Source organism: Melanerpes formicivorus, unplaced genomic scaffold, assembly GCF_026170545.1.
Source record: "Melanerpes formicivorus ecotype bairdi unplaced genomic scaffold, bMelFor1.0.p_v2 SCAF_11, whole genome shotgun sequence".
Classification (NCBI taxonomy): Eukaryota; Metazoa; Chordata; class Aves; order Piciformes; family Picidae; genus Melanerpes; species Melanerpes formicivorus.
The window spans coordinates 15,941,450-16,045,301 of record NW_027142363.1 but is presented as its reverse complement, the minus strand read 5'-3'; the positions used below and the strand labels follow the sequence as shown (position 1 = coordinate 16,045,301).

The 103,852-nt window shown below is 46.3% G+C and overlaps 2 protein-coding genes and 2 non-coding genes across 8 annotated transcripts; 3 read left to right on the top strand and 1 right to left on the bottom strand.

The window, feature by feature from the left end:
- The first annotated feature begins 4,530 nt into the window (after window positions 1-4,530).
- RCSD1 (RCSD domain containing 1) lies at window positions 4,531-46,106 on the top strand. Of its 5 annotated transcripts, none has more exons than XM_068144659.1 (7): window positions 4,531-4,704; window positions 35,898-36,005; window positions 38,505-38,594; window positions 39,891-39,962; window positions 41,272-41,475; window positions 42,686-43,322; window positions 44,154-46,106. In XM_068144659.1, exons 1-6 carry the CDS (start codon window positions 4,699-4,701, stop codon window positions 43,307-43,309), a joined length of 1,104 nt encoding a protein of 367 aa, XP_068000760.1. In that variant the 5' UTR covers window positions 4,531-4,698; the 3' UTR covers window positions 43,310-43,322; window positions 44,154-46,106. The 5 variants fall into 5 exon arrangements, with proteins under 5 accessions (XP_068000760.1, XP_068000762.1, XP_068000758.1 ...); XM_068144657.1 differs by lacking the exon at window positions 4,531-4,704 and adding an exon at window positions 6,348-6,459; XM_068144658.1 differs by lacking the exon at window positions 4,531-4,704 and adding an exon at window positions 6,348-6,459 and having other exon boundaries at window positions 42,686-43,331.
- A 2,377-nt stretch (window positions 46,107-48,483) lies between these two features.
- Window positions 48,484-48,555, top strand: TRNAP-CGG (transfer RNA proline (anticodon CGG)). Its single transcript has one exon. It is a non-coding gene; the product is annotated as a tRNA-Pro (tRNA).
- Window positions 48,556-49,003: 448 nt separating this feature from the next.
- On the bottom strand, window positions 49,004-49,075 carry TRNAP-AGG (transfer RNA proline (anticodon AGG)). The gene has a single exon. It is a non-coding gene; the product is annotated as a tRNA-Pro (tRNA).
- Window positions 49,076-52,734: 3,659 nt separating this feature from the next.
- MPZL1 (myelin protein zero like 1) lies at window positions 52,735-103,552 on the top strand. Its single transcript, XM_068144656.1, is given in 9 exon segments — window positions 52,735-53,254; window positions 53,256-53,363; window positions 53,365-53,488; window positions 61,331-61,358; window positions 73,264-73,418; window positions 78,485-78,698; window positions 86,495-86,627; window positions 89,917-90,022; window positions 95,763-103,552. Coding segments are annotated over 9 exon segments (1,245 nt in total). The 5' UTR covers window positions 52,735-52,979; the 3' UTR covers window positions 95,865-103,552.
- The last annotated feature ends 300 nt before the right edge of the window (window positions 103,553-103,852 follow it).

The following is a 103,852-nucleotide window of genomic DNA, read 5'->3' as shown; positions in this document are numbered from 1 at the left end:
AATCCAAACCATGGTTGCATGGAGCACAGATACCTGAAATTGTGTCAGCACCCATGTTCTGCCTGTAACTTTTTAATTGGTCTATAGTAAGCCTTGTTGTGTGTTAAAACTAGCAACTGGCAGAGGAAATGTTTCATCTAGAAGCAAAATGTCAATATCTGACACTAACAATATCTGTCCCATCATTGTATTAATATAACGGGATGGAACGATGTCTCTTACTACCCCTGCTCAGTGTTCTTTGAAGTCAGTTACATCAGCAGTGAAAGAAGAGCTCTCCAAAGAAATTCAAGTGCTTCAAGAGGTGACACCAGCTACTTATACACCACCCACCACCCCAGGGACATGGTAGGAATGAAGGTGTGATCTCACTGATCACAGATCTCATTGAAGGTGAGATCTGCCTCGGTGTGATGTCATTCCTACAAGCAGAGCCACTCGGGCAAAGCAGGCGACATGTCCCCTGTACACTACAGCTTTTTCCTAATGTTACTCCACTTAGGAAAAGGCTTTTGCCCAGAGCCTGGAAGTTAAGAAGCCTGGTTAATCTGAACTGTGGTATTAGCACTCACATGCAGGCTAACACTCAGGAGCCTGTGGGATGATTCAATTTTTCAGTTACTCTCTATCACCTACTTTTTTTTTTGTGGTCATGGTGCAACACACAGTCTCACAGTCTCTCTCCAATACAGCTTAGCAAGAGTAACTTATAACTACGTCCTTCTAGTTAATTCAAACATCTTTGGTAATGGGGCTTTCCCACTCACATCAGTTCCCAGGGGTGCACAGTGCCTGGCACGCTCCTCTGTGCGTCCACATGGGTGCTGGCACACGCGCGTGAGTGCGCGTGTGTGTTCTCAGAGACGCTTCACTGCAGCTGCAGGATTACAGCAAAAAATGTCGATGGTACAAAGGGATCCAGCTGACTTCATTTCCTGCTGATAACTCCCTGAAGTGGAGGGTGAGGCTCAGCGTCCACAGTGTTGGTTTAATGCTGAGGAGTGAAGGCAGGGTCGGCGGGAGCAGAGACTTAAGAACACAGCAGAATGGGCGTTTAAAAAAACCCACGTTTCCCACAGAAAACACTGTTCACATTTGCTTCCTGTCAGTTTGCCATTGTCAGAGGAGCTGATGTGCAAACCTAATCCAAAACAGGATGCTGGCTTTTTGAGCTGATTAATCTTTGAAATGCAAATGCCTTTCCCCCCCACCCCCCTGTGGTTACCTTCCCCTCTTTCTTTCTTCAGTTGAGAATTGAGTTGCTTGAGTGAGAACAGGACGAGGTGAGACCCCATTTTGGGGGAGTCAAAAGCTCAACAGGTGCTGATTAACAGTATGAATTCTGGAAAATTATGTGGATGTTAGCAGTCAAAGTCAGAACAATCTCAGATACTGGGGCCGATAGGCGAGTTTCAACAAATGCCTTAACAAAGTGCAGAGATTCAACCTGCCTTGCAGGGGCCCACAGCTACTCCACTCTTTATTCATCCACCACCACCCAGACAAACACGTCTTCCCAGATTCATCACCTACACAGACATATCCAAATAAGATAAATGTGTGGACACAAATATCAAAGTTTCAGATGCCCTCAAAAGCTTTCTTTCCTGAGCGAGTGGTCTCTGAACAAAGAATTGGCACATTCCTGCATCTCCTTTTTTTCTGTCTAGCACCCTGTAGAGGCCCCATTGTCCGTACTTCATAGCCAAAATGCAAGAGGCCAGCAAATATTACACACTGTCATCCTGAGCATTGCAGAACTAGTTATGCTACCTCTTTTGCAAGCGTGCTAGGTTGAAGGACTTCCGTGTACCGTTCCCTCACATGCTACCTGTAGCAGGAGTTCTGGTCATCTGGCCTGCAGCAAACTTGCTGCTTTGAAAAGAATCAGCTGGAAAGCTGTAAAATCCAGAAGTCTACAACTGTAACATTTGCTCACTCAAATGCAATTCCCCCTAGAGTCCGTTTAAATGGTGCTTGTGATGACTGCATTTATTTCCTCCTGAACAGAACAGATGTAAAAACTATTTTTTTTGCATATATGAACAAGTTAGTCTCATAAACGCTGCTATATCTCAGAAGGTCTGTAAACAAGGATACAGACATGCAGAGAGTCATACTCTAAAGTATCTCACATTCATACTTGGACATACTCATCATGTCAAAGAGACAGTTCCTCAGTATAAGCTGCCTTAATAATGTTTGTTGTAAGGTTCTTGCAGTTGGAGCTTGTGGTTGGTTTGTTTCAGATTTTCTACTGTTTTTCAGTCCAGAAACAAGAAAGATTGGAGCAAATCCACACCTTATGTCTTCCTGTCTGGAGAAAAACATAGCTCCTATTTCTTCTTGCTCCTTCAGGAAGAAAGATTTAGTATTAATAAACTGAGTTCCGTGTACCATGCTCAGAGCAACAGCATCTGGGAATCCTGCTGGCAGAAAAGATTTGCCTTGTGGCAAGATACTGGAGAGCAGATAAAAACAGAATGAGAAATGCGGTGAGGCAGCCTCAACTACCTTTGCTTTATTAGTAGTGGTAAAGTAATACAGTCTCTGCCTAGCAGTTTCCTTTTCTGTAGGCCTAGAGCAAACCATTTCCTCCTCAGAGTACAACCCATAAAAGCAGAAAGAAACTACTGAAATAGTCCCTGAGTGACATAAAGTAACCATTGGAGCTATGGGATTTTGACAGTCTGTTACATGGCAGACATCTTGACAATGACACTTGTAACCCGTGCCCACGGTGAAATCCCTGGGCATGACATCCTCCTGGTGTCCAGACACCAGGCAAAGCACAGGCAGCCAAAGCACTCTGCCCTCTTCCTCATTCTGCTTCTCAGCTAAGTGCCTGTCCCCACTCCTACCATAGCATTGTTTTGACTTCAATAAATCAACAGAATTTCTAATCAAGAGGGAATTTGATTTTTATATTACTTTAAAAATGTAAACCTATTTTCTTCTGTTTATAATGGAAGCTTCTTCTGGTCACTTACAGCAGAGGCGTTTCAACTAATCCAATGTTTCAGCATCAGATTAGTCCTCTTTACCCAGTCTCCACCCTGCAGCGATGCTACCCATCATTCTTTTGGCTAAGGACCAAGTAACCATTGTATATTGAATCTGGGAGATAACAAAGTAATGATTTAAATCTTCTGATTTCACAGGAGTCCTACATCATGCCAGACAGCAACAATGAACTGGACTGTAAGAACAACTTACGTTGAGGTGATTTATTGATAACAATAACCTGGGATATCGTGATGGTCACTTTTATATCCATTCTGGAGTGTTTTCTGCCATAGCCAGCAGGGACTTGTGAAGCACTGCAGAGGAAAAGTATGCATCCCTTTCAGATGCTTTAACCCTCTTCTGCCCCCGTGGTGGAAGTGGGGTCATTTTGCATCCCCAAATGACGGCATGACATTGTGTCACTTTGCAGCTGCATGCAAGGCAAGGAACCCAGCGGAAGACAAAGGGAATGTTTCCAAATTCCTCTGCACCACCCTGCTCTCAAGAGGTGGGGGCTGAAATTCTTGAGAAAGAGCATATGCAAACAGTTGCTAAAAGAGAGGTCTAGTTTACAATACTTCACTCTGAATGAAAAGGGAAATTGTAGCAAAACACCTCTAAGGATTATTTTTTTCCCCATCAGATTTTTTCTACCCCCACAGAAGCTTCTCACTTCCAGTGTACAAGTCTGTCCTTCCCTGCAAAGGGAAAGAACTTCCTGCACCTTCTGACCTGGTAGTGTGAAACACAAATTTAGGGTGGAAAAAGCTGGATCTGCTTTACAGCTATGCAGTGACATTTTGCATGGGGACCCTATGCTTGTTTGCCTGTTTTTGCAGTACCCTTTGAAGTGGAGCCCTGACATCTCCTTGGGGAATCATCTGGGAGCATCAGAGTGCTGCTGATACTATTGTCATCCCTTCAAGTCCCAGCTCTGCACCAGGACACCAATGCCTTAAATTGTGTTCAAATGCAATAATCACCCTGACTCTGCTCCTTGTCTGTCCTTCCAAAAATATTAAAACAGTCCACTGCTGACTGAAATTACCCAAGAATGTGCAGGAAGAGAGAAGGGAAGCTGCAGTTGGGGGGGGGGGGGGGGGGGGGAGGGGGGGGGAGGGAAGTTTCTCCTCACAAATAAACACCAAGGAAGAGACATTGCAGACTAGGAAATGTGGAAAGGGGAGAGATCCAGGCAGAGACACTAGGGGAGCAACTGCAAGCAATGGAGAGAAATAGAGGCAAAACGGGGCAGGGAGGGGAGTAATGACAAGGTGATAGAAAACATAAAGGAGAGAGAGAAAGAAAGGAAAGGAAAGGAAAGGAAAGGAGGAAAAGCACACGCGGTGTCCCAAGTTTGGGCACAGCAGCAGACTTTGCTGCTTGTTGTCTCATGAGCCCAGCACTCTGGGAAGGACAGTATCTGCTTAGATTTGTGTCTAAATTTAAACCCTGATTGCCTTGCCTCCCCCTCCTCTCCCCTCCCTCCCTTCCTCTCACCCACCCGCCCTTCTTCCTTGTTCGTAGTGCAGGGCCACTCGCTGGGCTCTGTCAGTTTTCAAGCTGAGAAGGAGCTTGGATATTACATACCTTTCACAGCAGCACGATTTTGCTCTGGCTTGGCTGAAGCTTTCCCACAGATAAGGTGTGGACAAGCAAGATTGCCCTGAGGACACCTCTCTCTTGCAGGATATGGAGGTAAAGAAAACTTTTATTTCCACTAGCTTGTGAATGGCTCCTCGAGCTGCATTAGCTCCACCTTGCAAAGCAATTTCTCACTAAAGGCAAGTCAAAGTCTCTCTTTGCCGAGGTTCAGATAAATGTCTTTTTCTTTACAGCCTGGCCCCTGCCATGCACCTCTGAGCACTTTGCAGGTTTTAGTTAAGATTTGAAAAGTTGAGGGACAGTATGGGGAGAAATTCCACGTGTGAAAGGGGACTGAGGAAGAATGCTCTTTACTTTTCAGTCTCTGAGGTGGGAAAGTTACATTTTAAAGGTATCATTTTGAAAGGAGGTTTTAAATATTCAGTGAAAACAGAGACATCATGGGATGTGAACAAATTGTGCAGGATTAGTGAGCTCCCTGATGTTGATTCCTACCCAATCCATGCAGCCGCAGCTGTGATTTGAACCCTCAGTGCTGCGTGTTCTCATTCCACGTGGATTGGGTGGGCTCACTTTCATTATCAGTAGAGCATTTTGCTTCAGGAAAGAGGACCCAAGATCTGTTGCTTTGACAAAATAAACAAGAGTTTCCTGTGCTTTTTTCTCCATGCTATTTGTCCCATGCTTCAGGGGAGACAGACTTCTTGTCTCTGGGTGGGCAAGTCTTCTCCTGTGTGTCAAGGCAGTTCACCTCCCTTGCCTCTTATGGCATTCATATAAAATGGGAGTGATGGGGCTTGCATTGCTCATGTCAGAATGGATTTGCTAGTGGCAAAGAAAAAAACAACTTATTTTTAGGAGGGGCTATTACAACACTGGCAAAACCTCAAATGATGAAAGAGGACTTTCAGTATTACTCTCAGCTACACATAGATCTTACTAAACATTTAATATTATCTTCCCAGAGAATAATTTTTCTGCATCATTGCAGACTCAACTGCAGGGGACACACAAAAAGGGCAGGGAGCAGCATTCTTGAGGCACCACTACAATTTTTTCTTTGAAGATTTCCAGCACATAGCTCAGATAATGCCCAGGTGCTAACTCTGCAGTCCTTGCTATCTGTGTTTGCCTGCCCCACAGGCAAGGGTTAAGCATAAGTCATGTTCATTACAAGAAACATCCCCAACAAACCATCTAAATAGATTTTGTTGTGGAGAAGGACCAAGCAGTGATCAAACCAACTCATGTGGCATGAAAAATACATAGCTTTATAAGGGGTTTTAGGTTTGACAGAGTTTTGTTAAACCTAAAACTTGTTTTGTTCTTTTTTGCTAGGTAGTATCCTGTGATGTCTCAGAGGAGAATGGGAGTTGAGGTCTTAATTTGTTGTTACTGCTGTTCACAGTAACCCTCACATGGAGCAAAGAGTAATTTAGGGCTGAAGTAAATATTTTTGGCATGTTGAGGACACTCTCCCCTACTCCCTCTCATCTCCCAACACAGAGGACTGCACCTCTGAATTATTTTCTGTTCTCTGCCATAGTGAGTTTCAGAGTAGAAAGGGACAGACCTGTAATTTCCTTCTGGGAGACAGGTACGATACGCAGCAGGCCTGCTGGTTAGGAAGCTTCTCTGAAGTATTTAAATTAACAATGTCCTCCTCTTGATTCTGTCCCTTTGCCTCTATGTGCCACTCCTTACCCACACTGCCTTGTTTTCTGGTCATCTGCAGATTCCTGTGTCCTTTCTTAAAATATCTCAGTTCCCAAGATGATTTTTAAGCAGTGTACTCGGTCTTCCCTTCCTGCCCCCCAAACTTCCAAGAAGGTGGTTAATGTCCCAAAGGTAAGAAAAGCCAACAGAGCCAAGAGCAAGAACTTGAGTTCCCACCTGTCAATCTTCTGTTCTCATTCTACCTTACAGCTTTTCACAGACAGCATGAGCAGGACAAAAACAGATTTAATGGTCCTCGGCAACAGGAATGAGAAGTTCTGTCATTTCCCCGTTTGTTTCATTAGTGGCTGTCAGAGCTGCTCTGTGCTTTCCTGCTGGCATAATTGGCAAGATCTTTGCTCTAGTGGGACACATGAGGGAAAAAAAGGGCAAAGGGCTGACCTAGCCAGCTGATTTCCATCATGTCTCTGGCAAGAAGACCCTATTTAAAAAAAACCAAAACCCCAACACAAAAAGCAAGATAGTTGGGATCTCTTTCTTAGAGCGTTTAGTGTGGTTCTACTGCCACTTAGGGACTAGGACCTACAGCCTTAGCCATTCTGCTGTCAGGAATGTGACTGCATTGAAATCTGCAACTGTAACCACTGAAGATCTCAAAGAGGGAGAAAGATGAAGCAAACTCCCATTCTTGCAATTCATTTAATTTTGTGAGGTTTGGTGGGTTGGTTTTGGTTTGTTTTGGTTTTGGGGTTGTTTTTTTGGTGAAGACCCAGCTTCTGGATGCAAGGCAGGTTTGACATTTGCGAATCAGTTTTACTTCCGGGGTTATGACTGATGAGAGGAACTTCAGGCTAACAGTCTGTGCTAGGAGCTTCATGATTTGAAGAGTTCAAACCAAAAGTGCTTAAAGCTGGAAGTGATGAAAACTAATTCACTTGTGAAAAAAAAAAAAAAGCAGCCACTAAGCGTTCTTTGCAGTCACGGTACAGAAAGGATTGAAAATGATTGTGTTGGTTTGGTAGTTTACGTCTTCAGATTTGGTCCAACCTGGCTAATTCCCATAGCTGTGTCAAAACTCGCTGTAGATGTTGTGAATCAAGACATTCACTGAAAGTGCTTGTGGCTTTCTGCAGCCTGTATGCAACAGCAGCCATGACATTCCTTTTGCCAACCTCTCTGTAGGAGCTTGGGAGCATAGAGACATTTGAACTTTACTCACACAGCTAAAGGAAGCAATTCAAGACTGAATCTCACTTTGGAGGCTTGCTATAGTGCTATGGGACTCCTAAGTTGCAAAGGTGCAGCAACCAGGTTTATTTTGGGAAGAATTAGAATGAAATGGAATAGAATTAACCAGGTTGGAAAAGACCTTCGAGATCATCATGTCCAATCCATCACCCAATACCATCCAATCAACTAAACCATGGCACCAAGTGCCTCGTCCAGTCTCCTCCTAAGCACCTCCAGTGATGGTGACTCCACCACCTCCCTGGGCAGCACATTCCAATGGCCAATCTCTCTTTCTGTGAAGAACTTCTTCCTAACATCCAGCCTAAACCTCCCCTGATGCAGCTTGAGACTGTGTCCTCTTGTTCTGTTGGTGATCCCTCTCTTCTTTGTGCCTACCAGCATATTTTCTTTCTGTGACATCTCCATTTTGCCTATTGCTACACCATCTCAGGAGAGGGGAAGCTTTTTCAGGGCCAAGAGCAGTTCTCTGCTCACTTTGCCCCTTCACTTCTGGCAACCTATGGGACACAGCTGCTAGCTCCAAGCACTGCGCTTCCCTACACGACAGTGTCCTCATCTGGGCAGTGATGGGGGCACTGCTCTTTTCAATAAATCCCCCTCCTGTATCAGGTGAGGATTGCACAAATTTGCTCTGGGTCCTGCTCTACTACTCTAGCAAGCAGAAGAGCAGCATGGAGAAAATTTCTCAGAAGCCTCTATACCCTGTCTCAGTGGGAAGATGCAGGAACCTCCCAGAGTATCCATTCCCACAACAGAGGTGACATCAGAAGCCATTTCTTCCTTTGTGTTGTGATCAGCCATACATAACAACTGAGCACATTTCCAGGTCCAGTATCCCAATTGCTGCATCCTTCTAGGAGCCATGGGGAATAATGTCCTTGCTTAGACTACAAGACAGCTTTCTTTCAGCATAGGCACTTACCTTTTCCCTAGGAAAACTGCACTAAGGATATGTGATGAGTTACCCCAAAGGACTTAAATGGAAGGAATGGAGGAAAGTTAATATGCAGAGAAGGGGGATGAAATCTGTAACCATTATGGTCCTCAGTATGCCACATAAGCATTCACACACAGGTGAAATGAGCTGATTAAGGTCTCTGTTCAAACTTGCACCTGTGGAGTCAAGATTAAATACAGGTGTAATGCCATGGTTAGCTCTGCTGGGGAACAATTTCCCTTCCTCAGGAAGCTCTGTTGTGTGGCTTTAATTCCAAAAGTTGAAACATTCCTTTTCACTCTTCCTTTTTCTGTTTGCTTAATAGAATCTCAAATTTTAACCTCAAATACATTTGTTTTCAGTGTTTCCTCCCAAACTCATGACACATCCACACAGAGTACCTGTGTAGATAAAGGGAAGCATATCTAAGTATGCTAGGAGAGGTACTGTATGACCCCATTTCACTCCTCCAATCTGGACAGATTTAGAATCTGCCTGACAGTAAACAGCATGGCTGCAGCAGAGGATCCTGGAAAGGATCATCTTTGCCAGACTTCTACATCCCAGTGACTAGATGAGCCCTCCTTCTTGAAGGACAGAAAAGAACAAACCCACACCTCATGGGGCTGTGCTGTGACCCTTTCTTGTGCTTAGCAGAGACCCCAGAGTAAATGGTTTGCAGAATGAACGTTTTTCCTGTGTCACTGGAGAAGGATGAGTCTTAGGAATCCCTCCTCTCTCTCCCTCCCAATTTTAACTTCTGTCCTTATGAGTATCCCAGGTCATGGTGATAGCCTTCTGGAAAAGCTGCCTTTCCTGTACTCCAGCAGCATATTATGCATACCTTCTCATACATTCCGAGGATGTGCTTATCTGAAGAGCAGGGGGAAACATCAGCATTGCTTTACTGATGGCCGCTGCTGGTTTTCGTCATGGAAATGACCAAGCCCATACAAACTGGGGTGGTTTTCCTTTCTGTTTCCACGTGTTTGGAACACCAACTCTACAGCCTGAATCTGGGATCTGAGATGGCAGCTTTAACCAGCAGAAAGAGAACCAGTTTGCATGACCTGTCTATTTTACTGAGGAAGCCTTTACTATTAGAGAGACTCATATAGGCACAGATTTAAGTTTCATTTCACCCAAGCCCCAACAGATCCAGCTATGAATCTTATGCCAGAAATGCTTTTACATTAACATCAAGTCTAAGGCATATATTTATGATATCTTATCATCAGTCTTGGATGAGGTTTATCTGCTCCATTAGTGCCAAGGGCAGTTTTCACCTGTTAGAAATGAAAAAAGACGTCAGACCAAATTCCTGTCAGATAGAAGCACGCTGCTTGCTGAAGGTATTTCTGGAAATCTTCCTGTGGCACTTTTGGGCTATGCCTTTAAAACTGAGCTGCAGATTTTGAGCAGAAAAGTGGAAAAACATAAATAAATTACTATTGGGTGTTAAAAGGAGAACAAAAGATTATTCTAAACAACTCATTGGATGAAAGTGTGGGGTAAAAAGAAGCTGTATCAACATTCCAGTCCCATTCCTTTTCTTTTCTCCTGTGGTCTCAGCTGTTTTCTGCTTTGCTTGGGAGATAATAACTGCTTCTGGCTGGCCTTGGAGATAAGAACACTAAGACTGCTTCTCTCTCAACCTTTTGTTTTTCTCTTTGGTACAAAGGGAAAGGGGGGAAGGTTTAGAGGGGGGCAGTGGAGCAGCTTCCCTGGTCTCTGGGAGAACCAGAGGGGTGCCAGGGGGGTTTCTGTGTTATTTGCTAGTTGTAAATATCTGTATGATATTGTAACTCCTGTCTATTTTGTACATATTGATTGTATTCCATTGTAGGGTGTAGATTTTGCTTGTAAATACAGCTTCCACTTGCTTCCAACTGAGTTAGTCGTACCTCAGTTAGTGTGAAGGGAAACTTCAGCCCACTACACTTCTCCAAGCAGAGACCCTGACCTCACTTGCCAGACTGACAGCTAGTATAGATGCATGCCCTGTTGTTTTTCTCTTCAACACCAATTTTTTGAAGAGCTCAAACCCTACACAACAGGCAGCAAGGTGGTAAGCTTTTGCATACAAGCGTCCTTACACAAATAAACCTGTTTGCCCTTCGTAACGAGACACACACAGTGTCTGGGTCAGTATAGATTACTAGTGGCTAATCTGCAAAGAGTATCAATTTCCATTGCCAGCTCCAGCAAAGTTAACTGTTCATCTCAAGCTTCTCAAGTGCATGCTCTCAGCATGACTGGACCACAGCTCAGCCTGTGCGCTTGTACAGGTTGGTAGCTGTGGCATGCAGCGCTGTTTTTCTGAGTGTCTTTAAGTACTTCACAAAATACCACACCTTTCTTTCATGCTCTCTCACTGAACCAAGCCACCTGCTGCTTCTTAAGGCAAGAAATTATTGCTCACCTAGATCACTTCTAAGCACAGAGAATGAACACGTGCAGCTTGAAAAGTTTCAGAATCTAAAGGATGCAGATTAATGACTTGTTCAGAGGCAGACACGAAATGCAAAGGAGAGAGAGAACCAACTCAGAAGAATGGACTTAAGTCAGTGTGCCTTTGCAGTGAAGCAAAGCCTAAACCTTTTTGACACAGAGGAAACAGAATTTGTGCTTCAGAAAAGCAGCACACCTATGAGTGATGGGATAGAGCCAAAAGGAAGATCTCTATCTCCAAACCCTCTAGGAGGGTTTGGACCAGTGGAAAGAAAACCAAATGTAGTGGAAACTTCTCCCAACAAATTCAAAAATAGACTGGACAGAGCATCAGAAAGGCAGGAGTGGTCTCCTGTTGCATTCAAGCAATACTCTTGACAGGGCCACAAGAAGGGCAGGCTCATACTGTTTCTGCAGTTCTTCCACATGTGGGGATGCTAGCAGAAGCTAGTGGCTATTCAGGATCAGGCCCCAAAAGTGTTTGTTATTTCCTGATACGATACATTGTTCAAGTCCTGCCAAACTCTGCCTATGGGGAGCTTAGGTCAAAATAGTTTGCAGGGGTCTGGGCAACGGTTCTTTTACTGCCTGTGCAAAACACAAACCCAATTTTCTTTGTATTTTTCCTTCCTGTTTTGAGAATGGGTGTCTTTATCCTTTAAAACCTCATACTGCAGCAGCAATCAGGGGTTACTCAAGTCAATCATTTTGAAATACTTTTCTGATGAGTGCCACGTTCCCATGATGTAAGTTCAGATGAAACAGGTCCTGTTTTCATATATGCACTCATGAGCTGTGTGCCAGGTTTCCTAGGAATTTTACCCATTATGCCCTGCAGCAAATGTGTGCTTAACTTGTGAGACATGCACGTTATCATTGTTGGCCACGACAACCCCATGCAGTGCTACAGGCTGGGGGCAGAGTGGCTGGAGAGCAGCCAAAAAGAAAGGGACCTGGGGGGTACTGGTTGACAGTAGGCTGAACAGGAGCCTGCAGTGTGCCCAGGTGGCCAAAAAGGCCAATGGCATCCTGGCCTGTATCAGGCATGGTGTGGCCAGCAGGAGCAGGGAGGTCATTCTGCCCCTGTACACTGCCCTGGTTAGGCCACACCTTGAGTCCTGTGTCCAGTTCTGGGCCCCTCAGTTTAGGAAAGATGTTGAGTTGCTGGAAGGTGTCCAGAGAAGGGCAACAAAGCTGGGGAGGGGTCTGGAGCACAGCCCTGTGAGGAGAGGCTGAGGGAGCTGGGGTTGCTTAGCCTGGAGAAGAGGAGGCTCAGGGGAGACCTTACTGCTCTCTACAACTCTCTGAAGGGAGGTTGTAGCCAAGTGGGAGTTGGTCTCTTCTCCCAGCCAACCACGAACAGAACAAGAAGACACAGTCCCAAGCTCACCAGGGGAGGTTTAGGCTGGATGTTAGGAAGAAGTTCTTCCCAGCAAGAGATTGAACATTGGAATGTGTTACCCAGGGAGGTAGTGGAGTCACCATCACTAGAGGTGTTTAAGAAGAGACTGGATGAGGCACTTGGTGCCATGGTTTAGTTGATTAGATGGTGTTGGGTGATAGGTTGGACTTGATCTCAAAAGTCTTTTCCAGCCTGGTTAATTCTATTCTAGTCTAGTCTAGTCTAGTCTATTTCCCACTTAGTCTTTACAAAGCATGCAGAGTTGTCAGCACTGTCCCCTCAAGAAAACAAGGGCTGTCCATGCAAACAAATGCAGGCAGGTACACCAGTCCCCTTGACAGCAGGTGTCTGTAAAGAGGGCAGAGTGGAAGAAATGGGATGGCTGGCTGAATACACTGGAGCATGAGGTGATGTGAGACAAGAAGTTAACCAAGTCAGACAAGTCACTCATACTTGAAGGAAACAGTTTTAGCACCTTCCCTTTCACCTCCCAGCTCAATTCAAAGTTCTGTTTTCCACTCATATCAGAACTTCTAATCTCATTTAATATCAGGTCCTGGTCTGCACAGCTCTGTACCCTCTCCTCCTTCACCTGCCTTGTCTCTGCCCTCCCACCCCAGCCTCCTGCCCTTGGCACAGGCATGTGTACTACTCCAGTTCTGACCTCAAGCACCTGGTATGGGTGACCCACTCATTCTCTACATGCTAGGCCCTGCAGGGCTTTGCTCAGGAATATGATACTCCAGCTCCAGCCTCCTAAGGTTCATCCTCCACTGCAGCTTCACACTCTATCCAGAAAAATTAAGCCTGTGTTGTCTACAGCAGCTCCTCAAACCTTTGTAGCTGGCAGTAGTCCAGTCTGTAGAGTCTTAAAGGCAAAAGATGGAAGCCTTTTCTTTTTGTAGCTCATGGTAAAGACAAGCTATCAAGTAATGAAACTCTCATACATTATTTCTTCTGCCTCTGCTCTGCAACTCAAAAATTGCTGGATCATTCACTTGTAAGTTGAATATAGTTTTTCTTCTCAATACCTTTCATTCTGAGGTTCATGAATTCAGTGACATGCTGGCCAGAGGCTCCTAGCGCTGAGCAGGCATGCAGGCACTGAGCCAAAGCTTCCTGGACACCTGGTTCCGCTGGCCCAGCTTTAACCTGAAGAAACTGTGCCTGAGGTTGAAGGAGCTTAGTTCACCTTCTTGTCACAGAAAGAACATGTAGGAGTTTCAATTAGCCAACAGGAAAAAAGAGCCTACTGAAGTAGGTAGGGTACTTCAGAGCTCTTGGACATAATTGAGTTTCTCCTTTACAGAGTTGCTGAAAGAATGATATAAGCAGGTTAACTCAGGAGCAGAGATAATTCTCTATCTCAGATCACAGAAAAAAACTCCAACATGTCAAAGGCTAAGCTGCAGTTCAAGAATTCATAGAATGGTTTAGGTTCAAAGAGACCTTAAAGATGATCTACTTCCAGCCCATCTGTCATGGGCAGGGAAACTTTACATTACTTTACACTAGACCAGGTTGTGCAACACCTGGTCCAACCTGGCCCTGAACACTTCCAGGGAGGGGGCATCCACAGCATCTCTGGCCAATCTGTTCCAGTGTCTTACCACCCCCTCTGTAAAAAATTTCTTCCTAGTATCTAGTCTAAATCTAGTCTCTCCCAGCTAAAAGCCATTACCCCTCCTGTCATTACAAGGCCTTGTAAAAAGCCCCTCCCCAGCTTTCTTGTAGGCTCCTTTCAGGTACTGGAAGGCTGCTATAAGGTCTCTGCAGAGAGAACAACCCCAACTCTGAACAACCCCAACTCTTGCAGCCTGTTCCCACAGGGGAGGTGCTGCAGCCCTCTGATCATCTTCATGGCCTGCTCCAGCAATTTGATGTCCTTGTGTTGCAGGCCCCAGAATTGGACACAGTACTCCAGGTGGAGTCTCAAGAGAGTAGAGTGGGAGAAGCATCCTTCATCCTGGTGGTCACACTTCTTTTGATGCAGCCCAGGTCATGGTTTGCCTTCTGGACTGCAAGCACACATTGCCAGCTCATGTTGAGTCTTTCTTCAGCTGACACCCCCAAGTCCTGCTCCTCAAGACTGCTCTTGGGCCATTCTCCACCCAGCCTGTAGCTGTGTTTGCAGTTGCCCCAATCCAGGAGTAGGACCTTGTATTTGGCCTTATTGAACTTCATGAGGTTTGCATGGGCCCATGTCTGAAGCCTGGCCAAGTCCCTCTGGATGGCCTCCCTTTCCTCCAGTGTGTCAGCCAGACCACACAGCTTGGTGTCACCTGCAAACTTGCTGAGAGCGTGCTCAGTTCCACTGTCCACATTGCTGACAAAGATGTTAAACGTTGGTCCCAGTACTGAGCCCTGAGGGACACCAGTACTCTCAGGTCTCCATTTGCACGTTGAGCTGTTGACTGCAACTGAATGTGGCCATACAGCCAATTCTTTATCCCTGAAGTCCATGTTTTTCCAATATACTGACCAGAATATGATGTAGGACAGTCTCCAATGCTTCACACAAGTCTAGGTTGATGACATCAATTGCTCTTCCCTTATCCACTGGTGCTGTAAAGGCCATAAAAGGCCACCAAATTCATCAGGCATGATTTTGCCTTGGTGAAGCCACGTTGGTTGCCACCAATCACCTCTTCTTAATTTTCCATATGCCTTGGAAAGCCTGCAGGATGATCTGCTCCATGATCTTGCCAGGCCAGAGGTAAAACTGATGGCCTGTAGTTTCTGGGTTCTTCCTTTTTTTCCATTTTGAAGAGTTACTTGTGAGCATATTCCTTAGGGTGTACAGTAGACTCTTACCTACAGAAAGCACTAAATTTCTAATGCATCATGAGCAGATGTTGATCTATTAGAGGGTAGAAGGGCTCTGCAGAGGGACCTTGGCCAACTGGACAGATGGGCAGAGTCCAACAAGATGATATTTAACAAATCCAAGTGCCAGGTGCTGCACTTTGGCCACAACAACCCCATGCAGTGCTACAGGCTGGAGTCAGAGTGGCTGGAGAGCAGCCAGGCAGAAAGGGACCTGGGGGTACTAGTTGACAGTAGGCTAAACAGGAGCCAGCAGTGTGCCCAAGTGGACAAGAAGGCCAATGGCATCCTGGCTTGCATCAAGAATAGTGTGGCCAGCAGGAGCAGGGAAGTCATTGTGCCCTGTACTCAGCACTGGTTAGGCCACACCTTGAGTCCTGTGTCCAATTCTGGGCCCCTCAGTTTAAGAAGGACATTGAGTCACTTGAATGTGTCCAGAGAAGGGCAATGAGGCTGGGGAGAGGCTTTGAGCACAGCCCTGTGAGGAGAGGTTGAGGGAGCTGGGGTTGCTTAGCCTGGAGAAGGGGAAGCTCAGGGGAGACCTTCTTGCTCTCTACAACTCCCTGAAGGGAGGTTGTAGCCAAGTGGGGGTTGGTCTCTTCTCCCAGGCAACCAGCACCAGAACAAGAGGACACAGTCTCAATCTGTGCCATGGGAAGTTTAGGCTGGAGGTGAGGAGAAAGTTCTTCCCAGAAAGAGTAATTGGCCACTGGAATGTGCTGCCCAGGGAGGTGATGGAGTCACCATCCCTGGAGGTGTTCAAGAGGGGATTGGACATGGCACATGGTGCCATGGTTTAGTCATGAGGTGTTGGGTGACAGGTTGGACTTGGTGATCTTTGAGGTCTCTTCCAACCCTGGTGATTCTGTGATTCTTTGTGATTCTGTGAATATTCAATCATTATCAAACATTAGAGCAACTCTCAGTTGCCTGGATCTATTTGCTCAGCATAGGGCCTGGTTTTCAGGGGTCTTACAAACTGGAGACTCCAGACAGAGCTGAAGGGAGGGCAGCTGCTGAGAAAGCAGTTTCACAGACCTGAATCCTCATGCCACTGGGGCTGCTGAGCCCTCCAGGGGCTAGTTAAAAAGACATCTCTGTGGATATAGATTAGCTTTCACAACTCAATCTGGCTGCTGGCTCAGTGCTTGCTATCACTTTCCTCCACTCCATATCTGTGTATCTTTTTAGACCAAATTCCTGGCTCAGATAAATACAAATCTCCTTCTCTGACCTGCCTGTATCCAGTGTAGACCTAATTTTATAGCAATGTGTTACAAAGATAGCACAGTCCTGACTGATGTGTCCTGGAAGCTGCAGCAGTTGGGAGCTCTGTGTAGGCTCGTTTACCATCCTGATTTTCTGTTCCAAGCATGATAAATTAAGAAGAGCTGAATCCCTGTTCTGTTACTAGACTGGGTCTAGTATTGTGTTTAAATGGGGAGGTATCACAGTCTACTTACAGCATTTATCAAAGGTCTTTCAGATTGTCCCTGCTTCTAGCATTTTCTTTGTCCCTTCTTTGACAGTTCAATGAGTTCCATTTCCAATTTGACCTTCTGAGGTCAAAGGCTGTGTGTACTTCCAGGCCTTGTTCTAGGGAGCTTTTGCTGCTCTAGAAGGATGAGGCATGAGCTAACAGAGGAACACTGACAAAACCTCCCAGGCTGCCTGCAGGGAGAGGGGACATAGTCCAGCCTCCCATGAGCAGAGCCTTCTCAACTGAGGCACAGGGGAGAGAGATGGCCAGGATCATGGAGCAGATCATCCTGTAGGCTTTCCAACTCCCATGATGCATTAGAAATTTAGTGCTTTCTGTAGGTAAGAGTCTACTGTATACCCTAAGGAAAATGCTCACAAGTAACTCTTCAAAATGGAAAAAAAAAAGGAAGAGCACAGAAAATACAGGCCATCAGTCTTACCTCTGGCCTGGCAAGATCATAGTGCAGATCATCCTGAAGGCTTTCCAAGGCATATGGAAAATTAAGAAGAGGTGATTGGTGGCAACCAACGTGGCTTCACCAAGGCAAAATCATGCCTGATGAATTTGGTGGCCTTTTATGGCCTTTACAGCACCAGTAGGTTCTTAGGCTCAGATTAGATAACTAACACATACAGTATATGCACTTGCTTAAGTTTCTTCCTTTTAAACTACTCTGTCAGTCCAAGACTGGTCCATTCCTTGTTCTATCAGAAGCATCTTGCCTCATCCTCTTAAAGTTCATTTTATTTCAGATCTCTGCTAACAGCAGGGCTTTTTTTCCTCACCTCATATGAGGCAAGCAAGGGAGAAGCTAAACTGAATAGCAGTTGAAAAGTAATTCATCAGGCTGAGATCTTTCCTACTACAGGGGCTGTTCCACCTGCTCAGCAGGTTTCCTTCACAGCACATGCCCAAATGTATCCCTGTCTGTAGGTGAGAGCAGAGTGCAGCCCAGCGTTGTGTCTACAGCTGCAGGGGTATGCAAGTCACATAAACCAACTCTGTGATCCAGGTGGTTTCAAATAGTGCTATGTTGCAAGGCACATCTTAACCAACAGAGAGCTGCTCATCTTAGAGGTCTATATCAGATGATAACTGTGGTTCATCCATTTTATTCCTCACCAAAGCAGTACACAGGCATACCCAGCCTTCCTGGCCACCTCTCTCCCTCCTGTGCCTCAGTTGAGAATCATAGAATTATAAAATCAATAAGGTTGGAAAAGACCTCAGAGATCATCAAGTTCAACCTGTCACCCAACACCTCATGACTACTAAACCATGGCACCAAGTGCCACATCCAATCCTCGCTTGAACACCGACTCTGCTCACGGGAGGTTGGATGCACTTGTCCCTTAGACTGCACTATGTCCCCTCTCCCTGCAAGCAGCCTGGGAGGTTTATCAGCATTCCTCTGTTAGCTCATGCCTCATCCTTCTAGAGCAGCAAAAGCTCCCCAGAACAAGGCCTGGAAGTACACACAAAGAGGCACCAATTAATTTGGGGAAACATGACAGGCTGTGTACAGTTCCCAGACCATTAAGAAAAACAGATGTTTGAGATAGAAACATCAGGAAGCTGAGAAGGATCCTGGGGAAAATCTTGGCTGGAAACTGAGGTCTGTACAAGCAGCTGATGCAAACTGTGCACTAGAAAAGCATCCATGTCTTATGGTGGCATCACTGCTTTTCCTCAGAACTACTATCTCAACCCTCTACTCATGGAGGCATTTCTAGTAATCTGAGTATCTCAAGGACAGATCACAGGTACTGGTTATACAAGCTACTAAAGACACTTAGGGAACAATAAGCTTTAGTCCAGCCAGACCACTGTCTTGGTTACAGCTGTTGTCAGCTGTGGATTCAGACATCAGCATTGCTCTAACAGAACTGGAGATCAATCCTTGGCTCCAAAGGAGCTATTCCACATGTGGAGTGTCTGCAGATTCCTGAAACAATACAACCTCTTTCTTTCCCCCATGAGTATTTTACATATCTGCAGTAGCTCATGGCTATATCAACCAAACCTTCAGCATCTGTTGCTAGAGTCTCCTATCAGATGGAGAGGAGTTAATGACAGAAATAGAAATCCTGCCTGACACAAAGTGAAAATTCTTCCTGAACTAAACTAAAAGCTTAGTGATGTTACTTACAGAGGGGGTCTTCAGTTATTTAGAAAAGTGGTGCAGTGGTTCTCCAGATACTGACATGCTGCCCACTAGCCTCCTTCACTGTGACCTTCTTTGAGAGAGGAGCTGAAGGCTGTTTGACAGGGCATTTCAAAGTAACAGACCTTTGTTTTCAGCATCCCAATACAAATTTTCCTTGCCTCGAGTAATACGAATGTTCAGTGTATCTACTGCAGGATTTTGGTTCACTGGTAGCACTTCTGTTTTCGAGGCACAAAGTACTTCCCCCAAAACAGAGTTCTTTTAAGACCAAATGGTCATTATAATGAGCCAAAAGAAAAAGAAGTAGTTTTTGGAGACTGTTAGTATTTTAAAACCAGAAATATTAACTCAAAGGAAATAATAGGACACGGAGTTTCCAAGAGTTCAGAAAGGGAGGTGACACATAGTTTTGGTCTTCTAGTGTAGTCAAACTTAGTAACTGCAGAGATCTTTGTTCAGCTTGTTGAGTCTTTGTATCTCGGTGCTTAAGGTTACTGATAGCTCAGCTCCAGTTTCCAGTGCACAGAGTACCACCAGACAGTAGTTAGATGGCTCAGGGAGACCTTGTTGGTCTCTACAACTACCTGAAAGGAGGTTGTAGCCAGGTGGGGGTTGGTCTCTTCTCCCGGGCAACCAGCACCAGAACAAGAGGACACAGTCTCAGGCTGCACCAGGGGAGGTTTAGGCTGGAGGTGAGGAGAAAGTTCTTCCCAGAAAGAGTAATTGGCCACTGGAATGTGCTGCCCAGGGAGGTGGTGGATTCCCCATCCCTGGAGGCATTCAAAAAAGATTGGATGTGGCACTTGAAGCCATGGTTTAGTTAGTCATGAGGTGTTGGGTGACAGGTTGGACTTGATGATCTCTGAGGTCTTTACAAACCTTATTGATTCTATGATTCTATGGTTTGAATACATTACCACCTAGTAGCCTGATAGTAAACCATCAGCTTTTGAACCTTGCTGAATTATGTTCATTTTCCTGAAGCTGTAGAATCTGAAATATCTTAGCCTCCTCTTAAAAAGAAGTGTCTTGCTATCATCATGGCAGTGTGAGTCTTGAATGGAGACTCCAGTGTACCCTTAAGATTCAAAAAGGAGAACCCCATGTGGTATGCCTGGTCTTAAAGGCCAGCACAGATGAGTTTTTGAAGTGACACTGTTTGAGATGACAGGAAAACCTCCCTTGCAAGGAGCTGCTTCAGAGAAAGATTGTCGTTCGTATTTCTTGTGTTGGCACAGCCTCTGTGCCTGTCATTGTCTCTCCATTTGTGTAGCTGGGTATGACCATTTTCTATCAACTATCCACAAACCCTTTCCTGCTGCCTGAAATTATTTCCCTATTGGCTTCTTGACCTGTCTGCAAGCAGCTGTGTCAGACTTGCAATGAGGCAATTATATACACATGTATGTTTTACAGGAAAGGCCTAGCCTGTTTCTTGAATTGATTGGAGGCTTATCTGTTTTCCCTGCTCTCTCAGTCAAGCTAGTTGCCTTGTCCCTTGACAACTGGTCTTCTGGTCCCCGCTTAGACTTCCTAAACTTTCCTCTTCAGTCCCTATGAGCAAATGTTGTCATGTATCTTTAAAACCTAGTCATTGTGATTATCACAACCTCTTCTTACTGTACCTAGCAAGGCTTCTCTCCACTGTAGCCTCAGGGCTCACTGGTACCTAACAGCCTTTTATTTCACCCTTCTACCTCTCATCCCAGTCCCCTGTCTTTTTACTACAAGAAGAGTTGCCTTGCCCTTCTAATACCTTTTGGGCTTTCCCCTTAAGTATTCATCCATCTGGCAGGAAACCTCATTTCAGTTGTTCTCTGGTTACTACTTTCAACATCTTTGAGCTTCTCCTTCCTCTTACACTGTTGACTTAGCGGTGTAAGGGAACCATCATGTGAGTGCTTTGTTGAGCCTATAAAAGGTTACTGTGCACAGACGATCATTAGGGTACAGCCCTGCAGGTGCAGGCAGGAAGGGTGAGCTGAACAAACAGGGGATGCATGTGACTGAAATGTGAAATCTGTTGTCTCACCACCAAAGTGTCTTTAGTGCACCCTTTAAATCATGTTGACTATTTCCAAATTTTTAAAAATCCCTAGAAACCAGACTGAAATACCATTAAAAAGTAGAGTGGAAGGGAATCAGTCCTTTGTGGGTGCTGGGCATCCTCACAGCTTGCTTAGGAAATGTTTAGTGGCCACATGTCACAAAATCACAGAATCCCCAAAGTTGGAAGAGACCTCAAAGATCATCAAGTCCAACCTGTCACCACAGACCTCATGACTAAACCATGGCACCAAGTGCCACTTCCAATCCCCCCTTGAACGGCTCCAGGGATGGTGACTCCACCACTTCCCTGGGCAGCACATTCCAATGGTGAATGAGTCTCTCAGTGAAGAACTTTCTTCTCACCTCCAGCCTAAACTTCCCCTGGCACAGCTTGAGACTGTGTCCTCTTGTTCTGGTGCTGGTTGTCTAGAAGAAGAGACCAACCCCCACCTGGCTACAACCTCCCTTCATAGAGTTGTAGAGAGCAAGAAGGTCTCCCCTGAGCCTCCTCTTCTCCAGGCTAAGCAACCCCAGCTCCCTCAGCCTCTCCTCACAGGGCTGTGCTCCAGACCTCTCCCCAGCCTCGCTGCCCTTCTCTGGACATGTTCAAGAGTCTCAATGTCCTTCTTAAATTGAGGGGCACAGAACTGGACACAGGACTCAAGGTCTGGCCTAACCAGTGCCGAGTATAGGGGCAGAATGACTTCCCTGCTCCTGCTGGCCACACTATTCCTGATACAGCATCTGAGGGGTGGGTGTCAAGTGGAGGGGGCCAAGCTCTTTTTGGTGGTGTGCAATAGTAAGCCAAGGAACAACAGGTACAAGCTTGAATGTAGAAGATTTCACTTCAACACGAGGAGGAACATCTTTGCAGTGAGGGTGATGGAGCCCTGGAGCAGGCTGCCCAGAGAAGTTGTGGAGTCTCCTTCTCTGGAGACTTTCAAACCCCACCTGGATGCATTCCTGTGCAGACTGCCGTGGGTGATCCTGCTTTGGCAGGGGGCTGGACTGGATCATCTCTGTAGGTCTCTTCCAACCTCTAACGTACTGTGATACTGTGATGCAGAGGCCAAGCTCCCTGTACTCTACTTTAAGTTCAGGAGATAATTCCATTTACTGAAACTTTGTCTTCTAATTGTTTGTCTTTTTTTTCATGACACTTTTTGTATAAAATGGATTCAGGGGATTTTATCTTTATCAACTAATCACTTCAGTGAAAGTTAGATACTAATTTATGGCTAGACACATCCAGTAGATCTGTGCTAAAGAAGGCCTGAAAGTTTTTAGTGTACACTATCTTTAGTGTACTGCTACTGAGAAGGTATCCAATGTGATCTAGGTGGTGTTTTGAAGAAGGTCTATTTGGGCAGATTTTGCACAGTGTAGTCTAGTACTAGAATTATCTAGTTCTAGTACAAATAATTTACCTGAATGTTTCAGTTTATTAAAAGAATTTATTCTAATGGTCTGCCACCTCTGCCTCTAAGCAGTAAGTCATGGCTGAACAGCCAGATGCCTTAACCTACACAAGGCAGAGCAGAGCCAAGAGATGCTCCTATCTCCATGGGGCACAGGTGGAGGTGACATATGTACTGCCCCTGCAAAGGCACCCCTGCCTGGCAGAGACCAGGTGCTGCAGTTTGCTGCTTCTTGGTAATGATAGCACCTGATCAAACCATTCCTGGCAGCCTCTGACTGAGACAGTTGCTCAGGAAGTGCACAGCCTGGGCTCCATTCTGCTCTCGCAGGGGTGTGGGCTTCAAACTCTTTGGTCCATGTATCAAGAATCATAGAATTGCTTTGGTTGGAAAAGACTTAAGATCATCGAGTCCAACCATTATCTAACCCTGCCAAGTCTGCTGTTAAACCATGTCCCTTTAGCACCATATCTATGCATCTTTTAAATACCTCCAGGGAGAGTGATTCAACCACCTCCTTGGCAAGCCTGTTACACAATTTGATAACCTTTTAAGTGATGAAGATTCTTCTAGCATTCAATCTAAACCTCCCCTGGTACAACATGAGGCCATTTCCTCTTGTCTCCTTGCTTCTTGTTAGGAAGAAGACACTGACATCTACCTTCTAGGCAGCTGTAGAAAGCCAGAAGGTCTCCTCCTCATTTCCCTCATTTCCCTCATCCCCTTCTTATAAACCCTGTTCTCCAGACCCTTCATCAGCTTTGTTGCCATTCTCTGGACCCTCTCCAGGAGCTCAGTGTTTTTCTTGTAGTGAGGGGCCCAAAACCAAACACAGCAGTTGAGCTGTGGTCTCACCACTGCTGAGTACAGTAGGACAATCACCTCTCTCGTCCTGCTGGCCACACTATTCTTGATACAGGCCAGGATGTTGTTGGTCTTGGCCATCTGGGCACATGCTGGCTGTCAATCAACCCCAGCCCCAGGTCCCTTTCTGCTGGCAGCTTTCCAGCCATTCTCCTCCAAGCCTGAACTGTTGCATGTCACAACTGTAGTTGTGACCCAAGTGCAGGACCTAGCACTTGGCCTTATTGAACCTCACAGAATTGGCCTTGGCACCACCAATCCAATGATTTTTAAGAGATGGGGTTTAACTCAGTGCTTAGGACTAGGCCAGTGCAAGCTCTTGCCAGCCTGCCTGTCAAAGTCATGCCAGGAATTCAAGGTTCCATGGGCAGGGGAGCTCACACGCCTGCTTGGTGATCTGAATGCTCTCCTGATAGATAAAGTCCTGGCTTCCCTCAGGACAATTCTGTGGCATGTGCAGCAGCACCCATACATTGCCCTTTCACCAGAGGCTCCTAACTATGGAGGTTTGAGGTACTGCTGCTCTAATGAATCAGCCTGTGTAGTGTTGGGAACACGTAGGCACTAGGCGGTTGCCAAGTATTGTCATCACTAAAAGGGAGACTCAAGATCTTGCTTCTAGCTTTCCCAGTGATATTTGCTGGTTTTGCTAATCTCATCAGAGTGTGTTTAGCAAGCACAGACCAGGCACTCCTGAGATCTACATACCACAGCATGAATAAAAGAACAACTTGCCATAAATCCAGCCTCAGAAATTTCCAACACCAGCCAAAGAGTAGTGTGAGATGGCTGCCATATGCTTCCTATGTAAGGCCCTTTCCAGGCCAGACTGTTAGGATATGTTACTAAGAAATTCCATGGAGGCAAACAGGAGGCTGCTTTCTCCACTTTGGGCCCAGAAGACTGAGGACAGCAGCAGCAGTCCCACTTTATCAAGTTAAATGGAGAATGCAGTCACTCTGCTGAGAAGGGATGCCTTTTGAAAGGTGTAGAGAAAGCTGGCATTGGTACCAACTGTTCATCACAACAAATAATCCTACATAACACTTGCACCTGCTTTCCTGGCCAAAATGCATCAACAGCAAAGGGAAGGACTTCTCAGAGGGCAAGATAAAATTAGGATTCTCTCATGTTCATTGTAGTCACTCTCTGAAACAGAAAGTAGATGATGTATTCATCACTTCTAATTTTCTGATTTCTATAGATATTTCCTATAATTGTCTTGTGAAGGACACAGCTCCTTGCCTGCATGTCTGGCACTGGCTGTGCTCTGCTGCCAGTCTCCTCCCACAGGCACTGACTGATTTTTACTGACAAATGCAGCCACACCATCACTGGGGCAATGGAGATGCAGCTTCAATTGCCATGTTCTTGAACCACCTAACTCCAGCTGCCACCTAGTGCTCCCTGTTGCCCTGCACAAATAGTGTGGTTTTTTATTCATAAATTCATAGAATGGTTTGGGCTGGAAAGGACCTTAAAGATCATCTAGTTCCAACCCCCCTTCCACCTTCCACTGGACCACGCTGCTCAAAGCCTCATCAAACCTGGCCTTCAACACATCTAAGGAGGGACCATCCACAACCGCTCTGGGCAACCCATTCCAGTGTCTTACCACTCTCACTGAGTCATAGAATCATAGAATCAATAAGGTTGGAAAAGACCTCAGAGATCATCAAGTCCAACCTATCACCCAACACCTCATGACTAACTAAACCATGGCTTCAAGTGCCATGTCCAATCCCTTTATGAACACCTCCAGGGACCCCCACTCTCTGGGCTTGGCCCTCCAGCCAGTTCCAACCCAGCTCAGAGTGCTGCTGTCCAAGTCAGGGGCTGCCAGCTTGGCCAGGAGTTTGCTGTGGGGGATGGTGTCAAAGGCCTTGATGAAGTCCAGAAGAGTCTTAAGCCTATCTTCAGGTCTTGTTGTTTCTGCAGAATGTTCAGAAATTTGGAGCTCAAACTCCAACATTCAGAGTGTTTTCCCACAAGCTGCAGTTTGCTTTCCTTGGAGCTACAAGATTGAAGACTGAATTTGTTGCATGTAAGATCAACCAGACATGGCAGCTGCTCTGCAGTGACTGACTTAACATAGGAAAAGCTTTTTCTTGGAAGTGCAATGATTCTGCACAGCTGTGCATGCTTCCATGCATTGCAAGTCAACCTAGAAACCTGTTTGCATGACTTGAAAATGCCAGTCCTGCCAAACAACAGGCAAGGATTTTGCAGTGTGCTGGGATCATTATTATGCACAATATACAATTACAGGTATGATTCTTTCACAGCTGGACTGTGGGTCCTGATGTCAGCCTCACAATTCTCTTCAAATCTTTCAAATGGAAATCTTACTTTGCTCAGCTTTCTGTTGTGTTTCACTCCTGCATGCTGGCAGTGGGGGACCTGTGGCAGTTTGAGGCCAGTTATTTCTCTTTGCCCAGCCACCTGATGGCATCTTGGCGTAATAGGATATGCATACTGCCGTTCCTAAAGCTCATAAAATTCTCATCTGCAATGTGGAGTTGTTTAGCTTGTGGTAAATGTGGATCAAAGAAAACACAAAAGAAAGAGAGAAGAAGAAAAATACTTATTTTCTAGCATTTAGGATACACTGAAAGATCTGCAAGATATTCTGCTCTTGTCCTCTCCTGGAAAGTAAATGTGGTAAAGGTCTGACACACAAAGTTTGGAGAGCTAGCTGAGTCCCACAAGAGGAAGGTTCAGAAGTGGCTCGCATGGTAGCCCAGTTCTGGGCCCCTCAATTTAAGAAGGACATTGAGACACTTGAACGTGTCCAGAGAAGGACAGTGAGGCTGGAGAGGGGTCTGGAGCACAGCCCTGTGAGGAGAGGCTGAGGGAGCTGGGGTTGCTTAGCCTGGAGAAGAGGAGGCTCAGGGGAGACCTCATTGCTGTCTACAACTACCTGAAGGGAGGTTGTAGCCAGGTGGGGGTTGGTCTCTTCTCCCAGGCAACCAGCATCAGAACAAGAGGACACAGTCTCAAGCTGCACCAGGGGATGTTCAGGCTGGAGGTGAGGAGAAAGTTCTTCACTGAGAGATTCATTCACCATTGGAATGTGCTGCCCAGGGCGGCGGTGGAGTCACCGTCCCTGGAGGTGTTCAAGAAAGGATTGGACATGGTACTTGAAGCCATGGTTTAGTTAGTCATGAGGTGTTGGGTGATAGGTTGGACTTGATGATCTCTGAGGTCTTTTCCAACCTTATTGATTCTATGCTTCTATGATTCTATGATTTTCTCTAGAGGAACACAGTGCATTCTGTTCTACACCAAATGGTAGAAAATGCAGGTAGGAGCCTTGCATCCCAGGGCACTGCAGGCTATACTGACACAGTAAGTGGCTATAAGGTATCCCAAAGCCATGGCTGCAGCCACTTCTAGCTGGTGCTTCTGCCAATAATTAAATTTACCCCAATCAGGCAAGGAGCAGCTTCATTGCCAGATGAGACACCAAATGAATAAATAAACCACACAAATCCCTCCTGAAGCAGAGAGCCTTAAGGTCTCCAGAGAGAATGAATTGTGAAGAAGAGTAAAGAGAGAGATGAGAGGAAGGATGCTTCATTGGGATGGAGAGGGGCCAGTGTAGCAAGAAGAAACTTGTTTATTCAGGGCTTGAGATATGTTCCTTCTTGAGCCAGGGGCCCAGCGTGTTGCTGAGCTCCAAGTCAGAATAAGTATCATACAATTACCTCCTAGGCATGTGAAAAATGGGCCAGGGGGAGCATGAGCCCACCCACTTCCTGGGCAATCTATACTCAGCTTGCATTGATGCTGTCATGTACCATGAGGAGAATGAGCAGGCTCAGATTGTGCATTACAGCCTCACCTGAATTTTGCTGCCCACTTTCTCAAAGTGATTCAGGTATTTTCCCATCTTCTTGCCTTTCAGTTTGCTCCTTTGGGAAAGTTTACATTTTAAATCTACCCTGCTAACTTACCTCTCCCTTCTCAGCCCAAACAATGTCCCTCTTTCAATATGATCCTGATGCCACTGATGTGCTCACATGGACACAGATAAATTAATCAGTTCAGGTTATCTTGGCAGGCAGGTGCAACCTGAGATTCATTTAAATGGCAGATTCAGAGAAATGGCTTTGAATGTAACTGCAAGCTACATATTAGGCAGCAACTTGGGTCCAATCCTAACTGAAAACTATTGTTGAGGTTTTTTTAGTTCATTTAAAGAGGAATTCCTTAAAAGCTGCCCATCTAATATTGTGTGCACTTGTAAAGTGTGAGAGCACTTATAAAGTGTGAGGCCTGCAAGAAGAGGCTGAAATGAAAATTCATTTACCTCTTTTCTGCCACTGAACATGACCAAAAAAAAAGTGGCAGATTTGCCCAGGTGAACCTAAACTTGCCCATTCTGTGCTGTTCTCTGCTTTAAGGCTAAGACCCACCCCCAGACACCCATTCCAGTTTTATTTAGATTATCTTCATTGATCAATAAATGAACTTAGGGGTAGGAAAGGATAGTTTGGTGGATTGGCCTGCTTGGACACTTGCCTGTAGAACAGGTACTAAAGATACTTCTAACTGAAGGAAAGATTTAATTACTTCATGAATACACATTACTATTATGTTTTGCATCAATGACTATTGTTGTGGCCTTTAAAAAGACAGGACTGGTCTGACACACAGGTGTGTTTGGCTCATAATGAGATGCATTTATGATGCATTTTCCAGAGCATAAGTTCATGTCCTCTCCAGACAGACAGGAACTGCCTATGATAGATCATGCTGCATATGGATATTCAATTGTCCTCAGCTGTTGAATGGAAGATGGGGCAGGGAGAAGGGATTAGCTCTCGCCGATGGAAATGATCACCCCAAATTAGTGGGGCAGTACAGGAGTAGCTAGTACTGTCATCACTTCCTTACTTGATGTGCAAGTGAGTAGGGCATCTAGACTCTATGGTCCTGCTCTGGCAGGGGGGTTGGACTCGATGATCTTCAGAGGTCCCATCCAACCCCTAACATCCTGTGATCCTGTGATCCTGTGATCTTCATTTCATCAAACTCTATCTCTCCATGGGAGTCTTTTGAGGACAGAGGCTGCAGCACCTCACTGCAGGGGTAGGAGACCCCTCCTCCCACACCTGGATGTCCTGAAAAGAAGTTTTTCCCTGCTACAGCTTAACTTCCATTCCCAAAAATAATGCTTCATGTGTCAGGAACAGGTACTCAAGAAGTTTGAGAATGGCTCTTCTCAGCCTAGCTGGTTGCAAATGAGTTCAGTTACACTGAAAATCAGGAACCTCTAAGGCTGTACTGCTCCTTGTGCAAGCTGAAAGACTACACCCCGGTGTCAGTGGTATAAGCTTTCCCATGCAGACAAGGTCTACGACCAGCTGGCTCCTCAAATCTTGCTTCTACCTTGCTATAAAATGAGAAGGGTAGGTATCATGTCTGAGAAGGTTTTGCAGAGAGATGATTATAAATTGCCTTCAGAGGGCCGAGCCAGGCAGGGAAGAATAGATCTGCAAGAGGCTCTGTTCCTTCCTGAAATCCAGTGCCTTGGTGAAGGTTGATGCTTTATCTTCAAAGGAAACTGTAGCATGGCTTCCCAGAGTTTCTTGATGGCCTTCAGCAGAGTGTGGTGCTGGTTTATTTTGACTTTAGTTTTCTCTCCACAGATTAGTCCCATGTCCCTTCCTTAGCTGCGTGAGTCCTGCAGGTGTAGATCCGAGCCCCTACCATGCAGTGAGGATAACCTGCTCCCTAGCCTCCTGTGTGGCTGTTGCTGTTTGAAGTGTGGCTTCTGGAGATCTCTGATGCAGTATTTGTGGGGATTTTGTAGATCCTTTACAGAAACAACTTAGCTGGTGGTAGCCACCTCCCTGTGATGGCTCGCAGGGTTCGCAGCCTGCACTCAGCTGCATCTCAGGTGGGAGGCAACAGGTTGCAGGATGGGATATCAGTGCCACAGACCAGAACAGCCTTTACCAGCAGGCATGCAAAAATATTATTTTTCTGGCGTATTAGGATATAAGGATCACATATAAGGATCACATGAGGATGCAATTTTCTCAGCCCCACGCCCCTCCCCTTGCTGTGGCAGTGGAAAGGTTTGTCAGGCTGGGCTGTGAACTGAATTGCTGAAATGATCTGGGTTAAAAATAACCTTGTAAAGAGTTAAGGGATGTATTTTTAGCCCAGATCATTTCAGTGATCTAGTTTACTGCACAGCCCCACAAACTTACATTGCTGCAAGGGAGGGAGAGAGGGGAAGGAAAGGTCAAGGGAAAATGAGCAGTTGAAAACATAAGCTGTCTTTCTGCCCAAACCAGGACCTTATGAAACTGCTCCCCAAAAGCACTGACCCTCTCTTGTTTTCATCTGGGATACTGACAACTTCTTGTGGCACAGTGCTGAAAACTGGTTGCTGAGGATCACTATTTCTGGATCCTGTTTGTGTAATCAAGACACTTACCCCTTGGATGCCTTATTGCACCTGCCTCTGACACATTATTTGTCATTATTTGTTCCATATGTGCTTTTGCTGAGGTAGATTATGTGTGCAGCAACAAAACCCCTCCTTGGAGTCACAGGGGAGCTTTGCAGAGCTTCGGTGGGCACAAGGTGTGGGAAGCTGGCTGGAACAAGGGACTGGTGTGAGAACAGGCTGCTCTTTAGAAGCAAGGGAGGGATGTAGCAGTAAGGGACTGGTCTCAGAACTATGTCTAGATGCAGCTACTTGATAGTAGAGATGGAAAATGCACAGGAACAAATTCAAAACCAACCCCAAACAAACAAACAAGAGAATAGTGTAACTCACTAGTTTCATAGCACTGAATACTCTAGCCTTGATGCCATGAAGGGCTTGCATCTCATGAAAAAGTTACTCTGTCTGTCTGTCTAAAATACCATTACCTGCAAAATCAGACAGGTCAGAGGATTCATAAAGGAGGGAAGGAGAACAGGACAGTGTCAATTTCTGCTGTTACTCACCCAGAATTCAAGTACTGCTTCAGACAAAACTCAACCTTTCTCTATACAACAGCCAAACCAGATGCACAAATCCAAACCTGAGCTTCTCCTTCGGTATCTGCTTCTGACTCCCACTGATACCCTTTCAGACTGTCACTTCCAGTACTGCATTATGGACAGTGACAAAACTGGTGGGATATCAGTTGTGATAGCTTTCAGTTGCAGGGGAGTGGGTCGTGACCAAACCTGCCAGTTGAAGGCTGCTGGAGCCAGCACCTCTGGCTTTCCAGTTCTCCCCAGGAATGTTTGCAGTTTTGATTTCATAAGAAACTTGTCTGCAGTGCCACTCCTGTAGCTTAAATTGATGATCTTTAAGAAAAACTCTTTGTGAGTACTCAAATGGGATACGCAGGGAAACTTTTCAGTCTACCTCTTTTCCATGGGCCTTTAGTATGGACCTTCTCTCACCTGGTGCCCACAGTGGGTCTCTCAGACTCTAGCTGGAGAACTGGCAAATGTCATTGAGCCAGGTAATGACATTGGTGTCTTTTAGGCTTTATTACTCACACATCAGGCAGCCTTATTAGCCCTCACATTTTCTGGCACATTAAATTGTCAGTGAAGTTGGGATTGGTCTTCTCCAGTGCTGCCAAAGGGACCAGGTTTGGTTTTAAAAGCAGATAAAGACAGATGGTGTTGAGCACCGTTTTCAGATTTACTCAATTTTATAAAGTTATTTGAAAGAAGAAAGTGAAACCCCTTACAGAGAACTTGCAAAGTTGCACTTCCTCTTTTGCAGACAGTGCCATGCTTACACTGATGGTATAATTCAGTTCCTGTTTTGCTGATCTTTCTGACATATTTCACTGTATGTGATGCTTAAACACTTATTTTTAAGGAACAGTAAAAGGTGTCAGCGTAGAACTCACTAAATTACTGATGGGCTAAGTCTTTTACCTTTGCTTGCTGGTTTTGGTCCATGCAGTCTGGCCATGTTTTTCTTCTGAAAGGCTGGAGGTGAGGAGAAAGTTCTTCACTGAGAGAGTTGTTAGCCATTGGAATGTGCTGCCCAGGGAGGTGGTGGAGTCCCCATCCCTGGAGGTGTTCAAGAGGGGACTGGACGTGGCACTTGGTGCCATGGTTTAGTCATGAGCTGTTGGGTGACAGGTTGGACTTGATGATCTTTGAGGTCTTTTCCAACCTTATTGATTCTATGTTTCTATGAAAGGCTTCCCACCTTCCTCCCAGTGGGAGGGTGATTGCCAGTCCCTCATGTGGCAGTCAGGGGGACAATGTTCTCCTGGCAGTACAAAAATGTGAACTTTTGCATGCCAGTGCCCCAGCATAGTGCTTTTCCTTGACTGGAAGACATGGAGCCTGGCACACCAGCTTTAAAAAACCAAACCAAAACACAACACACACACAAACCCGCAAACAAACAAAAGCCCAAAGGAAAAAAGATGGATGCAAAATAGCAGTGTAAAAAGGAAGGACTTTTCCTGTTGCAAAGTGCAGAAGGTAATCTGAGAGGCTGCAGCTGGCAGGACTGCTCAGAAGGACACAGCCCATGGGCTACTTGTGCTAATCTTAGAATGGCATGTGCACTGCTTCCTGCGCCCCGGCCGGCGAGCTCCGCGCCGGCAAGAGCTGCCTCGCAATCAATGCCTGCTGCCAGCAAAACAAGAAACACACAGAATCTTTCCAGCCTCACAGCTTTGATCCAATCCAAAGAAAGGGAGCTGTGTTTTCAGACTGTAAATGAATGAATAAATAAATAAATAAAGGAGGGGGAGGAAAAAGGAAAGAAAAAAAATCAACCACCCCAAAACAAGAGGTCAAAGAAGTCAAGAGGAAGCACGATGAAAGAGGCTGGTAGAGACAAAGGAGGTAACCCTTCCACCACAGACAATAAGTTGAGTGCTTAGTTCAGGTGTCTGTTCTGCCAGACCCAGGTATCCTGAGAGCTGGTATGCAGAGCCATGCCTTCCAGTCTGTCCTACCTTCCCCAGGTTCATTCTTTGCTCCTTCCTCTTTCTACCCTGCCCTCCTTTCACAGCAGGGAAGCAGCCTGCAGTTGGGAACTTCTCTTAGCTGTTATTCCCCACTCAGCCCAGCCACCATTCTGTGTGCAGTAGGTAGCCCTGCTGATGTGTTTAGCTCGCTGTTCCTTCCTTTCCCCTTATCTGCCACATCCCCTGTGTATAATAACTCTAATGAGGGCCGAGAAGGTGCTAGAAGTTCAGAGAGAAGACAGCATGATGTGGCTTTTGTGGCTAGATGCAGGAAAGTTGATCTGAAGTGTATGGCAAGTTTAATGAGGGAGATAGTCAGGATCCTGGAAACAGGGAATGGCATCTCCTGGAGATTGTGGGCCAGGGAGAAAGATGCTAGTGCTTATTGGGAGTGCCTCCTCCCAGCTCCCTCATAAAGGGAAAAGCCATTTTGCATAATGCAAGCAGTCCTTAGCCATGCTGCTCTCTACCAGATAGTTCAGACTAGAGAGTGTTTCATGCTGTGGATAGGATTCTTAATGTAACCTCTTCAATTTGTGTTTATTCTAGAAAGTAGGAGCCTAAAGAAATTCCTTCTTTAATATGATTTCAAGTTTCCACAGCTATATCTCCAGCCCCTGTTGTGTGGTGACTCAAATGAAATGATCCATACAGGGGCCAGATGGTTGTTTCAAGGGCCTTTCACCTCCAGCAATAATGAAGAATTGGTTGTGTTGATGAGACAGCAGGTCCCTCCCAGGCAGACTGGTCTAAAAGGAGAAGGAAGGACTCTGCTGGAGTTTTTGGCTAGAGGAATGTATTCCTCTAGCAATGGACTTTGAGGAAACTTTCTGAGTAACAGAAGAGTGCTGAGGCAGAGGGCTGACAAGTGTGGTGCTGTGTTGTTTTTCGTTCCCGATACAGGCTGCCATTGGGTGACAAAGGCAGGCACGAACCTTGTTGCCATATAGCAACGAGAGTCCAGAAATGCAGAGGGCAGAGAATGCCAGAAGTTCTCCCCAGAGGTCCTTTATTGGTCCATTGTAGAATCCCCAGCATTACAGAGGCTCAGAGTCTCACTTAGAGAAGTAGTTCAGGATCCCTTAACAGATCATACAATCACAGAATCACTAAGGTTAGAAAAGACCTCGAAGATCATCAAGTCCAACCTGTCACCCAACACCTCATGACTAACTAAACCATGGCTTCAAGTGCCACATCCAATCCCCTCTTGAACACCTCAGGTGGCTCAGTTGGTAGCGCATCAGACCCTTAATGGGAAGGTCGTGAATTCAAGCCTGCAGTGGGCAGTAGTGTCCTCCCTACTCTAGTCATGAGGTCTGTAGTGATGACAGGTTGGACCCGATGATCTTTGAGGTCTCTTCCAACCTTAGGAATACTGAATACTGAATACCTCCAGGGACAAGGACTCCACCACCTCCCTGGGCAGCACATTCCAATGGCCAATTACTCTTGCTGGAAAGAACTTTCTCCTCACCTCCAGCCTAAACTTCCCCTGGCACAGCTTGAGACTGTGTCCTCTTGTTCTGGTGCTGGTTGCCTGGGAGAAGAGACCAACCCCCACTTGGCTACAACCTCCCTTCAGGGAGTTGTAGAGAGCAAGAAGGTCTCCCCTGAGCCTCCTCTTCTCCAGGCTAAGCAACCCCAGCTCCCTCAGCCTCTCCTCACAGGGCTGTGCTCCAGACCTCTCCTCAGCCTCATTGCCCTTCTCTGGACACGTTCAAGTGTCTCAATGTCCTTCTTAAATTGAGGGGCACAGAACTGGACACAGGACTCAAGGTGTAGCCTAATCAGTGCTGAGTACGGGGCACAATGACTTCCCTGCTCCTGCTGGCCACACTATTTCTGATGCAGGCCAGGATGCCATTAGCCCTCTTGGCCACCTGGGCACACTGCTGGCTCATGTTCAGCCTACTGTCAACCAGTCCCTTTCTGCCTGGCTGCTCTCCAGCCACTCTGACCCCAGCCTGTAGCACTGCATGGGGTTGTTGTGGCCAAAGTGCAGCACCTGGCACTTGGATTTGTTGAATGACATCCTGTTGGACTCTGCCCATCTGTCCAGCCTGGCAAGGTTCCTCTGCAGAGCTCTCCCACCCTCTAACAGATCAACACCTGCTCCCATCTTGGTGTCATCTGCAAATTTACTGATGATGGACTCAATCCCCTCATCCAGATCATCAATAAGGATATTGAACAGGATGGGGCCCAGCACTGATCCCTGGGGGACACCACTAGTGCCTGGCTGCCAGCTGGATGTGGCACCATTCACCACCACTCTCTGGGCTCAGCCTCCAGCCAGTTCCTAACCCAGCTCAGAGTGCTGCTGTCCAAGCCAGGGGCTGACAGCTTGGCCAGGAGTTTGCTGTGGGGGACGGTGTCAAAGGCCTTGCTGAAGTCCAGGCAGACTACATCCACAGCCTGCCCCACATCCACCAGGCAGTCACCTGGGCACAGAAGGAGATCAGGTTGGTGAGGCAGGACCTGCCCTTCCTAAATCCATGCTGGCAGGGCCTGATCCCTAGGCCATCCTGCAGGTGTGCAGTGATTGCCCCCAAGATGATCTGCTCCATTGTCTTTCCTGGCACTGAGGTCAGGCTGCCAGGCCTGGAGTTTGCAGGTTCCTCCATCCAGCCCTTCTTGTGGATGAGCATCACGTTGGTAGCTTCCAGTCATCTGGGACCTCTCTGGTGAGTCAGGACTGGTGGAAAATGATGGAGAGCAGCTTGGCCAGCTCATCTGCCAGCTCTCTCAGCACCCTAGGATGGATCCCATCCAGCCCCATAGACTTGTGAGGATCCAAGTGGCTCAGCAAGTCCCTAACTACTTCCTCATGGATTTCAGGGGATTATACTGCTCCCTGACCTCATCTACTGGTGCAGGAGTCCAGTTATCCTGGAGTCCTCCTGCCTTACTTCCAACTGGACTCTGCACTGCTGATCACAACTCTGAACTCTGTTGTTGAGCCAGTTACCAATCCACCTCATACTCCAGTCATCTAATGCACTTTACTGGAGTTTACCTATGTGGATCATATAGAAGACAGTATCAAAAGAACAAAGCTTTGCTTTCATCTGCTTTGACTTCCAGCCTTTCTACTTGTACTGCTTGATACACATATATCAAAGAAAAGAAGGCAAATGTGGGATGACACTAGGCCTGTGTGCTGTGGGAAATGCTGCACCATCCAGTCTCCAACAAACCTCCTGCTTCTCAGCTTGTTGTCAACCCAGGGAAGGGGAAGCTTCTCTCAGCCCTGGTATTTCCTCCCTGCTCCCCACCCACATAAGTATTTCACTGCCAAAAAGGCAGAACAGCACAGGGACATCCCCAAGCAGATGCTGGCTTGCCACCAGGACAGGGAATGGCTTTTCCTGGCAGAATCACTGGAAAAGGAAGGGCACCGCTGACCAGGGCAGTACAAACGAATGGGAGGGCTGAGAAGGTGTATAGGAACATCCTTTACTGTCACACTCCAGCTGCTCACTGTGAGAAAAAGCGGGGAACAAACACTTGGCTTGAAATACTTAACCTTGTGTCCAGTGAGAAGCACTGTGTAGGCTCTTCAGCTAGAGCTGAAAGGCTCTGAATGAATTACTGTTATTTCTGGGATGTTTGAAAATGCTGCTGGGTTCTGCTTTCCCAAACCTCTTGCTCTCAGACTGGATTATTGATGCCAGATGTGCAAAACTCTGCTTTAAGTCCCTGCTTACTCTTGAACTTTATAACACATACACAGGCTTCTCTCTAGCATGTTTGCTTTTCCCAGCATTTGCTCATAACTTCTTGTTCCTGATCTGTCAGAACAGGCCAGCAGAGACCAACTCAGAGGTAGACAAGTCGGCATCACCCTCGGTGGCTCAGCTAGCAGGGAAATTCAAAGAGCAAGCAGCCAGTAACACTGGGAAAGAGGTAAGGAGCTCTGCAGCCACAAGCAGGTAATTGGGGGGAAAATGAGGCACTCACCTCTGCCTGTAGAAGTGAGAGCATCAGTGATATGAGCATGAAACCACCTTGATTTTGAATCTTCACAAAAGATTTGTCTCCTAGTGCAAACTACGACCAGTATCTTCCATGCATTTCTGACTTTTGGATGAGTATTTTGGTACATCTATACCTTAGGACATCTAGATACTGTAACCGAGAGACTGTAAAGCTGCACAAGTGTGCATATATGCCTAACAGTAGCTGACAGCAGTGCATGCACTGTGTGGGCTGGCTTTTGTGCACAGAGGGTAATAACGAGTAGTGAAAAGGCTAACATTGAGCCATGGAGAAGGAAAGCAAACAACAGGTTTTGCAGTGTAGAAACCAGTGGCTGGTCACCAGCACTTTATTCACAAGGTTTGCTATGGGCAATTCCTTCTGTATGGGTCTGAAAGAGAAAGCTGTCTCTACTTGCCTTGTTACTTCTTCCCAATGACGTTTCAGACTCTGTGTCTTTCTGTCGTGCTGAAACTTTATTTTATTGAAAGCCCACTAGGCCAAGCATTACCTGACGAGCTGTCTTTCACCAGATGAGCAAAACACTTGACTCTCTCTCTTAGGAAGCAAGGACAGTCAGACTGTTTCTGGATGGAATTTGGCATTTTAGGAAAGCCTCCTGTATCATCATGCACTTTTTAGAAGCATAAATGTTTGCTGTTTACTTTAGTTAGTGGGTGCCCCTTTAAAATTGAACTACTGCCTTCTGCTGCTCCTCTAATTTCAGCATGTTCCAGGCTGGGCCTGAGGGGATCCTCCCTGTCACCTCTCCTGTCTTTGGGTGGATGCAATGGTGACCTCTGTCCTGCAGGGCTGGCAAGCCACCTTCTTTCAGAGGCTAGCACTCGTATAGCCAAGCCAGGATGAGAATCGCCAATCTCTTCCTAAAGACTTCCCCCTCCCCCACCCCATATTCACCAGTGCACCATTCCCATCTGTCCCATTACAGTCATTTCCTCTTTTTTTAAGGTATGGGATTTAATTGCACTAAGTCCCTAACCCTTCAGAAGGCAAGCTCCCAGACCTCTCGTGTTATCTGCAGACCTCAGCTACTCCCAAGCCAAGGCAGTGTGGAGGGGCCTCACAGTGAGGGGAAACTGATTTTCTCCATAGACAGAGAAGGACAAAGTTTCCTGTCTTTTCTCTCCAAGACATCTGTCACTTCCCCACAGCTTTCTCAAACTGGCTTCAGATTAATGGCTGAGTGGATGGTCTTTAACCCTTGACTGACACATGCCAGCAAAGGGAAACTTACCAACCAAGGCACGTCTGATGCACAGTACAGAATTTCATGTTTGCAAACTGGTGAGATTTCGATAAGACATGATGTTATTGCTTCCTAGTGTGACATAAGGATAAGGGCTGGGATGCCCTTGGCTGCTTAGAGATGCAGCATTGCCATGACTGGGTGCAGGACCACCAGAAGCTAAGTGCCATCGAGTCTACAGGTCTTCCAAGACAGAAAACTCCACAGAGGTCAAAGATGTCATAATCCAACTTTTCACATGCCTGCCTGTTAGAAGGTAAAAAAATTATCCAAATATTATGTTGTGGATATTATCCAAGATCCACAATATTATCCAAGTGTTTTGTCTGTTAACACATAAAAAGTGTGTTAACAGCTTGGCAGGAGGCTACAAAACAGGCATGAAAATAGAGACAGCTTGAATTCAAGACCAGCGTAATAGTTATGAAGAAGCAACTCCATAGGTGCTGTGCCACATGTTTCTTGCTTCTGGTGACCACTCTCACATTTCTGAGACCCCAAGGACATTCAGAAGGAACCATTGTCCCTGACATTAAGTTGTCTTGTTCCTTCTCCCCCACAGAATCTGTTTCTTAGTCAAATTACAGGCTGCAGCTGATGGCTTGTCTCTGTGAGCTGACGTTCCTTGTTAGAGGGAAACAAATGAGACTTTAGGGCATGTTGAAAAAGTCAGAATTCACCTTTTTGCCCCTAAAATATACCACATGCAAAGTAGGAAAATCATCAACCAGGTAGGCTGCTGGGACTCAATAAAAGGAAATCCTGGTAATAAAACAGGAAAGAGAACAATAACAAGCTATTCCAATGTGAGGGGGTTTCTAGTAACCCCTTCTAAGAAGGCTTATGCGCCCTCCACAGCTTACAAGAGTGTTCTTTGCACAAAGCCTGGAGTGTTGAGGGTCATACTGTGGAGAGAGATATAGTCTACTTTGCTAACACTAAGACTGGACTTAAGATGCTACAAGTACACCTAGCATGCTGCGCACATGCCCGTATGCTAATATCTTGTGTTGCTTTTGGGTGACTCCTTTAGGCAAGCTGAGCCCTGCCATCCAAGCAGGTCACTTACAGAGCATGCCCTTTGGTGCTTAAATTTAACTTCCTTTTCAAAAAACCCTACTAATTTCTCTGCTGCTGAGCTGGTTGTTTTCTTCTCTTAGGTGCCACCACATAAGCCAACTCGGAGGAAACCACCATGCTCCCTTCCATTGTATCCCCACAAAACTGAGACAAGTGATAATGATGAGCAAGTGAGTATCAGTTTAACAGGGGGACAAGGCCTTTCCTCTCTGAAACCTGTTCTCTCCAGAGACACAAGGTTGGAGGTAGCAGAGAGCTCAGGCTGTGCAGCAAAAAGCATAAACCACGCAGCACCAGGCCTTCCCCTGCTCACACAGGTACCAACTCAGTCAGCTCCACACTGGCTCCCACTCCTGTAGCATGGATACTCATCCCATTTCTGTTGCTTTTGTTTTTAACCTTAGAGCACTGATGGGATTCAACCAATTACCACCTTTCAAGCATTTTAAAACAGGAACTGCTGACACTTTTTACATTTGAACTGCACTTAGCACAGAGAGCATCCATGCTGTTTGTTGCCTTCAGATGAACTCTAAGAGGTTTGACTACAATAGCATAATAGTTCTACTTTTGAGATTTTTCCTTCTTCAGAAAAAGGCAATGATTAATCCAGAGTGAAGAGGGGGGTTGTCAGCAATACTTACAGAATATTGTCTTGAGGTGCCTTCCATACAGCATCCTTGAATGAGCAGGTCACAGTAAGGTGGCTGCTACTCACTTATGCTTTTCTCAGGCACTTCCCACTCAGTTCTCCCATTCTGTACTTCAGAGCATGAGATCTACTCACCAAATTTCACATAGTCATTTGCCCTTAACAAGGGAGTGTTTCCTTGTCTTTTCTCTCCTGACAGCTACAGGCTCTTGCTGCCTCCACGCCAAGGTTGCCCAAGCTTTAAAATGCTTCCTTTTCCTTTGGAACAGATGAAAGCAATATGCCCCTTCTCAAAATAATGTTCTCCCTTTCTCGGACTGTTTTCAGCCTTTCATAGCTCTCTACCTTTCCAGCCACTTAGGCCTTTCCTGCCAATACTAAATGGATGTGCTTTAACTCTGTTAAGTCAAGTGGTGGCAGAAAGTTTTTCCCATCACAAAAGGCTGACAATGTTTACCAACATTAAGGCTTGTATCCTTTAATTCTAATCTGTCTGGTCCTGAAATAAGACCAGAGTTAATACCTCTTACTTTAAATACTTTAGTGAAGGCTGTGTAGCAGCAGAGCTATTACACATCACTTAATTTGGATATTTCAGCCAGAAAGCAAACAATCACCTTTTTTGCCAGAGGAAGGATACTGTATGGGACAAGGTAACAAAAGGGTAGCAGGGTCAGGAAAAAAGAAAGCAAACTTTTGTGTGAAGACACTAAATGAGGCTTCATTTGCTCCCCTAGTAGCAATTTCTGCTTATCCCTTCCAAGTTTCCTCTTTTTCACCTACTATACTGTGACTTTTTCATTTTGTTTTCCAGAAGCGGTCTCCAAATGCTTGCTCTTTTCCCAAGGTCAAGGTGAAAAGCTCCCCCATGATTGAAAAGCTGCAGGTAGGTCCTAGAAAAGCTCACATGGTTGCCACAGCAAATTAAAACTGATTGGCATTTGTCACAGCTAGTTCCCTTGTGGAGCAGCCATGGGGGAAGGTGATCGAGAAGCCAAGGGTGGCAGTTAGATAAGCAGGGCAGAGGTCTCACTAATGAAGGCCCAGTCCGACAGTACACAAACAAAGAAGGCAGAGCAGGTTCAGCATCAGAAAGAGTTTGGCAGTCCTCAGGCATGTTCATAGGCATGTTAGTGTGTGGGTCAGGGGGGCATTTGGATTTGCAGGGTACGTGGCTGGGCAAAGGCATGGCATGGCCTCAGCTAGGGAACAGGAACCTCAGTTTAAATGCAGCTGGTAAGAGAAAGTGAGGGAAATCCTGTCTGAGACTTCTTCCAGCTCTTTGTTCACAGCTTCTCAGCCTTTTGGCTAAGATCAAATGCAGTAAATCAGAGTCACCTGCATCCTACTAGGGAGCTGGCCTTGAGCACAGGCAGCTACAATCCTGGCAGCAGGGAATGCACTCTGGGCTCTAGCACTCCCCTGCATGTGCCTAGAAGCACTAAGCTCCCCTTGCCTTGATTGCCCCAGTTACACACGAACACAGCAGTGCTTCTTGCCCTTTTCCATATTTCTCCATGGTGCCTGATTTCTCGCCACTGGGGGCAGCTCAGCACACAACAGCCTGCAGACTTAGTGCCCTGCCGCTGCCAGCTGCCTCTCCTGGCAGCACGTGTGACTCCAGAGCACAGTGCTTCCTGGCTGCCCTGACACAGTGTAAACCTATTCATAGCACTGTACCTCTTAATGCACCCAAGGACATTTGCCTGTGAGACCTTCTTAGTGACAGGCCCACAAGAAGTGTTTTGCCACAGTTAACCACAAGCTCCCTTCTTTCCATGACCTTCTCACTCCTCATGACTGAGCTTGAGAATGTGACGTCTGCTTGGGCACACACAGGGATGGTTTACATCTTGAAATCTTTGCTGGCTGCTTGTTCAGACTTTCTCCTGGCTCAGCCATGTAGACTGTTCTGGCTTGGCTGGGTCACTGGAAAATCCCCAAAGGCCTCAGGATGACAAAAGGACACATCCTGAGATCCAGCTGCTGGGGAAAGACAACTGTCCAGTCATAATTCCTCTGCCGGACTTGTTTGTTGACAGTGTCACCAGGAGAGACCCATAACCAGAAGGGATGTGGGTTGTGACCGCCGAGCCGTGGCAGCTCCCGTGGCAAGGGCAAGGGCGCCTCCCTGTGGTTATCGCATGCAGTACAGGCTGGCGTTGCACGCCCGTGACGGGGGCTTCTCTTTGCAGGCCAACCTGGCTTTTGCTCCAGCTGCTCTGCTGCCGGGAGCATCTCCTAAGAGCCCTGGTCTGAAAGCCCTGGTTTCTCCATTCAGTACTCCTCCCTCAACGCCCAGCAGCCCAGGGATTCAATCTCAGCCCAGTGAAGTGACTGAAACACCAGTCAGCTTTGATCAACCCCCGGAAGGCACTCAGCTGCAATTCTATAACAAGGTAGGGTATGTGCTAGGATTTCTCCATCACAGAAAGGTAAGGCTTGCTTACCACTTGAGGAGGAAGAGGAGGACACAGTTCTCAGTTCTGTGATGATACTGTGCATTATTTGTGGCCAAGGGAGGAGACACCAGGTTCAAAACAGCTGTTTAGTGTAACTCTGTGGAGTCTCCTCTTTGCCCATCTTCACATGGAGCTTCACAGTCCAACAGCTCTGGCAGCCTTCCTGGCCAAATGGGTAAAGGGAAGGGGTGAAGTGGCAGGGTCCAGTAACTTCAGCTCAGTGGTAACAGAGTGGATGGTACTTGGGCAGGGAGCACTGAGAGGAGATGGTGCCACATACCAGCTGAGTGGCTGAGCTGCAGTTTAGGGAACCATGCAGAGCACAATGGTTTGTCAGATGTCCCCACAGAGTGCTCAGCACTTAAATGGGGAGTTGTAGTCTGTATTCACCATACAATCATAGAATCAGTCAGGGTTGGAAGAGACCACAAGTATCATCTACCATCATGAACTAGAGTGCTGACTCCTTCCTTCCTCAACCTCAAAACTGCCAAGTATACAAGAGGCTTGGAAAGGAGGCCTACAAGAAAGCTGAGAAGTGACTTTTTACAAGGGCTTCTAGTGGCAAGGATGAGAGGGAAGAGCTTTAAGCTTGAGGAGGGTAGACTTAGGCTAGATATTAGGAAGTAATTCTTTGCAGTGAGGGTGGTGAGATACCAGGTTGCCCAGGGAGGTTGTGAATGCCCATATGCTGGAGGTGGTCAAGGCAGGTTGGATGAGGCCTTGTACAGCCTGGTCTAGTGGAAGGTGTCCCTGCCCATGGCAGCAGGGTTAGAACTACATGGTCTTTAAGGTCCCTTCCAACCCAAACCATTCTATGAATCTATGAAATCCAAAGTGAGCAGCATATGCATAACAAATGCATTGCCCTTGGGTGTGGGGTCTAACTTGGACAAAGAGCCATAGTTTACATTACAACCATGATCTCCAGCACCAGCTTTACAGAAGGAAAGGAGGTTTATACTGAGGAGCTGCTTGTCCTCTAGCCTTTCAGGGGTAGGAGCCCTCATCTCTCTGCCTCTCAGTAGAAAAGTGAGGCAAACAAGTTAGTAATTGAGTTTCCCATGGTATTTTCCTCTGTTGTACTTTCCTGCTTTCCAGTACCTCTCTTTTGACTGCTTCAATGTCTGCTTTTCCTGCTTCCAAGGTCCGGTCGCGGGGATCAATAAAGCGCAGGCCTCCCTCAAGGAGGTTCCGAAGGTCTCTGTCTGAGTATGGAGATGGGGAAAATCTAGCAGTCAACATTTCTCCAGAAAATGGTGCAAAGGAAGATGGGGATGAGGTGTTTGGGACCAAGGCCAAGAAAGAGGAGGCAGAAATAGGGAGCAAAGAGCAAAAGAAAGAGAGAGAGTCTGATGAGAATCCCTCATCAAGGAGAGGATCCAGCCCATCAGAAGATGAAGAAAAAGGGGAAAAACAGGCAGAGGAAATAACTCCTTGCCAGAGCAACACAGGAGATATGAAGGAGGAGGAAGTGTGTTGTGGTGTCCCAGAGGAGGACAACTCTCCCCAGCCTTCCTCTGGAAACAAGGAGGAGGTGTGTGAGGGTCCCCAGGGAGAAGAGCTGCAAGGCAGCACCTGTGAACAGGACAAGGGAGACACAGAGAAGGAAGAAGCTGAAGCAGGGGAGACCAGTGAAAGCACAGACACTCAGAGAATGCCAAGCACTGAAGAAACACCGCTGGCACCTGAACCACTGCAGGATACAGTGGGCTTAGAGACTGCCAGTGAGCCTTCAACGTCAGCCACGCAGGAACAGGGCACAGCATAACCATGATGCACAGGTAAGATAGGTCAGTATGATGATGGCTCCCTAAATCACCAAAGGGGTTTGCTTGTTAATGAAAATGGTCTCTTTGCTGCTTCCTACATCCCAAGTATCAAATCTCAGACCTGAAGAGGCTTCAAGGCAAGGCAATTAAAACAGCCAGCCCTCCTGTGTGGTGTTATAGAGACAATGGAGATGCAGCAAACCAGTTTCTTGATTCAGTAAAATGGAGAGGCTTTGCTCACCAGGCACCTGGCTCAATTGCTGTTTTGAAAGCAATTTGAACTTACTAGCACTTTTCCCCAGTGGTAACCACACATACACTATCTCAATAAGCCTCCTTTACCTATGCATATTTACATGTCTGTGTGTGCACACTTTGTATGTGTACCTGCATGCACATATAGTCTGCCTTTATACATATGTGCCTATCTTGTTAGCTTTGCCAGCAAAAATACTGTTTGCATGCATACCACCTTTGTAATCAGCCAGGGAAGCACAGAAACACAGGCCTTTGCTACTTGGAATAAAAGGGAATTTCCATGGGCTAGTGCAGGACTTGTACTGTGTAGCTTATTGCATATTCTCTAACCATGGATCATGTAGCCACAGATGCCTGTGGTAATACCTCATTCCACCTGAACCACTTGTCCCCTCTTCAAATGCTTCCTTGGTTTGGCAAGAAGCAACTGAAGGAAGCAGACTGCAGCCCAGGCTGCAGCTCTCCTTTGCCTCCTCGATGGGGAAACTACCAAAACCACTCACAGGTTACAGACCCCCCAGCACTATAATTACTTGAGAGCTGTGATTACTTTTCATAATAGCCTTACTTGTCCCCTCTGAAAAGGACATACCCAATCAGGACAGAGGAGAATAAACAAGTGAATAGGAGCCATCTAACCCAATCAAGGTGGAAGCTACTGGAAAACCTTCAGTGGCAGGAGAGGAGCAGAACACGGATGTCCCTCGAGGTGGAGACTCATCCCAGAGCTGAGTGGCCACTTGCTGGCTCTTTGCTTCGCACCACCCTATTTTGGGACAGTGAGAACAAGAGACTTTGCTTGCAATTGTTCAGTTCAAAACTGATGTGTTGGCTGACATTCCTTGGTGATATTTGCAGACTGCGAGATCTGGTATGTGCTGTCCTGGAGCTGACAGCCACCACCACTCCAGGACATTCTGCTCCTTCATCCTGCTTCAAAATGCTTTTTTCTTCTCCCCTGCATTGGTCTTAGATGAAGTTCATCGGTGACGTGCATATGTGTATGGTGCCTTTTTGTAGCTTCTTTTGCAATACTTTGGGGGTTCAGATTTCAGTAAATAATGTTTTAACAATTTGAAAAAGCATGTTTTCCCCATACATGCCACATGGCAGACAAGGTGAACCCTAACCATGGGGAAAACTCTTTGGACGTTGTTCATAACATATGAAATACCTTTGAAATGGGAGTTGAGATGAATGATGTGTGAAACAGCCAGGCACAGTAGGCAGTTTTTCTGTGTGCTTCAACTTTGGGGCATTTTTAGCGATAGTGACAAGTAACAACCAACAGCTTTGATGCACAGAAAAGATGTGCTGTGTGGGGTGACTTGTCTTATCTGGCTTCAGGCTCCAGTCCAGCCACTCAGTTTTTCTCACTTCCAGACCCTATCTAATCTTTTGACTTTCTGTTGAATCTCTCTATGTGTGGCCACTGGGTCCCACTTATGAGAAAAGCATCCTGGCTTACTGGAAATAGTTGGTCAGAGAAGAGGTCTTAGGTGGCTCTTTCCAGTTGTATGGCCTGATGGAATATAAATTGGTGGTCAGACGGCCAGTCCCTCTTAGGTATTGCTCTAGACATTGTACAATGCCTTCTTAGGCATTGCACTAGATTTTAATTCACTCCTGGGGTACTAGTTAAGACATGGATCTAGCATTTGTTAAATAAATAATTTTACAAAAGCTTTTCTATGTGGAGAGCATTTGTTGCCCAAAAGAAGTAATTTAATTGGGGAAAAGATAGATAGATAGACCCTGAGCTGAGCAACTTCCTGACAGTAGTGCTAGAATCTCTACCTGCAACAGTGAATAAAAAGCTGCCCTGGCTGAAGGCCACAGGGACAGCTAGCCAGACAGGCCAGAAGCTGAGTCAAGGAGGTGTCAGTTGGTGTGCATGATCGGTGGCCATCTAGTACCCACCAACACAGACCCAGCAACAGAGACCGAGAGCAGAATCAGACAGCTCTTCTTCATTCATCACAAAGCTCCTTCTAGCAATCATTAAGCAGAGCAGAGTCAGAGGCTTGGGTTGTCCCTGGCTTTCTGGATACACGTAAGCCATGAGTGGGCTCAGCAATACAGCAGTTTTACAAACCAAATGGTTTTAAGAGGTATCCCCTTTCTATTCACCAGCAATAAAACCTCAAGGAAAGAAGTGGTTCTGGGCCTTGCCTTTCTCTTTCCCAGGTGAGAGCACTGAGATATAATTTGCTGAGAGGCAGCAGTGCTGCCCCTCCATGTATCAGAGGCTTGTTGGCAAATGTGACCCCCAAATCCTTTGGAGACCTGTTGTGGAGGATTGTTGCATTTGAATCCATTTTAACCTGGTTGTTGGAGCTTGTATTCCAGGGCAGGCTGCAATCATTCACTGTACCATTTCTTCTCTCAGCAAAGTGTCCCATCTGAATGTGAGTGATTGTGCCTTACTGTATATACAGATACATGTGTGCCTGCTTAGAGAATGTGTGTCCCGAGCAAGGGAATGGAAATCTGAAGGAGAGGCAGAAGAAATAAATGGTGGAATTAAACCAAACCAAAGTCTGTGTGTTTCCTCTTGGGGAGATGAAGGAACCTGAGGACAAATGGAGAGAGCTGGTAGCAGCAGGCAAAATAGGGGTAGGATTTCCACTGCCATTGTAAGAGTTTAATGTTACATTTGAACTTATTTTGTGGTATTCTTTACGTTTAGGAAACAGCAATAACCAATGTAATTAATCCACAAAGGAAGGTGTTCTTTGGGATAAACAGTGACATGAGACTGACACACTCCCTGTCCCAGCCCTGCAGGCATCAGGTATCTAAGAAGAGAAGGCAGCATAGCTGTATAACCTAGCGCCGTTTCTCCAACAGCTCCCTTGGTTCAGGGAGAGCATAAAAACCCCAGGGTGATGCACAGAGACCCCTCCTGTGAGATTTTCCAGCTTCTGGCAATCAACAGTTTTAGAGACTTTTTGTGCTGGAAGTTGCATCACCATCTTCATCCTTGATAGCTTTACAAGTTGCAGGAAAAAAATTACACTGCAGCACAAGGTATCTACACATCCTCCTCAGGGCAACGCTCACTGAGGTAGCACACAAACCTTGTCCCATCTTCAACCCAAGTGAGAGCAGTTTTACAAAAGACTCTTTGCCCGCATTAGCATCACGACCCTGCAAAGCAGAGGATACATGTGGGCCCAAATCCCTGCCCCATCCATACTATCAGCAAATGCTGGTTTGGGCAGTGTGTATCCATGAAGTGTACAAAGTAAAAAAGTTTAGACTGACGTGTAGACCATGTCCTGCTTTGGTATATGAGGGTGGCAGTTTGTGAGGGGTGGTGTGCCTGTTCAGACCTATACGTGTCTGTCAAATTGCTGGCTCTGGAATGTATCATCATTGAATCACAGAACTGGCTTGGTTGGAAAAGGCCTTTAAGATCATTTAAAGTCCAACCACCAACCCAACAGTGCCATGGCAAATAAATCATGTCCTGGAGTGCCATGTATACACACCTGTTGACCTCCTCCAAGGATGGTGACTCCACCACCTCTCTGGGCAGTCTGTTCCACCGTTTGACCGCTCTTTTGCATGTTTGGTGTAAGAACACTGATGGCTGAACACAAAAATTACCTTAACAAGACAAACCTTATATAATTTATGCAATTCCTCTGATGTGGATGCTGCCTGAAAGACTGGGGGGAGAAGTAAAAGCACAAAGTTTACAGGGCAGTGATGGATAGAAAACAGAACAAGAATAAAGATAAAATGGGGGAAGGAATGCAGCACACGAGCAAGGTGTGTGGCTGAGACCTTCCCTTCATGGTTATTTTATGATTGGACCGTGTTTAAACTGTAGCAAGCCACAATAAAGCATCGGATGGGCAAGGACTGGGAGCAGGGACTGATGGGCAGGACTTTTGAAGGGTGTGGGATGCAAGGAAGGCTCACACAGCAGCGTGCAAACACGAGGGAGAAGTTTGAGGGCGACAGGGCGCATGAACAGGATATAGCACATCAGGGATGAAGTGGGAGCTGAAGCAGCAGCGTGTTGCGCGTTCAGAAATCAGAGGAAATCAAGGGCTCCTCTGGGCCCCAACACGTAAGAAACGCAACCAACCCAACGCTGAGGCACTCTTCCAAGATGCCCAAGACGCCTTTCTTCTGTACACCTCAAAGGCCACTCCTAGGGCCTCCTGCTGTCTCCCACGGGGCCCGGCCACCTCACAGACCGTCGCCTCACCTGCTCGGGGGGTGCTGTCATGAGAGGATTCATTCGCACTTGCATACGAAGCTCCTGGTATATCCCGCACCCACGACCCGGCTGGCACAAAGCTGCCGGAGCTTAAGGTCCCCGCGGCTCTGCCGACCCATCCGCACCAGGAAGGGGGCGCAGCGCCCAACCGGGGGGGGGGGGGGGGGGGAATAAACCAAACCCAGGAGGGAGGGGAGAGTGGGTGGTGTCCCACTTCCCCCTTCTGATCAGCTGAGAATGCGCTCGCCCAGCTTCGAGCGCCGCTGTTCGTGCCTGCCCGCCGCGCGCGTCTGGCGCGGGCACGAAGCCGAGGGAGAAGGACGACACAGACGTTCCTCCGCCCCTCGGAAGAGCGCGGAGTGGTACCTGCGCAGGGGAGCGCCGCTGCGGCCGCGCCTGTTCCCCACGAGGACTCGGCATCCTCTCTATCAAGTGCAGCCGTAGGGTACGGGAAGGGCATCCCACCGGTTACCCTGGCAGGGAGGAAGTTGCAGTAGCCTCCGCAGTTAGGGAGAGGAATGGAGTCTTCCGAAGAGGTGGGCAGAACCATTTGGAGTCAGGGGGAGGAAAAGGGCAGCCCCACAAAGATACTGATGGTGAGTGAGTGGGTGGTGCTGGCAGTAGGCGGGAAGTAAGTGAGTGAGTGAGTGAAGTGCTGAGCTGGGAAAACGAAAAGAGAGCGGCTCGTTGGTCTAGGGGTATGATTCTCGCTTCGGGTGCGAGAGGTCCCGGGTTCAAATCCCGGACGAGCCCGCCAGTAGAGGAGGCGTGGTGAGGTCTCCTATTTTGCCGAATCTGTTACTGCCGCGATATTTTTTTGTATCTGGGCAGCTGAGGCTCCTGTGCAGCGGGACGGAGTGCACGAATGAAGGAGCCGGACCTAGTGCCCGTGGGGAGCCGCAGGCTTCGCGGTGTTGCGGCTCTTGTTTGTTTCTTGCGGGTTAATTTCCGTCCCCTGTGCGAGGCGAAGACGGAGTATAACGCAAGAGGGGTAATCCCTTGTAATTGTTTAACGCTGATTCCTTGCATTAAAAAGGAACGCGTCTCGGTATAAATCCTGTGCCCCCCGGTTAGGCGTGGTAGCCGATCCTGCCTGGCGAAGGAGCGCAGCGGAGGACGCCGAGTCGTGTCCCTGTAGCTAGGTAGGGAGCAGCGCTGGGAAGCAATGAAGAGAAACGAGTAGACCTGAGGGAAAAAAATCGGGCTCGTCCGGGATTTGAACCCGGGACCTCTCGCACCCTAAGCGAGAATCATACCCCTAGACCAACGAGCCGCCGTGACAACTTTTTTTCTTCCCTTGCAGAGGAACGTTCCAGTGTTAGGGCGTTGCTTGGTGCTACTTGTGCCTCCCCTTCGCCCGCCACGACCGTTGGGACTGCCCGCAACGAGAGGTGGCACAGGCCTGCGTCTGCGTCCTCCGCTGGAGCAGAAACAGGCTGCCGGTCAGCCACGTGGATCACTTTGTAGGGTGCTCTTTTCAATTACAGCCATGCCTACGAGATCATGGTAGAAACACATGAGAATCGCCAGAAAATCGCATTACATAAACGTGATATACAGGATTTGTGACATCCAAATGTGCGCAGACCGGTGGCAGCTTGCCATCTGACTCGTTGCAGCGGAGGATGACGTTTCACCCCTGCCTCAGCCTGGGAAGTCGCGATCCCTGTGGTCTACCCCGGCCGGTGCCCTTGCACCGAGTGTGGCCCGCCGGCAGCCACCAGAATGCTTGCCCTGACCGTGCGCCAGCCGCGCCGCTGTGGGCAGCAGCCCGCCGAGGAGCCGTCAATGCTTACGGGGACCACCATCTGCCTTGTTGGGACAGCTCAGGCTCGGGTGTGCAGCCTCTCCCATCTGTTTTGTGCAGTGCGCCATATTCGTAATGAGGCACAGACGCTGTTCCTGCGCGTTGTTCTCCAGGTTTTCTCCAGTCGCTGGCAAACCCATCTACCCCTGTGTGCAAAATCGGCTTAATCTATCTAGCCATTAACCGCAGCAGCCAAACCACAAATCCCAACTCAAAGACGAGAAGTTCATGGTTCATTGTGGTAATTTAAAACTGCACTCAGCCAAGCTGTGGTGACATAACTTTCCTATTTTACAAGTGATGATTTTATGCAGACCTATTTAAGTATCAAGAGCCTTCTTACCACAAACACTGATGCTGGTCAAGCTAGAGAAGTCAGTGGTACCTTGTCTCTGTATAGTAACAGCTACGAAACTGATTTTGCCTGTATTCCAAGAAACTAGGGGGAGGAGAGAGGGGATGGGTGGCAGAGTAGGAGGGAGAGAGAGGAAAAATAATTGCTTTAATTTTGTGGGTTTTGGGGTTTTCTATATGTCAAGCTTACTGAGAATACTTGTGGCTCTTTTTTTTTTTTGCTTGCATCAATTCAGTACTGGAATATCTAATCATTAGCATAATTTTTCATTATGAGGTTTCCTCAGAGCACTTATCTTTGCATGATGGGTAATTCAAGGCATTCCTCTTAATCAAGGTAAGGACAAATAATTATCAAACTCTTTAAATACCATGTGCAATTCCTGTGCTGCTGCAAACTCGTGAATTTTGAAAGGACCCCTGTGTTTCTGTTTAACCAGAGGAAATACAAATATTGCACTACTTGCCAGTCACAATTTCTCTCAACTTGAAGAGGAAAAAGTAATATTGTGACAGACACTAAATATTTTCTTTTATAAATAGAGCCTGGTTTTGTTTGTTTTCAGTTCTTCTCATACTGTTTCAGAATAAGCATGTTGGGCGGGTTATTTTTTTTTCAGGAATGCATATCTCTGCACACTAAACAGTGCCTGCTATACAGTTCCTTTAGGAGGTACAAAGATGCAAGCTAAATATAAAACAATCAAAACCATTAAAAATGTAAAATCAGTCACAATATATTTGCTTCTCCTCCTACAGATGTTACCTTTACTTTGTTGTAATCCTGCTTGCTCTCTCTGGCAAGATACTAGAGAGCTCTACAAAACAGCAGGCTAACAGTTCAGAATTTCTAACATAAAAGACAGCCATGACAAAATCTATTTAACCTCTTCCCTGATGACACACTCTTTAGATCTTCCTTTTGTGATAATCAGAAACAAACAAACAAGATACAAAACAATTTGTCCTTATCTTGTGAAACTGAACGTTGGTTTTACTGCACCTGAGAATGTTCAGAAATCAGTTAGGCAACTTGATAGCAGCCTGCCTCACTGCCTAGGCAGTCATGCTTTCTCACTGCTGATTGTCTCACCTTGCAGAGAGAGATTCAGTGTGATGAGAACTAACTTCCCACCTCTCCATATTCAGATAGAAACATGCACACAAAAAAAAAAAAAACCACCAAAAAGAAAGAGTTTATTGACAGCTAAGTGAGCTGAATTACTAAGGAATTTGGTAAATACCAGTATTATCACTAGACAGAGTTGTACAGCTGGACAGAAAAAGGATGGCATCAATTACAGCTTTATTTGGGTCAGCTTTTATGCCCAATAAAGGTGACAATGGGATGCTCATGAGGGGTGGCACAGCCAGGCACTTGGCACAGCACTTAGTTCTTGGTAACAATATTTTGTAGCATACAAAAGCAATATATGTTCCTCAGAACAAATGAAGTTGTACTAGCACCCTGCATCCTCTCTGGAAAGAGCAGAAGACAATAATTTAATCATTACTAAGAGGATAAGAAAACTTGGTTAACAGTGAGCAGACCAGATACTCTCCCAGATGTTCTCTGTATTGAAGAGCAGTACAACTATACAGCACACAGGACACTCACAGGGCTGTACCTGTGACACAACATTATGTCATCTCCATCAGGGAAGGGAGACATTGTAGAAAGCCTCTGGCATGGGGCACATGTGGCTGACTCAGGCTTATTAGTACATGAAAAGCAAGCATGTGAGCTGTGCGAGGGACAGTAAATGTGAGAATAAGGATTTATTCTTTTAAAAAGCTTTAGGTTGGCTATCCTGAAAAAACAATCTAGAAAGGCGAAGCATGGCCTGTTCAGGGAACTAAACGTTTTTAAACTGTGGAGTACTGAAGATAAATAGTAATCTCTGGATGCTGATGTGCTTCCATGTTAACAACATTTACAGTCACTAAGGAGAGCGGTAAGGGTGGGTGGAGTTTCCACAGAAAGGAGGAGCTCTGAGGAATCATTGAGGCAAAAGGTCTTCAGATGAAAGGCTTATCAGTGTGTATCGGTTTCTGCAATGTTGGGAAAGTGCGGATATTGATCAGTTGGCTAAAGACTCAGCTGCAAGGGAAGTCAAAGAGACTAATTGAATCAAACAAGATAATTACCTGTGATACAAAAGTTGCCTGTGTTGATCTTTATCCCAAATTGTTGCCCTGCATTTCTAGAAAACATGCAAGTTAGATGAGGAACATGCTTGGAGCTTCCCTCGAGGATGTCAATAATGACTGCATACACTGTTACATTTTAAACCTCATGAGAACTATAATCTGGTGGTTTACATCTGGGAAAAAAACCAACAACAAACAAAACCAACAAACAAAACCCAAACCCCTGTGTTTTGCAGCGGCTTGCTGTGTCATGGCCCTCCTCAAAATGGCACACAGTAGCTGGGACGTTCCTGTGGCCTCTTTCATCTGCAAATGTGCATAGATGGCCAGAGAGTGACACAGAAACAGGTAGCACCTGAATCTGAGAAAGGACCAGAACCCATGGAGCACTGGGCAGCATTGAGCGGAGTAAACTGCATGCCTTTGGAGTCTCATGAATACCATGAGCAATAGCCTTCTAATATGGCTAAGCTTGAACTCAGCTGTGATCCTCGAGACTGCACAGCAACAGACCCACAGCTCTTGTGTAGATCTTGACTAGCAACACCATGTATGACTGTCGGCTATTTTCAGTATTTTAAAATGTAAAATAGGAAGACTGTTAGCGTGGTTCCAAAACTATTCAGCCATCCACAGAGGTGGTTAACTAGGACCTGAAACGACAGCGTCTAGCGCTGGGCTACTTGGTGCTTTCTCGCATCGTCCCTGCGGAGCCAAGGCAGCACGGAGGCAGGCCGGCGAGCGCCATACCGACAACGTGAAAGCAGGCGGCCAGCAGCGCGGGTAGGCTGCGGCCGCACGCACCACGGCACTGGCTCGTCCTGATGCCTGAAAAGGCAGTAGCGTTTTTCTGCGATGACACCCGATGTTTCTAAGCCTTTCCCGCGACAGCATGGCTGGAGATGCCTCCTCTGTCACGCCTCTGACCCCACACACTTCACCCAACCCGTGTCAGCTCCAGCCGACCCCCATCCCCTGCACCCGCCACGCCTGTGACGGCACTCCCACAGCACCGCCCGCCGTCGAGGCGGGAGGAATCTCGGTACATGCCCTCCTCGGAGGTGGGCAGATCAGTAAATTCCCTGTCTGGATAGGGTTCCCAGATTTGATGGATCGCTCTCCTGACCAAACCTCGGGGAGAAGCTGGGCAGGGTCAAGAAGGAAATAGGAGGTGTGTGCGAGTGACAGCGTTGGGGTCCTATCCCGGCGAGGAAATTGGGCTGCGGGGTATAAGGGGCGGGCCCGCAGCCGGGGCGGACAATGGGGGCGCGGGGAGGTGGTGGCTGGAAGATGGCAGCTGCTGGCGGCACGGTGGGGCGCCTGGTAACCGCCGTCCCTTCGCGGTTCTGCTGCTCGGCGTGGCTGCTGGCCGCCGCTGCACTGACCGCCGGTGAGTGAATGCGTGAGTGGGAGCCGGTCGGCGCCGCCGCCGCTTGTCTCTGCGGGGCTGCACTCGTAGCCCGGGCCGATGGTGATGCGGCGAGGGGAGCTGCCCTGCTCCACCTGAGGCGCGGCAGGCGGTGGCGGACCGCACTCGTCGGCCTGGGTCGGGCCCGGCGAGGGCAGGAGAGAGGGGCCGGCCCGGTCCGGCCCTTGAGATGGAGACGAGGACCCTTGAGGTGGAGGTAGGTGGAGGCGAGGCGACGCTTCCCCGGCCTGTACCTCGCCCCTGGCGGAAGGTGCCGCACGGGGTGAGGCTTTCTGGGGAGGCTCTGGGTCCAGCGGGATCGTCCCTTTAAATGCCGCTCCAGATCGTCGTCGCCAGGTTACCGGAATGGGGGGCCGTTTCTCGGGCAGCGTGCAGTTTTACTGTTTTTGTTCACCCGGATCAGCATCGATGCTCCCCGCCTCAGTTGGTGGGGCTAAGACCGGCTTTTGGGTGCGTTTCCCGCGTGGCTGCGGAACGCTGCTCGCTCCTCTCTCGGCGCGCCGGCGGCAGGCCTGGCCCACGAGGGACACCTGGGTTCCTCCGGTCCCTGGCGGGAGAAGGAAGGTGTGGCGTACCCGCGGTGCCGGCGTTGCGAGGGCCCGGTGCTGTGTGCCGCGGGCGCCATGCGTGACGGCCCCGTGCAGCGCTTGCCAGTTTTGTCTTGATCGGGTTATTAAGGCAGAGTTCGTGAGTCGTCTTTGTTGAGGAAAGGCACGGCGCGGCGTGGAGGTGACCGGCAAATGGGGACGCTGGAATTGCGGTAGATGACTTGGAAAACCTTTGATTTTGTCAGTCGTGAGGTATTTGGGTGGAGGAGTAATTACACCAGCTAAAATGAAACGCTCACCACTTGTACAGATGGAGAATAAGTATAAGGCAACGGAGCGGTAAAACTGTCAAGGGCAATGATTAACTTCACTGTGGCTTACATTCTTGCGGGACAACGAGGTCTGTGTTTCATGTAGCATCCTGATATGAAGAGGTCATGCACATTTCCTGGGCTAGCACAGCATGAGTAGATTTCAGGTGTGGGCAATGACGGTACGCTTTCTAAAGATATTTTTGTTTGGCAATACTTGCTTAGCAGGGGAAAAACTTTGCAAAGTTTTCTATGGGAATCATTAAAGAAGCTGAATGAGTTCTCAGTTCAAATGTCTGGAAAACTGTGTAGCACTATAAGGCCATCTGGAGAGAGGTTTAAGAGAGAGCTGTGCTGAGTGGTAAGAAACTTAAAACTGATTTCTAAATAGTGTTGTTTGGATTTATTTGAGATTACTACGTTTTGCAATAAGCAAAAGTAGAAACTGTGAGGGTTTGCTATAGATCTTCATAGACAACTTTAATATTTAAAATTAAATGGGTAGATAGATACATAGCTTGCAGTAAAACTAAGTTCTTTGAAAATAAATATGGAGACGAGAGAAGGAGGAAGCATATTTTGCCTGACCACAACAAAAGGTATAACTATAGTAATGCTATGGGTAGCTGAGAGTTGTAGATCATTCTACAAAGTCTGAGGTATGTAACCAAATATAGTATCTTAAACCCAAGCAAACTACAGGACACTCTTTTAGAAGAGACCCTCCCTAGGGTGGAGACTATCTAAGAAGTGAGATTGCAATTTAAATGAATAAGATAGCGATTTTAACCCTCATTTATCTGTCTTGAGCTGGTTTTATGCCCATCCCTACAAACGTTGCCCTCTTTTTTTAATTACTTTTATTTTTTTCCCCAACTCTACGTCAGAAGTTTTTTCTGTGTTGGCTTCTGTCTGTGCTTATATTGCATGTCCTTAATCCCCCTGTCTGCTTTGAAAAGACACTTCTAAATTTTTTTTTTTTGTCAGTGTGTGGAGTTGACACAACGTTTACAGGTTTGCACAAGAATAAATGACCAAAGTGCAGGCTCTTCACCCCATTTGCATATGTAAAATAGCTTGGTGATTGTTAGGGAAAAGATGGCCTTCTAGGGTTTGAGGTTGTAAAGAGTCCTATCATAGAATCAATAAGGTTAGAAAAGACCTCAGGTATCATGAAGTCCAACCTATCACCCAACACCTCATGACTAACTAAACCATGGCTTCAAGTGCCACATCCAGTCCCCTCTTGAACACCTCCAGGGACAACTTCGCCACCTCCCTGGGCAGCACATTCCAGTGGCCAATTATGCTTTCTGGGAAGAACTTTCTCCTCATCTCCAGCCTAAATTTCCCCTGGCACAGCTTGAGACTGTGTCCTCTTGTTCTGGTGCTGGTTGCCTGGGAGAAGAGACCAACCCCCACCTGGCTACAACCTCCCTTCAGGTAGTTGTAGAGAGCAATAAGGTCACCCCTGAGCCTCCTCTTCTCCAGGCTAAGCAGCCCCAGCTCCCTCAGCCTCCCCTCACAGGGCTGTGCTCCAGGCCTCTCCCCAGTCTTGTTGCCCTTCTCTGGACACATTCAAGTGTCTCAATGTTCTTCTGAAACTGAGGGGTCCAGAACTGAACACAGTACTCAAGGTATGGCCTAACCTGTGCTGAATACAGGGGCAGAATAACCTCCCTGCTTCTGCTGGCCATGTGTAATAAATACTCTGCCTTTTGGGCTTGTATGTATTATTCCAGTTCCTGCTGGTATTCATGGACCCTTTTTCCATTCCCTTTTCTCCTGTCGGATTTTCATTTAGTGAGAGCTTCAGAAATCAAAAACTGCCTTGCAGAATAGGAAGGGCACAAGTGGCATTTGCAGAGAGCCACTACTGCTTAACTGATCATCTGGTGTGATGTGTGGCTGGGTAACATGCTGCATAGCTTAGCTACCGTGGCTTGTGGCTTCTGTCTCTTCACATGCCCAATGACAGACCTGTTTCTTGTGGCCAGTAATCTGCAGTGAGAGAGAATTATTATTCAGGGGACTGTGTTGTATGGGCCTGTTTTTTGCCAAGCCAAGCAGGCCACTGTTTCTTCACAGATAAATACACCTAACGGGTCTAAGCTTATTTTCTTGTGTCCACCCACATGTGAAATATTGAAATATTTTCATCTGAATACTGTCTAAAGAAATGTTGTTTTGCTAGAGAGGTGCTCTACAGATCATCATGAAGTCATCTGTCTACAGCTTATTACTGGCACCTATAATGGGAGTTCTCTAAGCATGATGTGATTTGATCATGTAAGGCATACTTGGCTCTTTCTACCACTTACATGCAGATAACTGATAACAATCTTGCATGCAGAAGAAAAAGCCAAACTATTGAATGCTAACTCAGGGTGTTCTGGGAATGCATCAGAAGGCTGGAAGATCTGGATATGGAAGCATTTATATCCTTATGGTTTGTGTTCTTTTTGTGTGTGTGGCTTGTTTATTACTTTGCTGATCAGGGTTAGTGTGACTCCACGTGTAGCGACTGGCACAGTGGAGAAGATACTAACATTTTGTTTAAGAGGAAGGTGTAGCTGAAGGTGACAAGAACTTCTGAACTGGCTTTGCTACTGGAAAAGAGGCTTGGAGAACTTTAACGTCAGTGATTTATTGTTACCTCTAAGTAACAGCAGATACTTAGAAAAGCAAGTACTTCCTCAGTTCCCTAGTAAGTATACATGTTGAGGCAGGATTAACACCAGTATTGTGTGCTGTCTGAGCTGGTTGAAAGATGACCCTTCAGTCAGGTGATTCCACCTAGTTCTACTGACTTCTTTTCCTCCATCTCTCTTATCTTTAAAGTGGCAGGACAATTCTGTTACTTGTCCTCAATAAGCCAAGCCAGCTATAAACAGCTTCAATTTAAAAAATACTGGCTAAGTGTATTGGTACTCATTTTGGCTGAGAGAGAGTGAATTTTCCTCTTAACAGTTTGTATAGTGCTGTTTTGGATTTGTGATTAAATCCTTCATAGCACACCAATGTTTTATATGGGTTACTTGTTTTACAGTGTCTTGGGCAGAGTCGAGCTCTGTTCTGCTTCTCGCCTTGCCGTTGAGTAGCCTGGGGCTGTACAAATTGTTGGGAGGGGACACGGCTGGGACAGCTGGCCCCAGCTAACCAGAGGGATATCCCAGACCAAAGGATGTCATGCTTGGCAATAAAAGCTGGAGGGGGGAAAGGAAGATGGGAGGATGTTCAGAGTTATGCCATTTGTCTTTCCAAGTCACTGTTACAGCTGATGGAGCCCTGCTTTCCTGGAGACAGCTGAACACCTGCCTGCTGATGGGAAGTTTTTTTTCTTTACCTATGAAATGTCTTTATCTAATCCATGAATTTTCTCACTTTTACCCCTCCAGCTCTTACCCTATCCTATGAAGGGTAGTGAGCAAGTGTCTGGCTGGGGCTGAGCTGCCTGAGATTATCACACAGCCCTTGTATGTTGTTCCCTATTGCCAGTGTGCCTTTCAGTTCCTGCATTTTTTCTTAGGTGTTGAGTTGGCACTTCCAGTTGGTGCTGCTGCAGGATTTTGGCTTAAAGTCCATAACAAAACAGGAAGGCTGTTCTGGTGAACTCTCTTAAACCCAGCTTAAAAAACTGCAGAAGAAGATGCTTTGCCACATATTTGCTAATTCTTTACACATATGATATTAAGGAAGCTTGTCCTGAAACATTGGCTGTATTCTGCCTTCAGTGTTAAAATTCAGATTGGGGTTCTGATCCATAAGGGAGGGTTAAATGGGGCAGTGCAGCAATTGTGTAGGTGGCAACTGGTGGCCCTTTCCTAAGCACTTTGACTTCATGAGGCAGAGGTAGAGCAGGGCAGGTGAACTCCAGGTAGGCAAACTGGCCAGTTGCAGAGGTGTTTGTCTTCAGTTGACTGCTAGCCATGTTATGCTTTTCAGTATCTTGTTTCTGTAATAGGTGCAAGTGAAAGATGGTGAGCAAACCTCCCTCTTGGTAATAGATTCCATTACTCAGCTTTGTATGTGCAACAGGATTTTGAAAATCTGACTGGTTACTATGTCTTGAAGATTCCTGATAGAGATTTCTACAGGATTGCTTGACTCATTCAGTGTGGAAGGTCTGGAGATGATGGCTGCGTGGAGATACTGTGTACCCTGCTGTGTGGCAAAATCAGCACAGACTTGGACAAAGATGCTGCTCTAATCAAAAGGATGGCTCTAGAAACAGCCTTCTGTGTATAAACTCCCTCCATATGTGTGGGGAAGTGATGTAGACTATGCTACAGGGGAGGCCATAAATACTTCATGAAAGACAAGTCTTCCTGGGAAGAGGCAGCAGAAGCAGCTCCTGCTCAGTGCTTCCTAACCTTGCTCAGTTGCTGTACAAATACAGTGTACAGAAGACTGGATGAGGCTGTTGGTCTGGTTTAAAAGAAAACAACGGAAAAAGGGCTGTTTTGAACATGCATTGCTTCCTGGTCAGATGAATCGCTTTGTTCCAAGTGTGCATAGGAGCTATTTAAATTGGCACCACCACTGACAAATTCTTGAGAAGCAATGCTTTGTTATACATAGCATGGGCTTTTTCTTTTGGCTTTGTGGTTGTGCTACAGCAGGTTATATCTAGTTATGAATTTGCTTAGCAAGTTTGATTAGCAAGCAAGTGTAAGATAGCTAGGAGCAAGGTGCCAGAGCTGGCTGCAGATACTCAGCAGTTAGAATAGAATTAACCAAGTTGGAAAAGACCTTCAAGATCATCAAGTCCAACCTATCACCATCTAATCAACTAAACCGTGGCACCAAGTGCCTCATCCACTCTCTTTTTAAACACCTCCAGGGACGGTGACTCCACCACCTCCCTGGGCAGCACATCTCAATGGGCAATCTCTCTTTCTGGGAAGAATTTTTCCTAACATCCAGCCTAAACCTCCCCTGGCACAGCTTGAGACTGTGTCCTCTTGTTGTGGTGCTGGTTGCCTGGGAGAAGAGACCAACCCCCACCTGGCTACAACCTCCCTTCAGGTAGTTGTAGATGTCAATAAGGTCTCCCCTGAGCCTCCTTTTCTCCAGGCTAAGCAACCCTAGCTCCCTCAGCCTCTCCTCACAGGGCTGTGCTCAAGGCCTCTCCTCAGCCTCATTGCCCTTCTCTGGACATGTTCAAGTGTCTCAATGTCCTTCTTAATTTGAGGGGCCCAGAACTGGACACAGGACTCAAGGTGTGGCCTAACCAGTGCAGAGTCCAGGGTCACAATGACTTCCCTGCTCCTGCTGGCCACACTATTCCTGATGCAGGCCAAGATGCCATTGGCCTTCTCGTCCACCTGGGCACACTGCTGGCTCATGTTTAGGCAGCTCTCAATCAGCACCCCCAGGTCCCTTTCTGATTGGAGTGCTAATAACCAGTGCTGACATAGAGGGAAACTTCTCTTGCACCCAGTTTCATGCCCATCTCCACCATCCACATCTTGGAGTTCTTTTGTTGTTGTCTACAACTCTTAATCCTTAATATTCTCATTTCTTTAGTAGACATTGAGACATCTTAGGGACTGCCTATAGTAATTCTAGTAAAAGTTTGTGACAGTGGGATGCCTTCTTAACTCTGGCAGGTTTACCCAGTTCGCTCAGTTCTTCAGTTAAACTTAATCATTTTCATTTTTTTTTTTTTTTTTGGGGGGGGAAACCTTGGTATGCTTCAAGAAGACTCTTCAAAGATGTACTCTTTGTCATCTTCTTCCATGTAGCCCTTCTTTTGTCTTGATTCCTGTTTTCTGGAATTTTTCCTTGTGCCCAAGGAATAATCTGCTGTTTGTTAGTGACTCTGTTAGTACTGCAAGATAGGGCAAGAATAGAACAGCTGCCATCAGCTGTTCCAGTTACCCTATGCACTTTCAACCTGTTTACTTAATTAACTTGCCCCGCTGGGTTTTTCACTGTTTTGTTTTGACTTTGTCAACTGTTTACTTGAATTTTGAACTTAAGCACTTGGAAACTCACTTGGCCACAGAAGGAAAACCACTCGAGGGCTGTTGAACCCTAAAATAGGCCTAGTTTGTAAAGTACACGAGCTGATTGGTGTCCCAGTTCCCAGCTGTGGCAGAGTTTTTCCATGGGGATCACAATGCAAATAATGCTTTGTGATCCCCATGGAAAGCTGCTAGAACACAGCTAGATTGGCCCTGAGACTAAATGAGCATCTGCCCAAACATGATATGTGACTGCCTCTGCCATGGATGTATGAAGCAGTGCCACTACACTGCTTACTTGTGCATGGATCTTGGCACTTTTGCAAGCATCTCAATTTTATGCTTCCCAGATGGAGAGTGATACATCAGTGACATTATTTTCTTGGGATTGACTGTCAAGGGACTCAGATGTTCTTTGCTGTTTCTCATGTGGTTTTTTTTTCCTGGTATCTGATTAAAAGGAGGGACTGAAAAAGTAAATCTCAGCATAGGTTCTTCTGCTGCCCTTTGGCAGAACAATGAGGAACTCTGCGTCTTGTGAAAGACCACTGGAAAAACCGACTCTGTGGCTTGGGAGTAGAAAGTAGTACCAAAACTTAGGGACTGACAGAACTTAAAAACAGGACTTCAAAGCAGGTGCAATGGAGGTATGCAGGACTGAGATACATGGGTAGTATTGACTGCTTTGCCACAACTTGCTTGAGGCTTCTCAGTGAAACTGTTTTACTTTCATTTGGGATGACAAGATGCTATTCCCTGCCCCTCACCCCTACTAAGTCAAGCAGAGCTTAGTTGAATGTGCAAAGAGGCCAAGAAAAAGTGACTGTTGTAGTAGCAGGTGCTCTTCTGAGATTGTCTCTGCTCAAGGGATGAATATTCCCAACATCAAGGTGACAGGAGGTGGTAGGTGCTCATGGCAGGTGTCAGCAGCTTTTCTTTCTGTTCCATACAGCTAGTAGAGTGCTGCAGGACTGACTGTTACCAAAGGTGGGAAGCTCTCTTTCCTTCACTAGCCTGAATTGATGAGATTGGCAACCTGGGGAGCTGTTCCAGCAGCAAAAAGTTGGTCTAATGATTGGCATTTGAGAGTGAAACTAACAGGCAGCAGAGTTTTAATTGCTTTGAAACTTAGATGTCAAGATTGGTTCTCTTGACTGTCTAGGTATTTTTGTAGCTGATGTTGCTTTGAATCATGTATGAATGTGTGGGGTGTAGATGGCAAGGTTTTGGTGCTGGTAGGGATGCAGGAACAGCATATGTGAAGAGTGGCTGAGGCTGCCTCATGCCTCCATGTCTCATTTGAACACAGCCAATTCCATCCAGGTTCATCAGCCCCAGGGGACAGGGGCACAGCAGAGTCCCTCAGCTGAACTGGTGTCCCCTCTGCAATAATGTTTCTGGAAAGGACAAAGCACCACATAGGCTGTGAGGAGAGAAAATGTGTGAAGAACAACATTGCAAACCCCAAGGGAAGAAGGTGTTCTAGGTGCTGGGGCAGAGATTCTCCTGCAGCCCTTGGGAGTTTTGGAAGAGGCTACAGTGGAGCAGATATCCACACTGCAGCCCATATATGACCTCAGGCTGAAGCAGATTCTCCTGAAGGACTTGCAAGCTTGTGGGAAGAACCTGTGCTGGAGCAGGGGTAGGTGTGAGGAGCAAGGAGCTGTTATGGACTGAGCACAACCTTATCGCTGCCTGGGAGTGACAAGGTAGAGGAGTTAGGAATAAGGAATGATTTTGAGCTGGAGGGAAAAACAGTGTGAGGAAAGGCATCTTAATTTTTGTCTGTGTTTTGCACCTTTCAACCCTATTTTAATTGGCAATAAATTACATTAATTTTCCCCAAACTAAGTTTATTTTGCCTGGGACAATAATTGGTAAGAGACCTCCCTGTCCTTATCTCTCTACTCATGAGCATTTTCATGATATTTTCTCCCTGTTTCTTCCCTTGGATGGCCATCTGGCATCTAGCTGAGGTCAACCCACCACAATGACATGCAAGAACATATATGTAGAAATATGTGTATATGCACTCATATCTGTCCTTCAGACCACATAACACCATGATGGATGTCTGGTGTGGAGATGGTCATACAGTCTATTTTTTGGTATGCTGATTGGTATATGGTTCCTTAATAGTTGTGTGTTGTGCTTATGAAATACAGCATGGGGTTGATCCTGATGGAATGGCTGGCCTGGGTTTCACTTCCATGTTAGGGCTAAATGATGTGTGCAAATTTGATCCAGTATCTGGAAGCTTTAACAGATCTTGTGGAGTTTCAGAGGAATGATTTGGGCATGTCTACTCCTGCCTATTAGGACATAAAAGCTAGGATTTCTCTGCCAGGTTTTTTATCTGCAGTGAAGAAATGATGGCCTGTGGGGATGTCCCCGGTGCCTATAGTTGCACTAGGGAACTATAACTTTGTGCTGGTTTCCTGAAATTTTCTGTAGGGGTCTGGCTGCTGTTGCTTCATGCTGATTGTACAGTGAAACTGCTTTGTGGAAGAGAGAACTAAATGCCACAGCTCTGTAGTTGAGTCATTTCAACAGCAGACCTCGACGTTTCACAACACACTTGACAATAAGTAAGAGTATTACTGAAAGCGCTGTTTCACAAGTGTGTGTTGGTTTCTGACTTATGACCCCTAGTCATTAGGAAATCCCACATGCTCCTGTCTGATGAAACTTCTAGTCTGCTGGGGAAACCATAGTGAGCATGTTGACACTGACTTTGCTGTTTTATTGAGAGCTTTAAATGTGAGCTGCTCAGAGTCTGTTGTATTAATGCCTTTCTTTCCCTTTTCCTGCTCTGTGACTCTATCAACTTGTTGCTTGTAGCAGCCTGTCTGAATATTTTCATCTTCTATCAGATTTTCTTTTTAATGGTTATTTCCTAATCTGTAAAATGCTTTATTTATAAATTACTTTATTGCCAGATGTCTAAGATAAGTAGAGTGAGTTGCTTGTATCAGTTTAACAAATTGAGGAGTAGCAGCTTCAAGAGGAGGCGAATGTAACACTTCTCCCAGTGTAGGATGGGAAATCCAGCAGCTGTAAGCATCCAATATGTAGTGGTCTGATGAAAGTTGCTGCTTAGGCTGTGTTTGTGCTTGTGAAAGTAAGATGCCTAAGATTACAGTGTGTGTTTTTTGCTCTTGTGGTTTGTGAGGACTCTTAGTGATCAAGCTGAATTGGACCCAGGGGAATTGAGTTTGTTTTGGTGTGTTCATAGCTTTAATTAACAGAATTTTTTCATAGTATCAGTCAGGGTTAGAAGAGACCACAGGGATCACCTAGTGCCACCCCTCTGCCATGGGCAGGGACACCCCACACTAGATCAGGCTGGCCAGAGCCTCATCCAGCCTGGGCTTAAACACCTCCAGAGAGAGGGCCTCAACCACCTCCCTGGACAACCCATTCCAGGGCTTCACCACTCTCATGGGGAAGAACTTCCTCCTCACCTCCAGCCTGAATCTCCCCACCTCCAGCTTCGTTCCATTCCCCCTAGTCCTATCACTACCTGACATCCTGAGAAGTCCCTCCCCAGCCACCTTGTGGCCTTCCAGTATCTGAATGGGGCTTACAATGAGGTCACCTCGGAGCCTTCTCTTCTCCCGACTGAACAGCCCCAACTCCTTCAGTCTGTCCTCATAGGAGAGGTGCTCCAGCCCTCTGCTCATCCTCGTGGCCCTTCTCTGGACACCTTCCAGCACCTCCAGATCCCTTTTGTAATAGGGGCTCCAGAACTGGAGGCAGTACTCCAGGTGGGGTCTCACCAGGGCTGAGTAGAGAGGGAGAATCACCTCCCTTGACCTGCTGGCCACACTGGTCTTGATGCAGCCCAGGATCTGATTGGCTTTCCAGGCTGCAAGTGCACACTGAGAGCTCATGTTGAGCTTCTCATCCACCAGCACCCCCAAGTCTCTCTCCTTAGGGCTGCTTTCCAGCCAGTCACTGCCCAGCCTGGATTTGTGCCTGGGGTTGCCTGACCCAGATGCAGGACCCTGCACTTGGTCTTGTTGAACCTCATGAGGTTGGCTTGTGCCCACCTCTCCAGCCTGTCAAGGTCCCTCTGGATGGCCTCCCTTCCCTCCAGCGTGTCTGCTGCACCACACAGCTTGGTGTCATCAGCAAACTTGCTGAGGGTGCACTCAATGCCACTGTCCATGTCACCCACAAAGATGTTGAAAAAGCCTGGTCCCAGGACTGATCCCTGAGGGACTCTGCTTGTCCCTGGCCTCCACTGGGACATGGAGCCATTGACAGCCACTCTTTGGGTGTGGCCATCAAGCCAGTTCCTTTTCCATCTAGTGGTCCACCCATCAAACCCATGTCTCACCAGCTTGGAGACCAGGATGTGGTGCAGGACAGTGTCGAAGGCTTTGCTCAGGTCCAGGCAAACGACATCAGTTGCTTGCCCCTCATCTATTAATGTTGTCACCTGTTCAGAGAAGGCCACCAGGTTGGTCAGGCAGGATTTGCCCTTGGTGAAGCCATGCTGACTTCCCAATCACCTCTTCACTATTCTTCTGAGCCAGTAGTGCCTCCAGGAGGATCTGCTCCATGATCTTTCTGGGCACAGAGGTGAGACTGACTGGCCTGTAGTTCCCTGGTTCATTGGATCCATGATCTCAGTGGAGACTATGGTCTACAAAGAAATTAAGAGCTGCGTGTTAATCAGTGTAAACTTCCAGTGCAAGGAAGGATTTCTTTGTGATATGCTACCAAACTGAATTTTCAGCCTTTGCCTGTCAGAGTGGGGATCATATTGCTGTAGGCAAAAATGTAGAATAGAAACAATTCAGTTTCAAAAGTTTTGTTTTCAACCAGTAAGAATCAAGTGTAAGCACCCAGGGGATACAAGTAATCGTAGGGAAACAGACACTTTCGTTTTAGCAGGCATTGTTCTCCAAGAACTGTCAACTTAGGCAGTGTTGGATTTCTACAAATGCTGTTACCAAATGTTCTGGAGGTGCTTAAGAGGACCTGAAGAAAGTAAAATAAGTTTGTGGGTTTTGAGCAGATACTTGTAAATGTGAGAGACAGTGTTGAGAAGGGCCTACAATTTGAGAAGTCTGGTGAGATCAATGCTGTAACATGGATGGGGCCAGGAATCTGTTAATATGTAAACAAGGCTGAACACTTGGCAAGCATAGGTGAACCCTTATACCCCTGTGCAACTTTGTCAACTCATGACTTGAACTTGTTTCTGAGGAGGGGAGCATGATTTGTGTATTACTGCGTTTACCTGAGGATGATAGGGCTTTGAATGTAAGCAGTTAGTGGTTGCAAGCAAGGGCAATTGTCCAGACTTTGTCCTTTATGATAGCCACTCATACAGGCTGTGTCTTCTGTGCAGATTGCTCCCAGCACTTGTGACTTGGGTCTTGGCTGGACTGGGCACAGATGTCCTGGAGAGTATGGTGTGGGAAGAATTCCCATCAGTGTGCTATAGACAGTGCCTGGCTGTCTTCTAGAAGAGTTTATTTAAGCAAGGATACCAATTAAATTCACTTACCAATACAATGCTGTGGTCTTTAATGTTACTCTAGTGAAAACTGTAAGCTTGACTGCATTTAATATCACTGAAAGATAAATAGGTAACCACAACTTGGTTAACTCACTAGATGTAAACTCTATGAATGCTTATCTGCTATCAATTCTGAATTACATCTCTCTATACTTTGCTGCTTGGTAACTGTAAAGGCTTCTTCCACAGGGGAGATTTCTGAGCAGGACATTGTTGCCTTTCTTGAAGAGCATCAGAGATGGTACAGTGTCTGGGAATTATGAGTTGGGATAGGGCTGAACTACCTGAAAACATGTAGCCTTTGCAGTAGTTTTGTGCAACCTGGCAGACCTGCTGGGTTCCTGCAAAGTTTTCCAGAAGCTGTGCATCTTCACATGTGCTTAAACTCCTGGAGAGCTACACATTTGGAGTTGGGAAGGTCTCATTCATTCACAGCAAGTAAATTAGAACAGTATAAAGGCAGTGAATTTGAGGTGCCAATACTGTATAATGAATAATGCTTGCTCTGGGCATGCTGCTCTTGAGTAGTACATCTTCTTTGGTCAGTTCATGGAAGAAAACAGTGATCTTGCTTGCATACACTATGCCTTCCTCTTAACATCACCCGTGGAGCAGCTTGGTTACAGGAACTGCAGTCCTTACTGGTCTGTTACTGACTTCTTTCCAGAGCAAAAAGGATATTGCAGTAATGAAGGCCATGATGCAGAATTAACTTTTTAGACCTGTGTAAGCTGAGCAGGTAGCTGGAAACTCTGTAAGCTCCCTCTTGACCTCAGAAAAGTTCAAAGCCAAAGCTACTGTAGATGTTATGAGTTTGAGAGACATACAGCAGCTCCATGGCTATAAATGCAGTTCTGGAGGGCTCTGAGGAAAGCAGTCAGCTCTGCTGCACTCCCATTTAGTGTGAGCTGGCAACCTAGCATTGACAAAGGTGTCAGACTGAGACTGTTCTTTGAAAATAAGGAGACAGTTCCTGAGCAGAGGCACAAATCTGAGTAGTCAGTGTAGTGATTGGAACAGAACTGGTTATGCAGATGAGATCCCTGAGACAAGATACTAAGGAAGGAGACCTGAGAATAGAGGAGCATTGAAGAATGAAGATCGATTATGGAACAGTAAGAAAAAGTCAGCAAGATTAGTAAGTTAGTAATTACCAAGTATGTGTGTCATGTCCTATTTTGAGAGTAGGAGGGAAGATTGGGATGTAGTCTTTTCATTGAAGTGTGGGGGCTAAAATTCAGCTGGTGACAGTTAATGTAATTAGAGTAAAACTGCTCTAACAATGCTAGAAATGTAGAAGAAATGGCTGAAGAGGCACAGGTGAGCTGTTCTCCTTCCCAGCAGTTTTGATGGCAGGTGAGAAAAACAGAAGCATCTTTCTGCTGAAAAGAATTAAAGCAGCTGATGGGTAGAAGAGATCTTCAGAGGGAAGTACTTGGGACAGTACAGGCAGTTGGACAGGGTGACAGGATCAAGGAGGACCTAAGATAGAAGAGCAAATCATAGTATCAGTCAGGGTTGGAAGGGATCACAAGGATCATCTAGTTCCAACCCCCCTGCCATGGGCAGGGACACCCCACACTAGATCAGCCTGGCCAGAGCCTCATCCAGCCTGGGCTTAAACACCTCCAGGGACAGGGCCTCAACCACCTCCCTGGACAACCCATTCCAGGGCTTCACCACTCTCATGGGGAAGAACTTCCTCCTCACCTCCAGCCTGAATCTCCCCACCTCCAGCTTCATTCCATTCCCCCTATCACTACTTGATATCCTGAGAAGTCCTTCCCCAGCCTTCTTGTAGGCCCCCTTCAGATACTGGAAGGCCACAATTAGGTCACCTCAGAGCCTTCTCTTCTCCAGACTGAACAGCCCCAACTCCTTCAGTCTGTCCTCATAGGAGAGGTGCTCCAGCCCTCTGATCATCCTTGTGGCCCTTCTCTGGACACATTCCAGCACCTCCAGATCCCTCTTGTAATAGGGGCTCCAGAACTGGAGGCAGTACTGCAGGTGGGGTCTCACCAGAGCTGAGTAGAGGGGGAGGATCACCTCCCTCGACCTGCTGGCCAGAGATGTTTATCTTTGCCCTGTATACCTTTCAGACCTTCCCTGCCTAAAGCTCTTTCCTTTCTCAGGTAGTCTCCTGTGATAAATGATTTCCTCTTGAGAGGAACTAGGGCTGAGTAAGCTTGAGGAATGGAGCAGTAGGCAAGTATGACTTAAATATTGCTCAAAATTTAACTTTCACCCAAGTATTTAAGTAGATGGAGGAGCAGGAACAAGGATGTAGTCCTGGCAAATGTGGAAAGGAAATGAGGTAGAACTGGAAATGATCACGTGGATTTCATATGGCAGAGGAGGCCAAAGAGTTTGAGGTACTGGGAACTGCCTCCCTGTCAGTGAAGGTGCGGGAGCAGAGTGCCAAGGCTGAATCTATGTCACATGTTGTGGCCTCTCTCCCACTTCCAAACTATCACATTACTATTTGAGGAGCTTATATCATGCTGTAAGGCAGCAGAGGCAGGAAACAATTTTTTGTAGTGCTGCACACTGAGAGAGCAACTAAAGTAAGGGACTTCTTTTAGGCTGGAGGGAGAGAATGAGTGAAGAAAAAACTCAATTAGAGAAAAATTAAACTTGCTGTACTGCCTACAAGATTATAGTTCCTGCCTTCCTGGACTGTAGGGAGAAGTTGGTGGTTGTGTTGTTGGGGTTTTTTTTGTTGTGGTTTTTTTTTGGGGGGGGGTTGTGTGTGTTGCTACAGTCCTCTCCTGTATTGCTAGTGAGTGACAACAGTTACTTCTTCAGTGCTACCCGCTGCCTCTGTGTGTGTAGCAAGGAGTTCTTGGTACCACGTACAAACAGACAATGTCTGTGCAGACTCTTTTGCTCCCACACAAATGCTGAGGGCATCTTGCTTGTTTTATGCTTGAAAGGAAGGCTTGTTCTGTGGCATGGACTCAAAACAATGGATTTTATTTTTCTTTTCTACTCCACTATCTGGGAAAAAATACATAAAGAGCAGCAGTTCTGAGTTCATTTCATTGAATTGCTGGAAGCCTTTGTCTGTTCCAAATAAATATTTGGTAACTGTTTTACAAAAGAATATTTCTGTGCCTCGTAGAATACATGCAAGGAAAAGGAAGCTCTGATACAACCTCTTGATGAAAATCCTCCTCACTTAGGATGTGTTTCTTTCACTCATTTGGAGTGAGAGCAGTGATGACAGGGCAGTCCAAGGGAACAGGGATAACATGAGCAGACTGAGGCATTAGTGAGTTGAAGTGAACAGTGTGGGTTCTGACTGGCAAAGCAGATTAATGATTGTTTCTTTTGGGTTTGGTTATTGTAATTAAACTGGTATGCTTAATTCTCTCATCCCTGCAGTGCTTAACATTCTCATTCTGTGTCCTCTGGGTATGTGTTCTGCCTTTCCCTGGGTTGCTATGCTGGTTGGGTGAGAGCAGTTCCTACAGAGCCACAGTGGTTGTTGGGTGTACCCACATGATCAGGGTGTTTTCCATCTCTTTCATTGTTTGACCACTTTATTGGCTGAACTAGAGCTTCTGGGCCCTGCAGGTGGTCTGTATTGCAGGGCCAGCTGCTGCTCCCTGCTGTGTTTGTGGCCCTGTGTTAAAGCCAGTCAACTGGAGTTGCCCAATATAGTTGGTAATCTGGAGACAAGGGAAGTGGTGCAACTCATGTGATCTTTGTTTTCCTAGACTAGGCTTAAAGTTGCATATGTAAAAGATGGTCTCTAAAATTATCTTTGAAGCATGGGCTTTGCTTAATTTTAAGCTCTGATAAGCAGGAGGAGTTGGAGATCTGTGTTCTGTAAGCATGTGTTAGAAGCAGATCCCAGAATAGCAGAGGTTGTAAGGGACCTCTAGAGATCAAGTCCAAACCCCCTGCCAAAGCAGGATCACCTAGGGCAAGCTGCACAAGAACACATCCAGGTGGGTTTTGAAAGTCTCCAGAGAAGGAGACTCCACAACCTCTCTGGGCAGCCTGTTCCAGTGCTCTGCCATCCTCACTGTAAGTGTCTCACCATGTTGAGAGGGAACTGCCTGTGTTCTAGCTTGTAACTGTTGCTCCTTGTCCTATCACTGGGCACCACCAGAAAGAGACTGGCACCTTCATCTTGACACCTAACCCTCAGATACTTCTAGATGTTGATAAGATCCCCTCTCACCCTTCTCAAGACTAAACAGCCACAGTTCTCTCAGCCTTTATTCACAGGAGAGATGTTGGGGATGTGAAGGTTGGAGTCAGCCTTGGCAACAGTGATCATGACATGGTAGAATCTAGTATCCTATGAGAAAGAAATGGGGCAATAACTAGGATTGTAATCCTGGACTTCAGGAGGGCTACCTTTGTCCTCTTCAAAGACCTACCTGAAGGAATTCTGTGGGCCAAGAATATAGAATGGGGGGGGAGGGCATGCAAGAGTGCTGGTTAATATTCAAACATCCCTTCCTCCAAGCTCAAGATAGGTGCATTCCTTTGAATAAAAAAATAGAATAGAATTAACCAGGTTGGAAAAGACCTCAGAGATCATCAAGTCCAACCTATCACCCAACACCATCTCATCAACTAAACCATGGCACCAAGCGCCTCATCCAGGCTCTTCCTAAACACTTCCAGTGATGATGACTCCACCACCTCCCTGGGCAGCACATCCCAATGGCAAATCTTTCTTTCTGGGAAGAATTTCTTCCTAACATCCAGCCTAAACCTCCCCTGGCACATCTTGAGACTGTGTCCTCTTGTTCTGGTGCTGGTTGCCTGGGAGAAGAGACCAACCCCCACCTGGCTACAACCTCCCTTCAGGTACTTATAGAGAGCAAGAAGGTCTCCCCTGAGCCTCCTCTTCTCCAGGCTAAGCAACCCCAGCTCCCTCAGCCTCTCCTCACAGGGCTGTGCTCCAAACCCCTCCCCAGCTTTGTTGCCCTTCTCTGGACACCTTCCAGCAACTCAACATCTTTCCTAAACTGAGGGGCCCAGAACTGGACACAGGACTCAAGGTGTGGCCTGACCAGTGCTGAGCACAGGGCACAATGACCTCCCTACTCTTGCTGGCCACACTATTCCTAATGCAGGCCAGGATGCCCTTGGCCTTCTTGGGCCCCTGGGCACACTGCTGGCTCATGTTCAGGGAACCTGTGTTCTCCCAGGCAATCAGCACCAGAACAAGAGGACACAGTTTCAAGCTGTGCCAGGGGAAGTTTAGGCTGGAGGTGAGGAGAAAGTTCTTCCCGGAAAAGTAATTGGCCATTGGAATGTGCTGCCCAGGGAGGTGGTGGAGTCCCCATCCCTGGACGTGTTCAAAGGGGATTAGACATGGCACTTGGTGCCATGGTTTAGTTGATTGGATGGTGTTGGGTGACAGGTTGGACTTGGTGATCTCTGAGGTCATTTCCAACTTTATTGATTCTATGATTCTCTACCTGCTGAGTGTCATAATACTTGAAAAAAGCCTGCCCTCTCACTTTTGAAGGTTGCTGAGCTGGTAGCTCTCACTGACTAAAAGCACAAACCCTATGATCTAAGGATTATTGTACCTGGGTTTTTCTTTCTTTGTTTGTTTATTTGTTTGTGGGCTTCCTGTTTAGTGGGTTTGGGTTTTTTTCAATTCTTTTGTTTGGTTTTTAGTCTGTGTTTAACTGGAATCTTTCTCTTCAGTTGCCTACTTCAAGATCTAGTTTACTCAAAACTGAGAAATACATCAGTTAATAATAATAATAATAGTAATAATAAACCAGGTTGGAAGAGACCTTCAAGATCATTGCGTCCAACCCACCTAAACTAACCCATGGCACCAAGCACCCCATCAAGTCTCCTCCTGAACACCCCCAATGATGGTGACTCCACCACCTCCTTGGGCAGCCCATTCCAATGGGCAATCACTCTCTCTGTATAAAACTTTTTCCTAACATCCAGCCTAAACCTCCCCTGGCACAGCCTGAGACTGTGTCCTCTTGTTCTGGTACTGGCTGCCTGGGAGAAGACACCAACATCCATCTGTCTACAACTTCCCTTCAGGTAGTTGTAGACAGCAAGAAGGTCACCCCTGAGTCTCCTCTCCAGGCTAAGCAACCCCAGCTCCCTCAGTCTCTCTTCATAAGGCTTGTGTTCCAAACCCCTTACTTACCCCTTAAGATACTGAAGAAGCAGAAGGGCTTGCTTTCCTCTTCTAATAAGGGAGGAAGCCCTCTGAATTAAAGATATTCTTGCCCAGAAACAGGGTGCTGTGATTGGAAGCAGACTGCTTGTACCATCTCTGTGCAGAAAATAATGGGTTAATAAAAATCACACCTTGCATTTGAGTTACCAGGGACATGTCACGTGCACACCTGTCCACAGTGATCTTACAGGTTGCTTGCTTCCATTTGGATATGACACTAACGTTGAAAGGTGCTCCTCTCTGATGCTACAAGGTCATGCTTTGTTTCTTAACATAAAGTGGAATGAATATACAGATCTAGTATCATAGTATCAGTCAGGGTTGGAAGGGACCACAAGGATCATCTAGTTCCAACCCTCCTGCCATGGGGTTGCTTTATCTTTGCCATATCTTTGCTTAAATCTGGTTATGATGGTGTCTGCAGTTTAAAGGTGTTGGATGAAGTATGCATTAACAGGCTTTCCAAATCATGCTGACTGTCATTATTCTGTAGGAGAACTACAAGCACAATATTAACCTTGATTCCTTCAAATTTGGAGAGTGATTGTGATTTGCTTGCTGTTTTGATCGTGTGTAAGCCTTGTGGTAAGAAAAAAATTGAACTACTGTGATGCTTCTGAGCTCTACCTGAGTTACCATTTATGAGGTCTTGCACATAAGTAATGTTCCTCAAAAAACAGAGACCTTGTAACATGCCAGAGAGCAGAAGCAGATGGCATAGCTGGAAGACAAAGAGGTTTACTCCTCAGCTTTCTAGGGGTGAGTTTTTGTACTGTGTACAGCTGAAAAAAATCTGGAGATGGGAAACAAGATGTGAGCCAGAGAGGAAACTGAGTAATATCTGGGTCTAATATGTTAGTTCCTCCAGTGGGGCTTATTTATTACAGTGTCTGCCGGCAACTAGTAGGAAAGAGTTTTAAACTTGGCCTGTTGTAGAGGAAACATCTGTAGATGGAAAACATCCTGTAACAGATAATGCAAGGAAAGAAGTGACCTGGTCTGCTCTATACTTGTTTGTATTGCAGGTATAATGCAATGAGTGCACACGTGCTTGTCTAAGAGCTGTTGACACCTCTGCTCTTTCTCTTACAGGCAGTGTGATAGGAACTTCACAATGCTTGTGACAGCACTGATGCCACTTTTTCTTCTTCTTCCATCTCTTTACCTTTCTCACACAGTATCAGCAGTAGAGGTCAACACACCGGAAGAGATCTTTGTGGAGAACGGGACAGACGCGAAGCTCCCATGCACGTTCACGTCTGTGGAAGTGATCAGCAGCGCAGCCTCCGTTTCTTGGAGCTTTCAACCAGAGGGAGCTGCAACTCGTATCTCAGTAAGGAATGGCTGTAGGGGAACAAACCTGGGAGGGGAGGCTGTGATAAATGTGCAGAGGTCTTGGTTCTGAGGAACAAGCAACTGTGAATTTGGAGCCTCCTTCCATGTGTCTTGTCTCTGTCGCTGTGATTTTTAGGGGTGTTTTTTTGGAGTTGTTTACAAGTATTGCCATATGCTGAATCTCTGGAAAGAGCAGTGTGTGCAGTGACTGTAAAATATGGTAGTAGTTTTAGTCAGAGGAGAGGGGTGTTGGTGTGGTAGCAGTAGATGAGTGACTTCTGCTGAGTTCTGCATCCTCTTGTGCTTGAAATGAGCTGTGGAGCTGTGCACAGAATGATAATGGTCACCGAATTTGAATTACTGCTACTACAGTGTTACATTTACTGTTGTGCATGGCTTTTATTTTCTACTTGTGTGCTGTATAGCCTCTATTTGCAGGGGTTTAATGTATGACCAGCCTCCCTCGTTTCTAAGCAGAATTTAATTGGTCAAATCAGTAAGCAGTTGCAGGCTCACATTTTAGTTATTGGACAAGTGAAAAATCAGACTTGCAAGCAACTTAAGTGATGGCAATTATTAAAATAGCCTATTTCCTGTATGTTGATCCCAAGTGTGCTCAGTTCCTTCTGGTGTGAGCCTTCAAAGAAGTGGCTTTGGTAGGTTCTTAGCTGTCCTCTTCCTCTGTTGTGTAACCTGTGCACTGCTGCGTCTGAGCTCTCTGATGCTTCTGCTGTCTTATTCCTTGTCCTGAGTGAGAATTAAGAGGAAGCAGAACAAGGGACTCCTGGGCAGCAGGGAAGTTCTAGGGACAGCAGGTTGCTCAGCCTGTTAGTGTTAGTCTCTTTCCCTCTGCTGCAGACATGAGATCATTTCAACCTTAGGAGCCCTTCAATGCTAAGAACAGAGATGATCCACAACAGTGCATGAGTGTCTTGCTTAATGTATACAGCTCTGAAGAATCACAGTGAATAAATACTTAGTTTTGAAAAGGGAGCTCTTTTCTTTGGAAAGTCAAAAGTAGGGCATATTTCCCACTAATGTTGAACAGGATGGTGATAAGAAGCCATCTGTATGTTTTCCACTCCCCATAGAAATATCTCCCACATATCCTGTTTTGTCCTTCCCTTTCAGCATCACTGTTCAAATCCCTTATTGTAGAGACACAACTTCAGGGCATAACACATTTTTGGAATTTAGATAGAATAGATTAGAATTAATCAGGTTAGAAAAGACCTTTGAGATCATCAAGTCCAACCTATCACCCAACACCATCTAATCAACCAAACCATGGCACCAAGCACCCCATCCAGTCTCTTCTGAAGCACCTCCAGTGATGGTGACTCCACCACCTCCCTGGGCAGCACAGTCCAATGGCCAGTCTCTCTTTCTGTATAGAACTTCTTCCTAATCTCTAGCCTAAACCTCCCCTGGTGCAGTTTGAGACTGTGTCCTCTTGTTCTGGTGCTGCTTGCCTGGGAGAAGAGACCAGCCCCCACCTGGCTACAACCTCCCTTCAGATAATTGTAGACAGCATATTCTACCTGAATGTAGTTATCAGCACAACTGAGAGGAAACCATGTTATATTTGAACAGAAGTGGCCCCTTATGATCTGATGTTAATTGCCTGTTTCTTTTGAGGGGCTGGGAGAGGTGGAGAGGGAAGATGTATTTTTATGAACCCAGGTCATGTCAATGCCATGGATTGGTGGGCATTAATTTGACAGGTCAATCTCATTATCACCTTATGTCTGAGCAAAGTATTTGCTTCTGAAAAGGATGCTCATGTGCCTCTTTAGAATCAGCACTGGTAATCTTGTGGCCATGTGGGGAGGCAGACTTGACTGAAAGCTTTACCTGCTTGAGCCCTTCCTCCTCCACAGGCCTGGTTATAGATATCTCTCTGCTTGAATGAAACCTCTGTTGACAACAGAGTTGCATAATCAGCTCTAGGCTTCAGAAGTCGTCTCATATTAAATCTCTTAAACATACACATGGAGTGGCTTGAGTAACTTAGTCTGTGCTTCAGGACATATTTTACTTTGATTTCTTCTTCTTCAGGTGAGCACAACTAGAGAGCTGAGGAATCTGCCTCTTTCCTTAAAGACTTCCAATCAGATGATTCCTCCCTGTGCACAGAGGTGTAGTAATGCAGTGTCTCTGTGCTAAAGGTTACAATCCATCTGGACTGATGCAGATTTCCTCTGATATGTTGACAGATGACTCTGTGCTAGCAGACTTCCTACCAGATGAGGTAGTTTACTGGATTCATGTTAACCTGTAGACAACAGATTGTCAAATTGACTGCAGCAAAGCAGGTGGTCATGTGCACATGTGTGATCTGGGTAAGATTTGTGCTGCTACATGATCAGGCTTGATATTCAGGGTGAGTGTCTGGTAGAGAGGATGTTGGGATGGCAAGCCTCAGATCAAGAGTAGGAACATGAAAAGAGATGAGAGATGACTTGAATGGAAAGAGGACTGACTGGTTTGTTCTGTGACAAAGACATTGGTTCCTAAAGAAGGCTGTGGAATGAGGAAGCTGGAATATTAAACTCCTTTAAACATACTTTGGAAACTGAGCTGACGAGAGTTCAGGTTGATTCTTGGTTAAGTTTGTGAAATGAAGAATGAATGTGTTCCTGCAGTACAGCTCTGATCCATCTCTTAGGGTTGTAGATGAGTGTTCAAACGAACCATAGGTTTGAAAGCAGAGTTGTCCTGTAGACAGCTGCAAATTTCAGATTTGGTCAGGTGGAGAGGAGAAATCAGCACTTCCTCCTCAGACTTTACTGAATGCTTCATTCTGCAAGGATTTTTGGTTGTGTCTAGGAAGTGCAGGGCCAGTGTACAACTGAGTCACCTAAAGCCTGAGAAACAATTATATTTAGTCACTGTGAAGACTTCTGGGAAAAAGATAGATGTGCTCTAAATTGTCCATGGGATTTTTCTTTTTGGGGGGTTAGAGGGTATTAGAATAAACTTTATTAGAATAAACCAAACCAGGTTGGAAGAGACCTTCAAGATCATCGTGTCCAACCCATCAACCAATCCAACCCACCCAAACAGCTAACCCATGGCACCAAGCACCCCGTCAAGTCTCCTTCTGAACACCTTCAATGACGGCGACTCCACCACCTCCCCGGGCAACCCGTTCCATAGCGCAATCACTCTTTCTGTATAGAACTTCTTCCTAACATCCAACCTGAACCTCCCCTGGCGCAGCTTGAGACTGTGTCCTCTTGTTCTGGTACTGGGTGCCTGGGAGAAGAGACCATCATCAGCCTGTCTACAACCTCCCTTCAGGTAGTTGTAGAGAGTGATAAGGTCACCCCTGAGTCTCCTCTTCTCCAGGCTAAACAACCCCAGCTCCCTCAGCCTCTCCTCATAGGGCTTGTGTTCCAAACCCCTCACCAACTTTGTTGCTCTTCTCTGGACTCGTTCCAGCAAGTCAACATCCTTCCTAAACTGAGGGGCCCAGAACTGGACACAGTACTCGAGGTGTGGCCTAACCAGTGCAGTGTACAGGGGCAGAATGACCTCCCTGCTCCTGCTGGCCACACTGTTCTTGATGCAGGCCAGGATGCCATTGGCCCTCTTGGCTGCCTGGGCACACTGCAGGCTCATGTTAAGCCTACCATCAACCAGCACCCCCAGATCCCTCTCTGCCTGGCTGCTCTCTAGCCACTCTGACCCCAGCCTGTAGCACTGCATGGGGTTGTTGTGGCCAATGTGCAGAACCCGGCATTTGGATGTGTTAAATCTCATGCCGTTGGATTCTGCCCATCTGTCCAGCCTGTCCAGGTCTCTCTGCAGAGCCTCTCTACCCTCCAGCAGATCAACTCTTGCCCCCAGCTTGGTGTCGTCAGCAAATTTACTGATGATGGACTCAATGCCCTCATCCAGATCATCAATAAAGATGTTAAAGAGCACAGGGCCCAGCACTGATCCTTGGGGCACACCACTAGTGACTGGTTGCCAGCTGGATGTGGCACCATTCACCACCACTCTCTGGGCTCGGCCCTCCAGCCAGTTCCTAACCCATCGCAGTGTGCTCCCGTCCAAGCCATGGGCTGACAGCTTGGCCAGCAGTTTGCTATGGGGGACGGTGTCAAAGGCCTTGCTGAGGTCCAGGTAGACTACATCAACAGGCCTCCCCACATCCACCAGGCGGGTCACCTGATCATAGAAGGAGATCAGGTTGGTCAGGCAGGACCTGCCCTTCCTAAATCCATGCTGGCTAGGCCTGATCCCTTGGCCATCCTGTAAGTGTTGTGTTATTGAACTCAGGATGACCTGTTCCATGATCTTGCCTGGCACTGAGGTCAGGCTGACAGGCCTGTAATTCCCTGGCTCATCCAACCGGCCCTTCTTATGGATGGGCACCACGTTGGCCAGCTTCCAGTCCTCTGGGACCTCGCCAGTGAGCCAGGACTGCTGGAAAATTATGGAGAGTGGCTTGGCCAGCTCATCTGCCAGCTCTCTCAGCACCCTAGGATGAATCCCATCTGGTCCCATGGACTTGTGGGGATCCAAGCTGCTAAGGAGAGTTCCAACTACCGCCTCATGGAGGGTATTGCATGTTAATTTAGCTGTTGCAAGTAACACTCAGCAAAGGATGAGGCAGGAAACTTGGTCTCCTTTTCCTACTAGGATGCAGAAGGTTTCCTGTGCTTGTAAGACAGATGGCTGTGATCCAGAACTGTTCTATCCTTTAATTATTCCCAAGCTACTAGCTCTTTCCCCTGCCTCCTTGTCTGCAAAATCTTGTTTCCCTCAGAACAGGAAGAAAACACCCCAAACAATCCAACCACAAAACTAACAGTAATCCAAACCTTGCAGTCTGTTGTGGTGGTATGATTGAAGTATAAGCCATATCATGGTTATGGGATCAAGAGTCAACAAGCCAGACTGAAGTGGTGAGGCAGGATGGGGAAAAAGTAATCTCAAAACCGAGCTGTGTATGATGCAGTGGATTCCGGGAGAATAATGTAATCGTAAGGGAAGCATGGTAGCTCTGTGATCTCTAATTGGATTGTTCTTATATCCTCTTTTCCTTGACTGCAGTTTTTCTATTACTTTAATGGAAAGCCATACCCTGGAAAGGACATACCATTTAAAGACAGGATCACTTGGGCTGGAGATCTTAACAAGAAAGATGCTTCTATCAGTATATCAAATATGCAGTTCCGGGACAACGGCACTTACATTTGTGACGTCAAGAACCCGCCTGACATTGTTGTCAAGCCAGGAGAAATCCGAGTTAGAGTTGTGGAGAAAGGTATTCCCCCACTTATGATTATTTTAATTCCTTCAGTTTGTTTGTTTATTGTTTTCCCCTTTTTGGTATCTATGTCACTTTTCTTGAGGGTGGGGGAGTAGCCTGGAGGGAACAACTACCTTTTTAATTCTTTCCTTTCAGGTTCTAGTAATTGGAACATCCATTCTGGGAGCTGTTTAAAAAGCTGTGTGTCCTTTTTCTCTATACCCACTGATTCCTATGCTTTTAAGAAGTGATGGAAGCTTTGATGAAAATCCATCTTCTTATTTCAAAGTCCTGTGAATTTCCTTGGTGTGGTGGGTTTGGGGTTTTTTCCCCTTAAATTTGTGTTATGCTACATCAAGGGTTAGGATGACTTTTGAAATCTGGGTAGCAAGGGGAGAAAAGCGGCAGAATCTTCTTTTTAGAACCGACCTATATATATATAACAGTGAGATAGTGCTGTCTTCCCTGCAGAGGCGTGTGTTTGGATGTGCTTTGAGTCTTCTACCTGGATGTTCTTAACAGTATCTATGATGGCCCTTATAAACTGCAGGGCTGGCTACTTGCAGTCATTCAAGGCTTCTGGTTAGCATTTGGTAACAATGATCACAGCTGATGAGCACTTAATGTTCTGTATGTCAATTTGGCTCTTTATTGCCTTTGGCCATCCAAACCATTTGATTGCTCTAGCTAAGCTGGAAGTCAGCCAGTGGGACTGTTTCTACAATAAAATGGTTCTTAGAGTCAGATTTCCAAATGTCTATAAATGTAATAAGGACAAAAGTAAATGTTGAATTGATTGATGTCTGTGCTGATGCAGCTATTCCATTGGCTTTTAGCATGGTAGGGTGGATGCCTCCATGTGTACTCTAACGAGAATGATAACTGCTGCTGTGACAGGTGTGTAGCCCTGCTCATGAGGTCATTCCATATACTTATGTAGGCAAGGTCTATATTCTCTGCAAAGAGCAGTTTGAGTTGCATGGGATCTCTGGAGATCCTGCCATCACTTAGAACTTGCTGTTTATTTTTAGTTTGAATTCTGTGTACAACAAAGTCTATTTTGTTGTGACAGATTGATAATCTCTACAAAGAAGCAGTACGTTAGCTGCTGTCTTAGTAAAGCCTCTTTAGATTTTACCCCAGGTTAAGCAAATGAAGGCTAACTTGGCTGATGTTTTTTTCCCAACAGACTTGCATGCTGGCTTCCCCATAGGTTGAGCCTCTGGACAGGAGAGTCTCGGTTTCTGAAGGGAGATCTGCTTCACATGCTTCTCCTCATCAGGAAAAGCTGCAACAATTGTCTTCAGGCTCCTAGGAAGACTTTGAAAACAGATTTTTCAAGCTATAGCTGTAAACGTTGTCTTGCATTCTCACTTAGCTTGAAACTACTGTTTTGCTGTTGTAATAGGCTGTGACTCATGCTGACCTGAGCTGGAGAAATCTTTTAGATTAAAATAAGCAGAGGTTGACTCCAACCTGCTCTGTTCTAGTCTGCAGCTTCTTCAAACTTGTATTTTAATTTTTTTACTAATTTAATTGTTCTAAATTATAGTTCTGGTGTTGTATCACAGTATCACCAAGGCTGGAAGAGACCTCAAAGATCATAAAGTCTGACCTGTCACCACAGACCTCATGGCTAGACCATGGCACCAAGTGCCACATCCAATCCCCTCTTAAACACCTCCAGGGACAGTGACTCCACCACCTCCCTGGGCAGCACATTCTGATGGTTCAAAGCCACCATTGTGGTTTAAGCCCACCCAGCTAGCACTAAACACCCCCAGCTTCTCACTCTCTTCCCCCTCTGGTGAGATGATAAGAAAATGAAAGGCTTAGGTGTCAAGCCAAAGGGCAGGGAGGGCTCAGTTCCCAGTTATGGTCATGGGCAAAAGACAGACTTGACTTGGGGAAATAAAATCTACTTCATTTAAAAAAAAAAACCCAAAACTAATTGACCCATTGCATGAGAAGGACAGGGAGAAATACAACTCGATCTTAAAAACCTCTTTTCCCCCTTCGCACTTCTTCCGAGGCTGAGCTGTGCTCCTGCCTTCTCTACCTCATTCCCTCTGGAGGCAGAGAGGGGCAAGGAATGGAGATTAGGGTCAGTCTGTCCCATGTTGCTTTTGCTTCTCCTTTTTCCTTGGGTAAAACCCCCAGTCTTCACCTGCTCCAGTGTGAGGTGCTCCACAGGTGGCAGGCAGGATTCTGCCCCACCATAGATCTGCAGGAGCTGCAGTGGCTCAGCCTGCCATCTCATCATGGGTCACAGGGGAATTGGTGCTCCATCATGGTGTCCCTGTGTGTGTCCCTCCCCTTCTTTACTGATCATTGTCTCTCACATCCTACTCCTCTCCAAAACTAAAGAACCTCCAAACCAAAAAAACTTGCCAACAGTGTTTTCTCCTCTTGCATATGTTAATACAGAGATGCCGATTGGCTTGGCCTTGGCCAGAAGCGAGTCTGACTGGGAGCTGGGGGAGGCTCTTGATTCTTCCAGGAGCCATGCCAGTAGACCCCTCCCTTGCTATCAAAACCCTGCCAGACACAAACCCAAGACAGCTACATACATATTTACACATTTAAATGATCTCAGAGATGCTTGATTATTGTTAGATTTTTGATTAAACATTTAATATGGTCCAGGTTTGCTTAGCTGTTTTAAGTAGCTGACTTGGAATCATTCATAGAAAATCATAGAATCAATAAGGTTGGAAAATACCTCAAAGATCATCAAGTCCAACCTGTCACCCAACACCTCATGACTAACTAAACCATGGCTCCAAGCGCCACATCCAGTCCCCTCTTGAACACCACCAGGGATGGGGAATCCAGCACCTCCTTGGGCAGCACATTCCAATGGCCAATTACTCTTTCTGGGAAGAACTTTCTCTTCACCTCCAGCCTAAACTTCCCATGGCACAGCTTGAGACTGTGTCCTCTTGTTGTGGTGCTGGCTGCCTGAGAGAAGAGACCAACCCCCACCTGGCCACAACCTCCCTTCAGGGAGTTGTAGAGAGCAACAAGGTCTCCCCTGAGCCTTCTCTTCTCCAGGCCGAACAACCCTAGTTCCCTCAGCTGCTCCTCATAGAGATTGTGTTCCAGACCTCTCCCCAACCTCGTTGCCCTTCTCTGGACACATTCAAGTGTCTCAATGTCCTTTCTTAAATTGAGGAGCCCGGAACTGGACACAGGACTCAAGGTGTGACCTAACCAGTGCTGAGCACAGGGCAGAATGACTTCCCTGCTCCTGCTGGCCACACTGTTTCTGATGCAGGCCAGGATGCCATTGGCCTTCTAGGCCACCTGGGCACACTGCTGGCTCATGTTCAGCTGCTGTCAACCAGTGCCCCCAGGTCCCTTTCTTTTTGGCTGCTCTCCAGCCACTCTGTCCCCAGCCTGTGGTGCTGCACCCAGCACTTGGACTCGTTCAATACCAAATTCGCTACAGTATCTATGTAGATTTTGCACAAACAGCTCTATGAACTGTACTGGAAGAATCCTGCAGGTAGGGATGAGAAGCAGGACTGTTCTGTCACTCGTGCACCTGGTACTGGAAGGGACTATTGTTCAAAGCCTAAATGGCAGAAATTTGCAGGGAATCTCATGTCCTTATGTTAGTCTGTCTGTGCTTGTAATAGGAAGCTACTTAACAGTGTATTCAAGAGAGCTTGTATTATCTGGGGGTAGTCCATCTCTGATCTGAACTTTCATGGGGTAAATAATTAGCATTGTCATATTGACATCATCATAATTAGCAGCAGGGGAAGACTTCAGTTTCATGTCTACTTCAGAAAGCTGATACTAACACATTTCCAGCCAAAGTGGAGGTTGCTTTGAATTATGGTGACAGTTAGTGAAAAGTGCTCTGTGAGAGGCAGTATTTTTGGCTTGGGTTCAGCTATGAAGTGCTAGCTTTCAGAGACTTGGTTATGTAGCTGGGCCTGTTGCTCTGAGGTGATTTGCCACTCTGCAAGTACTTATAAGGAGTTAATGTAATTGTGGAAAGCTGAAAAATACAAGAGAATTTTGCACTGTGTAATTGTACAGTTGTGTGAGTTTTTCTAGAGTCTGTTGGGCCATGTTCTGAGTGGCAATAAAGCCAAACTCTAGTTTCACATGCAAGCAGATGTATTTTTTTCTCTACTGTCTTAACCTAGAACATAACTGCTGTCCTTTACTCGTTTTCAATCAGAGCACACTGCCTGACACAAAGAAACAACAAAACTAGGAAATGTTAATATCAGTCTTTCAGCAGACACTGCTGTGTAGTTTTGGATTGCTGCTTACTTCCTTGCCCTGAAAAAAATAGGGATTTTGTTTTTTCTTGTGTGCAAGGTAACAGCTGGTCTGCTAACAGAAATAAATGTCTGTTTGAATTTTTTTGCAGACAGTTATTGCTGCACTTGGAAAGGTGGAAAAGCACAGAACCTAGGGAATTTCATCTTATTTCTATCCCTCAAAATAAAATGGTTTATCTTTGCACAGCACTCAAGCACAACCTCAGCCTTGGGTACCTGAAAAATATTGCCATTTGTAGGTCTCTGTTCCTTAATAGCAGAGGGATGTCTGGGCTGATGGAAGGTTCTAAAAAGAAGAAATGTCTCCCCAAAATTGTGGCAGTCCTGTCTTCATCTTTGATTTCGTACCAAGACTCTCTATTACCATGTTGTTCTGAATTGGCATCTAGCTAACACAGCAGAGGTAGGAAAGCTGCTGGCGTGAGCCAAGTGAGGGTATGATCAGTGACCCAGCTAGAGATCAGGTAGCCCTTCACTCAGAGTGAACAGTATCCTTCTAGATAGGTAAGTGAAAATGAGCTTGGTCTACAGACTGCAAACTTGTAGGAACTCTTTGTATGTTCACAGTCTGTGGTCCTTGTTGGCATGAGTCCAGCAGAGGGTGACTGATCTGAATAAAGGACCAGATCCCCTTTCACATAAGGAGAAGCTGAGAGAGCTGGGTTTGTCTAGCCCACAAAAGTGAAAAAAGGGTGTTGCCTAGCCTGCAGAAGAGAAGAAAGGCTCAGGGAGCTTCTGTCACCAGGTATTTACGTGTGTTGATAGGACCTAAAGAAGCCTGAGCCAGGGGTGTGTACTGACAGGACAAGAGACAATCAGTGTGAACTGAAACACAGGAACTAAAACCTGAAACTGTTTGCTGTGACTGAACACTGGATTAGGTTGCCCTAAGAGATTATGAAATCTCCCATCCTTGGAGATAGCTTCAACCAGAATGGACAGAGCATCGAGCAAACTCTGCTAGCTGACCCTGCTTGAGTATGGGATTGGACAGGACACGTTCAGGATGACCCTTGCAACCTCAGCAGTTCTGTGATGAGTGGATAAAGGTATCTAGAAAGATTTTTCTAGATAAGATGTTTCACCTGTTGGATCTTGTCCTGGTTTGTGACAGCCTGCTGTCACAGCCCACTCTCACAAGCAAATCCTGCAGGAGGGAAAGTAACACAAACCCCCTCCCTCCCCTTCTGGATTGAGATAAAGAGTGTTTAATGAGGTGACACGATGTACAATTGCCTGAGTGTGTTTTGCAGAAATGCACAGCAGAAGCAGCAGCACAAGCCAACTAGAAAATGACTCCTCTGACCCCAAGCCTGCAGCCAGCCCAGCAGGAAAGAGCAGCACCACAACCCACAAACTGGAAGCAGCAACCAGAAACAGGAAGCCTCTCGTGTTACAATCTGAACTACAAGCCCCATGATAGTTTACAGAACATCTATCTGTTTTCCACTGTGATGAAATACAACTGTTTCTCAGGGTTTAGGTGGCTAAGTTTCCACTGGAAACTGGTGCAGCAGTCTTCTGTGAAGAGTTTCTTTGTAATTCACAGACTTAGAGAGCCAGGACTGAAGTGAGTTTGCTGTCCCCTTTCCTCATGTCCTCCTCATGCTCATGTTATTAAAACCACAGGGTCCATTGTGGTGTGTACCTCCCAGAGTCTCTCTCTTGGACAGGGAGGTGCCTGCTCCTACTAGCTGAAACATGGTGGGGAACAAGGCATGTTCTTTTTCAGTTTGTGGGCCTCCTGGGACATTTCCTTCACAGCTGAAACACAAGCCTGGGCAGAGGAAGGGAGACTTCCCTTGTGTTGCTGGGGCCTGCTAGCCGTTTCATCCACATTCTATCCTTGGCCACCTTTCAAGGCCAGGGTAAAGACTGACCACCTCTGGCTCTTCCTCTTGCTCCTGTGACGACCCTGATTCATCAGCATCCTTTGCAGGATGAACTCTTTCCTTGTACACTTCCTTTTCTGTATAAGGGCAACTGATACTGGCAGAGGCTAGTTCTCTGGTGCAGCTGCCATGCCTGCACATCTGCCTGTAGTTCTAATGACCTCCTCTGGCCCCCGAGTGTACTGAGGAAGGCTTGATAGATAGGTATGAGCCAGGCTCCAACACCTTGCAGTGATTTGTATCTCTCAGGAATTTCTGGGATAGCAACATACTTTTTTCAAACATTTCACCAGCATGTTCCAATTTTACACTTGTTTGGGGGCAGCCATCAGCCTAAGCACCTGCCCATACTCTCCCTCACACCCTGCCACTCACTAACTCTGCTCCATTCTCAGGGCAGCTCGCCAGGTGCTATTCTTGGGAAAATTTGTGTTACTCTGGGCAAGACCAGGCACACATTTAGGGGACATGATAACAGAAACAGGCTGATACTGGTGTCCTAAGGATATTTAAAAACTTCAAAAGATGATGTCCTGGTTTGAGGCCAGGCAGATCCTCTCTTGCCCCTGAGAGGGGCAAAAGAATGACACTCATCACACAAATGGAGTGCAAAGTGATGGAAAGTTTAAATGGAAAAGCAGTAAGTGTTGTACAGAAACTACAAAGCACAGTGACAAAAGAATCCCAAAGCATACAGAGTCCCCTACAGCACACCCAAAAGCCTCCTAACACTTCCTTTCTCCCCACCTGAGGGTATCCCCAAACCCTCCAGGGCTCTTCCTTCCCCCCTTACTGCTAGGCTGGTCTCAGGCTGGCCAGGTCTGAGGCTGCCCCTCCCTCTTCTCCTCCTGGCATTAGGCCTAGCCAGGCCTAGAGGCCTTGAGATACTCCCCCAGTGTTACCTGATGGGGAGCATCTCCCATGGGAGCAGAGAGGGAAGAAAGAGGAAGGCAAAGGCTTTGCAGCTGGACTTATAGGGTGCAGGATATTATGGGTATGAAATACACAGCTTCCTGTGTCCACCTGCTGGGCTGCACCCACAGGACACTGGAGGTGTAGCTGTGTGGCAGGAACAGGAGGCACCCAGCCTGAGCTGCCACAGGTAGTAACTAGGTTGTTTGGTGCGTGGTACCCAGAGAGCACCCAACCTTCAGATGGTTATCAATGTACTACCTTCAAATCTGCTTTCAGGTGTATCTGTCTTTTCCTGTTGGCCTCACTGGGAATTGCCAGATGAATATAACTTGTGCTTTTTCCCTTCTGATACAAAATGAGACAGGGTAATCCTTAATGTCACTTTGGTTCCATGACAAAAAAAGCTTTTGGTTCACTATAAACTCTCTTCTGAAGGACAGCAACATTAAAAGCGCTATGGGTGTGCGCTCTCTTTGTGTGTTGTTCTGCTGGTTGCCTGCTTTCACTACCACTGAGGCTGCATGCTCTAATTCCTTGATAGTACATTAGTGCCTTCTGCTCTAAACAAATCCAAGCTCAAGAGCATTTGTGATTTGCACTTCTGTTGCTCTAAACAAATCCAAGGTCAGGAGCATTTGTGATTTGCACTTGTGTTAATCAGGGAATGCAGAAGAGTTGAATGTTTTCTCCCTTTTCTCCCCAGACAGCCTGCCTGCGTTCCCCATTGCCATGGTGGCAGGGATAGTCATCGGTACGGTTACAGGTCTCTCACCGCTCATCTCTATTGTCGTGTGTCTTGTCATCAGAAAGAACAACTCTAAAAAACGATACTCTGGGTAAGAGATCTCCCTCCTCACCTGTGGATGATGTGAGGAACAGCAGCAGGATCAGAGGGAGGGCTTAGAGGTGGGTAGGAGTTGTTTCAGCCAGGTCAGCTGTGGTTAGAAGTAGGGTATGACCGTGTGTAACACTGGTCATCAGTCTGTGAGTCTCTGTGTACTGTGCTTGAAAAGCCCCACTGACCATGAGTTGCACCTGGACATTGCTAAATGTTGAAGTCATTTCCCAGCCACCAACATGTATGCTCTAAGACCATTTAATCCAAGATTCCCTAGCTCTGATCTATTCCCCTTCCCTTTTCTCCAGCCCTGCTTCCCAATACTACCCCCAGCCCTAAAAAAGGAACAGTATCACACATGCACTTGTAAGGAATGCTCTGTGTTAAGTTTTAAGATTGGATTTTTCAGTTGCTAGTATCTGGCTTCTGAACCTGAAGTATACTTGCCAAAATCCCATTTATCACACATTTAAGGAAGAAATACTCACTTTGCATCCATTCTCATTCACTGTCTGGTTTTGTTAGCAATTACCATCCCTGCAAAGTTTTTACTGTTAGAAAGATAACTCCAAAGCGAAGCACAGATCATTGAGTGGGAATATGAAAAATCAACAAGTGCTAACAAAAGCAGACTTGAGTCCTGTGGTGATGGAGCTTGGTGCTGGTGGGGGAGGCACATCCTTGCTTTCTCCTCTCTAATTAGCTGGTAATTTGCTTCTAATAAAAATAAAGAAAATTACATATGTAGTCTCAGAAACAGAGCCCAAACTTACAAGTTTCTTCTGCTCTTTCCCCAGTAAATGCTCCTGCTTCTTACAGGTTCTTTGGGTTGCCTGTGGGATCAAAGGAAATACCTCAAAAACAATCTTGTGGGGATTTCTAAATTAAACTTTTCCCTGTCCTTTTCCCAGTTGGAGAGCTTAGAGAAAGTCAGTTGGCTATTGCCCAGTGGTAAGGCTAAGTACAGCAAAGGTGGCTGTGTGTGCTCAGAATTGCGTGGAAAGCCTGGTTTTGCCTTTCTGCATGCGTCCTTTCCCTAAACTGAAAAGAAGCCTGCAGCGGTGTGCGTGAGGGGACCCACTCGCCTTGTTTCCCAGTGATCTGCTCTCCAGTGTCTTCCTGGTGAAGGGCACATGCTGGTGCTGAGACTAAAGCAGTAGTTTGTGCATTGTAGTTTCTTGTAGTAGAATTAACTGCTGTCTTGGGAAGGTAATTTCTGAAGTATAAATGCTGCTTTCACTGACCGTGCCAGCTCTGCATGACATGTAAAGAGAAACCAAGTGTGCTGCACCCTCTTCCAAACTTGCAGCCTGTCTTCCACATGGTGCTAACCCAGTGCGTGGTGGTGGTGAGGTACACTTACTCTTAGATAACCATTCTGCCTTGAGCTGCGACGGGCTGGGGTACTGCGTGGCACCTGGAATCCCTGCATGGCCACAGTCTCCCTTCATGCTCTGACTTCGGTGGTTTTTCATTATTTTTGCTCTTTCTGCCCTTGGTGTGCTGGGATCAGCTCCTGCTTACCTTCCTCTCCTTACAGAGATCCTGATATAGACGCCAGATTGGGAATGTAACAGGGCTGGGTCTTCTCTTCCAGTCCCACTAGACACCATGGTAACTAATCAATCAAGTTGGTGGTTGCTTTTAATACCTGTGTGTATGTGTGCGCATTTCCTCTTCCTTTGCTGACTAACCAGCTAGCTCTCTACTAACATAACTCCACTGTAATTTGTGCTGGAATCTGTTGGCAAAGGGATGGTGCATTTCACTGGGTGCTTGGGTTTCATTGTCTCGTGTCTGCCTGGGGTGGGATTGCTGCTTCTTCCAAATGGTGTCCCTCCATCTCTTCCAACAGTGAATTTGCCAGTCCATTGACTGAAGCACAGCAAATTCAGAGCCCTTTCTGTGTCAAAATAAAAGTAAATTCCCCTTAAGTGTTCCCTGGCTTAGACAGCTCAGGTGTTTGAAAACTTGCAGTGATCTAAGTACATTAGTTGCTTCAACTGGAGTGATGACTTTTAGATAGGATAGGTCTGAGGGATTTTGTGAATCAGGCATGTGAATAAACCAACTCCTGATGATGTCACGTTGGTAACAGAAAGGCAGATTTGTCTCTGAGACAGTAGATGTCTCTTGCTGTGATGGCTGTGGGCAGTATTTTGCTATTTTTTTTCTTGCTGCTGCATGTATGGGGAACTAAGTTTTCTATGGTTAGACCTATCAAAAGATAAAAAATTATTGCCATGTGAGGAGGTGGTCTGCTTTATGTCACTGTCCTCATTTGTTTGTTTTTGTACAGTGTCTGTCTACAAACACTGGGGGAAAAGGATGCCCAGTGGTCAAAAGGTTATGGTAGGGCAGAGAGCTCTTGGGTCTGCAGTCAAGGAGGTGGCTAGTTTTCTTTCCTGGGTGCCTGGGTGTGAGGAGGTAGACCTAGCATTAAGAGACTCATTGTTTTATTGATTAGAAGCTACTAACATTAAATTTAAGAGCATTTCCTCATATACTTCGCTCTATGTTATTAATTTCTGTCTGTCACAGGCTTGTTTTCAGTCTTGCTTTAAGCAGATGGGAAGAAGCAGAGAGTAAAAACTGGCAACCTTATTTTAAGGGTGTTGGTTCTCACTATCAGACAGTTTCCTTGTTTGAAAACCAATCTTTGTGTGATTAGATATTCCAGCAGCTATCCCAGGGCACATAGCGCACCTGTCACGTATGATTCTTAAAGTAATTGCTCCAGGGACTACTGTCCATTGAGTGGGCAGAACTATTTTGGTATTGTAGCCCAACCAAAAGCAAGGGAACTAATGCAGAGTTTGGTAGGAAGTACCTTTCTGGTGTGGAGAGCTGGTGGCTCTTGCAAGTGTTCACTCTAACTGTAGTATTGGTATAACACTTGCTTCAGCAACTGGAACTGTTTAGGTTGTAGTTAGGAGATAATTCCTGTTTACCACTGTTAACTGAGTCTGAAGCCTCAGTGGAGAAAATACACATGGCTTTAGACTTGTTGGGCTGAATGGGAATATCTAGGGAACAGGGATTTTGGAGGAGCTGCTGTCCTGTGTTCATGTTGCCTACCACTGAGAGTCGGAGGAAGGGGAGAGATGGAGAACTGTATGTATTTTATGTATTTCCATGATGTTTGTTTTTGCTTTGGCACAATCTGCCACATTCATCTTTCCATCACTCGTTTTTTGTTTGTGTTCTTCTTTTTTTTTGTTTGTTTGGTTTCCCCTTTTGTGCCTCTTGAACATTGTTGTGCAAACTCTGCTCTGCCACCTCGTCAGCTGCAGTACATCTGAGAGCTTGATGTCACCGGTTAAGCAGGCTCCGCAGAAGTCGCCCTCCGACACAGAGGGTCTGGTAAACAGCGTGCCCGCCAGATCACACCAGGTAAACTTCTTCCTGCTGCTTCCTGAAGCAGGATCCTCACAGAGTGTGGAGGAGGTGGTATGGAAGAGATAAAGGCAGGGTGGGACACGTGAATTAGGTGCTGTTTGTCAATGAGGGCTGAGGAGTAAAAGTGCTCTAATCAAGGGATGGGCAGTAAGCTGGGACTGGTGAGCTCTTCTGTAGAAGGCTGACTGCAGTTGAAAGAATAGCATGTTGGTGGTAGTTGAGATAAAGTTTTAAGCCCTTTCAATCACAGAATCACAGCATTCACCAGGTTGGAAAAGACCTTCAAGATCATCAGGTCCAATCTATCATCCAACACCATCTAATCAAATAAACCATGGCACCAAGTGCCTCATCCAGCCTTATTCTAAACACTTCCAGGGATGGTGATGGGACAGTGACTCCACCACCTCCCTGGGCAGCACATTCCAATGGCCAATCACTCTTTATGTGAAGAATTTCTTTCTAACATCCAGCCCAAACCCCTGATGCAAGCTTGAGACTGTGTCTTCATGTTCTGTCACTGGTTGCGTGGGAGAAGAGACAACCCCCACCTGGCTACAACCTTCTTTCAGGTAGTTGTAGAGAGCAATAAGGTCTCCCCTGAGCCTCCTCTTCTCCAGGCTAAGCAACCCCAGCTCCCTCAGCCTCTCCTCACAGGGCTGTGCTCCAGACCCCTCCCCAGCTTTGTTGCCCTTCTCTGGACACATTTGATCGGTGGACCACTAGATGGATAAGGAACTGGCTTGATGGCCGCACCCAAAGAGTGGCTGTCAATGGCTCCGTGTCCCAGTGGAGGCCAGGGACAAGCGGAGTCCCTCAGGGATCAGTCCTGGGACCAGGCTTGTTCAACATCTTTGTGGGTGCCATGGACAGTGGCATTGAGTGCACACTCAGCAAGTTTGCTGATGACACCAAGCTGTGTGGTGCAGCAGACATGCTGGAGGGAAGGGAGGCCATCCAGAGGGACCTTGACAGGCTGGAGAGGTGGGCACAAACCATCCTCATGAGGTTCAACAAGACCAAGTGCAGGGTCCTGCATCTGGGTCGAGGCAATCCCAGGCACAAATCCAGGCTGGGCAGTGACTGGCTGGAAAGCAGCCCTGAGGAGAGAGACTTGGGGGTGCTGGTGGAGGAGAAGCTCAACATGAGCTCTCAATGTGCACTTGCAGCCTGGAAAGCCAATCAGATCCTGGGCTGCATCAGGAGAAGTGTGGCCAGCAGGTCAAGGGAGGTGATTCTCCCCCTCTACTCAGCTCTGGTGAGACCCCACCTGCAGTACTGCCTCCAGTTCTGGAGCCCCTATGATAAGAGGGATGTGGAGATGCTGGAGGGTGTCCAGAGAAGGGCCACGAGGATGAGCAGAGGGCTGGAGCACCTCTCCTATGAGGACAGACTGAAGGAGTTGGGGCTGTTCAGTCTGCAGAAGAGAAGGCTCCGAGGTGACCTCATTGTGGCCTTCCAGTATCTGAAGGGGGCCTACAAGAAGGCTGGGGAAGGACTTCTCAGGATGTCAGGTAGTGATAGGACTAGGGGGAATGGAATGAAGCTGGAGGTGGGGAGATTCAGGCTGGAGGTGAGGAGGAAGTTGTTCCCCATGAGAGTGGTGAAGCCCTGGAATGGGTTGTCCAGGGGGCTGGTTGGGGCACTGTCCCTGGAGGTGTTTAAGCCCAGGCTGGAGACGAGGCTCTGGCCAGCCTGATCTAGTGTGGGGTGTCCCTGCCCATGGCAGGGGGGTTGGAACTAGATGATCCTTGTGGTCCCTTCTAACCCTGACTGATTCTATGATACTGTGATCCTATGGCTGCTATTTGTATGAGTGTGAAAAGCATTTTCCAGTGAACACAAGAACTATGTGTTTCCCACATGGATGTTTAGCTATTAATCTGGGCTGCAGCAGGCAAGCTGGAAGGCAGATGTGTGTTGTCTCAAGATCTGCTAACTCCAGGATGGCTGTCATTTATCTTACTGCTTTGCAAGTAGCTGAGTATTCATGTCTGGATGGGCGGAAGGACCAGTGATCTTAAAGTGTAACCTCCACAGAAGTGCATTTCTGATGTACAGAGCAGCACGGTATAGAATTCCTAAGCAGGACCTGTCAGTGTAAGCAGCAGGAAGCACTAAAGCTGTATTAGCTTAAGTGCAGCTCTCTGGCTTTGCTTTTCTGGTTCAAGACATACCTGAACTGGCTGGTTTAAGACATACCTGAGCAGGCTATATTTGGGCTCTGTTCCAGACTGAATGGAGCCCAAGACCCTGTGAAGGAGCAGTTCGTGGTTCAGGAATCTTGATTTATATTTTAGTTAAATCTCCTGAAGCTAGAATCCATGGTTTCAGAATCCATCTTTCAGAATCTCAGCTTCAACATCTTTCAGAATCTCAACAATCTGACAATACTGTAAACCCCAGTTAAGACCATGATGGTCTAACTTTGTAATTCCTTTTTGCTTGCTGTAACTTGTAATCCTTGACTCTGACAATCTCTTAGCGTGGCATCGGTACACCTGCTACATTTTCCCTTCAGTTATGAATGGAAAAATGGCAAGGCTTAGGGAAATGCTGGATTTATATGGCTGTGATGGTCATCTTCTGGTAATGAAAAGTCAAAATAATCTGATTTGGGATTAGGTGAAAGTTCTGAATTGCTTAGGCATTTTTGAAGCTTCTTATTGTTGAAGAAGAGTCGTCTTAAAGGTTGAGATCACTGGAGGTATCAAGTACAGAGGAAAAAAGTGGCCCTGGTACAGATTATGATCAGCTAGAAAATCAACTGGCAGCAAGTCTGTGGTCCTCCTCCTCCTCTGTGTTAGCTAATTTACCACTTATGTAGGTAACAGTGAACCCATCAAGACAGTGATCACACCAAGTGGTCTCTCCACCACCACCTAACATACTGGTCACAGCAGAATAATCATATTTAACTTGACATAAAGTTGTAAGTGATCCTGAATGGGCTCCAGGGGTAGAAAATCGACTGATCTGAATTACTTACCTGAAATTTGCAATGCCATAGTGAGTACTTTAGACAGGTGTAGGTTGGAAAAACAAGAGATGAACTTTCAGGAATTGCTTTCAGGCTGAATTTGTTACACCCTTGACCTATGGCCTCAGGCAGATGAGACTTCAAAAACTGCTCCACAAGCAAACCTCAGGGTCACTTTGCCTTAAAGTCGATATAGACACTGCAGTCTAATTGGAATTAGTAATGTAATCCTGATACAGTGTTGGAGACCAGAAGAACATGAGAACCAACAGCAGAAAAGAAAAAAATAAGAAGTGGCTCTAATGAGACTTGAAATACAGAATCTTCCAAGACATCTGCAACGAGTTTTGAGCATTTTCTTAGTCTTTTGTTTACATTCAGGGTTTTATATCCACTGTCAAGTTTTCATCCTTATGTCCATCTCCTTCCTGTACTCTCTTGCTTGGGAAATACTTTACTCAAAAGGAAGAAAATCTGGATTTAAACTGCTTCTGCATGAGAACAAGGTATTGGTTGTGTGCTTTGCTGTTGTGTTGGGGTGATAGGGAGGAACAGCTGTGCATAAGCATACCTGTGGTCCTTCAAGAACTTCACTTTCTGCACAGAAAAGTCTCTTCTCTTAATCTCTGGTCCCTAATTGCTTTGGAAGATAGGTGGAGTCTGGGTCAGTTCCATAGAGAAGTTTTTTAACTTGTCAGGGTACCAAAAGGACTGGGGAGAAAGGAGTAGGAGAGATGCCTGTGAATCACAGAATTTTAGAGGTTGGAAGGGACCTGCAGAGATCAAGTCCAACCCTGCCAAAGCAGGATCACATAGGGCAGGCTGCACAGGAACACATCCAGGCAGGTTCTGAAAGTCTCCAGAGGAGGAAACTCCACAACCTCCCTGGACAGCCTGCTCCAGTGCTCCGTCACCCTCACCAAAAGAAGTTTCTCCTCATGTTGAGGTGAAACCTTCTATGTTGGAGTTTGTATCCATTGTTCCTTGTCTGATTGCTGTGTACCACCAAAGAGACTGGCCCCCTCCACTTGACACCCACCCCTCAGATATTGATAGACATTGATCAGATCCCCTCTCAGCCTTCTCTTCTCCAGACTAAACAGCGCCAGTACACTCAGTCTCTCTTCATAGGGAAGATGCTCAAGTCCCCTTATCATCCTTGTGGCTCTCCATTGGACTCTCTCCAGCAGGTCTCTGTCTCTCTTGAACTGGGGGCCCCAAAACTGGACACAGTATTCCAGGTGTTGTCTCACTAGGGCAGAGTAGAGGGTAAGAAGAACTTCCCTCGACCTGCTGGACACACTTTTCTTGAGCCACCTCAGGATCCCATTGGCTCCCTTGGCCACAAAGGCACACTGCTGTCCCATGGAGAACTTGCTGTCTGCTAGGACTCCAAGGTCTTTCTCCATGGAGCTGTTTTCCAGCAGGGCAGCCCCTAACCTGTGCTGGTGCCTGCTGTTATTCCTCCCCAGATGCAGGACTGTGTACTTGTCCTTGTCAAACTTCATGAGGTTTGCCTTGACCCCGCTCTCCAGCCTGTCCAGATCTTGTTGGATGGCAGCTCAGCCTAACTGGATGTTGGCCACCCCCCACAAAGCTACTTCTTTGTTGGTCATAAAGGAAACAGAAACAGAGTTAAATGGATGAAATTATTTTGAAGCAGAACTGCTGAAAAAGCTGCAACCAAGCTAAAAAGATTTCTCCTTACAATTTCCACACCCCACTACACTAAGAAAGAAAAAAGAAGATTAAAAAAAGGTCTGTCCCTTTCCCTCCTGCACAGGGCCATGTGTGGGGGTGTATGGTTCCCCTGCTGAGGTCACCTGGTAGGTGGTTGCAGCCTTCTACTCTGTGCTTATGCCAATTGGGGCATACAGAATGGGAACTGCAGGTAATACACTTCCATAAGGTCCCATCTCTCTTGCTGGGTATTTTCTCTCTGTAGGCTACAGTCCTGTCCTCAGCCCGTCTTGAATAGCTGCAGTTCTCTTTCCTGTGGGATATGTTTGGGAGGACATGGTGTTTTAGGAGGTACTGGCATGCTTGTGTGCTTTGCTGAAAGATGGTGCTGTACTGTCCTCCTCTGCACCCCAGAAAATATAATGAGGGTATGTGGCTGTGCTTGCCCAGTGTGTCTGTGGAGGGGCTCACTCCTTGGGTTGACTCGAAAAGTCAGGTAAGAATTCTTCATTACTGCATTGTTTCGGTATGTGCTGACTCACTCCCCAGTGTGGCTCACTTGCTTGGGCAGTGACTGGTGTCATAAGGTGGCTGCAGGTTTGTTCTTTCCCTCTGTATCTGCATGGTACAGCTTTGCTGGGATTTGTAGAACTTGAGTGGGGCAGTACGGGAAGTATGCTCTGCTGTCTACTGGTAAATCTGTAGTACACTTCCTCTTGAGATGTATCACATCTGGCACACAGCTTACTAAGCCTACATTTTTACTCCATAGCATGTAAGAATTGCTGCTTTTCAGAACAAAGGATCCCAGATTTTGCTTTTTGTGAGAAGCAAGCAATCATAACAGTATGAAAGGGAGGAAATGATGCTGTTTGGCATGCTCCTGATAGGAGAAAGGTGGCAGACTAGAGCTCATTTGTAACCGAGAGTTCATTCCACCTGCTTCAACGTGCCATTAGCAGTCATAAAAGCTCTGTGGTCTTGGTTTAGCTTTGCTCTTGCTGCCCTGCAAGTAAAGGGCAATATGGCCTTTCCTGAAAACCCCTGATTGTGCTTCTTTCCTTCTCTCCCCAGGGCCCAGTCATATATGCGCAGTTAGACCACTCCGGAGGACGGCACAGTGACAAGATCAACAAGTCAGAGTCTGTGGTCTATGCTGACATTCGGAAGAACTGAGATGATCTCCTAAGCTACCCAAAGGAAAACACACGTTCAGACTGGAATTGCTTGAACAAGATTTGACCCTGAGAACTCACATGTGGCCTTTGATGCCTAGGCTAGGACCAATGCATGTGCATACAGAGGGAAAGATATATATGTATTGTGTGTAAATAGTCTATTTAATCGTACAGAAGTGAGACCAATGTTGCATGTTGAAATGCGGTAAGAATTTTGCTTATAAATTGCCAATATTCCTTTTTTTGTATCATGTATGACGAGAGAGAAAGTGAAAACTCGCAACACAACTTCAAAATGTTTTTATCTTGATTAATAATGGAAAAACTGGAAGATGCCTGGAGACTCTAGATGGACTTGGACACTCTAGATTCACCTGGAGATTCTAGATTGACTTGGAGGTTCTTTTTTTGTTTGTTTGTTTCTAGGGCTCAATTTCTTTTGTTGGGTTGAATATAAAGGAGATGCCTTCTTTATATTCTCAGAGTTCTTCATGTATACAGGGTATTCATCTTTCCTTGGTCAGATTCTCAGTACAAGCTGCCTTCTCATATAAACCAGCTGCACTCACTTGGTCTTGTAAGCCAAATTGTGAGTCCCAGTTACCAGAAATGTATGTCTGAGCAGTGTAAGTGAAGGAAATGTTTAGGCCTGCCTGACCTGTGTAATACAGGCCACAGAACTGCTTGCATCTCTATTGAGCCCCTCTTTAATTGTTTAAAGTACAGGGATAGTGTTGATCTAATGAATTTTGTGAAGTGGTAGTTTTCCTGTGAAAACTTAGGAGTGAGTTAAAGAGATAGGAAGCTATGGGTAGTTGCCTCAGTCTCCACTGAACCTTTCAATGAAATATTTCCTCCTCTAAGTTCTGTCATTTCATATCAGCATGAAAAAGGGCTCCAAGAGATCTAGAAGCTGTAGTACTCCCAAGGCTCTATTGTGCCACTGTCTCTTCCTTAGAGATGCTTTATCCATCCTTAAAAACCTGTAGTGGAGGCTGAATGAGCTCTGAAGGAAATCTAGGGCTCCACTGGGGGTTTTTTGATGTGTCTTTTTTTGTGTAAACTATATTTGCACAGAGGATGCGGAGGGCAGTTTATTTCCTTCCTCTCTGCAAGTCTACTACTTGAATATTATTTCCTAGCATCTTATTTCTGAATTAAACTCCTCATAGATTGTTAAGGATCTCTGATCATTCTCTTCTGATGAAGAGGGATTTTCTTCTGCTGACCCATTTTTATCCTGAAATCTGGTATTCAAAACTAGAAGTGGCATTCCAGCTGAGGTCTACTCAGATGAGCATAAAGTGGAAGGATTTCTGTTTTGTACATCCTAATGTGCTCTTGGCTTTTTTGTAGCTGCAATAAGTTTTCAGTTTGGTTTACTATAACACCTTCTCTCCAATTCTTCCCTATTTCCTAGTTCAGTCTGTTTCACAGAATCAGTCACAAAGTGGTTGAGATTGGAAGGAACCTCCGATTGTCATTTAGTCCAAATCCTCAAGCAGGGTCCGTTGGAGCAGGTTGACCAGCGCTTTGTCCAGTTGGTAACAGCTGTCTCCACAGTGTTTGATCATTTAGAGTGATTCAGCAGTGAATGAAGTGCTTCCTTGTGCTCAGGTGGATTTTGTTTTCAAAAAATTCTATCCAATGCCTCTTTTCGTGCCAGTGAGCGGTACTGAGAACTATCTATACATGCTGATAAGATCCTCCCAAGCTTTTGCTTCTTCAGGCTGAACAATCCCAGCAAGTCTCAGCCTTTCCCCATATGAAAGATGTCCCAATTCCTTTATCATCTTTGTGGCCCTGCACTGGACCTGCTGTGGTAAGTCAGTATGTCACTCATACTGGACAACCCAAAACTGGACTGAGTACTCCAGATGTGGTCTCACCAGTGCTGACTAAAGGGGAAGGATAACCTCCCTTGATGTGCTGGCAACACTTTGCTTAATGCAGCCCAGGATAGTATTTGCTGCCTTTGCAGAAGGAGCAAACTGCTGGGTTGTGTTCAATCTGATGCCCAACACAACTCCCATGGTGACTTTTCTGTAAAGCTGCTTTTCACCCAGGGAGCCACCAGCAGGTACTGGTGCATGGGGTTGTTCCTCCCCAGGTGCAGGACTTTGCTCCTCTCATTCTTGACCTTCATGACATTCCTCTTAGCTCAAGTCTCCAGTTTGTCGAGGGACCTCTGAATGGCAGCACAACCATCTCATGCACCAGCAGCTCTTCCTGTTCTTGTATTGTCTGCAATTTTATCTCTGCTGAAATTCTATTATGGTTGTTTTTCAATTCCCAGATGTAAGAAATCAGGCAAGGGAGGTAAGAGTTCAATACAGCTGAGCTGAGTGCTGAAGGTCCAGAAGGAAATACACAGACAGTGGAAGCAGGGACAGGTATCCTGAGAGGACTATAAGGGCACTGCCTGGTTGTGTATGGATGGGGTCAGGAGCACGAAGGCATGGCTGGCAAGGGATACAAAGAATAATAAGAGCTTCTATAGCTATCAGTTAGAAAATAGTCAAAGAAATCATACCTCCCCATGATGAGCAAGACTGGCAAACTGCTAAGAATGAGACAAGGAAAAGGCTGAAGTAATGAATAACTATTTTGCCTTGGTCTTCACTGGCAACCTTTTGTCTCACACTTGGAACATAAGACAGGGACTGGGGTAGTAAAGCCTCAGTTTCCTGGCTGCCCAAGGAACTTGTTGGAAAGGATTATAATATTTTCCTTTATTATAAACGATGTGGCAATATTAATCAAAGCATTCATAACCTTTATTCATATGAAAATTGCCAAGATGTGTCACAAGGTTGGATGTATGGTTAGAATATATTCACAGTGGGAATGTGCAGGATTTGGGCAACTACAACAATTTAACTCTTTTATGCAAACCGGAAGGAATAGAACAGAAAGAGAATACCCTGGGAGCAAAATGGCATCGACCACACTGGGGTGGAGACTCAGCAAGAACCGTGATGCCTAAGAGGCAGTTAGTCAATTACTCACAGCTGGTTGTACCCAGGTAGGGAGCGCTGCTGCTGTGTGTTAGAGGCTTTGGGGCGCTCTCATGCACCAGGCACGGCAGGTTGCTGGCAGGAATGCCACGTGGTCATCAATGGCTGGTCTGGCTTCAGCAGACAGCAGGCTGTTAACGAGGCTATCGTGATGGGCGCTGGCTTTGTGAGGCGCAGCAGGATCCTGGTCGCAAGGGGAAGCAGGCTTGGCTCTGACTCCTAAGCTCATGGCTTCTCTGGTAGCTTGTGGTGTGTATGCTTGTGGCTTTATCCCAGGCGCTGGACTGGGCAACTCAAAGCTATGTAACTCGAAGCAGCTTCCAGCCAGGCAAGGTCCCAGCAGGTTCAAGCACACAAGGCTTCAGCAAGGCTAAGCAACGCAAAAGCAAGGCACAGGCAACAAGAAATCCACCTGTATATAAATCTTGCCTGAGACTGATTTGACCAATAGGGCATGAAACCAGCACATGGTTACCCAATGGGAAGGAGTTCTGCCAGGCTGTGGCCAGAACACATACCCTTACCATAGATACAGGGTTGTTTACCAGACATGCATGGTCCTGTTCCCTTTGTTCTTCCTCCTGCGTTACCCTGGCTTTCTGCAATAAGGAGGGGGGAGAGGGGGACCATGTCTAGACACCTTAGAGTCTGTTTGGGTTCGTGCTGGGGCCATTTGGCCCTATCATGACAGTCATCTACTGGACTTCTTAAGGCCTTTGACAGAGTCCCCCACAATGTCCTCTCCAAATTGGAGAGAGATGGGTTTGATGGGTGGATTGTTCCATGGATAAGGAATCCATTAGATAATTGCTTGAAGAGGGTAGTGGGCATCAGCTTGAGATCAGTGACAAGTGCTGTTCCTCAGGGATCCATACTGGGACCTTTGCTGTTTAATATCTTCATTAGTTACACAGACAGTGGAGTCAAGTTTGCAGAAGACACAAAGTTGAATGGTGCAGCTGATATGCCCACAGGGGCATGATGCCATCACGAAAGACCTGGATAAGTTTGGGAAGTGGCCCCATGTGAACCTCATGAGGTTCAACAAGGCCAAATGCATGATCCTGCACCTGTCTTGGGGCAATCCCCAGTAATACAGGCTGGGGCATGAAGACGCATTGAGAGCAGTCCTGCAGAGAAGGTCTTGGGAGTACTGGTGGATGAAAAACTGGTCGTGATCTGGCAAGGTGTGCTCGCAGTTCAGAAAGCTGACTCTACCGTGGGCTGCATCAAAATAAGTCAGACCAGCAGCTTGAGGGAGGTGATTTATTGCCTCAGCTTCATCGTTGTGAGACCTCACCAGGAGTACCATGTGTCACAAGAAAGACATGAACCTGTTGGAGCGAGTCCAGAGGAGGGCCACAAAGATGATCAGAGGGATGTAACACTTCTATGAAGAAAGGATGAGAGTGTTGGGGTTGTTCAGCCTGGAGAAGAGAAGGGAAGACCTTGTTGCAGCCTTTAAGTACTTACAAGTGGCCTACAGGAAAAAAGGGAACAATCTTGCCTGTTGCAATATGATAAGGGATAATAAACTAGAAGAGGGAAAAATTAGACTGGATAGAAGGAAGAAATTTTTTAAAATGAGGGTGATGAAACACTGGGACAGGTGACCAGGCAGAGCCTTGAGCAGCCTGATCTGGTTAAAGATGACTCTGCTCCCTGCAGAGGGTTTGGACTTGATAACCTTCAAAGGTCTCTTCCAGCCCAAAACATTCTATATTTCTATCTTCTATGATTTTTCAGACCTCATCTTCATTTTGCTGGCTGAAAACTTGGTTTGAATTCTCATCCTGTCCTCCAGTAAGCTTGAAACACTCTTAGCTTGAGATTTGCAAACTTACACCAATGTTTCACTGTAAGATAATTAAATGAAATACAGTTTTAGGCCCAAGGCAGGCCCTCTTAGAACCACATCAGATAACTCTTTAAATTAGAGCAGTGCAACTTAAAACACTGTTTTGGTTACAGAGGAGTTTTTTCCAGCAAGGCCGGGTATGCCAACACTGTTTTCTTTCATCAGGATCAAACGTCACTGATTTCCTGACAACACTTGCCTGCCTTAGAAGCCTCATTAAGATCAGGATGAATCCTGCTGCTGCTTTCCTTATCTACCAGGCTTGTTACTTCCAAACGTTTGTTTTACACTTATAAATGCTTTTGACATGGTTGGTAGAGAAAAATGATTTTGATCTGCCTGTGTTCATCCCTGTACATCACCCTCTTTCTCCCTAGACATTTTAGAGTAAGATGGAGAAATGTGATGAATGTAGTGATCAAAAACTTGCTGCTATGAAAAGACAGGGCTCTCCTTGCCTCTGAAGTCTGCTACTAATACTGCTTTCTTTTCCTGCTGGAATATACTGGAGAATCTGAGTTGTGATCTGGTGCTGACTTTAAAAACCACACTGATCTGTCTGGTGCTAACTTTCAGAAACTGATGGGAAATCGGTGCTTTCTTAAAAGAAATACCTCCCTTGCTTTTGTTTAGCTATGGGTGTGTTCACAGTGCCTGTACCGAGGATGCTCATTGCCAGGCTGCTTGTGTCCTCTTTGTGAAGGCAGAATGGACTTGTAAGCGTTCTTTTGAATTTCCTAACATCTTTTTACAAAGAAAGAAGTCTCTCCCCCCAGGATTAGCAGAAATCAGTCTGAATCCCTCTCTAGTGTGAAGGCTGATGAAGTATCTTTTTTTGGGCCGTGTTTCCACGTAGCTACTAAATAACTTATTCAGGGTGAAGTCCAAAGAACTTGAGGCAATGTGAGACAATACTTACGAACTTTCTGTCCCTCAGGTTGTAACCTTAGCTTGTTTAATCACACAATAACGTGTGCTAGTAAAAGGGAAATCGGAATAAAGTATCAGGAGGCAGATGATTTGGACTTCATTGATTGGTAGCAAGCAGAGATTAAAGTCAGACAAAGGTCATCATGCCCTGATTTGCTGAATTCTCTGATACTGTTATTCGCAGATGGAAAGGACCAGCTTGGACTTCGAGGAGCTCTAAGTAGGTTGTCCTTGTTCTACTGAAGTACTGCTGCTAGCTCTTTTTAGGACCATCTGTTTTAAATACAAATGCTGTGCAACAGACTTGCTGCAGCACGACTAAGGGGTAGGCAGCTCTCTTGAGACAGTAGCAAATGGCTAAAAATGTTACATGGTAAGGTCATCACTCTTAGTGAAGCTAGAGATGGTCTGTGTGATGTAAAAGACTTGCAGTGAATTCTCTTTTATTCATCATGCAAATACAACTGGGACCAATCTGAAATCCATTTCTCAGCTGAGGGGAAAAAAGTTTTAACACGTTCTCCTGGGGGTAAAAGTGACCGTGTATCCACTCTAGGAGAGCAGTTCTGGCTTGCCAGCCTGGCTCCAGCAGCTCAGCCAGCTGGCGCCCCCTAGGGCCAAGGATATGAATGGCATCGTTCATCTTCCCTGCTTTCGACAGAACTGCAAAGCGAAAAAGTTTTGGCTTTTTTTACTGAGTGGATACAGTCTTAATTATTTTTTTATTGCTTTTCTGACCTCTTTTGAGAAGAGGATTACAAATAATAATGAGGTATCAGTCCCAGTCAGTTGGTAGCTGCGTTCAGTACCTCAAATCTCCATTGCCCCTTTTTGACTTCAGCAGCTGCTCTGTGGTGAGTAGGTCAGCGTGTTCAGGAAATGTCATTGAGGGCCATGACAAGGTGGCAGGTGGCATTACATCCCTGCAACTAATTGAATGATGTGCCATTTTTAACCACAGACTCGTAGGGTTTTGTTTTCTCTCAAGGCTTTAGTGATATTTCAATTTGTGACTAGAAGAGCTGGAACTAGGTTTTAAAGGTGGTCCTTTTTTTCCTCAATCTATGAGAACTGTCTAGGTAGCTATCTGTCTTGTAACTGCAGTAAATGTGTATATGCAACTTAGAAGCTGCATTGCCTTAGAGTGGATCTGTTGAGATCAAGTGTGAGCTGTTTGAGTTACACCCAAAACACCTTCACTCTGTATTGAAATCTTATCTCGGAATTTTACATTATTAATGTATTTATTTAGGACCTCAAATACAAAATGTTCTTATTGTGCAATAGGTGATGGAAATATTTTCTCTTTCAAACCATCAAAGCTGAGAAAGTGGGTAAGACTTCTGGGCTGTGGCCACACCCCTGTGGTGCTACTCTTTAGGTAACTTTTATACAGAGACTACAAAATCGTATTAACTCTGCTCAGCAATTATACTCATCCTGAGGTTTCTCTTTCCCTTCTCTTCACTGTCCTAAAGCTAATAAGCCCTTTCATTTAAAGGTATTTTTCACTCAAATGTAAGTTCAATGCCTTTGGAGATCAATGTGCTGTGCAATCTTTTCTGTCTCCCTGCAGCGCCAGCTGTTTCTGTGTGGTAAATGTGATTGGAAACATAGACCAAGTGCTTTTGTTTTATAAACCTCTGTCTTGGAGGTATGTGAGAGAAGAAACACCTGTAAGACAGGTGTATAACCTGTGTGAGGGAGCTAGATATGCATTGCATGGCCTGCTTACATGAAGAGACTGCCTACCAACAGTTAGTGCTTTTGCTTTTACAGACTCATCTGGAAACAGTTATCTTGGCTATTTTTTCTTGAATGGACTTTCATGTTTTCTATTGTAATCTTGTGAATATTTTAATACATTTTTTTCCCCCATTACTGGTTGGCTGGACAAGTCTTACTTGATGAGGGGCTGGGGAGGGAAGGGGACTGAAATACACAGCCTCTCTGGCAATATTCTTAGTCACTGCAGTCTCTGTTGGCTCAGAGAACAGCACAGCTGGAGAGTGCACGATTTGAACCGATACTCTGTATAACCACTTCAGCTAGAAGAAAGGAGAAATGCAAGTGAACCGAGCAGAATACACATAGAGAGAAATGGCTTTGTGGCAGGACAGCCTCTGAAAAAGGTGGGGCTGACAGATTATTAGTACATGTCTTGAAAATGCTTTCCTTCAA

Bases quoted from the DNA above. Each gene is read 5' to 3' on its own strand.
- RCSD1 (XM_068144657.1), top strand. From the start codon at position 6,385: ATGATTTTTAAGCAGTGTACTCGGTCTTCCCTTCCTGCCCCCCAAACT. The intron at 36,006-38,504 runs GTAAGGAGCTCT...TTCTTCTCTTAG, and splicing joins CCAGTAACACTGGGAAAGAG to GTGCCACCACATAAGCCAAC. The intron at 38,595-39,890 runs GTGAGTATCAGT...TTTGTTTTCCAG, and splicing joins CAAGTGATAATGATGAGCAA to AAGCGGTCTCCAAATGCTTG.